Source organism: Boleophthalmus pectinirostris, unplaced genomic scaffold (genome assembly GCF_026225935.1).
Source record: "Boleophthalmus pectinirostris isolate CB_2022bp ecotype Guang Dong unplaced genomic scaffold, ASM2622593v1 HiC_scaffold_9, whole genome shotgun sequence".
Classification (NCBI taxonomy): Eukaryota; Metazoa; Chordata; class Actinopteri; order Gobiiformes; family Gobiidae; genus Boleophthalmus; species Boleophthalmus pectinirostris.
In genome coordinates this window covers 26,463,703-26,585,598 of record NW_026571541.1, presented here as the reverse complement: position 1 = coordinate 26,585,598, position 121,896 = coordinate 26,463,703, and the positions used below count along the sequence as shown (strand labels likewise).

Below are 121,896 nucleotides of genomic sequence, written 5' to 3'. Positions count from 1 at the left end.
AGGTATTTATTCTACCCTCTACAGCTCAAATCTGACCTTATTACAATATAATGCCAAAAAATCTCACTACTGCAAAGAAATTGTACACACGATAAACATTAACTTCCAAAATATATTATTCCAGCTTTCATGTATTGAACAATAAATCAGTATAGCAGTAATTTTAATGACTATGGCTAATGGCTGCTTTCGATATATATCTCTCCCCTTGGAAGAATGATATATTCAACTTTTCAAGTGGTCTGCTGGCTGATGTTTAAAAAAAAAAAAAAAAAAAAAAAAAAAAAAGGCTACAGTGTTGATTGATAGGCTATATACTAGTAGATCTAAACCTTCAAAGCATGAGGCTGCCAAAGTAATAGTGAAATAAAGCAATACGTTATTAGTTTAACTACATAATGGTTAAAGTGCACTGAAGATCCGCTGCAAACACGAGAGTAAGCACATTTTAGCTCTTATTTTAACTGTACAATCTACCTCTACCTGGTATAACATTAATTTTGATGTGTAGGAATAATTAGAGGTATATTTTTAGTGCTCCAGATACGAGCTTTACGCCTGAGTAATGTCTCTAATTGTGAAATTGTGAAAGTCTTCATATTTTTCTTACCAAAATCCACCCCCGTGCAACTTCACAGTTCTCGCGAGAAGAACGTGGTCGCCATGGATACAGAACACAAACGTGATGAGAGGAGCGCCAGACGGTACATGCACGGGACAGAAGTGAAAGGAGGAAAGGAGAGGTCTTTTTTTTTTTTTTTTTCTTTTTTTTTTTTCTTTTAGTATTTCATATAAACCCTGGGTGCGATCCTGAAATAACGCTACGTGCAAGAAGCTAAGGTGAGCACGTGGGTTTGCGTTAGCTATTAGCATTTGTTTGTTGTAAATTTTAAGGTGTTGTTAACATAATAATCACCGCACCGTATCATAATTTAACTAATTACTACTCGTTGCAGTTGTAATTTATTTTTCATCTTCATATTTGGCGTTAAGTCTTTGATTAATATGTAAAAATATAGTGTTATCGACGTTAGCAAAAAAAAAAAAAAAAAAAAAAAGTTAAGGGATCAGTATTTACTTAGTGACAGTTGCTAACGTAAAGTAAGGTGAGGTGAGGTGAGCAAAGCACTACGTAACTTTATAAAATAATCACAAATATGCATGGTGACTAGTTACCTGGGACAGAACCAGTTTTTGAGCCCTGTGACCCCTGTCCCAGCAGATTTATACAAAACCAGTGATTTGTCCCAGTTTTATACAATAAATGTCCCAGTTGTCCCAATTTCTGACCAATCTGATCCCCACCAACAGTAAAGAGGGGAATATATTGTATTTGTTTAGCTAAATTATAGAAACCATGCCTGAAAATGACCATAAGACAAACTAATACAGAAATAAATGCAACAACAGTCCCTCAGATTATGACTGACACACAAGTGAGTCAAGAATGGGCAATGTTACGTGCTCTTTTCACAGTTTTATTGATACCAACCATCCCAACCCAGGTGTGTCCCAGTTTTTAATTCTGAAAACCTGGTCACCCTATGAATATGCTTGCTCTGGACACGTTTCAATCAACCGATCTATGAAGAAAGAAATGAGAGAGAGAGATAATAGTCACCAACAAACCATTCAAACATCTGCTTCTTTATATGTAAAGAGTAAAAATTTGTACTCACGTAAAAGAATAGTTAGTTACTTACAAGGTTTTGCTGAAGTAAAAGAATGCATGAAAAATACATTTTATTTTAGTATTTTAGTAGTATTTTAGTATTCTTTAATATTTTTTTTAGTATTTTAGTAGCAAAGTTAGATTAAGTTAACTATGTAATTTAGAATTTTGTCTTTTTGAAACCACAAGCCACTCTGGCCAGTCAGAGCAGGCGCTGTTATCTGTGTTTATAGCATGGATCTATAATAATAACCAAATTTTATTATACTTATCTTATTATACTTTCTTGGTTTATAGATGTAGAAAGCAGTGAGACAACTAGGCTTGTCACGATAATAAATTTTGAAGTGTTATATATTGCTGAAGAAAATATAGATTATAATATTGATCATTATGGTTTTGCTGGCAGCTCAGTAAAGGTAATTAACTTAATAAAATAACTTTCGGGATGGGGTATGCCATAAATTTAAAATAAATTGCTCTTATTAGCATTACCTGTTGTACAAAGGTATTCTATTTATATTCACTTACGATTTACCCTTGTCTACTAATCCTAATTCACATCATTGCCAATTTTACGGTCCTCCTTTTGCTTATTCTTTTGCAGAGAGGACTTCAGGATCACACAGAATGTTTAAGCACAAAGAGCGAAGGGCCATGAATTTAAATGACTTTGTGGTGCTTCCGAACAGCACAGCCAAATCCGTCAAGCTCAATGCCAGGTGAGATGGAGAAAGATCAATGATGTGATTTAAAGCATTTGGTAAGAGTGTGTAAGCCACTTGGCATGGCTACCATTCCTCTCTGTTCTTAGCACTCGGATTGGAGCGTAATAAAATGCATGTTGCTAGGGAAGGAACAATAAACAATAATATAATTTAATGTATTGTGATAAAATGGGTAGACAATAATCATTCATGGGACATTTTATACATTACTTATTTAAGGAGATATCGTGATAATCTCCATAAAAAAAATAATCGCCATAAATCACCAGAATGTGCTGAAAAAAGATACTTCTCCATGATGTTTTCTTCTAGATCAAGGGTCTCCAACCTGTAGGTCGGGAGCTATTAGTAGCTCTCCACCCCTTTTCAAGTAGCTCACCAAGGGGATTTCTAAATTACACGTATTGTCCTGAATAACTAAAATCTGATGAATTAAATGCCTATTATTAATCATTTTGAAGCCTGATTTTGTGCATTCATAGATTAATAATGGTTTATGTTTTATCTAACTGTACCCCATCTAAATCTCACCATGGCTTTTATGTATTCTTTATTTTCTACAACTTCTAAAATTAGTAGTTCTCTGGAATTTTCGTTTTGTAAAGGTAGCTCAGCTGAGGAAAAAGTTTGAAGACTCCTGTTCTAGATCATTATTTTCACTCATATCAAGGTACAACACTATAACAATTGTTTAATAAATATGGAACCTATGTATAGTATTCAAATTATCATTATTCATATCCATACATTTTTAAATTGTCAGCAACTTTCATAGTTCTTGTGATATAATTGTTAATCACAATTATTTTGGCCATGATAATTGTGACACCAAATTTCTATATCGTTCCGTAGCTACTCATTACCACTGAAATCCACCATGTTTGAAGCAATTGTACAAAACACTAACAGGCATGCATTAGAAAAGACAATGTAAAAATGTAAACAAAAGCCAGAGATGGTGGTTTATTGCTACCGCTAAGGCAAAGAGTGTCTTTTGTGAACTGAGGAGTAAAGCAGAATCTATAGTTATAATTTAAACAGCCTATACAAATATTTTAAAAACACAGTTAAACGTGGTGTATCTGATTTGTACTGTCTTAAAAATGTGAAAAACAAAACCAGTTAATTTTGAATGGTTTGCAGTGGTCCAAAGTAACTCCTCACTTACATTATGCATTCAAAGCATCCTAATTATTCACTGCAAGTTTATAAGTACTTTTCATAACTCTCACAAACCAGTGTCGAGGTTTGACTTCAAGAGCTGCTTATACAATATATCTGTACTAGGAAAAAAAAAAAACTCAGTCGTATAACATATATTATCACAGATTTTCTCTAAAAAATTGTAGAATACAGATTTGAATGAAGGATTTAGCATCTCCAAAAAAATCTCCAGTGGTTTATCATTAGGCTGAAAATTCTGTGTGGTATGACGACACAATCCTGAGAGACTGTGTCTAGATAAATGAGGGTATCACAAAATCTTGCCATATTTTCAGGTTTTTTTTCCGCCCGTGACAAGCCATCTGAAACTGACTCCAATCTCCTACTGTAGTTTCTCATTTGCCAAAAGGTAATTGACTGAATTGATGTTTGCCGCTGTTGTACCTTGATCCAGTGACTAATTGATTAAAATATCGATTGTACGTAGGCTACAGGGATCTGATGAATTGAAGCTATTGATGAAAGCCCGGCCAGCCGCTCAGTCTGGGCAGGTCATTTGTATGATGGATTGTGCTTGATTGATTGCATACATGTGAGAATGTTCAACGTGTTGTGTGTGCGTGTGTGTGTGTTGCCATAGGAACCTGCAGGGGCTGAAGATGGAGACAGGAAGTTTGGCTCAAGAACGCGATGAGATGGAAGAGAGACTGAAGAGGCTGAAAGAGAGGATGAGCCAAGAGAAGGAGGAGCGTGTGTGAGTAAAAACTTCACGGGACATCTAGTCATAGCTACTGAGCAATTTAGACAAGTTTTGGCCCTTGCTCACTGCAAAAAATCTTGGCCAAAATTTAAGATATAAACACTTAAATCTATCAAAAAATGACTTAAAAGTAGTGAAATTATCAGTCCATGCAGCAAAATCGTTTTACTTGACAAGTTATCTTAAAATAAACTACCTCTAGACTAGAATTAAGCAGTCTCAGAACTAGTAAGTAGATAATAAATATGAAAACAAGATGAATAACTTGATACAAGTTTTAAAATCTTGGCCAGATCAGAGAAATTTGCAGTGTTAACATTATGATTTCTAGGTTACAGTTATGGAATTACATCTATGTATGAAGTTAATCAGGACGCTGATATTGATGCGAAAACAATACAAAAGTGCCAAAGAGCATGTGACATCCCAATAAGCTGCTAGGCAGAGGTGGGGACTTGCAAGTCCTGACTTGGACTCGTGTCAGACTTGAGTCACTATTTTTAGGACTTGAGACGCGACTTGATAAAATGGACTAAGACTTGAGACTCTATTTGGATTGAAGGTCAGTGACTTGGGACTTGACTTGGACTTGAGGCCTGTCACTTGAGAAGACTTGAGAAGCTCTTTTAAATCTAAATTCTTTCTATTCTGACTGTAATGATTCACTCTAAGATCTTGTCAAAACATTTAAAAAGGAAAAATTTGCTAAATTTTTATGTACTCAACTTTATAAATACTCATATATAAATATACTATGACTTTTAAGTACACTTTATCTTAAAATTCATATATATTATATATTTGGTACTTTGGTTTAAAGACTTGAAATGACTTGAAGCTCAAAGCAGGTAACCTGGACTTGACTTGGACTTATGGGGCCGGTGGCTTGAGACTCAACTTGGACCTTGGACCTTGGACCTTGCCTGCATTTGAGTTGAGACTTTACTTGGACTTGAGGTCAAAGACTTGAGGCTTACTTGAGACTTGCAAAACAAAGACTTGCTCCCACCTCTGCTGCTGGGTCACTACCAGGGAAATCTGACTGTGCAACAAAAGAGCCAGTCAGGAGTGAGGTTGTTGAAGATACTCAGCCCTTCCCTGCTGGACCGCTGGTTTGGGAGGGGGCGGGCGCTTAGCAACAAGGAGCAATGTCAATCAAACTAATCACTATGTCGAGTATTTACAACAATTTTAACCACTTATGGAAAGATAGGAGGCGCACCTGTTTTTGTTTTGTTTTTTTAAGTTGCATTGAGTGAATATAAAGCTGAGGTTAGTTTGAAGCATCATCCAGGATTTAAAGAGCCATAATAAACTGTGCATTTGCTGTGGAAGAGAAAACAAATTTAGAAGAAAAAAAAACAAAAAACATTTACTTTGCTCATTTTAACAGAAATCCTCCTAAGTGCTTCTTAATCACAAAATAAAACGCACTTGTAGGAGGAAGACTGAGCGGTAACATTTACATTGAGAGTTTGTATCTAAAACAAACATTCAGATTTTGACGGCATAATGAGATCAGTAACATTAATGCATCTTTTTGAGTTGAATTTAAAGATGTCTATAAAGAGTTATGTTCATTTATTCAGTGTAATAGTTTAGTAGACAGTTTGTATATCCCATTTGATCTAATCTTCAAACTTTGTCAATTGTAACAAAACCGAATTTTCTTTTATTCAGACAAGAAAAATGTGATTTAGCTTAATTATCAAAGGTCCGCATCAGTGTGGCTGTATTCCCACGGCTTGGAACTGTCTATTGATCTGATATTCTTTTAAATCTGCTGTGCATGATTAAAAACCCGACTGCTTGGTCAGCTGGTGCTTGTTTCAGCTCATGGAATCATGCAACTTAAGTGTAAAAATCTGTTCTTTTGAGTGTTTTCTTGTAATTCAATGAAGCTTTCAATAATCTGCAGGAAAAATTGCAAAGTACATGGATAGATATAGTTTGACAGACATCTTTTATTAGATTGGGCAAGCACAGGTAGCTGCTTCTAGAGGCCTGGATGTATTGAACTGAGAATGAATTTGAAACAGAATTTAAACTGAAAAAAAAAAAATAAAAAATTATGAAAGTGAAATTGTAGAACATAACGTAAAGGAAATTGCAGAAGTGAGAATTAATGACTCAATTATAGATGTAAATGAAAGCACTGGAGAAGCATAAAATGTAAGTATCAAATATTCAGTTTTTATCAATAATTCATTCATTTTAAGTTTCAGTTTTGCCATTTCTATTTCAGTCATAGGATATTCAGGTTCTAGTGGCACAGATATTAGATTATTTTTCATCTGTAGAGTAAAAAAAAAAAAATCAGACTTTGCCATATTCGACTTTTTGGAGCTTACCATGTTATAACATTGTAAAACAAATACATGCTACAAAACAATACACTACAACTTCACAAACCTGATGCGATGTGCAGTATTTTTATTAGTTAAATGCACGCTGATTTTGTTGTGATAACGCTCTGAAGGGGGAATGACTTGGCGCAGAGAGCAAAGGGAGGAGGAAACGTATAAAACATGCTGATATCTTGTTTTCGCCGAATGTAGAATTTTCAAAACAATAAAAGGTAACACGGTGATCTATATGTTATGTGTTAGCAGTTAATACCACATAGAAATCTAATATCCCCAACCCTGCTCTCTCTATTTACCAATTTAATGCTAAGTGCACAATCCATAATACATTACTATTCCTGTGACCGTCATAGTATTGAAGCTACTTGCTCTTTCTCCGTGTCTTTTTGTGCAGTAAATCATTATTTTTCTCTATAAAAGCACCAAATCTAACCAAAGCCGTGGATGTGGCAGCAGAGGATGAGATGGCGAGGATATCACAGTTGCACAACAGCACAAGCAGCAGTCAAAAATAACCCCCCTTTATGTAAGTCTGTCAAAAGAGGCGAGCTGAATAAGGTGGGTGCTTAGAAACTGCAGGTAAGGAGAGGAGGAGAGAGGGAGAGAAGAAAGGGCGAGAAGAGGGGGGCCGCAGGAGGGTGTGAACCAAAGAGGAAGTCATTAATACAGTGAGGTGGGGGATAAAAAGACTTAAAGATGAGCAAATATGAAATCCACCCTGTCTCAGTCAAACATGGGGCAAAAAAGGACAATGACGGGGTCTATGGTGTATGGGAGAGATGGAGCATGCATAAACAGAACAGGAACAGACAGTGCTACGAGATTGTCATATTTGGAAAGAAATAGGCTTTAATTTGCGATATTTTCACGATATACGTCTCACTGTACAATATTTATTGCGATATTTTGTGGAGGCTAACAGATTTGCTCCTTTTTCCTCTTAAAATTGACAAAATGCTTTCTTAATTCAAAGAACTAAGATTTAAAAGTGCTTATAACATTTATTTCTTCATGTAGTCTGCACTAAAACAGAGCAAAGGATCATGGTCTATGTAGTTCCCTCAGTTTTTTAACTATTGCTGCACCATAACAATAAATTTAAGCAAATAAACTTGTGATTCGATATATTGTGATGGGCCACGATGTTACTGAGAGACTTTTGGCGATATGATGTCATGATATTTTGGTTACTGTTACATCCCTACTAGTGGATTCTATAACATTTGCAAGCACAGTGATTCAGTGGTTAGTGCCATGCTGTTCTTGAGTCCTTTGCCAAGACACTTCCACTGCTGCTGTTTTCTGATCTAAGTTATAATGTTGTTTCCTCGTCAAAAACATCCTCGGAGTTGTGTTTTGTTTCATTCAGCCATGTTTAACGCACAAACCCTGCATATTTAGGTTGTGTTCTTGTCTCCATGGGTTCCACCTTTTGATGTCATGTGGAAATACAAGAAGTGCTCTACTGTGCTTTTAAAGTCCATACCTTCACTGTTTGGATTATTTCAGCCCTGGAATTGTCAGTCTCTACAGATCTAAAGGTAAAGGGGAGCTGTTAACTTGAAAATTACCACTACGGTACATCACAAGGTAGAACAGAGCATTTTGAACTAGAGACAGACTAAAAAACAGGATTACTCAAACGTGTGACTAAAACAAAACACAACTCAAGGTGAGGAAAACAACAATGTAACATAAATCAGGAAATAGCGTTATATGGGCCCTTTAATGGAGCATTCTCTCCATGAAATGATTAAAAATCCCTTTAATGGAGAATTCTCATCTTAAAACCCACTTTAATTTTCTTTTTTGCTTTTAACACTACGTGAGTTGTGTGGTCCTCTGTGTCTTTTATTTATTTGATCTATTTTATTTTATTTATTTTACTTATTTACTGCTATTTTATGATGTTTATAGTTTTTGCTTTTATTTAGATTTTACTGGTTTTATTGTTTTAGGACTGGTATGACCAAATTTTACTAATTTACCTTTTTGTTGTCTTCATTTTATGATCTCTGTACAGCACTTTGGAAACTGCTTTATTTGTAAAATGTGCTATAGAAATAAAGTGGATTTAGATTTGGATTTGGCACATTTCAAACCAAGAATTAGTGAGTTCAAATGACACAGGACCAGACTGAAAAGTGGTTAATGCTCTAATAATCAACCTTAAACAAAGTTGTGTGGATTCAGTTCTCATGTCCTTGATTTGTTAGTGTGGCTGAGTGTTTAGTGTTTCATATCACCTTCTTCTTGGTCTAATACAAGTCCAGTCTTCCACAGTGGCATTTTCACTTTCACTTTCATTATAACATTCCCCATGTGAATGACAGTGAATCTGGAAGTGTGTCTGTGTATGTGTGGAAATTCATTTTCTCTGTTTGCCCTCACACAACCGCAATCATTCTTTTTTTTTTTTTTCTCTCTCTCTTAAAATGTGTCCCCCTTTTCATTTTGAAATGTTATCTGCTTCAAGTTGGTGGCATTTCATTTTGATTCTGGCTTGTAAATATCACACATTATCTGTAATTTCATTTCCATAACACAGTTGAGTGAGCATTTGCCAACTCCCAACAGTTTGAAATTGATCTGTTAGCTTGTTATCCATGTCAAACAAAAACTCAAAGCACAACCGCCCGCTTTATCCAATTTCATCTATTTGGTGTAGGTCAGGAGTGGGCTCGGAACTTCCATCCAAAATCATTTTACAACAAATGATATGGAAAATTAGCCCTGTGTTATTTTCTATCTCAATAACTCCTCACATAAAAAACACAAGTATTTATTTGGTCTCCCATTTGATAATAGTCCTGATTCATTACTGCGGCAGTTATCCCACAAATTCCAATTGGGGGGGGGCATCGGGAGCAGTTTGAGCATAAAATTACTTCGCCGAATGAAAACAAACACCAGCTATTAACATGATTACTTTACTCTCCATTTGACTTGTACTTTTTCTCATTTCATTAATAGCTTTTGGCCAGCGCGGAGTTATGGATATAGTGGTGCGTACTTTACAATAAAAATACAAGTTCATAATTTAAGGCTTAGGTTCAGGGGGGGCGCAAAATACACAGATAAAACGAGATAGATGTTGGATGAGGTAGCCAGGCCGTCCAGAGCTAGCATTAAAAGGGACGCGGATAATTGCAGTGGAAGTGATTTAGGGACAAGTTTGTACGTAATGGCCGCTGCTGTCTTTTTAATACGTCTTAATAAACAAAGACAAACAGATAGCTACATTACAGAAACAATGTGTTCAGAACAAACTGTCCTTAGGAAAAAAAATCTGTAATTGTAGTGACTTGTTGGCGTGTTTATCTCTTGTTGTTGCGCGATCTTCTCAGTTGACCTTATTTCAGGCAGTTTGTTAGAACGAATCAGCGATCTCAAAGTTTGCAACACTTCTAGTGGAGGGTCTACAACCTGCTCGTCTCCATGGAAATTCTGTCTATCTTTATACTGTATCTATCTATCTATCTGACATTCAAGGCAAAGTAGTTATCTATCACCAGCTCAAGTTAAGAGTCAGATCTGTGGAGAGGTGATCCTGCTCACTGTAACAATAGAATGCATATTTTTGAGCAATAAAAACACATGTAATTGAATAAATAGTACAAAAATATATAAGTTTTTAGATTATTTGTTTTATTTTGAACATGGCAATGAAGATGAAAAATAGAAAATAAAACACAAAAAAAACAAAGCAATATATAGACACATATACATATACACACTTACACCCTATATATATAAATATAGCCATCTCAGACAAGATTAAACACAGACAATTAAATACAATATTAAGTTATAAGTGTGAATGCTTCCATTGCTGTTCGAAAGGGAGTGGGGAGAAGTATGAACTTTTAAGCTCCCATCCCTCGAATAGTAATACTAATAATACTGAAAAACACTCACTTCCTGTGCTGACTCATTACACCCAATTGTGCCGATCACCAACCCTTATGAACCCATTGTTGTACCTTTAACCTTTTTTTGGGGGCATTTTATGTACAATTTCAATACTGCTCACCTCTAGTGTAATTATTACCCTTGTTCCAACCTATAGCTGTTGAATACCTCACGCTTGACTAATAGTTTGAAATAATGAATACAATCCTTTAAATCTCTCTTTAAATTATTCCACAGTTTAACCCTGCATACCGAAACACAGAAAGTTTTTTATTGTTGTTCTTGTTCTGGGTTGATTGATTAGTCTAATGTCATACTGTGGTAGATTCCAGGTAAAACAATAACATCTCTATGTGACAAGAAGGTGACTGACCCTCCAGAAAAGTTACATCGCACCTTTATGAATCTATACATAGGTTGTAGAGCAGTTGTCTTAAAACCAGAACATTTATCTTCTTAAATGTGACCTGTCCATACCCATACTTTTGTTATGTCATTGGGCAACCTACTGTGCATAGTATGAATGTGTTGTGTGAGGTATTGGTGGTGGTTGGCATCTCTTGCTATAGCATAGAACCTCTGAGTGTGGGGAGTGAGTGAATAATTGCTACTGTAGTGCTTTTGATTGTAATTATAATTTTCTGGAAACTGCATAGTATTTAAATATTAAAAACTATCTTTGTTTTACTGGCAGTATTGGCCCGCCTACCTGACTAAAAAGAGAACATACTTTAAACGTCAAGCTGAAGCCGCCTCACATAGTGGTGTTTTGACGTGAAGCAAAAAAGTCACCTCTATTATTTTCTATGAGACAGGTCTCTGCTCTGTGACCGACAGATGCACCTCTAACTCGGAGGAGGGGGACGAGAGCTGCAGCAGCTGCAGAGAAAGCAACAGATCCTCTGCTACTTCTGCAACTCAGTCTAAGCTGCTCCAACCACCGCCTTTTCTCTCCTCTCTCTGCCTTGCACTTGGTCACTCATTTCAGCAACACACACACCCCCACACACGCAACAAAAAGCCTCTCCAAAATCTGTGTTCAAGCCTTTTTAAGATCTGTGATGTGCAGCATTGTGTGCTGATGCATTCACTTGAGTTGACTCACGTCAAATAGTGCACTGTAAAGCTTTGTGCTGCAGTGGGCATTGGCCTTAATTATAGTTGGAATAAAAATATGGAGTTTACTCTAGCAGGGCTGTCAACACTGTACTTTTCTCTGTCCCATAAAGCTTTCTGATAAAACATTCTCTAATGTGTCAGGTGCTGAGCACATGCACACATTTGTCTCCACAGTAACAGTACTATACCATTGTGTGCAGATGAGAGGTTAATATGAAGTGACAGAAAGATGGTGTTCCACTTTTTAATTTCGCCTGTGCTCCTTTTGCTAACTCCTCATGTGAGAAGAGTGCTTGTTTATTCCTAATATGTGGTGACTTGTGCAGCGGTGTCACTAATGGGCCCTGACTGTTCAGAACACTCCACTGTCCCAGGCTTTAGATCAGAGACGACACCTCCGCCACTGTGTGAACTGGATCCTCTCACAGGGTTTTCTGATGCTACAACTCAATATCTACTTTTCATTCGTTTTCAAAAGCAACTTACATTTACTATTTACTTTGTCATACCCATTCTTAGTATTCAGACACAAGAGAGTAGAGTAGATATATAGATGGCTTTCTATCTAATACATACTGTATAAGGGGACTGAATGAATTTCAATTTAATTTTGTACGCAGTTTTGAATAAATTTCACGTTTTCAATTGAACTCGCTGTATCAAAATGGTGTATTGAAAATTCTCAGAAGAGGATACAAACAATCACAAACGTTTATATAGTGGTGTGATGGTTCTGAGCAAGCAGCATGGACATTGAGAGTTTGGACAGGCCGTTTGGCAAGTCTACTGGGCCGGAGTAGGCACTGATGGTGATGAGTTGTTTTGGCGATGAGCTAAAGATAAAGAGAGATGTTCCCTTTGCTGATGGTGCACAGGAAATACTTTACATTTGGATAACTGAGAGATAATGGCCTCATCAGTCTGCAATGAAGAGGGAGGAGTGCAGCTTTTTAGGGCCGTTGTTCATCATAGCAAAAATGTGTTTCACTTTTTTATACATGCTGAAACTTTTTACATTATACCACTTTTAGTTACTTTGCAGATTACATTGTGCACTAGTTGGGTCAACATATCCAAAAATGTTGTTGTTTTGAATAATACTATATAGAGATCAACCTTCACATAAGGTGTTAAAATAAACTTGTGTGTATTTTTTAGACAGCAGGTCGGGCAAAACAAAATATTGGTCTGTGCTGGAGATTTAAAGCCAATAACCGATATGCTAAAAAGTCAAAATACCTTAGACTGATATATTGGTCTACCTCTAATGCTATAATTTGTGAAAGTTTGCTTCACCTTTTAGTTACAAAATTTAGCTGACAAGATTTGCCTCCACTTTTAAAATCAGACCTGATCAGTTCTCTCAATATGATTTTTTTTATTTTTTTATTAAATAGGACACTTGTCATAAATCATTTGAAATCAAATGTTTCTAACCTATTTGCAGACTTGTGCACTAAAATATGAGTCATTTGATTTCACCTGTACCTTGACATTGCGTGAAAAGGACTGGAAATGGCTGGCCATGTTGTTCCCTCATCAAAAACATACTGAGAGGTGTTTTTTGTTTCATTCATACGTGTTTGAGTAATCCTGAATGGCTGTCTGCATCCCCAAAGCTCAAAATGCTCTCTTACACCTTGTGATGTCATGTTGCGGTAGTTTTCAAGTTTACAACTGTATCTTTTACATTTTGTTCAGTAGATTGACATTTCTAAAGCTGAAATGATCAAACTGACTCAAGTGAAAGTGTGCAGAGTTTAAAAACACAGAGGAGCACATGACGTCACTAGGTGAAAGTTTTTAACATAAATCAGAAAATCGAGCAGCATAGGCCCTTTAATGAAGTGCTCAGGTTGTGGAAGATTTTCTCCTGATTTCCTTGTGTCCTTGCCTCCTTCATCTCTCTCCTCTTCTCACACATCATGATTAAAAGCCATTTGGGGTTTAAAGGCGTTTAAAAATGTGACAAACAGAACTAATTCAGTTTAAATGGTTAACAGGGGTCCTAATTATTCACTGCAATGAGACAAGCTCTTTTCACAACTTTCAGAGGCCAGAGCAGAGTTTTACGCTCACAATAATGATAAGAACAGTCAGCATGCTATGAGTGCACTTACTGGTTCATGCTATTTACATGCAGACAGCACACAGTGGGTTCATTTTGACCCTTGAGCTGCTTTTACAACTGAGGCAAAACAACATGAAAAGAAAATTCGGATAGAGCCCCTTTAAGTTATAGGATCTGGCAACCTATAAGGAGCTCGTTATTCTTTCTGTTGTGTAAAATGTCTTGAATATCCTAAAAAAATATATATACATCACTGTTACCAATTTATTGTCCATCTTTAGTTCTTTTGTTCTCAAAGAATCTTAGACAATATCATTTTGAAAAATACAAAAATAAATCAGTGTGTATGGAGTCAAATGTGGCGTGTTATTGTGTGCCCCAGCCAAGGCTTTAGTGTAGCTTTGTCTTTAGTCCGACGTGGCTTAGACTCACAGCTTTCTCCTTATCAACAAATCCTCTTCTTACATCCCCTCTGTCCAGTGCTGTCCACTGTTATGTTCTAGATTCATGTCCCGTCCTGTCACACAGAAAGGAGACAAAAAAGTTTTTTATGATGTTGTAACTTGGGTTTCATGGGTGATGCTAAAAAACATAATCACAATTTACTTGGAGACAGATTACAATTTAAATGTTATCATGTTTTTAATTAAAGTTACTACATATTGCATTGAAGAAGGGTTGTCAAAAGTATCAAATCAGTTTCGAACTAGTATCTCATTTGAATAAGTATCGATACTCAAAACATCACATAAACAAGATAAAATAGGATTTTTCTGAACTGTTTTAGTATGATCTTGAGCTTTATCAGAGCTAGTATAAGATGCATGGTGACGTAAAGAAAGCACTTTTTGTGTTCAAAATTACATTCTATTGTCTGAAAATGAGACATTATTATTGTGGTGTTGATATCAGCCTGTCTCTACTAACAAGACTTCCATGAAGAGTTGAATAATGTTAATCTGCTTCTGCATTGTAACTGTTTAATCAGAGCATTGCTGAAGTAATATGAGGTGTGGGTGTGAACAAGTGAACATAGAGCCGTATTCATGGGAAAATGCAAATAATTTCCCTTGTGGATCAATAAAGTTTGTCTAAGTCTAATAAAAAAAAAAATAAAAAATATAAAAAAATAAAAATAAATAAAATAATAATAATAATAATAATAATAATAATAATAATAATAATAATAATGTTATGGTAAGTTTACCAATGTATATGGCCACAGAGATGAGTTCATGATTTGATTATTGTGTCCCTGCCTTAACTACAAGCCTGGCAAATGGATGTTGTATTCAGTGTCTGATAGGTTCTGGCAACTGTGTTGTCTTAAATGTCTCATCTTGATGGTGCTGTGTAGATTAATTGGGGTGTTAGAACAGGAAAAATCCATAAGGACTATCTCTGGTGGCACCATATGGCAAATTGGGTTGAGAAGTGGTGCTTGGGGAGACCTTTGGAGAGAGCACGCTCATTATGTTCAAGACACACTGGTTATTATGGGATGGATGTGCCCTCTCATCCAGAAAGGCAGTGGAATTTACCAATGGCCAACAGTGGGACTAACTGATCTAAGATAAAGGTCCTACCAATAGACCACTTATTGGTCATCTCCGTGCTGTCTGGCATTTTCCTTGGACAAAAACAAAATATTTTGCCAACTGAAGGAGCACTTCAAATGTATGAGGTAATGCTTTTTTGAAAACTCTGCTTGAGTTTAAGGTAGTGGTGTAAGGTGAAATCACTTCAGAATTGGGCTGCACTATTTTGGAAACAAAATCAAATTGCAGTTTGTCTGACAAGTATTGAAACTCTGATTAGATTTGCGATATGTAGTGCACACTGAAAACAACATGGGAAATAACAATTACCAATGAAATCCAAAGTTTTTTTCCATTTATATAAAATATTAGCCAGATTGGCACCACCTAGTGTGTCCTCTCAATTTCTCTCCAGAGACTAGGTCAGGGATCGGAATAAACTAGACAGTTTGCAAGAACCCCGCAAGATGTAGACTGCACAGTGGCCAATCAGCGAAGAGCTGTGAAGACATGACGTCAAATGCAAGTGCCTGTCTGGGTCCCTTTTTGTGGTGCAGCACAACAGTAAATAAAGCGGTCGTGACAGATTTAGACAAAGCCATACATTCTGTGTTGGCAACGATTCCCAAGATCGAGGATTTAAAACCGGAACAAAGAGAATGTCTGGTGAATTTTATCAAGGGGAAAGATGTTATTGCCCTTCTTCCTACGGGATATGACTCATTACATATGTCAAGACCAAACAGCAGCGATTGTTAAATAAAAAAAGTACCCACCTACAGTCGAGTGAATGAATCCTAATGCTGCACGGTCAGATGGTTTCCACGAAGTGAAACCAGCTGATGAATCAGGCTAATAAAATATAGGTTTAGGTTTTTTTGAGTATAGATTGAATTGAAATTATTCCGATTATATTGGTACTTGAATAAACCAACTCACCTCTGCTCCCCTAACCACAAAAAAAAGTTATAAAAATAAAAAATATTTGCGTTTATGTGTTTAGGTTTAGGTGACCTGAACTCACTCCAGCTCTCTCCAACACCCTTGCTTTCTCTTTCTTTCACTCATTCTCTCTCTCTCCTCTTTCTTTCTGTCATTCTTTCCTTTTTTCTTTCTCTCTCTCTCTCTTTCTTTTTCTCTTTACTTTCCCTCATTGTTATCCCTGTCTCTCTTTCTTTCTTCTCTCTCTTTCTCTATCTCTCTCTCTTTCCCTCTGTCTCTCTCCCTCCAGGTGGCATGTCCGGAGGGGCCGCCCTGTCATCCTGCGCTGACAGAGGTGTGCCTCGGCTGTCTCCTGTAGCGACAGTCCAGTTGCCCGGGTGACGTTGCCGTGGAGATTACCTGACGCCCACCCTCAGTGTCAGTGCGGTGCAGCAACAGTGTCAGGAGCACTGGCAACTCTGGCATCGCGCGCACACACCATGCCAGGGTCTGACAGGCTGCCAGCTCCAACCAAAATACATTTCTTTCAAAGACAGCCAGACATCACAATAGCATAAATAGCATCAATAATTCAAGCACACGAGCATGAATAAGTCCTGTCTAAATGAGGAGGATTCTGCTCGTCTTCACTTTGTGTGACTGACAGGAGTGCCTGGCCTGCTTCTGTGCATATTAGTAAGATGCAGTTTATTCCCTGTCACTTATTTCTCTCCATATACTACAATGTTTACTGTACACTGTCTTTATTTAATAATAATTTAGTTGTTCATTTAGAGGAACAACTCAGACTGTCACAATAACACATTTTGAAGCATGATATATTGCTACAGAGATAAACTATGATACTGAAATTGCTTTACAACACAATACAATAACGATAATGCAAGATCATCCCTGTAAATTAAGTGACAAGAGCTAGAACAAATAAATAGCAGAATGAAATCTTATCATATTACAACAACAAAAAACAACATCTTCCCACTTAAACAAAGATAATGCACACATGGTACGTTTTGAACACCAAAATATATTGTTCCAACTTTCATAGATTGAACGTTAAGTCGATATTGCAATGTTTGTGCATCTCTTTGATTGGTTAATCCACCTGTCAATCACGCTCTCTGAAATCAGATAGATACAACTCTTTATCTGTCCATCTGATTTCATCATGTATGGACTCACACTTCTGGGGTTCTTGCAAACCGTTTAGTATATTCTGATTTCTGACCTAGTCGCTGGAGAGAAATGAAATTGAGCGGAGGCACTAGATGGCGCCAGCCTGGCTAATTTCTTGCACCACTGCTTTAGAAATTATTTTATTTCATTTAAGCCATTATTTTTTACTTATGAACCTATATACCAGTAGTCTTTATCTGTCAGTATGAGCCTCAAAGTGTATACTGCAGAAACCTATGATCCCATGAAGGGGAAAGATAGAGCAAAAAAAGATCTAACCATGTGTCCAGTAAGAAAGGATACACGCATGAGAGAAAGTTTACCAATAATACATTTCCCTTCCCATCTCCCCCTAAAACACATTTTCAGCATGATCAGACTGAGTAATAAGTGTATGGGTTCACTGTGCACACTGGTCCTGGTCTAATGATCATTAAGGTTAGAACAATGTACTGTATGCTAAGAGAGCCTCAATGAACTGAACCCAAGCATAAATCTAATCAGCATCTTTCAGCCTGACTGCCCACTGGGTTTCCAAATGTGTGGTTTTTGTTTTCTCAGTTGCTACATAAGCAGGATTCTATAGGAAATTGTAGTGAAGAAAGACTTTGATACTTAGACTATTGCTGCGGTTGCTCTCCAACATTAAAGCACATATGACTGTAATTTTACTTTCTGTTGGACACTGGCAATAGATAGGACATACGTAGGGTGACCAAATTTCAACATTTTTCAATATTAAAAAGGGTCCTTGGTTTGGGTTGGTTGTTAATAATAAAATAGTGAAACGAGAGCGTAATTAAGGAAAACTGTTGCACTCAGCCCATTCATGATGAACATGTGAGTCAGGATAGTCGCTGTTCTGTTTTGGTCATTGTTAAGCAGCTTTTCTGTATTTTCTTGAAACAAATGACAGTTTATTCCTCTCTTTACTGTTGGCAGGGATCAAATTGGTCAAAAATAGAGACACCGGGGACATTTCTTGTATAAAACTGGGACAAATCATTGGTTTTGTATAAATCTGCTGGGACGGGACACAGAGCTCAAAACTGGGGCTGTCCCGGGTAAATAGGGACGTCTGGTCTCCCTAGACATACCGTACGTGGAGGTAATTTCTCTACCTGTTACCTAGCAACCATTATGTTAACAAGGGTGCAAACCTGTCTCAATTGCTCAAAATTTATCATTTAACTAATGAAAATAAATGGCAACATCGTGACTGATTAATGAAAAATGTGTTCCTGCATTTTGGATTAAATTTCAGGTGAGGACATAGGTGTAGCTGTTCAGTTCTAGAACTCAACATAAACTGACTCTAAACTGATTACCCACATGTACTATCTCATCAAACAAAGTCATAATTAAAACATGAAAACTTTGGTTAGAAGTACACCACCAGTCGAATATTTGGACTCACCCTCTCATTCAATGTTTTTTTTTTTTCTATGTTTACGACTTTGTACATTTGATATACATACAGAAGATGTCAAGTATATGAAGTAAGATGTATGAAATTATGTAGAAAAAGTTAAATAACCAAAGCCTCATATTACCATTTTTTTGCTATATAGATAAATATTAAGTAGAGTTATTTCACATTTTTCTTTACTATCTTGTTTCATATATCTGATGTCTTGTGTATGTATCCAAAATGTAGAATGTAGTAAGAAAAACTAAACAAAACATTGAATGAGGTGGAATCCGTTTGAAATTCATTTTTCAATATAAAACCAAAAATAAGAAAACGAAAAAACAACAGTTTTCTTCATTATTTGACTCCAAAACCAAAATGAAAAAACAGATAATGATTTGTTTTTTCAGTTTTCGATTTTGATGGATAACGGCCGTGTCTCGTTTCCGTGACTTAAACTGCGATGCCGGATTTTTGCGCCGCATACGGACTGGACCAGGACTAAATCAGGTCCGGGACTGAGATCAGGACTGAGGCCGGGACCAGACCAGGACCAGACAGGGACTGAGACCGGGACTGAGACTGGGACCAGACCGGCACTGAGACCAGGACAGACCGGGACTGAGACCGGGACTGAGACCGGGACTGAGACCAGGACCAGAACGGGACTGAGACCAGGACTAGACCGGGACTGAGACTGGGACTGAGACCAGGACCAGACTGGGACTGAGACTGGGACCAGACCGGGACTGAGACCGGGACTGAGACCGGAACCAGACTGGGACTGAGACCAGGACTGAGGCTGGGACCAGACCGGGACTGAGACCAGGACTGAGGCCGGGACCAGACCGAGACTGAGACCGGGACTGAGACTGGGACTGAGAGCAGGACCAGACTGGGACTGAAACTGGAACCAGACCAGGACTGAGACTGGGACTGAGACCGGAACCAGACTGGGACTGAGACCAGGACTGAGGCCGGGACCAGACCGGGACCAGACCGAGACCAGACCGGGAACCGACCGGGACCTGACCGGGACCAGACCGGGACCAGACCGGGACTGAGACCAGGACTGAGAATCGTACCAGACCAGGACTGAAAACAGTTTAGTCTCGTTTCAGTCCTGGTTTGTGGCACAAAAGTCCATCATCACAGTTTTGTTAAAACACAGTACAGATTGAAGTTTAACTTAAAGTACACAGCTTCAGACAGAGCAGTGCCTCTTGTTAGCTTCACCACCCCAGGGAATGTTGTTGACATCAGCTGAAATGAATGAAAATAACAGCAGTTTCTCTTTTTTAGGCAATCCAGCAGTTATAGATGGAAGTCTGGACAGCCGAGGCCTTTAAACAATGCTGCAACGTTGATAAACCCCAAGAGAACCAAGGATGACAAGCTCCAAAAGGTACTTCTCCAATATGACATGTTTATTTTGATTCAGTTCAGACGAAACACGAAACACAAGCTTTTGAAAGTTGTCTTACAATACATGACACGTTTACACAGCAAAAGAACTATTTCGGTGTTCTTGTTTTGTGGAGTTGACGTGGCATGTCAATAATGAAAGCTCTATTTGGACAACAAAATCATTTCACAATGCTTTGTTCCCTCAGATTTCATCTCTGCTCAACACACAAATTTACCTGGAAATTTATTTTTCACAGCGTTGGAAATATCAATTCACAGAGGCCTATTTTGTTCACTATTTTGTCCTCTAAAATTTTGTTGAATTATTTGACATTAAACATTTCAAGGCTATACTTAGAGAAACTGACTGAAAATGACTGTGGGCTACTGATGAGGTGGAACGATTTCGGAAAGAAGGTAATTGCAATTTTTATGGTAACTGTTGCGATTACATTTGTAATACTTTTTTAAAATCAAGATTCAGTTCGTAGTGCACATTTTAAACGTGCCCAAGAGCAATCATGTTTTAAAGTAACACTAAAATATTAACCGCAGCAGCTTAGACACGGAACATGATATTTGTCTCTGAAAGGAACATTTTATCATTTCCAGAATAACTGCAACCACTGCGATTGTCAGTTTGCGTTCAGTATCAACCTGGTCTTTTGATCTATGTATCTGTATTTGGGTTATTTGATGTATAGACTGTGGAGCGACAATAGGCTCTGAGCACAGCAGCGCGCCAGCTATAACTTACTGTGTCGCATTGTTAAGCGTGACCTCATCACAGGTGTTTGGGTTTAAATGTTGTTCAAACAGCAGGAATTAGGACATTTTCTGAAACTTCTGTTGAGTTCAAATGTAAATAGTGTAAATTACTTGGGCTTAGATTCTGTGTGATGATATTTAGACTTAGACTTGGACAAAACTTTATGGATCCACAACTGAAATTATTTTGACGCAGTGGCTCAAACATCACAATATAATATAATAAAGAGCAAAAGAGCAAAGATATAAATGGCAATAATACATTCAAAATAAGTAGCAAAAATAACAAGAGACTGGTGTCAAATAAGGCATAATTATATAAATGTATATGTACAAGTAAAAATAATATAAAGTACAAATAAGTAATAAAAAGTAATAAAAATACCTGAATAATATGCAAGAGGTCGTAAGGAGAAACAATGCAAAGATGAAATAGTGACTGACAGGACATAGGGTTATCTGTCACATAGGAGTGAGTTGTTGTACAGTTGTAGGGAGTATTATCTGTTACATAAGGGTGAGTTGTTGTACAGTTGTTGTACACAGTTGTAGGGGAGTATTATCTGTCACATAGGAGTGAGTTGTTGTACAGTTGTAGTATTATCTGTCAGGTGAGTTGTTGTATTATCTGTTACATAAGGGTGAGTTGTTTGTACAGTTGTAGGGAGTATTATCTATGACATAAGGGTGAGTTGTTGTACAGTTGTACAGTTGTAGGTAGGGTATTATCTGTTACATTAAGTTGGTCAGTTTGTACAGTTGTTTGGAGTATGGTATGTATGTAGTCCTGTATCTCACACTGTTTGAATAGAGGTGTTACAGCCTGTTTGAGAATTATACACTTAGATAAAGTTTTCCATGTATTTTTTTCTTAAGAAATATTTAAAATGAAATTCCACGAAGGTTTAACTTGAGCATTGATCGTCAATGAGGCTATGGACATTCTATTACACCATAAATTAACATATGAACAATACTGCATGCATTTAACTGTTAGTCCTGGTTCAGTCTTGTTCTAGTCCTGGCCTAGTCCTGGTCCTGTCCTGGTGTAGTCCTGGCAATCGGCTTAGTGATTGCGTCATATATATTTATATTCCGCTAATGTTTGTGGCTCCCCTCCGCTCCCTGCCCTGGTTCTCGGGTCTGTCTGTTTCTTCCGGATAATAAGGTCGCTACGTCACTGGATAGTCACCCCTGACTGGTTGACGCCCGAAGACGCGCCGCAAAAATGCAGGACGCCCTAGACACTCATCCACGTTGACTTTGGATATAAACTAGACTCCTTGACGCCCCGATTTGAATGGGCCTTTATACATCTCTATGGACTCCGCAAAAACTCCATAGAAATTAAAATGGACAGGAAGTAGTGATGCTAACACTGAGTTTGCCGTTGTGCACAGAGCCCAATGACTGATTTTTCTTTTTTCACACAGTTATCAGCTGGGAAAATGAAGATCCGTGTTCTGCAGGATGAACCTCTGACCGGTCAGTGGGGTCATGGCTAAGTTCAATATTTTTTCCATATTTCTTCATACTACATAGTCATTTTGTAGATACCTGCTATGTAACTATTTTTATTTGGTAGATTTTTGTAAAGCTTTAATGAGGTTAGGATTTTTCTGACTATTGCATTAGAACTACCCACCATCACTGAAACTGAAACTGTTACTTTAGTTCATGTGTTATAAAAGTGCTTCATGAATCAAGAAAATTAATGGTCAAAATAATGTGTTTTATAATTCTTTTTAGGTCTTTATTGAGGGTTACATTGTTACTGCCAGTACAGTTTTCATATACAGGTTATAAACATGTGGCTTTGATTTGTTGTGACGGCCATTTTCAGAACCTTTGACATTAAAATAAAAAAAATAAACAAGATAATATTCTAGTATTGTCAACAGCTATTGCAGCAGTCCTATTTTTACCACCCTGAAACCCAGAGATACATTGTGAAAAGTGAAAAAGTTTCCATCACTGTACTGCATTCAAAGTAAGTATTTTTATCTTGGTTTTTTTGTGTCTGTTGCAGCACGGCCCCCACCTCCGTCTCCAGCCACAGCGGCTCCCAAAGCGATGAGAAAAAGCAAGCTGAAGGGGATTACGTGTGGACAGTGTGAAGTCAGGACTGCTGGAGTAGTATGTACACTCACCATTTAAGTGCAAGGGCTACTCATGAGTTTTTAGCCTCCTGTTTTATGAAAATGCATGAGGACTTTTCACCATTCAAAAGATATAATATTTAGTTTTAATTTATAGCAATTGCTTTCAAACCCATGGATAGGCTGCGTTCTCTTTCTTGAATTTGGTGATGCCATAATTTCAGATGGAGGGCAAAATCCTAAGGAAGACTCACTGTTTTTGGAAGAAATATCCAAAATTATGATCCTCAAATGTTGAACCTTATCATTATTTGTTTGGGATTAGCTCCTTAAACTTACTTGCCTGGGATCCAGAATACACACTTCTCCAATACTTGTTGTAAGTCTGCTCACTGATGCATTTGCCTGAGTTGAGAGGGACGTGATTGACAGATGAATTCGGACCTGTCTTCAGCTCATTTTTTAACGGTCCCATATTAAAATATCTTCTGGTCAATGTTATAATGTTATTTCCTCATCAAAGACACACCTGGAGTTGTGTTTTGGTTTATTCACACATGTTTAACTCACAAACCCTGCATTATTCGGTTCTTCTCTCAAACAGAAAACACTCTCTTCCTCCTGATGTCATGTGGTAATACATGAAGTACTCCACTGTGTTTTTAAACTCCATACACCTTCACTAGAATCATTTGGATCATTTCAGCCCTAGAATAATCAGTCTCTACTGAACTAAAGGCAAAAGATAGCTGTTAACTTGAAAACTACCACACAACATCACCTTTTGCACTTTTGCACTATTTACATTTCTTATTTGTTTATGCGCATGGGAGTGAGAAACACAATTTAGATTCTTTATATGTTTTTGGTATGAAGAATTGACAATACATTTTTGAAGCTGATGACATCTTGAGGTAGAACAGTGCATTTTGAGCTACTCAAATGTGTGAATGAAACAAAACACAACTCCAGATATATTTTTGAAGAGATAACAACAATATAACATAGCTTAAATCTCTCAAGAATCCATTTTGTGCGATATAGGACCTTTAAACTATTGATATTTTGGATTGTTGTGCTGTCGTTTGAACGCAACACAATTCACTAATGTTATTCTCCCTGTACCACACTGACCACTCCCCCTGGTGGTCTGGATGTTTGTGTTTGTATTAACAACACTTAAGCCAAATCCCTTTGTCAATACTCGGACCTCTCGTAGTGAAATCTGTTTATCTGTGTATTTCCACTCTCCCCTGTTCATGTGGGAACAGCGTGACGGGCGCAGTGCATTAGGCTCTGATCACGTTTACTGTACTGCTGTGTAATGGACTCGTGTGGGAGTCTGTTCATTCATTAAGACTTAGATTCCGAGGCAGTCGTTCAGGGCAAAAGATTCATCAGTTGTCAGAAGTAGTATTTGTACACAATATTTTGCTGTATATAAAAGTGCCATGTTCTTTGTTTAAAAGTAGTAGTTGTTACTGCAGTGATGTGATAGTGGTAACAGAAATAGCATAAGGATTTCAATCCAAGGAGCAATTTGGAAAATAAAATATGTCATTATTCCAAGAACTTATAAACTTATAAACATACAATTCTTCAGGCTATAAAAAAAAGATCTAGAACTTCAACTAAGACATTTACACATGTGTTAAATTGTGCAGTTTTCTGATCATGATTCAAACATGTGAATGAAACAAAACACAACTCCAGATATGTTTTTGGTGAGGTTACAACATTTTGACATGGCTTAAAGCTCACAAGAGTCAATTTTGTGTAATATAGGACCTTTAAAATATTGCACAAATGTGACAAAACTGCCAAAAGTATACTATTTTACTACTTCTTTTTTAACCAACATCTGGCTTTTTGATAGTGTCCATGGAGAATGTTCCAAGGGGTGGTTTTAATTTTCTTTTTTCCATGGAAGCATGCAGTGGATGTGCCAAATCCAGGAAGTTACTCAGTGTTGCTTTAAAAAAAACAAAAAAAAAAACAAGATCGGTGAAATTGGTACTCTCGAGGCAGAAACCACAACAAATGTGTATTTTGCCCATTTCTATAATAGCTTAAAAGCAAAAGTTCCAAAGCAGCTTTTATGAATGTGCAAACCTCTGGAGGGCTGAAAATGAGAGGACAGTATCATTATTACCAGAGTGACAAATATAAAGACCGAGGAGGAGTTACACTATTTGCTCTGGTTATTTTAGGCACACACCGCTTAAACAGAATGTGGTAATTTGCTGAATGGTGCAATAGAACTTGTTGTCACCAAATGGTTGAATGAAACGCATAATGACCCCATCCCCCATGGCGATGCCCTAATGGTTGATAGTAGTAGTTTGACTTAGCACACACACACACACACTCACACACACGCGCACACCCTCGTTTGGTCCAACCCTTACTACCCTTAACAGCGACATTAAGGCCAAGTACTGCAGTTGTCTCGGTCATTTCGCCCGGACTTTAACTTAAGCACACTCTGAGTCATGCTGCCACACACTTACAACTGTCTGTGGACACAATTTCTACCTTATGCTGTGTTCCAGGCTCATTCAGGCAAGAACAGGGGCTGGTAAGTCATCAAAATGCCATTTACTGCCTGGTTGAGATACCTAGGCTCTTGGGAGCGTGTGTAATTTATCCTTCTGGGCTTAAAGGGGAAATAAGGCGATGTTTTATGGGGTCATTGAAAGCCATATTGTAACTGGAGTGTTGCGCAAATGTGTGTATGATTGCTTAACTGAGATTTGTTGATTGTGTGTGTCTTTGTTATGTTATTTAAAGTTCAAATAATAGGTTTTTATATTTTTCTAATTCGTACTTGCTTTGGTGGATTGTACCTCTGGTGAAAAGTTATCATAGTTTTACATCAGTTAAATCTGTGTTAGAAAGGTTGAAAAGGAAGGTGCAAAAATACAAAAAGTAGCGCAGAGTTCTAAAAGCAAACATCTCTACCTGTAATCAACACAGTAATCCCTCTGAAATACCGGGACAATCTACAACGTGCTAGGAACTTTTTTTTTTCTGGCAGTTTAATCATTCTTTTAACCAATTAAAGGCATTGACATGTATTTTTATTAATAAAATAATGAGTGTTAGAAGTATTAAGACAAGTTTTCACCCCTGCATTTGGTGAGCATTTCTAGTGGAGACCTGCTTATCTCCGTGGAAATGCTTTTACTTTTTTTCTGGGGACCCATATTTTAAAAGTCACAAACTTTCACGACCCAAGTCTATAGATATTATTTGTAAATCACAAAATAAAGGTGGATTTGACCATTATTGAACATTATGAGAATATTTTATTGTTGTCTGAGTGATCGTGTCTCTCTGAATAATTAGTATTACTCAAGTTTTAAATAACGAAAAAACAGTAATTGAACCAACAATAAAAGGATCCATAAGTCATCTATTTGGACATTAAATGTAGCCCATTTCTTTTTCTTTTCAACATTCAATTGAACCAGCAATATTGGAACAAAATAGTCTGTAGAACTGTATATTGCAGACCTTCATGCAGATCGTGACAAGGCGACCCAAAAGGCGCGACTCTTTGGGAAAACAATGGTCTAGAATGTTCCACAGTATAGATAAAAATACATATCACAAGAGAGACCAGGAGATTACAGCACTACGCCACATTACAATTTAGATCTATGGCTCCCCTATTCACTGAAGGAATTAATGTTTTTTTTCTTGTTTTTTTTCTTGTTTTTTTTGTTTAATGTCATGCCATGGAACATACCCAGCAAAGCAATAGCATTTCAGTGGAGACAAGTAGGTAGAAGACCCTCCAGCAGAAGAGTTTCGCACCTCCGTGTATGTCATATCAGCTGCCTGTGTCCAATTAAGAAATTGTAGTAAAATTATAAACTTCACTTTTTGGTATTATGATCTTAAGCATGTTTAGAACTGAGTAGTCTAACCTGTCACATATGCACTTTAAGCAGTACCCTAGCCTGTAAAAGTGTCAAAACTTACTGCCAGGTACCCCTCACAGGAAGATATTTTGGTTTTCTTGTTTTGCACAATGTGAAGTTAACGTAGCATGTCAATAATGAAAGCTCTATTTGGCAACAGAATCATTTCACTATGCTTTGTGTTCCCTCAGATTTCATCTCTGCTCACAAATCCACCTGGAAAGTTATTTTTCAGACGGATAAAAATACCAATTCACCAAGGCCTATTTTGTTCCCATTACATCCACCAATATTTTGTTGAAGGATTTGACATCAACAAGCATTCCAAGGTTATACTCGAAGATGGGGATACGGTAACTGCAGGCTTGTGGTAATTTGAGCTGTAGTGGTTTAATTGGTAGTTTATGGAGATTTATATGGACCACAGCAGACAGGAGAGAGCGTGGAGTGAGTTAGCTGGAGGTTTGACCAGACAGTTTAATCTACCTTTTCACTTATAATGATTGTTGATGACTGTTTACTAGTATTTGTCTGTATACATAATAGTTTTTGTGCACGATTATAAGACTTTTGAAAGAGTTTTTAAGTTCTGGTAATAGTTATGATGGATAGACAACATATTTTTAAAATCATCCACCAAACCTCCTAGACAAAGCCTGATCACTGTAAGTCAAAGATGTTCATTTTGTCTGCTTATGCACTTTAACTTTTTGGGTTCTTTTTAAAGACAATACAGTAAAGTGTAGTTACCTTGTTGACATGTTTCGGCTGCTAGCTGCAAGCCATCTTCAGAACTGTCACTGGTGCTGTCAGCCTGATGGCCTGGCAGGTTGCTCTGACTGACCACGCCTCCCGTCGCCCGGTGTTCTCTGCGACCTCTGGAGGAGTGTGTCCCAGGTGTGTGAAAGGAGAAACGCTCCGTCATCACGGTGAATGCTGTCCATGCCTCGTTTCTTAATTTCAATGGCCTCCCTGATCCAGCGTTTGAACTTGTTGTTTTCTGATCCAATGACCCGAACCCCGTCCGTCCATAATGTGGTTGTTTCTTTTACAGTGGTCTGATATGGCGGATTTTAGGTTTTCCTGTTCTGCTTTGTCTTTTTGTGTTCTGGTGAGTTTCCCTGATGTTTCCTTTTCACATTCCTTTTAGTGTTCATCAAAATGGATAGGAAAAGGAAGTAACTTTACCCACATTGCCTAGTATAAATGTGGTGTGTGAAACTGTAATGCTACTTTCAGCGTCTGGAAAAGTGCTAAATAAGACTAAGGCATTATTATTATTAAAGCATTCACTCAAACAAAAGATCGGTCCCTAAGCGCTGTCCTGCTTTCATTTCACTCTCTGTGAATATTGCGATAATATATTAAAGGAAGATGATCACATTATGGCTAGAAAAAGACAATATAATAGTGTCCATTTGTCCAGTATTACTTTATAAACATGTTCATTGTTGTTCTAATTGTGCACTAATTTGTTGGCTATGCTCGCAGACCTCGGCTCTGTGGCCTGTGACGTAACAGGTTGCCTCAGAGTGGTCCTATTGAGTTTCACTGAGCTCGATAAATCAATGCCCTCCTCTGCTTGTTTACTGGGACAAGGCCAGTTGTCCAGTGAGATGTTGTAGACTTGGTCCCACAGTGCATCAAAACAAACTCACTCGCATAATCTCGTCTCGTAGTGATGATGTAAATCACCAATATTTTTTCTGGCCCCATTGGGCTTTTAGGCTTATTTCAACTTCCTGTTCAGTTCTGATGCAAGATTTTGAATGTTACAGAATTCTCACAGATAAAGCACACATTCACCAGTGTATGAGAACAAAAATAATTGTTATAATAGAAAATAAATAAATAAATTAGGTAATCATGACTGACATTTATTAGTTACATTATGTATTGGGTTGGTAGCTGATAAAGATCACTTAGTAACTGTTGGAAGTTCAATTCCTACTAATGGTAATGCAAAGAGTTGTTGTGTCATTGAGCAAGACATTTCACCTGCCCATCTTTCACATACCATTTTTGTGATTTTGTGCGTGATTTTTACCATGTATTTACAGATATAGAAATTGAAGCTACTATTTATATTCAGGTCTGTATTGTATATAACTTAGAGCCTCTATTGCTCTATTTTCTGATCTGTTATAATTTTGCTTCCTCATCAAAATTGTCGTCCTTAATTCACTGAAGTTTATCACATAAACCCTGCTTATTTAATCTGAGTTCTTCTCACAAACTCTGTTCCACCTTGTGATGTCATGTGGTAATACAGGAAGTCCTTTACTGTGTTTGTAAACTCTATATACCTTCACTACGATCATATGGATAATTTCAGCCCTGGAACTGCTAATCTCTACTGAACTAAAAGTAAAAGGTAGCTGATCTTATCTTGGAAACTACCACTACTTGACATCACAAGCTGGAAAAGAGCATTTTATGCTTTTGGAGATGTAGACAGACTGATAATTAAGGATTATTCAAACATATGAACAAAACAAAACAAAACTTCAGGTCTGTTTTTTTTAGGTAACAGCATTATAATGATTTGATGTAAGACAAATGCATGAGCCCTTCTTTGTCTTTGTACAGAAATGTGCTGAATGCTCTGAGGACTACTGCATCGGCTGCTTCTCCAAATTCCACCAGAAGGGGGCACTGAAGTTCCACTCCATCATCCCCATTCAGGTGAACTTGATCCCTGTGCATTAAGTGTAGCCTCTGTCTGCGTCTGTCTCTCTTTCACACTCTTTCAATGATATCTCCTCTGATCCCACTCTCTCCCCTCTCTCCGTCTCTTTTTTAGCATTCCTCGCATCTAATCTCCGGCTCTCATCTTGTGTTTCTGAGTACCTAAATATTGGCACACAGAGAAATGGCGGAGTGATTTTTTTAGATGGTGTACAGTGAAGATGATGTGGCTCATTAGTGAATGCCTTGATCATAGAAACTCATTGTGGTCATGGCTGCAGTGCAGTGCAACAACACAAAATGAGAAATACAAAATATAGTCCTGGTGAAGCACAATGGAGACAAAACTACAGGCCACTGGTACCAAGTTTCATTAATACAGCTATCTTTTTATTTATATGTATAAAACTACAATGTCTGTACTATTCTAGGTTAGGGTTGTCATTAATATTGATAATCATACACCCTAATCAATATTAAAACCAATATCAAAACTAGATAGTCATTTGAGCAGGAATCGATTCTTAAATTGTCACATTCACAGGACAGAAATAACCTTTCCTGAATAGCTTTAGGATGATTGTAACATCACTATTCCAGGTTAGATCATTACAAAAATGGAGGCTGTGAGTTTCCTTGTAGCCAAGCCAAGTGCTACAAAGTGGAGGAGAACTGCTGATAATGCTAATCATCCAAAGTGTAATAAAACTGGATTATGTAATAAACTACAGTTATTACATTTTGAGGCAAATTATTTTTTTAATGTTTTTGGTTATATTTAATATTTTTTATTATTCAAACTGGAATTATGACCAATGACTCAGTGGTGGAGCATCTGCCCTCTAACCAGAGGTTTAAGGTTTGATCTCACCCACTGAAAACTTTTTCATGTCTCACTGGTCTAAATGTGGATTTATACTATAGCGCCGTAATAGCACAGTGACTAAAATGGTAATTACATGGCACAACTGTCACTCCACTTAGGGCTACAGTTATTTTCTACTAATACGATTAACCCTAAATCCAGCCTTAACCCTAACCCAGTAAGAAGTCAGAAGCCAGTATGTGAAAATAATATGGAAACAGGGCTGTAACTCTCGTTACCATGATTATGATTATTTATTAAATATTGGACAGTGCACATTAATTAACATGTGTTAGTGCAGCATGTAAATGTGCCGGAGTTAGCCAGGCAGGTTCAGGTTCATCCTTAGTCCCACTGGCAGTTTGATGACAAGACAAAAACAGGATATAGGCACATGACAGTTCATACACATGACAAAGACATGTAGTCAAATTAGTAAACCATGCTGTTATCGTCCTTTGATCTTGCTATTTCTCATACAGTACTAGCTATTTTCTCTGTTCTTATAAATTATTTAATTTGAATGGAAAAGATCTAACACCCACATTTTATAACATCTTTGTCAAAATCTAATAATAGTGACTTTTTACATTATACGAGAAATTATAATGTTAGCATTTTATGACATTACAATCCATAACACTGAAATTTTAAGTGGAATCCATAATATTTCCACTGCAACAATAACACAGTTTTCCAAAAAGAAAGTTGAGAGTGAAATCCATTGGACAGGACCTAGAACAGTGTTTACTGTGGCAGCTCCATGAGATCCAGCTGAGCCCACATGTAAACAGAGCACCAGGCAGCTGCTCTACACACTACACACTACACACTACACACTACACACTACACACTACACACTACACACTACACACTATGCACTACACACTGCACACTACACACTACACACTGGTTTGTGTGAGAAGCACTGCACTTTCATTACCATGTTAATACTGCATTATGATAGATTAACATGGTAGATAAATGTTGGCTCACATGTTACTGTCAAAAAACACTGAAGGGCTTATTATTATATAGTACTAAGTACTATAGTACTTACTGTAACCAGAGGTTTGATAATGCTGATAGACCTCTCCATTAAAAGATCCAAACTTACCATTGAAATGATGAGCTTGATTAAAATTTGATTAACTGATGCAAAAATCTTAGAATACTCCACACACTGTAAGCTCTGATGCCACATTGCTGATATATGATGAAGCAGAGAGCATTTACATGACACACACACTTAGCCTGAACAAAAGTAGTCCTAGTTCCAGTGAAGTTCTCATTAAGAATGTGTGTACTGTTGTGTTTTGAGTGACATTGTCTTGGTACTAGTATTTTTCATGACAAAACAGTCACTCACAGTTCTGCATTTTAGTCTTAATATTTCCTGACTTGAAATTCTCTTCTTCTTCTTAAATGGAAACAGTGCTTACGCTAACACTCTACCTGCCACTCATCCACAGTGTGTATCTCATTCTGGGCTCATCTGTTTTTATCTTTCTGCTCTGCACAAACACACACACACACACACACACACACACTCACAGCCCCACAGCCCTCACCAAACTGTGCATCCTGGCAGGACATTAAGACTGGGGATTATACACAGCTGACGCAGGCATCTCTCTATCTCCACTAATCCTGTTTCATTTGCTTTGGAAGAAAATGGGAGAGACAAAATGAGGGGAAAATGGATATTAATTTCATCATTTTACAGTGTAGGCCTGCAGCACATTGCTTCACTTACCTAAGAAACCTTGTGTGTTTTATTATTTGTGCTGAAAGCTATGTTTTATACAAGGTTAACAGTGTCTTTCTTTCAAGCAGTACCAGGTTCAGATTTATTTTGTTGACAAAATCATTTTCAGACGTTCAAGGTTTATTTGTGACATTCATTTTGTTATAGTGTTTATATTGAGGTTAATTACGTTTGTAAAGTTAAAGACACCTTGGAGGCTAACAAGACAAAGCAAAAGGAAAATCTAAAAAATAAAAAAAAATCATAAAATTGCTATTTTTATTTTATGATAAAAAAAAAAAGAAAAAGTAATTCTTAAAAAAATGTATTATAAGTATTACAGACAGACAGAAAACTATGTAATGTTTCTGTTGGAGGGTCCAGACCTGCCTGAAATGTTTTACAGTAAATGTATTTCCATAGAGTGTGACTATCACTCCAAGTTATGGGCTCAGATCTGTGGAGACGCAAGCCTAGGTAACAATTGGCAATAAACAGACATGCAATTGAATAAATGCTAGAAATTTGCCATACTGTGGAATATCTCAAACAAGTGGTGGGCTCTCTACCAGAAAAGGTACATAGTGACCCTTTAATGAATTATATATATAAGTTAATTTTAGTTAATTTGGTCAACTACTAGCATTTTGTCATAGTAAAAAGTAATCATAATGATATCTTTATTGATTATAGGAGCAAGAACCCAAGGAACAAGTCTGTACATGTCCCATGAAACAGTGCAGTTTATTAAAATGGAAATTTCTAAAGTATATACTGCATGTTTTGTCTTAAAGGTCCTATATTATGCAAAATTCACTCTAATGAGCTTTAAGACATGTTATAATGTTGTTACCGCATCAAAACATAACTGGGTGTTGTGTTTTGTTTCATTCACACATGTTTGAGTAACCTTTTATTATCATTATTCATTATCATTATTATTATCAGTCTGTTTACATCTCCAAAGCTCAAAATGCTCTGTTCCAGTCATGAACCGGTAGTTTTCAAGTTAACAGCTACTATCTTTTACCATTTTAGTAAATATTAAAGCTACTATTATGGTTTAAATCGATTAATCTGCATGACATTTTTGTAAACTGGAACTAGATCAAAACAAAAAAATAATAATAATTTGACTAAATCCCGGCTAAAACTAAATTACTGCTTGACAAATGACCATTGGAAGTTATTCTATTAATGATTTGACCAATTTCCCACCTTTACAGTGAAACAAAGCCCTAATCTTACTATTGTGTCTCTCTTTTACAGACGGAGTTACAGACCCATGTGAGCGCTCGAGATGTTGTCAATAGCAACAGCCTCCAGCCTAATCCGAGCCGCTATACCTCTACCTTTTCAAGTCCTAATCCACATCACAATCCTGCTGCACACAATCACAGCGCCTTGTCCAACTCATTCACAGATCAGGGGCCTGTCAGTTCTGTCACCGCTCCACTTACGCAAAGTCAGGACAATGCCAGTCAGGTGGGACATATAAACTGTCTTTAAAGGTGTTCTACCTGATTTTTACTGTCTTCAAAACCTGAAAAACACAGCTAGTTCATTTTAAATAGTTTGCACTGGTCCAGTGTTATTCCTCACTTACCTTAGGCATTCTGAACATCCTAATTATTCACTGTGATGGTTCATTCAAATAGTAAGCTAACAGCACACTTCCTGCTTGTAGAATAAATTGCGTTATAATTAGATGCAGACAGCACACAGGGGAATAATAGCCCAGTTGTTTAGTACACTATTTTAAGATGCAGAGCAAATGGGTTTCAAATGTGAGAATGTGAAAAATGACTGTATGTGCAAAATGGGGACATGAGCCTATTCACACATCCATACATAGAATTTTATATATGGACTACTCGTGAATATTAAACGTGATCATTAAATCTCATCAAAACAATGACAATTAGTGATAATGTATGAAACCCACCAGAACAAATAAATAACATAAAAATAGAAATAAATTCACTTAGAATTATGTTTCTCCCCAAGCAGAAAAGGTAGTAATAGATTGACAAGGCCAATAAAATGCCTGCATTTTGTCACCTCCATTTGGCATATTGTCAATGTTGAATAATATGGTATATTAATCATAGTATATTATCATTAGGGCAGCACAGAAATGGCTGTGTACATCTGGGAAACAATCGATAGAAGCCATATTCTAGAGTAGTAGGCTCAAATATACCTTTGATACATCTGTTATAGAGTTCAACTTTCCAGTAACTTACTCTTCAGGAATATGAACCTTTTTGGGTTTTGTTTTGTACACAATTTATATTTTGATAGGGGGTATGATTACTAACATATTATACAGATCACAAATACCTTTTATTGTTTGAAATACTAAAACAATGTATTAACATGTTTAATAAGTTTCTTTTTTTTTTTGACACTCCCCCTCCTTTTGCTTCGCTTGCTAAGTCACTCCCCCTTCAGTTTGCTATCACATTACAAGCGCCATTCATTTTGCTAATGAAACTGCCCATTGCATCAGGTTTGTTTGTTTATTAAGATCCCCATTAGCTACTGAAATATCAGTAGCTATTTTTCCTGGGGTCAGGTTTGTGAAATTGTAGTGTGTTGTTTTGATGAAGTAACAACATTATAACATAACAGAAAGCTCCAAAAAGTCGATTTTGCATAAAACTTCCTCTTCAGCAAACATTTGTTATTATGAAGAATTCAGTCTTTTTTCATGCTTTATTAAGGCTAATTACGGTGCTGTCATTATGAAGGTTCAACCATTAAGGCTTTAAACCATTTGTAAATACCTGAAAAACTTGACATTTCCATTTCAAAGTTAGTAATATCACCCAGCTGTTTGTACTTCACTCAAACTCCCGAAGAATATTTTCTAAACAGATATTGACGTACAAAGCTCTTGGGTCTGCTCCATTTATCGTTTACGTGCTGTGACCGCAGAGCAGAAATATGTCAGACAAGGTTGAGCTCGGCGTGAGTGCTACCTCTGCTCCCCGAGAGTCAAAAGAATGGGACCCGAACCAAACCTAATTGACGTTCTATCCACAGGCAATATCTCCAGGCAGGCTTGTGAACTGGCTCTACCTTTACACTACAAAATGGCCCCCAACAGTCTGGCAAAAATGTTACATTGACATTTCAGGCTCTTCATACAACCGAGCGCAGTTAGCATTGTTCTCCCAGCAGCCATTCAAAGTAAGCGGCCATGGTCGCAGTATGTACGAATGGGTTATATGGCAGTAAAAACGGTATTATTAGAGTTTTGCAATTTTAGTTTCAATTCTGAACCAGGCAGGGGGCAAAAGTGTCTTCTAAAATATAATTGGAAGGGTATTGTATGCTAAAATTGAAGTTTTGGGCAATTTTTTTTCATTTAGCATATTAGCCTCGGAGGTTATTGCATTAATTAACAAAATATGAATGTACAAACCTCTATTTTAGTAATAATAATGATTTGACTTCCTGTTATTAGATTAGGATTAGGAATGTGGACATGACACCATAAAAACGAAAAAATAGCATGGCATGTGTCCTGATATTTAAAGTATCAGATTTTTTTTTTTTTTTTTTACTGTTTGCAGTGGTCCAAAGTTACAGTTTACAAACACTTTTCCTAACTGTTTCAACTTTCGGAGTTATGCTGTAATGGTTAAACTTATGAGAACTTGCATGCTAACATGCCCTTCCTGATTCTCAGACATTATAAATAATTAGATGCAGGCAGTTCACATCAGACTTATTTTGACTTCAAGAGTTGTTTATACAATATATCTGTACTAGGGCAAGACATATTTTGCTCATATACAGGGGAAAAAATGGGTACACAGCCTTTAGTATGAATTTAGTAGGACTTTAGGATGGCTTTATCCACTGTTGTCATCCAGGTTTATAAAGGTTTTCCTTTTCTGATGATATTTGTTGGACTGTCCCCATTGCTCCTTAAGCCTAGACAGTCACCATTTGTTAAGGCTGCAGTTGTATGATATCATGACCTGATGAATTTCTCTTTTTCTTTTGGTAGATTTTAAAGGTTCATGGAGAAGAAAACAACAAGTTAAAATCTTCTGAAACCGAGTTCTCTCTCTTAAATGAAATATATGATGAAGAAGCGTCTGCCAAATCATTCCAGGATGCTTTGAGACAATGGCGAAACGCAGCGCCGTCTACTGCACCAGACGCCATGTGGACACCTCCTCGCCCAGGTGAATTCTAATGTTTAAATAGCTGTGGATATAGATAATAATGTATTGTCCTTGTGGCTGCTTAGTTTTATCTAATATTTGTGTTGGTTACCCTTTAAAGGACAGTTTTAAAACATTATTAAGCACTGTTTGTAGGGATGTAATGATCCCAAATCTCTTGGTACAATGGTACAACCGATATGCATCTCACAGTTCGATATTTATTGCGATATGCTGTGGAAGCTGAAGAAATTATAAGTATGATACTGTTTCCTTTTAAAATGCCTTGACAACAAGCCTTTGGTTTGGTCATAATCCAAAGAACTGACATTTAAATTGCTTAATAATTTAACTTCTTCATTAATAAACTTATTTCTTCTTGTAGTCTGCTCTGAAACAGAACAAAGGATCATGGTTTATGTAGTTCCATCTGTTTTGCAGCTGTTGCTGTACCACAGCAATGAATTTAAGCAAAAAGATGTGTAATTCGATATATTCTGATGGCCCATGATATTATTGCAAGACTTTTTATGATAGGATATCACAGTATTTCAGTTAGCGTGATGTTAATAGATAAATTTGCTTACTTACACAGTGACAGGAATTTAAGCCATGAAACTATCCAAATGAGTATGATGACAATAGCTGTGTCCTCATGTCCACCCTAGTGATTAATTTCTCTTAATTTATAGTGGTTTATCAAGAAACACCGGCCAACAGAGCGTTAAAACAGTGTTTCTTTTTGCTTTCATTCAGTCATGTTGTGTCCAGTTAGACCTGTCGCTGTCTGCAGTTTTTTCCCTGACTCTTGCAATGCATTGTGGTTCTAGTGGCCATCCCTGGACACTACATTTCAAGATGTATTGTGGGAATTTTTGGAGTGCACTTCACCTTCTGGACATTCTGGCACCACTGAAAATTGTGTAAGCAGAGAATAGTATGGACATTAAGACACAGTCATGGAATTATTGAAAATAAATGAAACAAATCACAACTATGTATGCTTCTAATTAGTAAACAACAACTTAACAACTTGTATAAGCTAAACAACTGTCAATTTAAGTATGGTGACCTTAAATGGATTCCACCAAATGCTACTTGACTTTCCCTCACCCTTTCACAGAATTGAAAATAGTTAAATTAGCTCATTATTTCACCTTTATTTTTCACTTTGTCCTGATTCCCCCCAATCTGCCTGGATATCCCCACTCTTCCTGTGCGCTCTCTGATCGGGTAAGGCCTTACAAAAAGTGCTTACGGCTGCACCATGGGAGTAATCCAGGGCTGTTACATACCTCGATAATGAGAGGAGCATTCGGTGTGCCCTTATTTCTTTGCACACTGCACTAATCGCCTCATATCTGCGCCTATGTCAAGCCTCTGCCTTTTAACACCATTTTTTTGCAACACATGTGGTCCAGTTTTTGTTTGCTATTAGCGTTATTATTCCAGGTTGTGTCTATTTCTTACTGCTCGGACAATCTTTGCTCTTCTTTCTCTTTTTTTTTTTCTTCTAGTTTTTATTTCCATTTTTGCGGTGCTCTGCAAATTGCTGCCAGACCCTCTAGCCCTAATTATTTCTGTCAGGCCACTAGCGCCAGGGTCCAATTTAAAGCCGACACAGTGGACTGCCAAAAGTGTGAGAAGAACAATCATAACATTTTGCTTTCGCACCTATGTCCTCTTCAGTCTCTGTCGCTTCGATTGCTTGTGTGTTTTTCAGAAGGCCATAGGATTCTGATGTTTGTACACCTATAGTAGTGAATGAGTCTTGGCCTGTCACAATAAATACTATATCAACACAGAATTCAATACATGATAAATGGAACAATTATTTTTGGGGATTATTTATCTAACTTACTTTTTCTGTGTACAAGTAGGAAACTTTTTGAATGAGTCTTGTTTTGCTGGAGTGGACTGGTTCTTTCTCCTTAATGCAAAATGTTACAGGTTCGTTAATATGCGTTGTCCCGTAAATATTGGGGCAATAGTGGCGACATTGGTTTGGTGGTTAAAGCACTCGTATGCCAACCTGAAGGTCAGAAGTTCTGTCGTTGTGTCCTTAAGCAAGACACTTTACCCAACTTGCCTAGTATGAATGTGGTGAGTGTTAAAGGGACCAGTCAGTCTACCCCAGGGCAACAGTGGCTACAACAGTGGCGTTCCACCACCAAGTATGAAGTGAATGAATAATGACTACAGTATATAATAAAGTACTTTGAGATTTGTTTAATTGTTATTAAAAAAAAAAAAAAAAAGGAAAATAAATGCACACTTCCCATTTCACTTACCTGGCTGCTTTAGTCTTATAAATCTCCCAAATGCATTTACTTTAAAACTTTGGCTTGTCAATTGAGGTTGCAATATCAAACATAACACGTTTATCTATTGTGTCTTGCTCAAGGACACATCATTAGTAAAATCTTTCATGGGGTTTGAATCAGCAACCTCTCAGCTGGTGAAGAAAAGAAAGACAGGTGACTTTGATTGAGGCATTGATGTTGCTGTCAGATTTTGACATTTGAGAAATGCTTTTATGCACAGTATCAAACTGCTGTCTTATTACAGAGAGTGGGCGAAAATGGAAAAACATCTACTGAGTGGTGCCATTTATCTGCTTTATTTTATTTTGATGTTAGACGCGAAAGGTGAATGGCCAAACTGCTTCCAGCCAAGAATGGTAACTAATTACCAGATTAGAAGACAGGAATTAAAGGCACTCCACCTGATTTTTACTGCCTTAAAACCCTGAAAAACTGAACTAGTTTAAAGGGTTTGTAGTGGTCCAAATTTATTCCTGACTTACCTAATGCATTATGATTGCCTGGGATCTAGGACACACTTCTCTAATACATAACCAAGATGTGAGACTGGTCACGATGAATCTCTCTGAGTTCAGATGAGTGTGATGGACAAGTCTATTGGCTAATCAGGGACATGTGTGGTCCATCCATATGAAAACAAATGTGGCTTTTTATGAGGAAAAAGGAAAGAGAAAAACATCACTGGAAACTGAAAAATACTGCAGATTTCTGAAGATAGAATTAGTGAGTGATTTGCTCCACCCTGAGTTTGGGGAGGCATGACCCGATTTTGTCTCTTCATGTGCAGTTTTGAAGCTGCTGTGCTCTGTGTGTGTGTGTGTGTGTCCTCCTCGTGTGTGTGTGTGTGTGCGTGTGTGCATGTGTGTGCGCGTTTGTGTGTGCATGTATGTGTGTGTGATGTCAGGGTGACTCTGAGCTGCTCTGTCAGATCATAACAGTAAAATATCACCACCAATGCACCAGCCAATCAAATGGAGCGTCAGGGGCAGACAGAGTGACAGACACAGAGATGCAAGATACAAACAAAAAAATAATGAGGCGACTTTATTACTCATCTCTTGTAAGGCTGGACATTTAAACTGCAGCATCTCAGCCATATTATCCATAGAAATGGTCCTTCGCAAATAATGACACCCAGTCCACAAAACCGTGTTATGAATGCAGTTTGAAGTGTGAGTAGATCCTCACATGTCTGTTTACATCCACACAGTGTGCGGACCAGGGTAAAGCTGCAGATTAATAATAGTGACTCTACTTCCTGTGTACTTTAGTGCCAGCCTGTGCATTAAAAATCAAGTATTTGAAGTAATGCACCACATTTAACAAATAATAACATAGTTCTGACTTGCATCTAAACTAGAAGTGCAGTGCTCTGATCTTTTGAACACTTCAGAGTCTCAAAGCAAGTCTTTTTACTCTAGACAGGAAACAGCAGACGCGAGGTGCACTCACAACTTTGCAGCCTGTGATATGCCGCCATATCCCACAGCATTTAAAATCTCGCAAGATTCTCCTTGTGTCTGTGGTATGTAGTGTGTGGTAGCCTTTAATGTGAGGCAAGGTAAATGCCATTATATTTGAAATTATGGGTGATGAGTTTATAAGAGCTTTTCACAACTCTCACAGACTAGAACAGAGCTTTACCATTACAGAAAAGCTAAAAACTAGCATGCTAACCACACACAATAAACACAGTATGCTGCTTATATAATACAACTGTACTGGGGCAAGATACATTTTGCTCAAATACATGGAATAAAAATCAGTGTACAGGCCCTTTAACGTAGCATATAGTTACAAAACTGCACATTACTCTTTATTTATATCAGTTTAACTATTTAGTGTGAATCCTAGAGGAGGTCATACCTTATTCAACATCAGTTAAAAAATCTTTTTTATCCTATCCTTACACACAGTTCAAATTAAATTCACAGAAAGAGAAATATTCCACTTTGATATTTCCTTTTCAAAGCCTATAAACGTAAATCCACTTGTGTGTCCTGCCTGCGTATCTCTTATTTCTTTGTGTCCTGTTATATAAGTTCCCTTCTGTCCCATAGGAGCCTGTGGCGACAATACGTCTTTACACTTCCCAAGGTGTGTTTCAGACAGTGAATAAATCCTCATCTACTCTTTTTTACCTGGTTTGTCCTTTCCAGGGCGCTATACTTGCTCCCATTCTGTACTTATATCACATCTGTTTTCTCACCTTTCTCTCCTAGTGACGGTGGCCAACGTTCCGATCCAAGCCGACCTCCCCCCGCGCGGAGGAGGTGAGGGGGGAAGAGTGCCTGTCAGGGTGGAGTTTTCAGAAGGCGGTCTTACCCTTTTGGACAGATTGATGCTGAAGAAACATCGCAGGTACATACACAATAAAAACTATGTATGCATGCAAAGTCTCCTGTCAGGAGATTTAAGGTGGCCAGCCTTGACAATAATACATTTACGTGTAGGAGTTAGAAAACAAGATCTGGCTTAGTGTCTGAAAATGTTATGAGTGTTATATTTTGAATGTATAGGTTTATTTCTATGCATGTCATGTGTTGTTTACTAAGTCTTTGGGTGCATTGCTAGTTCACAGACATATCATTATTGTTACGAAGCATTGACAGTAGCAAGTTATGTTTCAATCAAACTGAGGGTTCACGACAAAAAAAAAAAGTTTAAATTAATAACTAACAGCATTCAGTATTGGTTCCATTTCATCTTTTGTAAACAGGGTCATTATTTTTGACCAGTAGGTGAAGTGTGTTGCCCATAATGGTTAATAATGCATGTGCCAGTGATTGATCCTCAACTTGCAGTTAGAGTTTGAAGGGTTGTCAATACTAAGCTAGTGTTATCAGCTATTAAATACATTGCAAATGAGCATCCACCTGTATTAGTTCATTTCTAGTGTCCTTTTTCACATAATAGTAAAATTTGTTTCCCACAGTACATATATATAATAACTGTAGCTCTTTACCTTAAATTAAAGAAACTGCATCTAAAAAGCATTTTGTCTTTTGCAAACCAAGAAGTGCACTGTTAGCATGCTAGTTGTTGCAACTACAAAAACTCGACTCTGGACTGATTGTGAAAAGCGCTTCTAAGCTCATTGTGGTGAATAATGCTTGGAATGCTGTAGGAAAGTGAGGAATAACTGGAACAATTCTGGTACAGCGCCTTTAAAGTCTATAGTGCTTTTCCAATTTCAAGGCAAGTGCTTTACAACAAGGAACCACTCACTGATTCACACTCACACATTCATATGCCAGTTTGCGCTAGAGATGCGCGGGTGGGCTATTTTTTCATCCGCAACCGCATCACAAAACTCATCATCCATCCGCTATCCATTTGCACCCACGTTTTTTGACCAATTTTCAAAACTGTACCCGCCATCCGCCGATTGATCACAGAGTTCTGCGTTTTTTGTTTGAGTAGTTAAATTGCCACCCTTCTGAATTTCATTAAAATATTATTTTTCTTCACGTCATCCACCCGACCTGCGGTTTAGTCGCGGAGTCCACGCCTGTAACCGCCATCTGTGCATCTCTAGTGTACGCAGACACGACAGACACTGAGGGGGAGGTGGGTTAAGTGTCTTGACGACAGCATTCATCTGTGGGAGCTGGAATCGCACCGCCAACCTGTGGGTCCATGGATCTGACCGCTCAACCAATGAGTACGTTTACATGCACATCAGTATCCCGGTTATTAGCCATTATGGAAGCATTCGGGATCAGGGGCTCTACCAACGCTACTGCTGCCCCATTATTATTACACATTATATTATTATTACACATTTATAATTCACTAATAGAAATAATCAGGGTTAAAACTGTAATCCACTTAACAACAGTGTTTCTGGCTCCCTATTATATCGTAGAATCTGAAAACAACCAATCGCTCCATTTATGTTCAACTTGTCCGAGCTTTTCCATTTCCTCGTGTACACATCTCCTCCATCACTCACTCCTGGCACTCCTCCTCCTCCTCTGTCGCAGGCCTTAGCACAAGCTGCCAGCCAACACCGCACTTTCTCAGCAGTTATTGTGTGCCTCACTGCCAGAGGGCCCAGCTCCTGCGCCTCCCATTATTACAGCCCTTTATTTAAGCTGCTCCTCTCGGGTTCCTGGGGCCCACTGGAGAGCAGGGTTGGGGGGAACCGGGGAGGGCAGAGAGCAGTATCAGCACACACAGCGAATCACCGCCAGACTCGGGAACGCTGTAACTCCCCAGCCTCGGAACGCCGCCTTTAAGTGTGGAATAGAGTGGAGAGCCAATCTAGAGTGCAATAAGCCCGCAGCGGCAATGGTGGCACCGGCTAATGGAGAGACAGAGAGAGGGTGAATTTTAACAAGCTTCTGTGAGAATGTGCAAGAGGGCAAAGGAAAGCAGGTAGACACAGCAAGGGGAGGAAATTAAATAAAAAAATACTAAGGTTTATGACAAGTGTAAACTCTGGTGCTTTATATAGGTAGTTGGCCCGAAGGTGTCTCGTCAATGCAATGTACCTGCAGTGGTTGCATCAGTACTGGACTCCACTACATTATCTCACATAGGGATAGGTGATATGTATGTGCGATATACAGTAACAGGGGTTTCCCAGATATCAGTGTCTGTCTGATATTGAAAATGTAGTAGATATTTGGCACCAGTGTTTGCCAGATTACTTTGCAAAACTAATGAAACTAACTGATTACTGCTTCAAAACTGATAACCATAAGTTCATTTAATAAAATAGAAAACATACAGATCAGGAATTAACATCAAAAAAGCAAAAATTCTTCACATTAATTACATTTTCTGTTGTAGAACCTAATTTCAAGCAAAAGCACAGTCCCCCATAAACCAGGATTTGTGTTGTTTCGGTTCATAAGTGATCTACGTCTGACCCCACAAGAAGAATCATGTGCTCCTGTTTATCTTTTTTACTGGTTTACAACACAGTTACTGTATTTTTCTGACTATAAGTCACGCTTTTTTTCATGGTTTGAGTGGTCCGATGACTTATACTCCGGTGCGACTTATGTATTAAAATTTTCCGACTGACAGCCACGAGAGGGCGCTCTAGGCTTTTGTGTCAGTATCTATTACTACTGTACCACTGTCATTTCGCGCATGCCTCCTGTAGAAAAGCTGTTATTCTGCTGCAAATAGTGAAATATGCAGCCAAAAACAGTAATCGAGCAGCAGAGAGAAAGTTTGGAGTGAGTGAGAAATTTGTGAGGGAAAGCGGGGATGGAGAACACAACCTCGCCATGCGCCACGCAACTTTCCTGGAAGTCACTGGATGAACTGACAAAGCCTGAACTTCAATGACAAGTGAAACCATCCTGTTGGGATTCAGAAAGGCTGGAATAATTTTAACTGGAACTGATGCTGAGTCTGACGACAGCTACACAGAAGAAGAAGAGGCGATCTGTTTACATCTGGATCTACGGTTTGTCTCCGGAGGTCACGCAGAAGTGACACCGAGGGTGAAGAATTCAATGGATTTAGTGATGTGTGCGACTTATAGTCCGGTGCAACTTATATATGTTTTTTTTCTTCTTCATTGTGCATTTTTTGGCTGGTGCGATTTATAGTACGGAAAATACGGTATATGAATTACACACTTTGGCAGGGAAAAAAGTAACCAAAAGTTACTAGGTTAAGTAACTGTGATTTAGTTTTCATAATGTGATTACAGTGATCCTTTACTTTTTCACTACTGCCTAACACATTTTTTTCTAAGCTGCCTTAGTCTTTTTTTTCCTTTTTTTTTACCTATGTGTCATTCCCACTTTGTGAAAGGAAAAACTTCATTTGCGATATCTCCTATAAATTTAAAACCTTAATGTCTGTATCAGCAAATATTGTTCATCGTCCACAATCAGCAGAGGTGTGTGTGTGTTTGCATTCACTTTACATGTTCTCTTGTTTTATGCATACCTTTACATAATTCAGCAGATCCACCTACTGAAAGTGATTTTTTGTGGAAGCACTGTGAGTATACTAACATTCAATATTCCTCAGATTCCGATGAATATTTGATGGTGAATTGATTACTTCAGAATTCTTCCCCTCCAGCACATCCTGACAGAGAAGCCAATCATTCTTGTTTTTTAAAATTCTTGCAAAAGGACTTTTCATCTCTACCAAACCTAGAATTTCCCCAAAGAACCTGCTGCTGTTTATGATAAACCTTTTTATATTAACTACATTTTAGCAGAAGAAATTCAATCATTTCACTTCAAAATGTTGAATCGACAGAGACCTGAAAGAGCAACATGGCTCCTTAGCAACGCAGACCAGCTAAAGCCTTAATGCAAATATCCTAGGGCGAAAACACGGATACTAGGAGAGACGAGAGGGAAGAGAGGGGGATTAAAACGGAATACGAAGAACAAGATTAAATATTGTAAGTAGATGAAAAGACAAATATTAGACATGTAAGAAGAGATATAGAAACTGTGTAAAAAGTTTGCAAGTCACCCCCCCGGACCTCAGAGAAGAGCTGCTTATAAATCCAGCCGCCCTTTGGTCAGATTAGATGAGGATAAAGGGAGGACTAAAAAGGTGAGGATGCAAAGAAGGACAGAGGGAAGGATGGAGAGAAAGCGAAGGCAACGTAAGATCAAACTTTATGGAACTGTCAGTTATTTTGCATCAGTAGCCACATACATAATGGATGGATTTGATATAGAAAAGAACTGAAAGACTGAGGAGATTGGTGGTTTCGCCGCTGCTGCAAAGGTATATTAAGCTGTATGTCCACTGCATGATTTTGGCCATTTGCAATAAAAGATTTCAGATTGTGGGAATATTTTGAGTTGTATCTCAAAATTGTGTGTCGTAGCTCTCCCAGTGAGACGGGCAAAAATCAAACTTAGAATTGTATGTATGACTGAAGAGACGGGTAGAGAAAGCTCAGTTGTGAAAGGAAAGGAAAAATGTGGGAAAAGTGCAGTTCAATTAACAGCTTGGTCCATGATTGGTTGAGAGCCGAAGGTATTACGCTGTGATTGGCTGACGATGAAAACAGGCTGAGTTAGCAGGAGATAGTCTTCCTTCTAACCTTTGTTTAAACCTGCTGTACACGATTTTTTTCCTGATTTAAAAAGGTAAAAAAAAAAAATCTAACTAACTAATTAATGATTTGCTGCAATCAGAATACATGCTTTTCATAACTTTTAGATGCCAGAGCCCAGTTTTGCATACTAAAAGTGCACAAGCATTGCTTTCTGGTTCACGGATGATTAAAATAACAAAACAAAAAAAACAAAAAAACAACAACAGTATAATCTGATTCAGGCAGCACACCACTTTACATTTTGACCCTAAGAGCTGCTTTTACATCTCTACTGAGACTTAACAGTATTTATTTTAAAGGTGCATTATGTAACTTTTCTGGTAGAAGTCTGGTGGTCCCTCAAATGCTTTTCTCCATGGAGATGTTATTGCTTTGTCTAGAATGTGTCACAGTGTGGTATTAAACCTTCCTATCTTCATGGAGACCAAACCAGACCAAGTTACAGGTCAGATCTGTGGAGAGGCAACCTTGTTCACAAAATGCCCCTTTTTCTAGATATTTTGAGCTATAAAACCACCTTTAATTGAATAAACGTAAGATCTGTTTAATGTAATATTGTGGAACATTCTCAGTAAAGCAATGCCATATCCACAGAAAAAGAAGGTGATGGACCAACCAAAAAGATACACAATGCAACTTTAATATATCAAAAAAATTGATACAGCCCGTTTAATACTCATTCTATTATTTCAGAAATCCAAATGAGCTTGCTCCTCTGATGGACCCGCATGTGAACCCACTCCCACAAAGCCCTGAGAAAGATCCGGAGGCCACTCTGACAGGTAATACACTCATCTGCTCGTATTCCACTGTATATCCCTAGCTCCGCCTGGACTCATAGCAAGCATGTTGACTTATCACCGTGACAACCCCTCTAGCCTCCTCCAAAAGCAGGCGAGTCCAACACAACCTGACTGATGACCCGCGCGCTCACAGAAGGAAAATCAAAACGCGCCCGGTTGCCTATCCATCCGTGGCCCGGTGAAGGGTAATCGCCAGTGCTGATTGCAGGGGTTAGAGGGATGTCCGAGGCCCTGACAGTGAGCCGAGCGAAGGGATGGGCAGGTTCATCAGTCAGGGGGGGTCCTGGATGTCTGCACCCCAGCCGAGAATGACAAGAAGCGAGTAGAGCAGGGTCATTGCTCCCTTTCCTAAACCTCCAGACCCAACATCTGTCAAATGGCAACTCACTCATACTCCAGGGATGATCTCTCCTGATTTGCATGTCCTGGTTTGCTTGACTCGCCAATGCAAATGTACTAGTTTCTTTTGAAAAAGTTTAGTTAAAGGTGCTGTGCCTGATGTAAGGGAGGGAAGTGTTTTGTCCAAGGACACAACAACTGTTATCACACTGTCAACCTGTGGGTCAGTGGATATGGCCGCTTTATCAGCAATGCAGATAGATAATACTTTATTTATCCAGAAGGAAATACATTTTTCAGGCAGCGCAATGATACATCATAATAATAACAAACAACAACAACAACAAAAATAATAATAATAATAACAATAATAATAATAATAATAATAATAATAATAATATCATTGATTCAATTCATAGAAATGTGTTGTATCAATGTTTCACCCTAAAAGATGCATTTACAGTTAGAGGTGTAACGATATCCAAGTCTCGCGATACAATATCGTCACAGCATGAACCTCACGGTACGATATGTATCGCAATATCGTGGGAAAGCTCACGATATGGTGGGGAGGCTGGTGGGGAGGCTCATGATGAGGTATCTCTCTGTACGATATTTGCACGATATACATCTCATAGTACAACATTTATTGCGATATTTTCTGGAGGCTTACAAACAAAACTGTGAATATGCTTTTTCCTCTTAAACTGCCTTGACAAGACTTAATCCAAAGAACTAAGACTTCAACATGCTTAGAGCTGTTATTTCTTCATGTAGTCTACACTGAAATGGAGCAAAGGATCATGGTTTATGTAGTTCCTTGTGGATTTTTTTTTTTTTTTTTTTTAGCTATTCCTGATTCATAACTCTTAATTTAAGCAAAGAGACGTGTAATTTGATTTTGTGATGGTCCACGATATTATTGTGAGAACTTTGAGAATAGGATATCATGATATTTCAGGTATTGTTACATCCCTATTTACAGTAAAACAAATTTTACTTCATCACATAAAAAAAATCTGGTAAATATCTACTAGTACCTCTGCCCTGTAAAACAGTATATTTAACCATTATGACATATTTATCAGCACCCATTTATAAAGTGTTAGTAGGCTGAGTTGATTATTCTGCAGTAGATTCCTTCTCTTTTTTCACAGTTTATTCCTATTGTAATATTCTGTTATGTTGTTAAATGATTGTTGCTAATTGAAATTATTCACACTTGTGGTGCTTATAAATGATCTGGCATTCTCAGTAGATGTCCGTGCAGCCTAAATGCACACAGGTAAATAATCAACTCTGCGCCTGCGGCAATGCACATGTTTTGTTTGGCCTGAAAGGAAAAAATTCAATAAGCAACATCAAGTCACATAATTACACCCACAGAATGTGATTCATATTAAAATAGTATAAAGCTGGATGATTTTCAAACTGAAATGAGAAAGTAGGTATTTAATTCTATCTGACACATGTTCCAAGCTCTCACAAACCATTTGGCACGTTGTTGGTGTTCACATGCATGCATTCTGTGGCCACGTGCACAGCTTTAGGACAGATTTTTCCGACACAAAGTGAATGAGGACTACCTTTGCACAGCCATATGTCATTAAACAGAGCTACCTGCATTTATTACACAACAAGGGTTTTGACTGTTTAAGGCCATATATTCTGGGCAAAGCTATAGTATCTTCATGGCGACAAGCAGGCGGTGGAACCTCCTTCAGAAAAGTTACATAGTGCAATATTTGTTTGTTTAGTTATTGACTAACAAAATAACAACCAAAACAAATCACGCTTCTCTCTTTCTAACAACATTAACACATTCTCCAGATTTATCACCTTCTAAATCTAATAATTGGATATGCTGTTATGGCGACACTTTTATGACCTGACAACAGCGTTTGACAAAACTATAAGCATCTAATAAATTGTGCAGCAACACTTACAACAGGTTGCAAAGTTTCCTCTCTTCTGGTAGCTTTGAATATGAAAGGCTTGACTCGGTGTGTCCATGAATAATAAAGGCTGTTTGGTGGCTTCATGTGGCGCGCTCTCCCTTGTTTTAAATTCTCATTTTTCCGAGCTGTCAGACCCATGTGGAGATGTGATAGAGGGGCTGTTAGCAGGAGACAGCCAGAGGGGCTCGGTGGCACTCAGGTAATGTGGAGTGACAACGCCGATGAGAGAAGAGACAGGGCATTATCAGGAGAGCCGGTTTAGATGATTCCATCGCTTTAGGATGCTGCTGGGTTTTGGCAATGTTGTTGCTTCAAAATGTTCAGGTAACTTTCACATAAGTTCATTAGTTAATTATGTATACTTAAAGGTCCTTACATAAGATTTACTCTGGTGAGCTTTAAGTCATGTTATAATGTTGTTACATCATCAAAAACATAGCTGGAGTTGTGTTTTGTTTCATGCACACATGTTTGAGTAACCCTTTTATTGTTCGTCCTTCTACATCTTCAAAGCTCAAAATTCTTTGTTCCACCTTGTGATTGTCATGAAGCAGTAGTTTTCAAGTTAACAGCTATGTTTTACTTTTTCTTCAGTGCAGATTGGCAATTCCAGGGCTGAAATTATCAATGATTCTAGTGAAGGTGTGTGGAATATTTGCAAAATGTATTATTACCACATGACATCACAAGGTGGAACAGAGTGTTTGTGTTTGAGAGAAGAGCTCAGCATAAATATGCAGGGTTTGTGTGTTAAACATGTGTAAATGAAACAAAGTTTGCAATTTCTGTTTGAAATGAGGTTGTGAGAGGAGTTTAGGATACTTAAGTTGAAACAAATGTTTGCATTGTGTTTTTCTAAAGATCTAATAAAATTGCCGATGTTCTTTTATTGCAAGTTTACAATTTTTACCAATTTAGTCAGAACTTGTACACAATTTAATTGTAAATTCTTTCATATAATATGCATTGTTTTATTGCAGAACCAGGATAAAAAGAGCACTATGAACCATGATATTTATTCCTTTTTGTTAGCATTACTATCCATTTACCATAGTTTTCGGACTATAAGTCACACTTTTTTCATGATTTAGGGGTGGTTGTGCGACTTATACTCCAGTGCGACTTATATATTAAAATTTTCACACTGACAGCCTCGAGAGAGCGCTCTAGACTTGCGTGTCAGTATCTGCTGCTCCTATTACTCCTGTATCACTGTTATCCCATGCCCTACTGTGCATGTCTCCTGCAGAAAAATTCACTGTCCTGCTGCAAGTAGTGAAATATTCAGCCAAAAATGTTAATCGAGCAGCAGAAAGAAAGTTTGGAGTGAGTGAGAAACTTGTGAGGGACTGGCAGAAAGCCGGGATGGAGAACACTGTGACTTCAGTGACAACCGAAACCATTCTGTCGAGATTCAGAAAGGCCGGAATAATTCTAACTGAAACCGATGCTGAGTCTGACGACAGCTACACAGAAGAGGAAGTGGCACCCCGTTTGCCTCATGGATCTATGTTTTACCTTCAGAGGTCGCGGAGGTGCTCAGAAGTGACACCGAGGATGAAGAATTCAATGGATTTAGTGATTTGGAGTGAGATGGAGATTTTGGTAAACTTGTTCTGTTCCGTTGTTTAAGCTATAGTTATCTGAAGAACTGTTCATATGTGACGTTAAAAGCCTGTTGTTCTTTATTCTATAGTTTTTACTAACTTGCCTTTCAAGATGAAATGTCAGTTCCTGGTCTCTGATTTTATAAAATAAATTTCCCCCAAAAGGTATGGCTTATAGTCCGATGCAACTTATATATGTTTTTTTCTTCTTCATTACGCATTTTTTGGCTGTGCGACTTGTACTCCAGAGTGACTTATAGTCCAAGAAATATGGTAAATTATCTGTATGTTTGTCCTGTTACAATAATAATTTAACAATGCAGCATTTGTGGTTTTCATTTATCTTTTAGGACGGTCCCGATGGCAATTAACAATTCAAAACAAAATATTAAATCTTTTGAATGAGACCTCAAAATGTTTCATACAAGAAGTTGAAACCCATTCAATTTTGTGTTAAATTATGAATTGCTGTGACAACAAGACCTCAGTTTTCATCATTCTGAAGCCCTTGGACAGGACACTAGTGCAGGAATAAATTGAAATGGCTACTTTTAGAAACCTATACCATACATTAAACATTTTCTCTTCTTTGCAGTTGAAGACAAGGAAGTTCACACCTACCTCACTTCACTGTTTGCTGTCCCCACCAACGCTGAAAGATCTGGGCTTGACAATTCTGAACCAGGAGCCTGGCTCACTATAGAAGTCCTGGATGAGGTGAGAATGACAATAGAACACATACACACTGCCAAAGTTTCTCTTACTTTATCTGCTTCTGTTTTTGTGTACCCGTCTCTTATCTGTGCTTTTCTCTCTATAGGAAGACAGGTCTGTGGCTGCAGAGGCCAAGAGAATGGTGAACAGAGTGTGAGTATGGAAGAAGTTTATTTATAATATTAGTTTTTTCTTATAATATAGATACCTTTTGATTTTGGGTTGTCTTAATCAAGCCGTGTATCATTCGTTGATTCGTTTTTCAGAATAAAACCAAATGAAAAGAAAAGAGAAAATGAAAAAAAAAACAACTATTTTCTTCATTATTTGTCTCCAAGTTTTCGATTTTAGGTTTAAATGAGTAATGAAAAAAAACCCATAAAGGCCGTTTCCCGTTTCCGTGACTCCAGTGCTGAACCACACCAGACTGAACCAGGTCTAAACCAGGACTAAACCAGGACTAAACCAGGACTGAACCAGGACTAAACCTGTCGCAGTCCTGGTCTCAGTCCTGGTCTCAGTCCTGGTCTCAGTCCTGGTCTCAGTCCCGGGCTCAGTCCTGGCCTGGTCCCGGTATCAGTCCTCCTCTGGCCCCGGTCTCAGTCCCGGTCTGGTCCTGGTCTGAGTCCTGGTCTCAGTCCTGATTACCCAACCCAGTCTATGCGAGCACAGACCGTTCAGTCCTCGTTCAGTCCTGATTTAGTCCTGGTTTCGACCTGTTTTAGTCCTCGTTTAGTCCTAGTTCAATCCGTATGTGCAGTTTAAGGCATGTAAACAGGAAACAGACATTATTAGTTTTTTTCCATTATTCATTTAAACACAAAATCGAAAAACTGAAAAAACTAATCGTTATCTATTTTTTTCATTTTGGTTTTGGAGACAAATAATGAAGAAAATAGTTGTTTTTTCATTTTCTTATTTTTGGTTTTATTTTGAATAATGAATGAATGATACACGTATTTTAATCAAATGATGGAAGTATATTCTGTTCATCATTAAAGGTGTTAAAAGCACTGTAGCTTTTTTTGTTTATCTGAACCTGTTTGCGCCAAAGTTATTCCTCAATTATATATCTGTTCTGGGGCCAGACAAGCTTTGCTCCACTGCATGGAAAATATATTGTGTAAAAGCACTTTAAATGTTTGTTTCAATTTCCTTTTCAGAATCCCTTCACAACAGACCGCTGCTCCAAACAACAGGATGTCCAATAGCCTCTCCACTCGCACAACTCAACAATCAATCGTGCCCAGAGAAATAGAGGAAACTGCAACTTCTCCTTCAGTCTGCTCAGGTAAAAATTCCAACATAGATGAAAAGGAGATGTAGTGGGCCATTTGTAGTTATTTTTTTTTAACAAGGAGGCTGGTTCAGTATGCAAATGTACATATTGTAGAAAACTGGTGTCATTTCCTATAGTTGAGACAGTTTTGAGTATGATTTTATAGAGCTAGTTTGCCTGGGTCTTATATTGGCCAAAATCACTAGATATTATATTGGAGGTTTGGCCCTAGGTCCCTGAGTTTGCTTTTCTGATCACTGTGTAGTAAAGTCAGTGGCCAGCAGTGTGCGTGCCAAAGGATGCGAGACTGATGAAAGGTGTGGAGGTGTGAACTGTCCGTGTGCATAACTTTTGGGTGGACAGTTTTTTCTTATGGTGAGTCTGTATTGTAGAAAAAAGCCAAACTAGAGTGTACATTTAATAGCCTTTTAAAAGCCTTTTTTTCTATTAACAAATTAAGAAAATAAATGAAGCAATAGAAAAGGAGCAGTTTAACATCAATGTTAAATGTAGGTGGAGACTCAGGAAGCTGGAGGAAGTGGTCCAGCAGAAAGAATCCCTCAAAAAGCAAGAGTAGTATAGTCTTGTACAAATGTTCTAAACACCAGCCCACAGTGGATTGTGCTGCTTTAGTTTCAAGTTTGAAACAATGATCCTTTAAAATAATGTTCGTAATAGAGTGTAATAGTAATAGTGATAGATGATAGTGTGAAAAAAACTGAAATACACTAAACATTGTGTGAGTTATATCCAAACTTGTCATGGTTTCAAGGGCGTAGGTTTGGTCTCAGCTTTGGTGGAGACAGCCCCGCCATGAAACCAACTGATTAACATTATAACAGATTATAATGATGCACACTGCAAAAATCAAACAGCACATCTTAATAAGAAAGGGTAAAATAGGATAAGACGTTCTGTATATGTTTTATGAATTCTTTCCAAAAACACACAGAGTCTGGGCAGGTCCAAAATAAGTGAGAGGTGATTTTATTTTTCAGTTTGCAAAATGTACAGTTTGTGTCCATTGTCCTTCTAAGATGATTCTTTACCAGATAACAGCGATGTAGAAGTTTGTAACATTTCCCTTTGCTTGTTGGTGATGAGATATTTGTGAGCTAATGTCCATACATTTTTCCATGGAATATTGTCAATAGAATCCTGCTGCTAAGAGTGCACGAGTAGGGCTCCTTTTGGGAGGTGCACTTGTGGTGATAGTCGCTCTTTTTCCATGGCGACTCATTATAAGGCAAGTTTAATTGAAAATGAAGCCAAGTAAGTTACTTTTGAAATGTTTTTCAAAGTTTGGTGCGCAGCGTCTTCACTCACGCCTGCTCAAGTCGCCGTCTTCAGGTGCTGGGCCTGTCCTGCCACTAATATCGGAATAAGTTTATATTTTTGTTCATTAAAATAAGATGGCAACTGTGGGTAGGGACTATTTTGTCTTCACAATATTGGCTGTAACATGTCCCCATCATCCCTATGCAAACCTATACCCTTGCCTGGTTTGGTCCTGACTTGAACCCACTGTAGTCTTGATCCAGTCCAGCTTTATTTTTCAGTTTAGCCCCTCCCTTTGAATGTGTGTTTTGTGCAATGGACTATTCATGAGTTTCAGTTTCCTGTAATATGCAACATTTTGAAGACTATTTCCCATTCTAAAAGCTATAAATTGTTAACTGCCCTCATTTTTATTCATTCAGAAAACCATGGATAGTGTTTATCTCAGTGAGACAGAAAAGTTTATCTGCACCTGGATTAGATGACATTCTTTGCTGTTGTTTAACTCCTGCTTTGAATATTCAAACCCAATTATCTCCACTCATGTTTTAAATAGAAGTTTATCAAACAAGAGAAAGTGTTAATACCGTGTTGTATCTAAGCTGCTTCTAATTAGTTTTCACTGCGAATCAACCACATTGAGAGCACCAGTTATTTTTAGACACCAACTCCTCTGAGAATAATTGCCTTCAGGAGAATCTCATGTCCTTTTTCTACCTGTGCTCTTTTCACAGCACTCTCCTCTAAACCAGAATCCACTACCACCACCACCACCACACCAGGAGACCACCACACTTCAATTAAGACCGCAGCCTCAAAATCCACTACGCCCCCCGCCCGCTCCCAAGTCAAATCACCGCTATCACCTTTGTTGTCTTCTTCCGGTCCGCTATACAGAACCCCCAAGCCCTCGCACTCTCCCCGCTCAATTTGTCCTAATGATTCTCCCTCCACTGGTCGCTCATTAACATCCGAAGAGTGCGATTTCTATCCGAAAATCTCCCCTGCGCTCAGAACCACTTTCACCCTCACGCCATCCAGCTCAGTCGAATCGGCGCTACTCCCTAAAATATCATCACGCAACTCAACAGGAAGTAGGGTTGAATCTCCAAGGCTATGTCAGCGTTCAATATTAGATCAAGACGCTGTCCAATCGGATAACGAGAGTCCGATTTCTCCAAGTCCATCCAAAACGTCATCAAGAAGTTGTCCGCGCAAGTCCGTGGATTTGTCGATGAATAGATCAAGCTTATCTGGTGATGATACTCGAGGGGATAGTGAAGTTTGTCTCACATCGCAGCATGATGTGACTGGCTGCGAATCAATGTCCAAACAACGCAAGCAACACTTCTTATCTGATCTGTCCCCGGATGACAACAACACCAGTGGCCTCACAGGAAAACATGGGGCTATGTCAGCAGGTGAGTGAGAGCCTTAAAAAAGTCTTATATTATGTTGTCCAAGTCTTATTTTTTCACAAAGGTCTTAATTTCATTAGCCAGTTTTTTTGTATACTCAACAAGCTGTACTACATTGTTAAACGAATGGAGGAAAAAGAAAAAGAAAACAACGTGATATGACATAACGTGAATGAACATCTAATTTGGAGTATTCTTTGGTGTCATCAGTAGAGTGGAGGAAGACGCTGGATGGATCATGGGGAAGTGTAGGTTTAATCCGCAGTGCTTTAAGATTCTAGATGTAGTAGTTGGTTAGTCATTATTAGAGTTGGATCTGGTGTTTTTCACTCCCGCATAATGGGTGCGATGTTGGTCTTAATTTTCATTTAAGTGGTCTTAAAAAGGTCTTCAAAAGTCATAAATTTGGGGCAGTCAAACCAGGGGATACCCTTAATAAGTCCTGGTCTCACTCTTGATCACCCAAAAGTCTACATGAGCACATCTCCGAACCCGTCCCGACACTCAGTCCTGGTTCAGTCCTGGTTCAGTCCTGGTTCAGTCCTGGTTTAGTCCTGGTTTAGACCTGTTTTAGTCCTGGTTTAGACCTGTTTTAGTCCTGGTTTAGTCCTGGTTTAGCCCTGGTTCAGTTCGTATGTGGTACAAAAGATCGACATCGCAGTTTAAGTCACGTAAACTGAAAAAATGAATCGTTATCCATTTTTTCATTTTGGTTTTGGAGAGAAATAATGAAGAAAACATATATATATATATTTTTTTTTTCATTTTCTAATTTATGGTTTTATTTTGAAAAACAAATGAACAAATGATACACAGATTCTAATCACATGATGGAAGTTTATTCTGTTAATCATTGAAGATGTTAAAGGCACTGTATCTTTTTTGTTTATCTGAACCTGTTTGCGTCAAAGTTATTCCTCACTTACATATCTGTTCTGTTGAAAGACAAGTTTTGTAATAAGAAATAATAAGGAATATTTTTGGCTGAATGAATTAAACACACACACACACACTCATTTAATTGCTGTTAAAAATGACATCGTGCTTATGCCTGCTATATGGTTATAATCTATGACATTGGTGGATCAGTGTGTTATAATTTGGGCATTTTAAATCACAATATTGATCTAAAACAATTTCGTACAGAAAATAAAACGAGCCCGCTGACACTTAAAACCTTTCTTTCACTCAATGCCGGATCACCATGGGTCTCATTTCTCTTTCCTCGCTTCCTTCTCCTTGATTCCTCTCCTCGATTCTACAGGAACTGGGTGAAGAAGTCCCACCCACAGAGGAGACACAGCGAGAAGTGAGAGGATATACACTCCTCACTGACACCAATAAAGTTTGATTCTTTTATCTGATGTCTGCCTCCTGAAGCCTCCCTCATGTTTACACCTTCATTCCGTGGTTGTTTTTGGGACACCACTTAATATGACATGTTTGATTGACAGCTGACAAGTGGAGGATCGAGGAGAGGAATCAAGGAGAAGGAAGCGAGGAAAGAGAAATGAGACTCGAGCCCTACCTGAAGCCTAATTGTGTGGGGACCTCCTATTCTGCAGATAACGCTAGCAAGCAGAAGATCTTTTTCATTTGTTCCAAAATGATTGCCCAATCCTACGCGTATCACCGACTAAGAAAACAAAATTGGAGAATGGAGCGAGTATAGAGCGTTGGGCGTATAGCGGTGTTGCAGTGATGTCTTACAGGAGTTTAAAGATTAATCAAACATGCACAGGAAATGAGAATTGGAAACTAACAGCTGCGGTTTTCAATCGGTCTCAGCTGACCTATTTCTTTTATTAAGTAGTAAGTCTTAGATAAATAGTGCGATGTAAAATGTGTATCCACGGGTGTCATACATTATAACTCTATAGCAGACAAAATCGTGAAACAATCGCGAAATTAAATCATGGTTTAAAAGGCCTGCATAGTGATACGTGTGGGAATGAAAGTTAAAGAGCAATGAGTTAGAAATCTTCCCTAAAAAGTTTGGGCAAGACTGCTATTAAGCGATCACTGCTGTGTTAAATAAGGGTCCAAATCGATACAGGCAGCTAATCATGGCTGTGGTCTCTTTTTATTGGAGAATAGTGCTTGTGGATATCGCTAACGGCTCCTGTCACAGCTAATTTAAATCTCACTATAAAAAGCTTCGTGGCCATGTTTATTTTTTTATATTGATTTGAGCTTTAAGTAAATACCTGACACTATGCTACATCAGACAGGGAGGTAATTACAGAGTGAAGAATGGCCCGATTCCCCAGTGTTCTGTCTACACATTCTGAATCAATAGCAACTTTCATACTTGCGAATAATTGTTTTGCGTAGGTTTAAATTTGATTACAGAGCCCAGAATTGCTTTTGTTATGTTGACATATTTAGAGTTTAATTTAATATAAAGTTGTTTTCTTGAAATATAAAACACATATTGATTGTTTTATTCTCATTTCTTTTCATCTTAGGTAATGCAAAAGAATCAACGTTCGCTCTGATCCAAGAGTACCGCAATGCCCTGAAGTCAAGACAAGGTTTGCATAAATATAATAGAAACATTTTAATAATGCTTATATGCAAAGCACTCTTCTTCAGTAAGCTATTGATGCACAGACTTCACACACACATACAGCAACATCAAATACAATATTGTGCTATATACCGAAGATGACAGCAAAACGAAGGCAATAAAAACAGACCAATAATTACACATATTGTTTGTTATTGTTTGAATGATCCTATATTTTTCAGACTCAAGTTTTCAGCTCTGACAACAACTTTTGGTGGTAACCCAGGAACCTCGCATTTGTAATTTTAAAATCCACTCTCCTTCACCGGACTTATTCAAATCAGAAGATGCACTACTTTCTTGGCAGTCCACTACCTGCTTGTCTCCAGGAAGATGTTATTGATTTGACTCTGAATCTCCATACTGTGGCATTAAACTTAGCTATTTTTTATTTATTCTATTACACATATTTATTGTTAAAAAACATTTTGAAAAAGCCGAGCCACATACAAGCTGAGTCACATCTCTGCAGATCTGACCTGGACCTTGGCCTGATGGTGTCATCTACTAATCCATGTATCATTCGTTCATTTGTTTTTCAAAATAAAACCAAAAATATGAGATGCTGAACTTTTGCGCCACATACGGACTGAACCAGGACTCAACCAGGCCTATACCAGGCCTAAAACAGGTCTAAAACAGGTCTAAACCAGGACTAAATCAGGACTAAACCAGGACTAAACCGATCTCAGTCCCGATCTCAGTCCTGGTCTCAGTCCCGGTCTGGTCTTGGTCGGGCCTTGGTCTGGTCCTGGGCTCAGTCCCAGTCTGGTCCCAGTCTCAGTCCTGGTCTCAGTCCAGATTATGTTCCGGTCTGGTCCCGGTATCAGTCCCAGTTTCAGCTCTGGTCTGGTCCCAATCTAAGTTCTGGTCTCAGTCCCGGTCTCAGTTCTGGTCCCAGTCTAAGTCCTGTTCTCAGTCCAGATTTTGTTCTGGTCTGGTCCCGGTCTCAGTCCCGGTCTCAGTTCTGGTCTGGTCCCGGTCAAAGTCCTGATCTCAGTCCTGATCTCAGTCCTGATCTCAGTCCTGGTTTAGTCCTGGTTTAGTCCTGGTTCAGTCTGTATGCGGTGCAAAAGTCCGGCATTGCAGTTTAAGACTTAAATCATGGAAACGGGAAACGGCCTTTACCGCTTTGTGTGTGTGTTTTGTCTGTGTCCTTACAGACCCTGTAAAGTTAAAATTGTGAAGTCCCTGGGATAGTGCATAGAAACGAAATTGACACAAAAAAAAAAGAACTGCATTAAAACAGTCTTTATTATTACATTAAAATGAATCTGAACTGTTGTTTGCAGACAGTGAAGATGAGATGTCCAGCGACAGCCTGGACTTGACCCTGTGTGAGGAAGACTCTGCAGATGATGAAGAGCTCGGAGCCCAGGGCCGTGTGGAGCGCCGCAGGTCCACAGATGACAGAGGGAGTCCTGCCAGTGCACATTTACACCACCACAGTGCCTTTGGTCCCCGCGCACATGAAGAGGGAGAGAGGGATTTGTCCGCTGATCAGGCCCAGCAGCTGTCAAGACCAGCGCGGGTAACATTCTTCTACATTTCCACTCCACTTTCACTTTAGGTTTGAGAAAATGGCAGCTATTTCTTAACTCTGGGCTTTCACAAACACAGCATTCTTACTTTTTGTGATTCATAGTTTTGGATATGATACTATGTTTGATTTGATGTTAAGAATAAATATGGCAGTGTCTAAATAATTCCCTATTGTAAGAAATACCAACTCTTCTGATCTTTGAAGCTACACAGAGTTATTGGTGGTGGTCAAAGGGGGCGATGGCGCAGGTTGGCAGCCTCACTTCCATCAGTCTACCCCAGGGCAGCTTTGGCTACAATAGTTCATCACTACCAGGTGTAGAGTTAATGCATAATTTAACACAAAGGGCGTTTCAGTTTTCAAAGAAGCGCTATATAAAATAAATCCAGTATTATTTAGTAACATGTCAACTAATATTACTGATAGTACTTAACTGCTGCAGGTGCTGATTGTAATAAGTTTTTTGTTTGGTTTGTTCCACCGAAAGATGAGCACAATTCCATTTCAACAAGTTTGAAGAAATGTCTTGCCTAAGGACACAATCACAGTTTTCATTGTTGGTAGCCGGGACCAAGTTACCTGGCGAATTCAGAATGATATCTCCCAGTATTTTTTATTCAGAGCTCTACTTTACTTTTGGTTCACTCTACTTTACTTCTACTTCAGTGACAGAAGTGAAACCCCATGTCAATCCCATGTGATATTTATTTTTTCCTCATAAGCAGCCATATTTGTTTTGATACAGACAGATCTTGCATTTCCCTGATTGACTAATTCAGTGTTTCTCAAACCTTTTTTCTGGGGACCCATATTTTCGTCACAAACCTTTGCGAAACAGGTCAATAGAAATTATTCGTAAATCTCTAAATAAAGGTGGATTTGACCTTTATTGAAATTAATGAGGATATTTTCTTGTTGACTGAGTGATCGTGTGTCCCTGAACCATTAGTATTACTCAGGTTTTAAACAATGAAAAGCAGTCATTGATTCAGCAATAAAAAATATCCATAAGTCGCCTATTTTGACATAAAATGTAGCCCATTTCTTTTTGTTTTCAACATTCAATTGAACCAGCAATATTGGAACAAAACAGTCAATAAAATAATTACAAAAGGATTAGAAATGATACAAAACACATGTTAACATTTCATCATTTTTAATGAGATAAGTGGGCCTGTCTGCGTCTTTGTAGCACGTTCCAGTCTGGGGTGCAGGAGAAGAGTGCAACATGATGTACATGCAGATCTTGACAAGGCGATCCCCAAAAAAATCTCTTGCGACCCACCTGAGTCTTTGGGAAACAATGGGCTAATCCACCTGTCAGTCATGCTCATTTGAACTCAGGGAGATTCAACAGTGTCTAGACTCCGACCTTCGTAAAGTATTGAAGAAGTGAGAATTATGGATGCCAGGCGAGGGACCGAACACTAAGTTTGCAATTTACATGGGCAAAGGTACATTTTGTATGGTAGCTGTATTAAATTATTGGTTTGACTTCTCCTAGGGCTGATTAATGCTCAGAGTACAGGTTCTGAAGTCATTACCCTTCCCAGACACTGTGCAGACAAAAATCCCGTTCTTATTGTAGCATACCAGCAATATCAGAAAAGTCTTGTAGCTCTCTAATTACTTTACATTATTCATCTGTAGCAGAGAGATACCTACAGGTCTGGCGTTAAAGGTGCACGCCACAGTGAGAGGAAGAGAGAGGATTACAGAGACAATGCACGGACAGTCCCCAATGACCTATCAGCCGTTTAATGGTACGAATCCTTTATGTAAGAATAGAGAAGCCAGGGCACCCTTGTACTTTATTAAAAACCCAGGCTAAAATAAGATACGTGATTTTACAGATGGCGGTTAAGATTAGCAAGTCATTACCCAGCTTTGTCCATTTCTATATTCACTTACTTGGTATTTTTATTGCTCCTTTTTAGCTCTTGCAAAGTATTTATTGTTTTGTTAACAGAGAAAGATTATTGTACCTGGGATATAATGTAAATAAATGCCAGTCACGAAGCATCAGTAAAGGAGTTCAACCTTTGAGGAAGCACGTAGATTTAAAATTCTACAATTTATTGCCATTGTCACAAGTAACAATGAAATTATATTAGAGCATCAGTCAATCAGAATGGCTTGGATTGTATTTGGGCTTGTGGCTTTTAGAGAGCGGGTATTACACTTCTATGGTGTGTTAATTGCGAACACATAACATTGTTTTGAAAATGACATATTGCCGTAAAAATATGTTTAATAAGTTTAGTTTTTGAGTCCAACTGAGTCTGTCCTCCATTTGCTGTGACTATTATCACAACACAATTGCTAATCCACTACTGCACACTCGCTGCATTAGGATTATGAAGTTGTATAGTGTGGTTTTGTATCATGCTTTTGTTTATTTAGAGTGAATTTCTGTGGAGGAGCATGGGTGACATAGCCTTGTGGTCTGGACCTTGGACAGGATTGTGCATTGAAAGCAGGGGCCGATGCCCTGCTTTAGCCTGGGGGGCTAAAGGATACTGTTTACCCAGAGCCCGTTGCAAGGAGGGGCCCCTCACACAGACTGTAATGTGCATTTTTCATCATCAGACAACATGTAGTGCGAGCTCACCAAGATGATTTGTACCAAGGACCTAGAATTTGGTGCTACAAGATTACTCAAACATGCATGGATGACATCTAATCCTTCTTCAGGCTTGTTCTTCAGGGAACAACGTTACAACATGGTAGAAATATACCCTTCTTTAAAATAGAACATACATAAAAAATACATTTTGCCCATTTAATTATAATAATTTTATGAGTTTGGTTTATAAAGACCTTTTGTATATTGAATTATTCATTCACTCCACACTTTATCATGATAAGCTACTACTGCCATTACCAATTTGCGCCAGCAGCACCTCTCATTACCAATCACTCACTCAAACACCACAATCATTCCTAGGAAAGATGGGTAAAATACCTTAGCCAAGGACACAACGGCAGAATGAATTGATCCAAGCTGACATTGAACCACCAACATTGTAGAACATACAGTATCTGAAGTACAGCCATGTGGATTCACATGCAAGTGTAGTGACTATACTAGTGCAGTAGTTAAAAAAAGTAGTTTAGGTCTTAAATCTGATATGATTTCAAAATGGCAAATCAAAACAACATAACTGTTCGGAATAAGGAAATGTACATTAGGGGTGTCAAAAGTATCAAATATCAGATACTAACTAACTATCAACACTGAAAAAGTCATGAAATTAAATTAATCTTTGCTTAAAATAATCTTGAGCTGTGTCAAAATAAGACCAGAATGTTTTTAATTATTGAAGTGGCATTGGTATTGAGTATCGAGTCTATTCTTTAGTATCGAAATCGACTTTTAGTACTGTGACAACGCTAATGTAGACACAACCAATTAGCTCTCAGGTCATATCCAGGTCAGTTACTCAAGGGCCATTGTTGTTGTTCTGTCTCTGTTCCATTGTTATGCTCGGCCATCCTCGATCACACCTCCCTCCTTTTCACTACCAGGCCACTGCTGCGTCCTGTAGAGCTATGGCGGGAATGTTAATATGTTCCATCTAATCTTAGCCACACAGAGCTTCCTCGTCTCACTGGAGGACATTGCAAACACTGCTAACTCACCGACATGTTTGGAGATACCCACAAGAGCTTAAGGGGTTAATTACAAAGTCACTAATCAGTGACATTTCCTCCAGTTAGAATACAAAATGAAGTTAAATACACACCTTAACTTGCTTTTTACACATGAAATTGTCATTCAGAAATAAGCTGCTGGGTTTCGTTTGACAAGTTAATGATTGATGAAGCTGAAGAGCTGAATTTAACCTGAAATGACTGTATTTTCTACTCTGTGCCTTTTACACGTTTGCCTGCCAGATTCTTTGCAGTATCAGTACCCGTGCAGTAGTGTGGGGTAAACTAATCAGACAAGCTAGCAGAACAAAATGACCCCAGAAAGGTGACAGCAAATCTCTAGAATAAGTAATTAGTCTTGGGTTTCTGGTCCAAAACTCAATTTATAGGGTACCAAATTATCATAAAATGACAAGCCAATAAAAGCCTGTGTGCTAGGAGACTTCAATGCACTTAAATGCGACACATGGTTACTGCGATGTGTACAGATGAACAAATATGAAATAAATGAGAAGAGCTAAGAGATCAGATGGACATCCTGTGCACAGTAGAAAGTACTTAGCTAAAGATACACTGTGTATCCATGGAGACGAGTGAGCTGACAGAAAAGTTATGCACCGTTAAGTGGACTTGGCCAGTTGATCTCGTCACAGTATTACTTAACGTTCACAAATGATTTTGTCTTTTCTTTGACCCAGGTGATCCACTCTTTTAGATCCTGGTCTGATTCAGATTCTGACGGCTCCAGTGATGACAGTCCTTCTCCGCATTCTGACATTTCCCCCAATTTCCATCTGAAAAGCTCTGACGCAGTGCACCAAAACCGAACATCACTGAACTCGTCCACCTCAACAGGTAATCCTTCTTTATAACTCCTTATTTCTACTATCGCATATGCTCTCTTTGTTTACTTTCTGACTATTATGCATTGTTGGTATGCTTATTGAGGCCTTTGCTTTGACTTCTTATGTTTAAGAACTTAAAATAATACCCATACAGACAATAGACATCCAATTCCTACTGATGTTTCTCCTGTACTTGTAACGTATGTTAGCAGTCCACCTACTGTTTTGCATTTGGCAAAAAAAAACAAACAAAAAAAACAAAACAACTTGGCACGCAGTTGTAATGAACATGATTTCATGGAAGAAATTTAAAATCTGGTAATGATTCGTGGCCATAACAGCACAGACAAACTCCAAACTTCTACCTGTAACGTAACAATCATGGGAAATTTAAAGAAAAAAAAAAATAAAATTGCATGCTTTTTGAGTTTTTAGAAGGAGTGGATTTTACTAGTTTGATCAAACAAAATTCAAACAAGCTAAATACAACTTTAGATATGTTTTAAATGAGGGAAAATTGTTACAACAATGTTAAAAGCTCAAAAAAGTAATTGAATAATATACTTCTCTTATACAGTCCACGAGGCAGCCCCACTATTATTTGTCTTTCCCCAGAGATTAGATTCTAAAGATTACTTCCATGTACAACTTTTTTTTTTTTTTTCAAATTTGCCTGCGGATACTTTCCAATTTGCAAACCTTATTCCTATCACAAAGGCCTCATAATAGGATATAAAGCAAATATGTTAAAACAGAGAGCTTACAAGAGGGATGAAAATGAGTTTTTAAACCCAGAGGAGCGACGTCTGCTTGTTGGAAAAAAACTGGAGAGGAGGGACAATGCGGATAATTTAGCAGCGGCTAGTTCCTCGGGGAGTTTTCCTCAAATGCCTCTCTTGTTTTGCAGTGACTCGCCGTATTAAACCTATGCGATTCTCTATTCAAATATTTGTATTAGTCTTCGGGTTAAGCTTCTTTAATATAGTCCACTCCCAAAAGCCACACACACATCGGCGCCATGTTATTCTTGCGTAAGTCCCAGCTGAGCAGACCAGATAATAGCGTCTATGTCCTTTGCTTAAGTTTTCTATGACTTCCTTTAAACATGAAGAAATTAAAGGCTTAAAATGTCCTCTCTGCAATGTCATCCTCTTATTCCAGCACTTACGCCATCAAGACAGGCTAACCTTAAAAGAGCACAGCAATTTAGGGAGCACAGTACTATTTGGAAATTGTTGTTATTGGAAATTAGCGAACGCAATACCCATATCGCATTTCTAATCGTCAATGATAAACTGGGGTCTTTTTAATCAAGGTCTGCAGCCAGTCCTCTGTCAGTAAAAGCATGTGGTCTGGAGCAGAGTTTAGAGGGAAAAAAAAGATCATTTGTTTTAGGCAGTGTCAGATAAAATTCTCAGTTTTCTTACTTAAATAAAAGTATACAGATAGATATATAGAAAGGTAAAAAGTTATTTCAGTAGAAGTAAAAGAATCACATGGAAAATAACACGTTTCTGTTTAAAAATGTACTTTAAGAGATTTTTAGAAGATTAAAGCATCAAATGTAGTGATTTTGAAGTGATTTAATTTAATTCAATGTTCTAGCTGTTTTTGTATTTATTTTTGTATTTATTTATTTTTATTTTTTTTATTTATTTATTTCATTCATAAAGCATAAAAAGACATCGACAGTGTCACAACATCAAACACACAAGAAATGAATGAAAAGGAGCAGAAAGAAGAAAAAATCTTATGTTATCTGCCCCCCTTTCCTTTTTCAAGACAAGACATCAACACCGATCGTCATTAACATTCCATATTAGTTCAGGCACAATTACTGATCAATTGCAAACAGAAAATCTTCATTATTATACACAACTTAGTTTTCTTTTTCATACAGACACAGTGCATTCGATTTTATATGTTTTTTAAATATCATCATTGTTCTTGATTCTTTTATTTCTTTGTCAAGACTATTCCATAAGTTAACTCCTTTCACAGCGACACTTCGCTCCATAACCTTGGTTCTGAATCTGTTTTTTTTAAAACATGTAGGTTCCTTTTAAATTGTAGTGGCTTGTTCTCATCTCAAACAGTTTTTGAATATTTACAGGTAATACATTGCACTTTGCTTTATACATGACTTTGAGGATACTTAAGTCAACAATATCCTGCATTTTCAACACTTTAAGTTGAACAAATATTGGGTTGGATGGCTCTCTACAATGACTGTTGGTGATGATTCTCAAGGCCCTTTTTTGCAAAATAAATAAAGGTTGTAGATAAGTTTTACATGTTGAACCCCAAATTTCCACACAGTACATCAGATATGGTACAATTATAGAGTTAAACAAAGTTAATAATGCTGTACTATTTAGTGAGAACTTTATTTTATGCAGAACAGCAATGGCTTTGGAAATTTTGCCTTTTGTGTAATTTATATGAGATCTCCAGTTTAGACCTTCATCAATCATAAATAACTCCTAAAAATTTGGTTTCATTTACTCTTTGAATCTGTATCCCATCTATTTCTAATGTTATGTTGTCTTTTTTCTTTTTATCATTAAATAAAATGAAATTTGTTTATTTGCTTTGCTCAAAATTGGAATGTTAACTCAGATTAATGTGCTAAAAGTAAGTCTCAAACCATACCAAAAAATACTTTTTACTTTTAAATCCAGACCTAAAAGGTAGTGGAGTAGGAAGTACAGACACCTAAAAATTGTACTTAAGTATTGCGCTTTTATGTTTGTACTTTTTTTGATAAATGGATGGCATGTATATCGGTAATATCGGTGATATCAGAGGATTTCCTCAGATATCGGTATTGGTCCAGTATTGAAAATTTTGCAGATATTTGGCATTGATTTTTTTTCTTGGTGTGCCCTTGTGTCACCCAGTTTGTCTTCAGTGCATCAGATTTCTCTTTTTGAGCAGACAAAATTAATTTATATCCCATCTAACTATATTTTATTTTTACAAAAGTGATAAGGTAATTTGTAAACTTCACTATAACTTAAACATAATTTGCTCTCTAATATAGATTTTAAAAGCTTAATATTGGCAATGTCATCAAATATCGGTTATCAGCTACAATACCAAGATAAATATTGGATATTGGTATCTGCTCAAAAAATTTCGGACCATCCCTTGTAAATGGAAATGATTAAAAGTTAAGTTAATAAATTTAAGAACAATAAAATGTAATCTGAAATTGTGATCGATTAATGCAGAGTGAAAAAATTTTAATCCATTTTTTGTTATATCACCCAGACTACACTGAAAAACCCCACTGCCCCATTCGGAAAACTGCCCTGGGATCTTCTTGCTGTGAGGCTGGGGTGCTAAAAAGCGCAGATATTGTTGCCATGGTTAATTATAAAATGTATAAAATGTAAGTTCGATTCTGGCTTTGATTTTTATGTTGCAGCTTCCATTCTGAAGTTGTAAATCTTCAACGAAAAACAATCCAATTCCAAGTTGACATTGATCGGCGTTCTCTCCGAGGTGCAGTTTTAATGGAAGTCTAGCCATGCGTCTTCAAATTGAATCACAGGAGAAGTTGTATGGATTCGGATCAGATACTGGCATTTCTTGAGGCGCCTCTGCTCTCTGTGCTGTCCAAACGAAGGTTAAATCTCATGCAAAGACTGGACTCATTTATCGTACAAGGTTCACTTTTCAAAAGATATAACTGAGAGGAGATCAAAATGTATTACGTATATCAATCCTTTTATGGTTTATTTAGTGGTTTGAATATGTCAGTTAACCTCAATTTCTGCAGGAAAATTATGCTTATTTTAAAATGTATGATTACAGATTGAAGTTTTAGTAAAAAGTAGGTTGGCATATTGATGAATATTCCAGTTCAGAATTATGATAATGTGGTGTCATAGGAGTCAGGTTTTATTTTAAGTCATTTTAAAACATTCTTGTAATGTATTCATGATTCAATCCAGGTTTAGGTATAGATTTACTGTAGTATTTATTAAACTAGTGGTACTTGTCATGCCCAGAATAACAATACAGGGCAAGTGGACATTCACGTGAACATTTCATGATAACTGTAATTAAAGCACAGGTGACACTTCACCTCCATAAAATAGAAAGTACAGACCATACTTCTGTACATTCTCCACGTGGATTTTACTTTCTGTGCCATACTGCGGTAGCCTGATTCATCAGCCAGTTTCACTTCGTGGAAATCGTGTGACCTCACAGCATTAGGATTTGTTCGCTTGACGATAGGCGGGTAATTTTTTTATTTAACCATTCGCTGCTATTTGGGTGTGACGTATGCAATGCTCCAAATCCCACAGGAAGAAGGGCAATAATGTTTCTCCCCTTAATAAAATTCACCAAACATCCTCTTTGTTCCGGCTTTAAATCCTCGATCTCGGGCATCGTTGCCAAGTGAGAATGTATGGCTTCATCTACATCCATCTCAACGGCTTTGTTTACTGTTGTTGTACCACAAAAGGGACTCAGACAGGCGCTTGATTTTGTTGTCATGGCTTCACAGCTCTTCGCTGATTGGTCGGTGTGTGGTCTACAACTTCCGGGGTTCTTAAAAACCATCTAGTGTATTCCGATTCCTGACCTAGTCACTGGAGAGAAATGAAATTGAGCTTGGTTAATACTGTGGAACTTCAATAGCCAAAAGAAAATTATTTTTAAATTTTTCAGTGTCGTTAATACAAAATGGAAAAAATTATATACTTTTATTTTAGTCTTTTGTTTGGCTAAAATTTTTCACAGTGGAGCTTTACCTATCATGTTTCAGAATCCCTTGCCTTTATTATACTGTACTGTAATATATTCCTCTCTTATAACTTCATCATCTCTTGTGCAGACAAAACACCTGTGCAGCCTTACTTCAGCACAAAAAGTCCCATCTTGTAGAATAATGCCTTCTTCTTGACTTCTCCCTTGAACTTTTTTTACCACCTGGCCCGGACCACATATTTCCTCTGTGGTATTACCTGGGCTCTGTTGAACGTACGAGGCTGACCGAGAGGCACTCCCACAAGGGCAATGCTGCCTCCCTCTCCCCCCTCAGCACCAGGCTCTCGTCAAAACCTCTGCTGTCTGCTCTGCCGTCGTTAACGCTCCAAAGTTAATGAGAGAGAAAGGTTAGAGCCGAACCATATCACCTTGACAACGCCACACATTCATTTATGTGCCTCCATCCCTCTCTGCTATTTTTTTTTTTTTTTTGGCAGCGCTGAGTTCCAACAGGTTTTTTTATGTGTGCTGGCTGCTGTCTTCGCTAGTGGCTTTACTCACCCGGTCAGTTAGAAAATGAGGTAGTTAGGGAGCACTTTGTGTCCGGCCAGTTTAGCAGAGCCACCCCTCGGACAGATGGAGGGACAGGCAATGAGAGAGATGAGGAGAGGAGGTGACTGCCAACACTTAAGCAGTAATAAGCACAGGGACAGGTGGAATGCACTTATTTAAAGCCACAGTAACTTATTAGCAAAAAATAAAACCATGCTTTTTTTCTTTTTGGTTGTGTTTATTGCACTGAAAAACATCCGTCCTTACTCTGAGAGGCCTCGCAACTCCACAAACCTGACTCTTACATGTAATATATAAGGTGAGATGGCTGTGCTCTTAAAAAGAAGTCTCAGTTTTTTAAGTTAGTCGCTCTCACCGTTTTGTTGAAAATCAAACACCTAAACAAGGCCATGAAGGCTTAAGTCCAGTTTGCATTTTTGCTTGAGTTTTCAGACTGTCTAAACACTTTTTGGTCGTGTGTGCTAATTTAAGATTGTGTCACAGAGCTCATCAAATAGAAACACATGTAGAACACCCCTGGCATGATGTCACTGTCATCTGCAGCTATCTGAGTTGCAGCCTCTTTGTTGTGATGACTTTTACAGCGACGTCAGCTCCCATTTTCTAATGTTGAAGTCAGCTGACTTGTTTCTTTTATTAAGTTGTTTTAGTTCAATATTGTCATTTAAAATATGCAAATTATATATTACTACAGTGTGTAGATTAGGGATGTGCAAAAATATCAAAATATCGATATATCGTATTGTTTAATGTGATGATACAGTATTGATTTCGGGGGCTGCTGTATTGATGTATCGCCAAGAGTACTTTTTGGTATATTATTTTGTTACAGTGCTACAGTTTTGTTGTTTGTTTAGTGGAAGGAAACTCGTTTATGCAACACATTTTCACTGTTTTGATGAGTGAAGTGTTTGTGATTCATATTCACTTTGCACAAGAATTGGTTTAACAAAGACTTTTAATATCACAGCCATGAGCTTTCCATTATTTTTATTAAACTGTATCGAATCGATTTGAAATACATCATATCAAACCTAAAGTTCACTGTATCCAGATATGTATCTTATCGTGGCCTATGTATCGTATTGGCAACTTCTTAATGATACCCAGCCCTAGTGTGGATGTAGTTAGTTAATACATTTGCCCACCAACTGGAGGATACGCTGCGCTTTGAGTGCCTTGAAGGTGGAAAAGCGCTATAGAAAAATGTGACCATTGCTCATGCCTATATTGTTGTCTTGTATCCAAAGACGAGTTACTTCAACCCAGGGATACCGGGCTTCAGTGATTAGAGCTGTCTGGAAAAAAAATCCATGTTATGTATTTGTATGTATTTTAAAAAGCTTAAATACTGCCACATTTTACTTTGACAACACATTTAATCATTATTCCCTATGTGAGTTCACACCGCTGCAGCCCACCTCTTTCCGTCCCTTCCTCTTTTCATTTGCAGCTGATTTAAACTAGTTAGTAGATTGTCCCTCTGGTCAATAGCTTTAATTGATTGGCCCAACCACTGGAGAGAGAGGAAAACTGTGGTAATTGTATTTCAGCTGTCCGCAAAGGCTGAACAAGCTTGTTAAATGGGTATTACTATGGTGGAGTTTGCTGGGCGTATTTATTATTGTAATCCACACATATTCCTTATTAAATGCTGGGGTTGTATTGCAGGGACATGCAGAGGTGGGTGGAGTAGTCAAAAATTGGACTTAAGTTAAGAGTACAGAGTATAACATTAGAGTAGAAGTACAAAGCGGTGGTCCAAGACATTACTCAAGTAAAAAAAAATGTATAAGAGGTACTTAAAGAATAACTGTCGGGACAACTGATTTATAAAAATGAGTACCACATTTTTCAGACTATATGTCACACTTTTTTTATGGTTTGGGTGGTCCTGCAACTTACTCTGCAATTTATATATTAAAATTTTCACACTGACAGCCACAAGTCAGTATCTGCTACAACTATTACTCCTGTACCACTGTCACTTCACTCTACTGCGCATGTCCTGCTAAAAGAGCCACTGTCCTGTCTGTATCATGTCAGTCGATCGCAGCATTACTTTTGTACCGATTTAAACAAACTTATTAAGACAACTGAGAAGACTGAACACAAAAGCCCCGAGAAAATCATATTTTGTTTTATTTACAAGCTGAACAGTAATCGAGCAGCAGAAAGAAAGTTTGGAGTGAGCGAGAAACTTGTGACAACCGGGAGGGTGCACCATGCAAATTTCCTGGAAATCATTGGATGGATCGACAAAATCTGGACTTCAGTGACAACTGAAACCATCGTGTCAGGATTGAGAAAGGCCAGAATAATTGTAACTGGAACTGCTGCTGAGTCTGACAACAGCTATGGAGAAGAGGAAGTGGCGCTCCGTTTACTTGCGGAGGTCACTGAGTTGCTCAGAAGTGACACTGAGGATGAAAAATTCAATAGATTTAGTGATTTGGAGTGGAATGGAGAGTTTGGTAAAATTGTTTTGTTCTGTTTTTTATGCTATAGTTATCTAAAGAACTGTTCATATGTTATGTTAACAGCCTGTTGTTTTTTATTCTATTGTTTGAACTATAACTTGCCTTTCAAGATGAAATGTTGGTTCCTGGTCCCTGATTAAATAAAAAAAAAAATTCCCCCAAAAGTGTGACTTATAGTCCGATGCGACTTATACATGTTTTTTTCTTCTTCATTATGCTTTTTTTGGCTGCTGCGACTTATACTCCACAGCGACTTATAGTCCAGAAAATACTGTACTATATTTGTGAAGGAGCGGTGCAAGAAACACAAATGTTCGAATTGTTTAATATTGTCGACAGAAACTCAAGTAATATAACTAAATACTACTACCTCTGGGGACAGGCTATTGATACTTGCAGAGGAATGTTCAGCAGACATAATGAACCCCTTAGCAAACAGAGTCTGATAAATAAACTGAAAACAAAATGGAAACAGCGCATTTTCAGGATCCAATCAATCCAAGTCCCGTTCAGGTGTTTGATTTTTTTATTTGAGAGGGTCTTGTTTAAGCACAAATAAGCTCTCCTATTGAAGTTCCAGCAAAGTCAGTTCTTGAAGGTCAGATTATGTTGTAACAAAGCTCAGAGAGACGTCTAACTTGAGTAACAAAGCTTCAGACAGAGCAGTGCCTCTGGTTAGCATCACACCCTCAGAGCTGCAAAATCTCATTTCCATGCATGTGCCTATACGGGACTGAAAAATGTCGGCAAAAGATAGCAAAGCAAATGCACTGCCATTTTCATTTCGTCAGTTAAAAGTCAAAAGTGATAGCAGCGTGGTATGGCATGATCTGTCTGGATTTCATTGTGTCTCCCATCCAGGTATTCAAACTGTTTTATGGAGCATGAAAAGGGTCATAAAAATAGGAAAGGTGGCAGCGGTTACAAAAGTTTTAACACAGATAGAATAAAACCAAATTCAGAGCAATTTTACGTGAAGACATGTTGTACTTTTCTTATTATACTCCTGGGGTCTCTTGAAAAAAACATTGGTTACACAAAGAGAAAGGTTATGGGAGGCTGAGGAGTTAAGTCTTAAGCGCACCTTAAAGGTCCTATTACACATAATGGACTCCTGTGAGCTTTAAGCCATGTTATAATAGACCTTTTCACAACGGCCGGAAGTGCTGCGATGTAGGGTAAACGTAACTCCCGGTTAATGCTTTTCTATAACAAAATATCTGTGAAAGTGTGTCACGTATTTTCCACTAGCTTCATAAATCTGCTCCATCACCAAAAGGTCGACAAAGGACATATTCTGTCCATGAAGAATTTATCCACAACCATCAAGGTAAGAAAGACTTAATCTTAAAGGCGAACAACGACAAGCATTAGTGAACTACTCCTGAGCAAAACTACCATTATGGTCACGAATAAAACATAAGCAACTTGTTAACTCAGACTAATTCTACAATTAAAATTAAAAATCGATTTCATGATGTAGATATTGGCACAGACAGAGAGATGTGTGCAGTTTAAATGTTGGACATGTAATCTGTAAACATCTGTAGCATTCGAATTGCACAAATCTCTCTGTCTACGCTAATATCTACATCATGAAATCGATTTTTAAATTTAAATCTTGAATCAGTCTGAGTGAACAAGTTGCTTATGTTTTATTCATGACCATAACATTAGTTTTGCTCAGGAGTAGTTCACTAATTCTAGTCGCTGTTCGCCTTTACGTTTTTGTCTTTCTTATCTTGATAGTTGTGGACAAATTCTTCATGGATAGAATATGTCCTTTGTCGACCTTTTGGTGATGTGGCAGATTTATGAAGCTGGTGGAAAATACGCAAGACATTTCCACAGATATTTTGCCATAGAAAAGCATTAACCGGGTGTTACATTTACCCTACATCGCGGCACTTCTGGCCGTTGTGAAAAAGGTCTATGGTGTTACCTTCTCAAAAACATACCTGGAGTTGTGTTTTGTTTCTTTCACCCAAGACATAGTTATCATCATTATATTTAAAACATTGCTAAAACTCTTGCCTTTTTAAAAAATTTGAATTTAAAGATTTTTTAAAGTAATTTCCGGGTTGGACATGTGCAACAGGTAATTCCATAATATTATAGTTATAACAACCACAATATTAAGATACATGTCTAAATTGCAAAGTAGTTAGGATAACAAATACATTTTTTTAAACTGACAGAAAAATGTGTTCCTTGCACGGAAATTGTTTTGGGTGTAATTTGTGTGTTGATGACACAGATAGAGCTACTCCACTTTAAAACTTATCCCTACCCTTCCTGCATTTTTGTACTTTTCTTTTCCACAAACTGACAGTAAAAATATGATAAATATTCACCACGGAATTCTATCCCACGAAACCAAGTAATAATAAAAAAAAGAATGAAAAGCTGTCTATTCATTTAGGGATGCACCAATACCAATAGGAGTGTGCAAAAATATCAAAATATCGATATGTCGTATTGTTTAATGTGAGGATATAGTATCGATATCATGGGCTGCTGTATCAATATATCGCCAAGAATATTTTTTAGTATATTTTACTAACTTATTTTGTTACAGTGCTGCAGTTTTTGCTGCTTGTTTGGAGAAAGGAAACTCTTTTATGCAACACATTTGACATTTTCACTGTTTTGACGTGTAAAATGTTTGTGTTTCATATTAACTTTGCACAAGAAGTGTTTTAACGAAGATTTTTAGTATCACAGCCATATTTTAACCTTTATTTTTATTGAAACGTATTGAATTGATTTGAAATATATTGAATCGAAAGTACATGGTATCAAGATATGTATCATATCGTGGCCTGTGTATCGAGGTATGTATTGTATCGGCAACTTCTTAATGATACCCAGCCCTAACCAATACAGCTTTTTCAATACCAATATCGATACTTTGACTTTACATATCTGGCAATACCCGATACTAACCGATACCAGTGTAGGGACTTCCTTAAAACACAGTTAAACTATTACAAAAATGATCCGAATTATGTTATGGAGCTGTTATTTATCTCTCAAATCACTACTGAACCACTACGTATGAATAAAAGTTTAAACATTATGAGACTTTCTAGGTCAAAACCAGCCTGTATATATTCTGATTGTATCCAATTAAAGACCCACGACTGAACCGATATCACAGCACCGATCTCACAGTTGACTAATGCTCATGTGACTGTTTGAATGGTCTCTATTAACTTTTAATAGTTACAACTGTTGGCCTGTAATATCGCACTAGTGGGATTTTAGTGATTAATTAAGGGTTACACAAAGAATTAATAAATCACGCATGACCTTTTCCACATAGTCACCTCTTTGGCCTAAAATGTGCGAAACTGTTACATCAACATGGAAATCAGCAGGGGAAGCACTGACCTTGGTTTAAACCCTGAGCCGCTGCTTTATTTTAATGATGCTATTAACGGAATTTCCAGCCAAGAACTGTTTTTGAATCTGTCTTAATCAGTAAATATTGAGTCATAATGATTGCACAAATGGCTGGTTGGTCTATGTGGAGTGGTATTGTATCACAATTTCAACACTGTAACTATCTAAAGAGCATTTGACAGGTTAGACCACTCATTTCACTAAAACAGACTTAACATCATTACTGTAATTGTCGGACTATTGAGCGCACCAGAATATAAGCTGCATCAACTAAATTTGAACAACATTTTCAAATTGTACATATATTGGCCGCACCTGAATATAAGCCGCAGGTGTCCACGTCTTCAAGAACGTTTTCAAGTTCGGGCCGTCTGCTTTTATCGGCTCTGAAAGCTTTTGTTGTCTTTTTGCATTGAGTCAGTTCGTCACGCTGCCATCGCCATTTTGCATTTCTTCGTGTGTTTTCCATGAGGAGGGTGTGTGCATGAAGCACTAAACAACTGTTCAAAACATAATCAAACAGCATCTTCCTCGGTGTGTTACCCCCATCACTCCCTGTGGTCTACCGCGCGTGTTTCCTGCAGAACGAGACGCTGTCCTGTCTGTATCATGTCAATGTCTTGTAGGATTTCAGCAGATTTCAGGCTCTCCCGGGGGCTAGTTTAGATCTGTCCAATCAGGTATGAGTGGATGTCCAGCTATTGAAGTTTGAGACATTTCTTCTCGTCATTTACGCATACGGGTAAGATGTATCCCCCTCATTGATGTCAATTTAGCATCATAACTTATTTTATCACACGTCAATAAACAGTTTTAGTGTGCCGATAACATCGCTAGCAAACGCTGCACCTTCATGTGAACCCTATATCCATGTGTGAACCGCACAGACAGAGGTGTTTTCTGTGCTCAGGCTGCACATATCCGCGGTGTTGCCAAACCATAGACCGTATATATGAAAGGACAATGTGCCAAACAAAGAATCCATCCATATATATGCCGCATCGTTGTGTAAGGCGCTTATAAGTATCGGCTTATAGTCGCTATATTGAAGAGTTTACTAAAAGTGTTGCCTGTTTGTTTTTTTTATACTGTATGTATGCTGTTTTGTTTGTTTGTTTTTTTTGTGTGAAGTTTCTAATTTAACTTCTAAGGTGGACACGCACAGCAGATGTGACATAAAGTATGTGTTGGTAATTCCATAACAATAAGAGCTCAGACCTGTTATGAATAAAATAAAATAAATAAAAAGTTTAGTTTAGTAAAACACAACAACAAAAAGTTTCATCTGCAGAAACAAGGTACATTTTGCGTGGTATTTTCAGAGTTGATAACATCGGTAGAGCTGTTTTAGAACTAAGCGGTACGTTCTTTTTTTTTTGTACTTTTCTTTTTTTCTTCACAAATGAACACTTAATTGATGTAAACTATGACAAATATTTACCACAGGTACCTTCCCACCAAACAAAGTAACAATTAGAAAAACAAAAGGTCATATGTTGTGTAAAATGCTGTTACCTCCTCAAAAACATACCTGGAGTTATGTTTTGAGTCTTTATTATTAGTCTGTCTACATCTCCAAAGCTGAAAGTCCACTGTTCCACCACCACCTAAAACACAGTGGAGCATTTCCTGTATTACCACATGACATCACAAGGTGGAGCAAAGTGTGTTCAGTTTGAGAGAGGTACACATGATACAAGGACAAAGGATACAACATTATAACACAGATCAGAAAATGGCACAGTAAGGGCCCTTTAAAGGTTTTTAGCAGTCTTGTAAAACCAACAGACAAAAACAAAAGTTAAAAGGTTGTCCCGTAATATTCCCCATACTCAAGTTTTACCAACAATAGACTGTCCACTGGTTTATTTTATAGTTCCAGGTCACCAGAGAACACTCTAAATGCAAAATAAGTGCAGAGCGTCACTATCTGTTTGATTCAGTGTGAAATATAGAGATTCAAATCTGAGAGTTCTGGAGAGGTGTCATATCTCAATCTGTCCCCAAAATGCTATGCAGTGTGGATTTAGGAGACCAAAAAGCTGCCACAAATATACAAACTTATGTAAAATGTTAAAGGGGGCATATTATAGTGTTTTCTGATCTGTTATAATGCGGTTTCCTCATCAGAACCATACCTTGTACAAATATCGTAAGTGTCATTTCTATTGGCTGGTGGAAACTTGTGTTATGCACCTGCACACAGCTTTTCATTGTTCGTTTTGAAATAAATAAAGTAAAGGAGTAAGGACGTGAACTGAGTCTCTGTCCCTCATTGTCCACAAAAAGCAACCACATACCTCTCCCAAACTGCCTGAGTAGAGGGCTGAACAGTACGACAGGAAGTGTGCCACTCTGTTAGACCACGCACTTTCACGAGAATCATTTGGATGGTTTCAACCCTGGAATTGCCCATTTCTACTGAACTAAAAATGTAGCTGTTAACTTGATAACGACCACTACATGACATCAGAAGGTGGAATAGAGCGTTTTGAGCTTTGGAGATGTGGACAAACTAATAATGTGGGGCCTGTCAGCTTCTCCTGGAGGCAGCCTGAACAGAGGATCTTAAGAAAGAGGCTTGGAGTGTTAGAAAAGGTCTCTTTATTAATTCAGGCAGATTCAAGTTGATTCAGCATGATTTTGCCTACGCGGCGTCTCTCTGTGCGTCGGTCGTCCCTCGACAACGCAGTCGGCGTTCCCCCACTGATGCACAGAAAAACTGGATGCCTTTTATACCAGCATAACTGTTGAGTTAGCATCTTCATGGAAACTTACACAGCACTTTGTCCCAACACGTGTCCCATAACAGATTGGCAGATGCTAAAGGTTGGAGATACACCCCTTATCTGTCCCATATACATTCACCATTGACACTCCAAAGTCCCAAAACATACACAGCATACAACAGGGCAAATTACAGGGCGTATTAACATATGAATGAAACTTTAAAAACACAGGGTAGAAGCCCACAGGCCACTTAAATATGTGAATGAAACAAAACACAACTCCAGGTAAGTTTTTTTGATAAGGTAACAGCATTCAAACATGACTTACAGCTTATAAGAGTCAATTTTGTCTAATATAAGACCTTTAAAAAAGTACTGCAATCATTGTTAATTATAGCACTTATTATTATTATGTAATTCAATTTTTACTCCTAATCATCCGTGCCCCATTGTGCAGTGATTTGCATGACAATAACAAAAGATTTAGACAAACATCTGTGTTCGTTTTAGCTGTAGGTGGGTGGGAACACATATAAAAAGTGAGTTACTTATGTTATTGCTGCTTTCTCGTACATTCTGAGAGTGCATGGAAACACATTGTGCTGCAAAAAATGTACTCAAGGTTGAGAACTTTCACTTTCATAAATACGGTAATATTACTAAAGTTGTGTTGTACAAAGCAGATGCCAAGAAACTGTAAGAGGTGTTTTGGGAAGCTGCTACTTAAGTGTGAGTCATTTTAAAGCAGCACTGTGTAACTTTTCTGATGGAGGTGCTTTGCCAGATTCTTGTCTGAAATACTCTACATCGCTGCATTAAACATGTCCTTGCATTTGTTAAATTTTGTGGGGTTTTTTTGCCGAGAAATGGGAAAACTTGGGACCCATCCTCACAGTAAAAAAGCCTCTCCACATCTGTAACTTTGCCTGATGGTGTCTGTCTGACTCTGTTACCTCAATGAGACACTTTTAATGCTACATGATGGAACTTTCGAGGCAAAGCAATAACCTCTTTAATGGAGACAACGAGGTAATGGACCATCCTCCAGAAAAGCTGCATCGTGCACAGTAAGAGTAACTGATAAGTCACATCGTTTAGGCAATGGAGCTGACTAAAACATAAAATGAAAAACTGAATCATAACAGAAAGTAAGAGTAAACAAACGTATTTATGGCGCGTTTGTTTTGACTAACCAAAACCTTTAATAAACTGAGTTACTTGAGTAAAAATATCCAATTCAATTCACAAACAAACAGTTTCCAAATACATAATAATAACAAAAATAATAAAATGATAAACTAAATTACGAAAATAGTCATACTAGTCTTAAAATAATAGAACCGGTAAAATAAAAAAAGCAAAATCGCTGGATAGCAATAAATAAATAAAATAAATAAAAGACACAGATATATGACAGATATGACTCAAGGAGGAGTAAATACGGTGCTTGAAAACTACAGTTTCTTTAAATGTTCCCCAAATATTTAATGTACTTGAGCAAATACAACTGCGTGCAAGTCATCTCTAGCAGGTTCACCAAATTTTTGCATGCTTTTGTACCAGTTTAAGAGAGATAGAAGGACAGAGGGATGAGCGGTGGTGAGGTTAACAGAGGCAAAGGACAATGAAGGACACAACGAGTGAAAAACTTAACACTGGAGATGAAACCCGTTAGTCTGCAGTAGACACACACATACACATACACACACATATACTACCTCCTAGCTTCTCAATGGGGGCCTGGATGTAATTTACAGTGAGCAGGTGGGGATGGATGTTCAATCTGATTCAATTTGATGTGACTCGAGGACTAGACAGCACTCATTCCGCTAGCTGTTGTGATCCGTTCTCCGCCCGCCCTCGTCTCCCTCTGTTCCTGCGACTATCCTCAGCTGGCTTTTTATGTGATGCCGTTCGGAATACGGGCCTTTGTTGTAGAATCCGCGTGTTGAAAGTTGCGTCACTGAAGTTGTTTTTTGTGTGTCTGTGTGTGTAGAGATGAGCGGAGTAGACCAGACTGGATGTGAGGACCCCGACCTGGAGGCAGACGCGACGGCGCAGACTCTGTCCAGACTGGAGAGGGAGCTGAGAATGCTGGTCAAGGGTAAAGGCAATGTGCATTTGGTCCATTATTATATTTCGTAATTGTTTTTTGCTATTAAAAAAACTGTAAAGGTATGAATTAAAGGTGTCACTTTTCTGGTGGAGGGTCTGTCAAATGCTTTTCTCCATGAAGATGTTATTGCTTTGTCTGGAATGTTTCACCGTATGGCATTAAACCTATCTTCTGTCTTCATGGAGACCAAACCAGACCGAGTTACAGGTCAGATCTGTGGACAGGCGACCCCGTTCCCAGTCAGAATACCTGTTTTTCTAGGTAGGTTTCTGAGGTATAAAATCACCTGTAATTCCATAACATATAAAAAAAAGTAGCTGTTCAATGCCATACTGTGGAACATTTCAGACATTTCCACGGAGCATAATTTCATTTCACGGACCTTCCACCAGAAAAGTTACATAATGCACCTTTAAATAATCGTTAGAAATATGAATTAATACCGGAAGATTTAAAAGACAGATTTTAATGAAACTATAAAAAAGTGAAAAACAGAATCATAACAGAAGGTAAGGTGTAAACAAACTCACTGTGGGAAGACTAGCCAAAACCTTTACTCAACTATGATGAGTTACCTCAATAAAAATAAGTAAAAGTATGGTGCTAGAAAACTGCAATTTCTTTTAAAGTTCTCCAGTTATGTTTGTTAGGTTTTTTTGCCAGTTTATTGCTATAAAAAAAAATCTAAAGAATTAATTCAACAAGCGTTAGAAATATGAATAAATACAAGATCCAAGCTCGAATGAAATGTATTCCTTTTCACTCAAAGAGATCAGATTAAAAGGAACACGTACAGTGCTATGTACATATGGGAAAAGTTTCATAATAAAATGTTATTCATATGTTTTGTGTACTTTTTTTTTTTTTTACTATTACTACATTAAAACAGCAATTATAGTCAGAATTAAAGTTGAAGGCATCAAAGCATGACCATAGGAAATACATGTATGTAAATAACTAAATGTTCACTTTTCATTTTCATTATTATGACGAATAATGCAAAATCAACTTACAAAGGAACTGTGTAAGAGTCTGATTTAAAGCAGCTTTTATGGATAACAGTTCTAATGCTAATTTATTCTTCATTACAAAAATTATCTTGATTTGACTTGTTTTATGTTATAATTTAGTGTTCTCAAGATTACAATGATCCAGTTTGTACAAAGCTTCTTAATTATTAATGTAAAAATATTGTAATAAAAAAAATGATGTGCCTTTATTCTCTTTATTGACAGCTCTGTAACATTATTCCTGTTTGATTCATTCCATTGCGTTAGTCTCTTAAGGTTGCTGCTTGATGAGAGTTAATGAATTACACAAACAGTAGCCTTTGTTTAATTGTGTTTACCATTGTTTATGTTCGCCTCAGAGAGCGGGTCAGAGGTCTTCACTGTTGCTCCCAGTAACAGCAGAGCGGAGAATCCTGGAGGGAATAGCCTGTACACTCGGTGGGTGAGATATGAAAGCACTCTGCTGAAGCCAAACACACGATGCACTTTCCCTGAGGGTCATTTTAAACCTGTACATGATTGTACTGCATAACATGAAAATCTGTCTCTCTCATTGTGAGTGGGTTATCAGATTTATAGGATGGATATGGATGGTTTGACAACTTATTTTTTATTATTTCAAACAAAATGATCTGCCTGTGAAGTAGAATGTTTTTCTCATTACACTAGCAAATCATTTTTTCTCAGAAAGGATGAAAAGTAAACCTTGAAACTACTCAGAAATACTTAAAAACAAATATTGTAGGATTCAAGTTTTTATCTTGAATTTAATTATGGTAAGCAGATACTCATATGGTTCCTGTTTATTCTTACAGTTAACTACAGTGATTCATGTTATTCAAAACAGACTTTTTGTTAAAAAAAAGTTAAGAAAAAAAGAAAACCAACATTTTTGCACTACATTACACAAGTATTCTGAAACAGCAGATTAATGCATGATGTTTACTGCAGAACCTTACAAATTTACTTACAAATACTTCTGCTCCACAATGCAATGTTCTATTGTAATCAGTGTTTATTAATAATACAGTGGACTTATATAACTCTGTTTGGACATTCATACTTAGCTTTATTCATTCATTCCACACCTGGTGGTGATAAAATACGACTGCCAAAAGTGAGGCTGCCAATCTGTACCATCTCCGCTCTCTCATTCACAAGCCACATTCATTCAGTTTTAGGGATAAAAATGTATTTAGTATCCAGTAGGGGTGAGTAATATCGACAAAAATGAATATTTTACTAATTAAAATATGTTTATTTTTCCTGATAATAATCATTTAATATTTATGTCAAGTATCCAACTACTAGCCTAATTCATCAGCTGGTTTCACTTCGTAGAAACTGTCTGACCTCGCAGCATTAGAATTCGTTCGCTCGACGGTAGGCGGGTACTTTTTTTATTTAACCAATCGCTGATATTTGGTCGTGACGTATGTAATGCGCCGCTAAAAGGGCTCACTGGTATATTAAGCTTTTCCCAAATCCTGTAAGAAGAAGGGCAATAACGTCTTTCCACTTGATAAAATTCACCATCAACATTCTCTTTGTTCCGGCTTTAAATCCTAGATCTCGGGAATTGTTGCCAACATAGAATGTATGGCTCTTTGCTGATTGGCTGGTGCCCGAACTCGGTTCTTGCAAGCCGTCTAGTGTATTCCAATTCCTGACCTAGTTGTTGGAGAGAAATGAAATTGAGCGGAGGCACTCGGTGGCACCAGCCTGGCTATCCAGCAACACCATAGGACCTGGAAACACTCAGAATTCAAGTCACTGTAACTGATGCAGACATTTATTTTTTGCAGTGTAGCATGATCCTCCACTGGAACAAATCTAAATGTGTGTTAGATTCCCCATTCTCACCATAATGGACGTGTTATCTATTACACTCTGTGCTCCCCGCGCTCCCATACCCTCGCTGTGGTCCCATAGGGGGGTAATCCTTTTTGTGCCCCGTCAGTGCGTCTCTGCTGGATATATGCGCCTTGTATTGGATCGTTAGCCACACAACGACTTCAGCTTTGACAGCGCGGCTGCTACAGGCTCCTAATGTGCTGCTTAATGTATGTGCAGGAGCAGGAGAGGGCAGCCGAGCGTCCTTCTTCCTCTGTGGGTAATGTGTGGGTAATGTGTGGCTACGGGCCCACAGCAGAGCATGGCACATACAGTGTAGACCGTGTAACCGCCGGATTACCGCGGATAACACAGAGGGCAAACAGAATGGCTCCTGACCTTCATTAAATATGCATGAGTTTTGTTGACATAGGTCCAGGTTATAAAAACATACACATTTTTCTGCCCCTGTTCACGTCTGATACCTGGTTTATGTCAGAAAGATTAGACACAACCTCCGAAATCCAAAGTTGTCAAATTTTAAATCAGAAAGAGCAGGAGCTTTAGCTTAGGGTCACATTATTGTATGATGACAGATGACAGATACTGTGACAATATATGGAATTACAAAATCCTTTGCTTAAATGCATGGTTTTATAGTAGTAATACTGAATAAACATCGGGAACTACATATCCCATGATTCATTTCAGCGCAGACAGCATGAAGAAATATGTTTTTACTTGAATTCTTGGGATTATGATGGAAATAATTCGCATCATAATCTTGTCAGGGTATTTTGAAAGCAAAAAAGTGTCCTGTCTTCAATTATATCAACCTCTCCAAAATATCATACTGTGAGATTGTACTGTGAGATGCATATCGTGATAATATCATACCCAGAGATTTGAATATCATTACATCCCTAGTAGAATTCAGTTCAGTGCCACGCATAAAGCTGTCGCAGTTAGGGAATTTCTCCTGTGGTGCGGTATAGCAGCTCAACACCTCCGTATGCGATGATACCGCAACCCCTCCCCCACCCCCAAACTCCCGGAGTTACAATATTACCAGAGGCTCTGAAAACTCTCTCCGATGATGTGCTTGTTGCGCAGATGCACATGTACCTTTGTTGTCGCATGGATATAGCGTGTGTAGCCTGGGAGAAGTAACATTTGGCTTTGGAACAAGTGCCGCTGCATCTCTCCAGCTCCCACTGTGGCAGCTTGGGTCAGAGTCCTGGTCAGGTACCCATGGACTTAAGAGAGAGAAAACCCTGAGCACGCGGAGCAGGGTGTCTGCAAAGCACGATCGGGCGACGGCTGCACTTACCTCTGTGTGGCATGGAGCTCTACACTCTGCCTGCAGTCACCAGACGGCCTGCGCAGGCGTACCTTAATCCTGGGTTAGTCCTGGGTTAGTCCTGGGTTAGTCCTGAGTGAGTCCTGGGTTAGTCCTGAGTGAGTCCTGGGTTATCACGGGCACGGGCGGTAACGAGTGGAATGTTAACGGGTCCGGGCAGGTGCGGGTGTCTAAAAATGGACCCGTGCAGGTCTCTGGCTCAGGTCACGTTGGTCACGTGTGGTGATCGCGGTGGGCCCAACATGCACCACGGTGATTCATTTTTGCGGTTATCATGACAGCCCAAGCCACACATATCAGTCCGGTGTTAGCGTGAGGTTAAAGCTACTCCACAAGGATAGGTAGTTCTTTTGGGGTTAATCTAAAATATTTCCCTGTTTTAATGTTTACACAATCAGCTAGTACTTTCACTTTATCTGAATGCTGTATCCTTATTTTCTGTCTTTCCCCTTTTTAGCAGAAGAATGAGCAAAGAAGAGGAGGATGAAGAGGAGGCTTTGCAGAATGACCGTCGCAGCGTACTGTTACTACCTTGAAATACGTTTGATGTAAACTTCAATCCTGATCCTGTTTTTAAACCCACACTCTATATTTATGTGGTAAAACAAAAAGCCTTGCGCATGTATTAAATAACAGTATGGTGCATGTTCTCCCTGTGTCTCCGTGTGTCTCCATGTTGTACTTTGCTGTAGGCTTGTTAAAGGCGGTTTGTCCGGAATGACTGACGCTGCAAGTCTGAGCAGGAAGCCGAGGCAGGGAGATGAGCGCTGAGCCAGGTTTGAGTTCTCAGCAGGGGTTTGCCTTGTATCTCCTGATCCTGTTCCTTTGTGCAGCACACCGCACCGCACACATACAGTACAGAGTCACTTCAGCTTCCATGGAAACAGCCCATTATACAACACGCTGGCACGTTGTTAAAGGAGAATACAGTCTGTAACATAATGGGTTGTGTTCAAAAAGATAATAACTTTTTTTTTTTAAATCATAAGATGAAATGATTATTCAGGCAATTATTCGCACAGAGAGGGTACAGAGCAAGTGCAGTGCATCAGGCTCACCATGAGGAGAACAGATGAAATAGGCTATTAAGAATGTATTCATAAAGCTCCAACCCACAGCAGCTTCTTGTACATGCACTTCAAAGTTTTAAATCATTGTTCTTTCTCCATGTTGTTAACCTTAAATGTACTAATTGTGATTAATCAAGTAATTGGATTAATTGCACATTCTTGTGACATGAGGACATTTTACACTGCCATTACACTGGGATTTGATTTTAAAATACAGATGTTTTTAGACTTCAGTTTGGTTAGGTAAAAAGTGACAAGAAAAAAAAAAAGTGTTTAAATTCTGTTTTGAGGCTCACTTAGACCATGTTGCATTCTGTTATTGTCCTGTTTATGAAGTCATGCTTAGATCTGGTTTTGTCTCAATTCACTTCTTTTCAAAGAGGCTCTAGGGTGTATTAATTATTAACAATTACTAAGTGTTAAAGAGACAGTTCGAAATTCTGGACATAGGACCTCATTTCCTAGTGAGTCAGAGTGTTGGAGACGTGTGGAGACACTTTTTAAAAATATTCCATCCAGTTCTTGTATTTGCAGAGGTCGCTGATGCGAGGCTAGTGCATGTCAATGGTCATAGTTATCCTGCCACTAAAAACAGTCTTATCCACTCCACAAAACACCCGAGGCAAATCTATTATTTCACTTGTACCCAGGGGGAAATTCATGAAAATCGTGCACTTCTGGAAAAGATTTAGATTTTTGGCAGGGTGTTAGGTATGGGCCTAAGGTCTTCAAAAATCCATGGATACAAGTTGGTTCATGATCAAGATGAACACAACATGTAACTGCAACTACAATTTACAAGTCATTTCCAATAAACTTTGTCTAAGTCTGAATCTAAGTCTACAATGAATTCTCGACAGCAGCTGTTACCAAGGTACTTGTAGCAGTCCATGTCAGCAGTTTCACAAAGGAGGCAAGGAAGGAAGAACATGTAATAGAAATGTTATGTTGTGAATAAAAGTTTTCTCAGTCAGTCTGCCTTTGTGTAAATTGATGTATTTCTACCCAAGACCCATACCACTTATTAATAATAATAATAAAAATACCTCTTCAGTGCAGTTTTTGATGAGGGAACGTTATAACATAAGAGAAAGCTCCAAAAAAAGTTGATTTTGCATAATACTTTCATTTTAAAGTTCATTTTAAGGGTTACTTTAAGAGCCAAATTCCTTAGTCATTCCTCAGTTCCTCTATACATTTTTATTTTCATAATTGGAGTGTTAACTTTTCCCTTCTCTTTTAATGTACTTTTACTGCACCCTGAGTCCAACTTTATTTGGAGTCGGACTTAGTATTTCTCAGCCAAGCCTTTTTTTCATCAAGCTGTATCTTAATAGGGTTACAGTGGGAGTGGATCAGGCCAGAGCTTTTGTGCACACACATTCACACACTCAGTAGACCCTGCAGGTGATAAATTATGTTTGTAAGGCAGGGGATAGGGAACAGAGCCAAAGACTGTCTGCGACCGCTATTGCTATGCTTGCTCGTGTGTGTTTGTGTGTGTGGGGACAGTGGTGCAAGATAAACCCAGCAACTAGAAGTGGCTTGTTGGCTTTGCGGTCTTACACGCTTTTCAGATCCTGCTAGTTTGCATGACTTCCCAGGGCCTGTTATAATCTATCACGACCGCTGCTATCCTTAGCTGAGCCCGCAGTCCACCACAGACTCTACTTTATCTCCACCGAACAAGGGAACAAGGACGAACAGCTGGACTACGGGCCTGCTGCAAAATTGTACTAGAGTTGGTGCATGTTAAGATGTTTTTGTGGGGAATTTAATATGATTTGTAAAATGTGGAGCTGTCTGTAAATGTAAAAGTTGGAAAAAATGTAATTAGAATATTAAGGTAAACTGTACCTGCTTGTTCAACACAGTCTGGAATTTAACGTATCCATCTCCATAGAGTTAGTTTTTTATGTGTTTTTTGCACTTTGTTATGCTTAGGCTACATTTACACATAACCGAGTATGTTGAGAAGCAAATATTTCCTTCCCTCTGTTTTCCAAAATAACATTGTGCACAAATAGCATCGTTTTCAAAAAAGTTTTCGTTTACATCAACCCCCATAAATACGCCATCGAGCACCATCATAACTACGCCAAGACTCTGGGCGACACCTGGATTAGATTCAAACATGTAGCATTTATTTCATTACAGCTGTTATTATTGCTCAAAAACACCTTGAAAAACGTGCATTACTGAGTTGGCTCGCCTCTCCACAGATCTGATAAAGAAGTCACAAAATTGCTGAGCTCCGAGCCTCATTTGTCTCTGGTCATCGATATGATTCATCAGCTGTGTGTGCAAATACAAACACATGAAAAGTGTCTGCACCAGAAGAAATGCGACTGCTGCTTTGAATGCTCCATGATCATCATAATGCCAAAAGGTAAACACCGATCGCTCTTTTGACACGTCAGCTCCTTTTAACTCACGCAAATGCCAAACTGTAGTTTTCCAGAATCTCCACTCTAGCCGGAGTTTTTAGAAAGATTAATTTTTAGAGGCAAATTCACCATTTGCATGTAAAAGATGGGTACAAACAAAGGGAAACCTCTCAGTTTTTAAAAATACCCGTGTACATGTAAACAAGGCCTTTATTGTGCAGGATTCACCACCTTCCTGTCTCCATGTTTTACCAGGAATATTCCAATGGGGACAAATTACAAGTCAGATCTGTGGAGAAGCGATGTCGCTGGGGTCTGGGCAGCGCAAGGACATCTCTATAGAAATATGTAAATGTTACAATGTGAAATTATTCTGTTAGAATTATTGTGAGAAAGAAACGCTGTGTAAAAGTGTGATGAAATCTTATCTTTTCTGTTGTTACTCATCTTTTGTATTAGATTAACAGAGGTGCACTATGTTATTTTTCTATTTCTCTGCAAAATTACGATGTGGTACTTGCCGAACAAACCTGTCCCTTTTACAGCTCAAATGTGGACGACATCTCCTTGAAAATCTTTGTAACATTCAGAACCATATATATCATTTCTTTTACCTGAGATTTAACTGGTGCTTCAGTCGTTGATTCTGAGAAAATCCATGCTGTTTCTGAGTCCTTTATGTTTTTTTTTTCTTCTTCTTTTTCATGTGTAAGCAGCCATGTTTGTTTTTGATGTGAACAGAGCATGCGTCTCTTGGTTAATCCGCCCGTCAGTCACGCTCTCTGAAATCAGGGAGACAGGATACAGCTCCAGATCCACCCGTCTTTGTAAAGTTTTATCAAAGCGTGCGGTTGTGACTGGCCAGGTAAATATGATCGTACTAGTTGTTATATTATAGACCTTTACCTTTGAAAGTCTTTGCCTCGTTTCTGAATTCCTTTGTCCATATTTGTAGTTGTGTTGGTGCAGACAGGTCCACTCCAGGCTCTGCAGTGGTATATAAGCTACTTTATTTTTGCCGACATTAATCGCAGGCAGAGCGGACAGCAAAAGCCCCGTAATCCTACAGCAATCACCTCAAGAATGATGGATGGTGAAGAGAAGAACGAGAGCGGGAGAGTGAGCATCGCACAGACTCAAACGCAGAGAGAGAAAGTGGTAGGTCTGTGCTATTGTGTCCTTTGAGTGTTTAGAAGATGAAAACACCTAAGACATAAATCTGACACACAGCAAACTGGGCAGGGTTTAAAGGCGCTGTACCTGATTTTTAACATCTTAAAACGTTCATTTGAAAGGGTCTGCAGCGGTCCGAAGTTATTCCTGAATTACCGTATGCCTTCAGAGCATTCTAATTATTCACAGGATTTTTCTACAACTGAGAGAGACCAGTGTAGAGTTTTGTCATAACGGTAAAGCCTCCAGAAACTAGCATTTAACGTGCACTTCCTGATTATCACTCTATATGACACTTTATGACACAAGAGGTATAGGGCCTTTAAAAAAAGTCTAAAACAACAATGTGCATGAGTACAGTATAGATAATTGAGGAGAAGAAATAAGAACTGATCATCAAAATACTTGTTAACATTTAGAAGTCTTTGAAAAATGTTAAGTGTTAACCTAAATGACATTACTTGATTGGGTCAGAGTCCTTGGAGCTTTCTACCGTGTTATAAAATTGTTCAAAAACGTAATCCAATACATGTTTGTGTAATCTAGCAATCTACTTCGAAGCCCTTCTTGTATCCTTTAGAAGTATGATTGTATCCAAAGCTCAGCCGGCAAGCTTACGTCATCCAGGCTCCTGCACAGCAATTTTCCATAATTTTACAAAAGAATTACACTACAACTTCACAAACCTGATGCAATGTGCAGTAGTTTCATTAGCGAAATGCAGATTTGTAATGTAATGGCATTTGACAGTAGTCAGGCTGGTGCCATCTTGTGCCTCTGCTCAATTTCATTTCTCTAGGTCAGGAATTGGAATACAGTAGATGGTTTGCAAGAACCCCGGAAGTTGTAGACTGCGCACCGGCCAATCAGCGAAGAGCTGTGAAGCCATGACGTCAAACTCAAGCGCTTGTCTGGGTCCCTTTTGTGGTACAACAACAGTAAACAAAGCGGATGTAAACAGAGATGGATGTAGATGAAGCCAAACATTCTGTGTTGGCAACGATTCCCGACATCGAGGATTTAAGGCCGGAACAAAGAGAATGTTTAGTGAATTTTATCAAGGGCAAAGATGTTATTGTCCTGCTTCCTACGGAATGTAGTGCATTACATACATCAAAACCAAATAGCAGTAAATGGTTAAATAAACAAAAAAATACTCATCTACCATTTGAGTGAACGAATCCTAATGCTGTGAGTTCAAATGGTTTTCACAAAGTGAAACCAGCTGAAGAGTCAGGCTAATTGGAAGGGGCAGTGACTGAAATGTATTAAACATGTTAATACATTTTTTTCGGCAAATATAGCATTTTCAGAACAATAAAAAATGACATGGTGATGTATATATGTTGTGCGTTAACAGTTTATACCCCACAGACGTGTTTAATCCCCTCTCCAATATTCCTGAATAAGCACAGACCATGAGAACACAAGTTTCTAAAGGCATTTTTGCAATAAAATAACCCATAATGAAATAAATGCTTGTATCTTATTGTAATTATATGGTGTAATGTTCCGCAGCAGGGCTTTTTGCACACGGACAAACTATTTCCTTAGTTCTGCTTTTGTACCACAAACGGTAATTACCACTTTTTGTTATCACTAAAAAACATTGGCTCCTGTCGTTCCAACAGCCCATGGTTAGAGTCATTTTTCCGGAGTGTTCTTTGACTCTCTATTATTCAGTCTGGGAGACAGTAGCTTCCTAAAATTGCAACAGTTGTCTCGACTCGAGTATTTTGTAGCGCCTGTGGCTGGCTGTCTACTTGCTCTTTGATGAAAACTCACTTGATTGCTGGTACCCAGAAGGCCCAGAAAGGACTTCCTTGTTTATCATGTCTCAGAAGTGAGGAGCAGCGGGGCCATGAGGGACAGTGGCTGCATCGATTCACCGCACAAATGAACAACTTTTAGTCAAGTCCATGGAAAGCTCGATTTATTCAGTCTGTCACAAGGATAAATGACAACACAATTACTGCAAAGACAGAGGACAGTGCAAATCCAATGCTTTGGATCTTATGCCAGTCCAACATCAAGTCTGACTGATATGTTCATTTTCAGTCGAAGGTAATTGGGTGGCATGGGTGCTGTGATTACTGTCACTCTCCTCTCCCTGTAAGATGATCCCGTAGCATTGGCATTTTCATGTTGTATGTCCCATGGTAAAACATTTTTTTTTGCACTGACTGGCACAGTGAGCAGAGAAGCCATTATAAAAAGCTATAAACTGCTGGAAATGTAGGTTTACATAACAAGTTATGTTTAGGGGTGTAACAATATCCAAGTCTCACGATATGATATCGTCACGGTATGAACCTCACCCTACGATATTTATTGCGATATCGTGGGAAAGCTCACAATATGTTGGGGAGGTTCACGATTAGGGATGTAACAATATCCAAATCTCTCTCTATGATATTTTCACGATATACATCTTACGGTACGATATTTATTGCAATATTTTGTGGAGTCTAACAAAACTGTGAATATGGTTACATTTTCCTCTTAAAATGTCTTGACAAGACTTAATCCAACGAAAGAAGACTGCTTAGACCTGTTATTTCTTCTTGTAGTCTGCACTGAAATGCAGTAAAAGATCATGGTTGATGTAGTTCCCTCTGTCTTTTTTTAGCTATTACTGCACCATAACTCTTAATTTAAGCAAAGACACTTGTAATTCAATTTATTGTGATGGTCCACAATGTTATTGTGAGAACTTTGATGATCAATATCACATTATTTCAGTTATTGTTACATCCCTAGTTATGTTATTTTGCAATTTCAAACTAGTACCTTTAAAGATACTCCCTCTGCCTGTCTCCTTGGGGTGGTATTGATTTTCTGGATCTCAGGCAATTACATTGGTGGATGATGGATATTGGGAATGGATGTTTTCTTTGCATTATGGCAGAGGGTGTGGAATGTTCTATTAACGTGTCAATCTTGAATTTATACTATTACAATTGCTAAAAATAACATGCATTATTAGACATTTTTATGATGGTAGGACTCAGATCTCTACAAATATCTTTTGTTTTACTTAACCTGTTTTACTTAACCTTTGAGTCTACTTGTCTCCATGGAGATAGACAAGTTTAATGCCACACTCTGGAAGATTCAAGAAAATGTTTCAGAACACCTCACTTTTTCCAGTTTTTTACCATTTACTGTTGACCAAAACATATTCTAAACTTTTGATTTATGAAAATGTCCACCTTTGGCAGATATAACAGCTGAACACACTCATGACATTTACATTCTTTCTACAATAGAAAACAAATATTCTTCATAAAGTTCTTCCCAAGTCTGTTGCAGAAGTTCTCATAAATGTGTGGCACTTGTAGGTTGCTTGGTTTTCACTCTTCTGTCCAGTTCATCCTAAAACCAGCTCGATGGGGTTTAAGTGGAGACTGTGCTGGGCACTTTTTACTTACCTTTGTACAATTTCAAGCTCTTCATTGGACTTGCATGACTTGAATTGCAATAAATAACTTGAAAAATTAGGGTGTTCTAAAACTAAAAAGACCGGTAGTGTACAGCCAGCCATTATTGAAAAAAACATGATTAAAATGTCACAAAAGTACATTTTGCATAAGATCTGTTAAACAAAACGTCATGGCTTTTACAGTTTCCATCATCCAACAAAGTAGTGGATGAACCTCAGTGGATTTGAGACTTTCATTCCAGAGTACATTATTCTTTCTATCCGAGAATGCCAGCTTTAAGAACTTTTTGAGCAACAACTATGCCCATACTTGCTACCCTTTACCTCAAAGGACACAACAGTTACGCTTGTACTTTTGTTCTTTTTATACCTCTTCTTTTACCTTGAATCTCCTTTACAAGTGTCTCTCGTATGAATGACTTCTCTCCATCTTCCCTCTCATAAGGTCAGGTGTGTATTGTGTCACCTAATCACATCCCATGTTGTCTGTTGCTTCGATGCTCCCTCATTAAACAGGAAATAGGAAAAAAAAACGACATTAAACAACCTCACAGCTACAGCAGGACGTGTCTACCTTGTTATCCGCAGTCTGTGAATAGCATAGGAAATAATGATGGGGTATGTGGAGTGTGCATGTATGAGGCCAGCATGCCATAGATTCTCACAAAAAAGGTGCTGTAGCTTTGAGACAGCGCGTCACAGATGTATGCCAGGTTCATTTACTTTACTGGAATCCACAAGGACATTTTTACATGTGCTAGTTTCAGTCATGCTACACATTCTGCTGTAGGAGCCCGTGTTGGTATGTGGGTGGTGCTGTTATTATAGTAGCCGAGGGGAGTGCTGGTACTGCTATATCAGAGGCGGGGTAGTTACCTTTACTCTGTTATATTTACTCGAGTAACTTTTGGAATAAACTGTACTTTAGTTCTCTGATACATCTGATGCAGTACTCTTAATTGATTGAAAGTTTTGTAATACAGTACTCTTCCATCTGTGAGTAAGTCTACAAGTGACAAAAGGGTTACGAATGAAACAAAACACAACTCCGAGTATGTTTTTGAGGAGGTAACATTATAGCATGGTTTACAGCTCACAAGAGTCTATTTTGCATAATATAGGACCTTAAAGATACACGATAAGACTCCTGAAAAAGTCATACAAGCTTTTTGCAATATTCTCCACCCCGAGGTTCATCACTCTCTAAAAGTGACAAAAAGCTTCATGGAAACAATCTATAATGAATCAAACATTTGCGCTTCTTACACCTTTCCTTTGTCGTGGAAATTATCTGTAAAATAACACCAAAACATTCAAGACGCCTGTCTGTTATGTTTGTTACCGATGCAAATGTAATAAACCAACGGTCTCACTACTGACGGACAGAGTGTCTGCCAGCAGTCAGCCCAGAGCAGTGGGGTAACAACACTTAAATACTTTCTGAAAACAGTTTGAGTTTAGGTCAGTCTGGCTGGCCATTTGCCTTTCTTAGCTCTGAAATGTAATACCTTTACATTAGCATCTGATTACAAGTGACAATGATCAAACACTTAACATGTGAAATAAACAGCAGACATGTAAGATAAGATAAGATAAGATATGCCTTTATTAGTCCCACAGTGAGGAAATTCCAGTGTTGCAATGCACAATTCAAGAACAGCAGGGAAAAAATGTAACATGCAATAAAACAGATAATAGATAAAGGCATTAAAAAAATAAAAAAAATAGACTTATAAATTATTATGTACAATAAAAGTAACAGTGCAGCATTTACAGTAAAAAATGGAAAGTAAATGGAAAGTAAATGGCATAAAAGTAAATGGCAAACCCAAAGGTACCAAGAGCCTTCCTGTGAGAGAAAAGATTAGACACAGAATAGTGTGGCTTTTTTTTCAGTGTGGCTTACTTGGACAACGGAAAGAACAACACCCAGTACTAAAATTTCCACCACACCTTCAGATGTTTTTTGTAATATTGGTGCCTTTGAAATCTTTGACATTTTTTTGTCTCATTGTCTGATTTTACATCCTCTAACTTACAGGTACTATTAGTATATTATGTGAAACTGACTCCTGTGAGTTTTAAGCAGTGTTATAATGCTGTTACTCATTAAAAACATACCTGGAGTTGTGCTTTGTTCCATTCACACATTTTTGAGTAATACTGCATTATTAGTCTGTCTACATCGCCAAAGCTCAAAATGCTCTGTTTCTCGAAGCACTAGTTTTCAAGTTAACAGCCTTTTATTCAGTAGAGATTGGCATTTCCAAGGGCTGAAATTATCCAAATTATTCTAGTGACGTATTGTATGGAATTTGAAAACACAGTGGAGCACTTCCTGTATTACCACATGACATCGCAAGGTGGAACAGAGCATGTTTTTGATGAGGTAACAACACTATTATGGCTTAAAGTTCACAAAAGAGTCAACTTTCCAGGGCCTTTAATATGCACTCAGAAATTTCATTCCCATGTCAGAAGAAACTAACCTTTTATCACATTTTTAAACACATCCTCAAAGCTGTTTGTACATTGTTCACGGTTAAATGTGTCTATTTTTAAATGACTTTGCAGTTTGGAGATGGAAGCACAGTACATCCTGCACAAGAGTCTAACCCAGAAAGTTTTAATCGAGGGGAGGAGAGAGGGATATGAAGCGAGGCAGATCAGAGGAGAGGAGGAGACGCAGGCCTGACAGGTGAATGGGTACACATCAAAGACGAGGGGAGGCGAATGGACAGAAATGCTATCTAAGCTATCGAAGGAAATCTGCTCACCTCTGCCTTTAAACGAACCTCGTCTCCTCAATAGCTCTAGATGGTGCAATGATATGTCTTAAAGTAAATTTGAAGTTCAGTTATTATAGTTCTGCGCTTAACGTTTAAAGATTGCAAGCAATAACCACCACCCGCTCACCACTCTGCTGCTCTATAGAGTCAAAAGGGTTCAAATATATGACAAAAAACTATGTTAAAGTGCCTATGACAGGTTCGACTTTTATATTTTACTAAAACACACTTAAGATCAGTATATTTAAGATTATTGCCAACACATTCACACTTGTTTTTCCAGTTTTCCAAGCAAAGGTGTCAGGTTTCACTCACCAAAGCACCTCCAAAGCAAGCCTGATTCATCTACTGTTTTCACTTCATGGAATCTGTCTGACCTCGCAGCATTTGGATTTGTTCGCTCGACGGTAAGCGGGTACTTTAGTTGCTGCTATTTGGTTGTGACGTATGTAATGCACCAAATCCCGTAGGAAGAAGGGCAATAACGTCTTTCCCCTCAACAAACATTCTCTTTAAATCCGGCTTTAAATCCTCGATCTCGGGAATCGTTGCCAACACAGAATGTATGTCTTCGTCTACATCCATCTTGGCGCTTTGTTTACTGTTGTGCTGTACCACAAAAGGGACCCAGACAGGCGCTTGAGTCTTCTCTGATTGGCCGGTCTGCGGTCTACAGCTTCTGGGGTTCTTGCAAACTGTCTAGTGTATTCCGATTCCTGACCTAGTCCCTGGAGAGAAATTAAATTGAGTGGAGGCACTAGGTGACGCCAGCCTGGCTACCTCCGAGCGCCATGGTAATGAAATAGTAGTGGGTCCTGTGGTTTTGTATAAACCTCGACTTCTGTTGTCATGCATTTAGTCATTAGATATTGGCTTCTGTACAGTATTCTTCACACAGTTCAAATTTGACCTTGTACAATGTGGCAGTATAAAAAAGACAGACCTTTTTCTACATTAGGTTGAAGATTATTTTTGAAATAGTAGAAGGTTCCAGTTGGGTTGGGGGTGGAGAATAGGATAAAAACATTACACAATTTTTCGTCATATTGATGGATTTAGATTTTCCATTAAAGGGTCCATATTATGCTATTTTCTGATCTGTAATAATCTCGTTTCCTACATCAAATTGTGCATATTTAAGCTCTTCTCTCAACCAGAAGGCCTTGTCATGTCATGTGGTAATAGAGGAAGTGTCCACTGTGTTTTTAAAATCCATACACCTTCACTAGAATCATTTGGATGATTTCAAATAAGGATAAGATAAATAAAAGAAAGAGAATCTATAGTTATCACTGCATTTGGACTTGAGACTGTTGGATTCATTTTAAATTCTCCATATCATCTGAAATCATTTTGCAAACTCCACTAGGGCCTCGACCTCCAGTTTGAGAACCAATCGTCTAATGTAAATCAGCAAAAGCACCAAGACACAAAATCAAGCAGTAGTCATGCCGTGAAAAATGGTCAGAGGTGCTGTTGCACTCTGGGACATTTATAATGGACTAAACCACTGCAGTGCATTTGTGTAATACTTGGTGATTTGTTCTGTGTTTATTAGTGAAGTAATGGCTATATGGAGGAGTGTTTATTAATGTGTTAATGTTAAAAATATTACTGATCCATGTATTTTGTTTAGTAAAACCTTAAAACCCTGGTGTGATGATTGGGTTGCCCAGGGGAGGGGCTAAAGAGGTATTTAAGCTCATTTATGAACTTCCTGTTCCACAAACTTGGAGGATTTGAGCTTTCTGGATGAACTGTGTGAATCAGCATTGCACAATACTTAAACAAATTATTCAAACTACATTTAATAACAAGTTTTGATTAAACCCTACATTGACGTTCATGTTCCACAGATGTGTAGGTAATAGAAATGGTAAACTGAAATTATCATGTATAATTTAGGAGAAAAGGCAGAGGAAATACTGGTAGTTTAACACCAACGGTAATGTATTTTGTATATAATATGATGACGCATCACACTGAAATATTGCACAAGCTATTTAAGAATTTTATTTATTTATTTATTTATTTAGAGAGCTCTAGTGGTGGTAACAATTTAAAATAAGGTTTCCATTCATAAGAGATTTTTGAGGTGGCGCTACTGATTCATCTTTCATTATTTTCTTGGGGTCTTCACTCAAAATTAGAGCTCACCGAGTTTTAATTTTGAAATGTTTTTATTTAATTATTTTTATTTGGAATTAAAGCTCTCATGTAAACGTGGTAATGATCATGTTTAGGTGTTACATTTTGAGAGTGACAAAGTGGAAAAACTGTTAGCAAGCTCTCATGTTATTTAATGTTATTTCTGGTTAGATTAAAGTGAAACAAAGCCCCAGACAGAGCATGCCTACAGTTAGCATCACACCCCAATGTAGATTGACGACATCAGCAGCGAAGTATCAAGTGTCCCATCTGGATTTTTGCCAAAGGAAAAAAATAAATAAAAAATCCACAATCAATTTTCCATATAATAATTTCTTTCTACACATAGTGCCATGTCCTCTTTCACCCCAGCTCACCATTACACCACAGTACACGCTCTGCTCTCTAACAAATCAATACATCACAGTAATTGATAGTGTTTTTTTGTCCTATGTGGGCTTCGGTAGTGTCCGGGCGAGTGCGCAGTGGAGCAGGGATGATCGTGTGCAGCGAGATGTCTCCGTGGGGGAGGGCGGGGGTGTGAGCAGGTGGGTCAGGTGACAGGTTTGGGACACTAAGGGACTATAAGAGTGTCCCCCAAAGTGATGGATGGTTCACAGAGGTAATTAGGGCAGCTAAAGGCCAGATGTAAAATGTATGGTCTCAGCATGAAGTCTGCACACGGACTGAAGCCACAGAACACCGAGGGTTCAGGAGTGAGAGCTGTGGATTCTCTTTATAATCTTTGAGCCTGGTTGTTCTGAAAAATCGATCGAGTCTATAGGGAAAGTAGTACAGTGTAGAGTTGTCAAAAGAATTTTAAAAAATCTGATACTAGTCGTTAATAATAAAACTAGTTTCAAATCTAGATACTCATTTGAGCAAGTATCAAAAGAAGTCACATTCATGGGACAGACATGAACCTTTCCTGAATCACTTTAAAATGAGCTGTATCAAAACAAGTATAAGAGCAGGTACAGTAGACTAGTATACGTCCATGGACAACTATGGAACCTACCTGGACGACTGAGGGATTACACATACTGTATTTTTTGGGCTATAAGTCGCACTTTTTTTCATGGTTTGGGTGGTCCTGTGGCTTATACTCTGGTGTGATTTATATATTAAAATTTTTAAACTGACAGCCTCTCTGCTCTCTACTGCTCATGTCTCCTGCAAAAAGAGCCGCTGTCCTGTTTGGTATCATGTCTGTCGATTGCACCATGCCCGCAAAAAGAAAATCATACTTTGCAGATTACAAGCTGCAAGTAGCGAAATATGCAGCCTTAAACGGTAATTGAGAAGCGGAAATAAAGATTGGAGTGAGTGAGAAACTTGTGACAACCGAGAGGGGGCGCCATGCAGCTTTCCTGGACATCACCGGATGGATTGATAAAGCTTGGATGTTGTGCCCTTTTTGTTTGAGGAGGTTTGTAACTCAGGTAAAAAATAAGCACTCACGGAGAATATTATCAAACAAATCTCCTCAAACAAAAAGGGCATAACACTGGACTTCAGTGGCAACTAAAACCATCCTGTCGGGATTCAGAAAGGTCAGAATAATTCTAACTGGAACTGATGCTGAGTCTGACGACAGCTACACAGAAGAGGAAATGATGCTCTGTTTAGCTCTGGAGGTCGTGGAGTTGCTCAAAAGTGACACCGAGGATGAAGGATTCAATGGATTTAGTGATCTGCAGTGAGATGGAGAGTGGTAAACTTGTTCTGTTCTATAGTTATCTGAATAATTGCTCATATGTGACATTAACAGCCTGTTGTCATCTGTTCTATTGTTATTACTATAACTTGCCTTTCAAGATGAAATGTCAGTTCCTGGTCTCTGATTTTATAAAATTAATTTCCCCGAAAAAGTGTAACTTATAGTTCGGTGCGACTTATATATGTTTTTTTCTTCTTCATTACACATTTTGACTGCTGCGACTTATAGTCCAAAAATACAGTAGGCCTATATAAAGCTATGTAGTATAAATAAAATGAAGTATTATTTAATATTTAACATTGAAAAATACATGCTATTGTCTTAAGAAAATGTGTTTTTTTTATTGGCATCACGGTATAGGAATTCATATTGAGTAGCTGAACTGCCCAACACTACAATGAAATCAAGTTCAGAACATATTTAAGTGCTTCAAACTATTTTAGATTTGTGATGAGTTGTGAGATGTACAAAGGTCATTCAAAATATGTCTGTTTGCAGGTTACTATGTTCTGCCTTTAGAAGAAATTATTACTTTTAAGAAAATTAATTGCAATTTATCGTCTAAAAAGAGTAACAATATTTTGACATGAGCTTCAGTGAGCATTTCTACATCTTGAAATAAATAATGCACATTTTCTCACCTTGTTTGATCAATTCCAGTAGACCCACGGCTAGAATCTTTATACAAACACAATATTCACACTTGAAAAATGAAAGACAACCAGCACAAATCAGAGAAAATACAAAACTCGGCTGTAGCGTAGATGAAAAGCCGCGTTGTGGCCTGGAAGAGCACGGGGCCAAAGGGAGCCTCACCTCGGCGCGCTTGTTTTCTCCGTATAGATGTTACGGACAGCCAATCAGTGAGAATGTCCACGATCCCGCGCTAATGAAGAACACGGGGAGATGTCGGCGCCGGCGCTGTGTAATGAGAAGCACCTGTTAGCGTAGCTCGTTAGCTGGCCCTTGTTCCGGTCCCATTAGAGCGCGGCGTCGGGCGGCGGAGGAGCGGGCACGCGCAATGAGATTTACTTCAATTAGACAAATATCTGCTCACGGCCAGCACTGTTTCAAATGTACCAATGCAAGAGGTGAGTGGATGAAAGAAGGAAAGTTTTGTAAATGAGCAAGTTTGTGCCGCAGGGTTGATGAGTGTGGAGGAAAAATACAGACTGTGCAAGGCCAAGTTTACGATGGCTTTTTGCAAACCATTTCCTCATGCAGCTAATTGTATTAGCATTAGCTAACAGCTCTTGAGACGCACAATGTGGCAGCCTGTGGGGCATGTAACACTTATTGTGCACTCCCAGCCCGGCTACACAGATTCAAGTTCTCCATTCCTGAAATTAATTTATGTTTTGAATAATCATTTCAATTTGTTCGCAGTAGCTCTGGGTTTGGAAGCAGCAAAAGCAAACTAGACTTTGCAGTGACATCATGCTGGGGGATGGGGCTTCAGCATGTTCAGGGTGACCACATTTTCAAAATCAAAAACTGGGACACTTCCGGTTTGTGGTGGTTGTATTATAAAATTATGAAACAAGTGCATAATTAAGAAAAACTGCTCTGCACTTGGCCCATTCATGACGAACATGTGACTCAGTATAGTCACATTTCCATTGTGTTTTGGTTGTTTTTTAAGCAGCTTTTTTGTATTTTACCTAAACAAATGACAATTTATGCCTCTTTACTGTTGGCAGGGATCAGATTGGTCCAAAATAGGGACACCTGGGACATTTCTTGTGTAAAACTGGGATAAATCACTGGTGTGTGTCTATGACAGCGTGTTCAGTAGTTTGGTGGTACAGTGCACACATTAGCAAACACAGTGGGATATGTTTTTTAGTTGTCTGTTTAATGTTCAACAAAAAGGTGACTAAAAGTGACTGACTGAAAAACTGTTGGCTAATGCTAACTATAAACGCTTGTGACTGTAGTTTTATGTGTGAGAAACTTGAGCTCCAATCAGCTCACCTGTCCGGCTCTTTCTCGTCAGATCGTATTCAATTAAAACTCATTAAAATTTAACAGAGCGTCAGACTGAGCAGTGCCTACAGTTAGCATCACCCCCCCAGGAAACGTTGACGACATCGGCTGCATCTGTGCACTTTTGTTGTTGTCTGTTGTTATTTAAAATATTTATTACTTCATAACACATGTTGCCTTGAGGCCATATGTGAGGCTTTTCTAAATCTCCACACTTGTCTAATTGCAGAAGTCTGTCGGTGCCAAACTCTGAGTCGTGAGCTTTTCTTGAGCATCGGCCCATTTGTTGTTATTATATACTTTTGTAATACACACAAATCCCTACTTACACACTCAGTTAAAGCTGTACTATGCAACTTTTCGGTTAGCAGTCCGTCACCTTCTTGTTTCTATAGATATATGTCATTGCTCTGCTCTGGAATGTTCCACAGTATGACATTAAACAGCTCTACCTTACATTTATTCAATTACAGGTGTTTTTATTGCTCAAAAAAAAGGAAAAAAAAAGAAAATTGACTGTGTGCGTGGTTGCCTCTCCACAGATCTGACCTGTAACTTGGTCTGCTTTGGGCTCCATGAAGATAGAAAGGTTTAATGCCACCTGAAAAGTTACACAATGCACCTTTTAACTTTGAATACTGGTTTAAAAGTGTATAATTTTTTCTCCTTTGTATTATTGTGTACTCGACGTTATGTGACGAGTGTTTGACCGTCTCATTTTGCTCCATTTCTTTGTCCTTGCCCACACTGCATTTCGCATACAGTATGGAAGCGCCTATGCGGTGATTAATGGGATGTTTGTTTGTCTGTGTGGCTGTAGTCTTTCATGCTAATTAAAGATATTTGTGCTGATTTAGCTCCTCACACTAACCATACCACATACAGCTGACCCCTATAATGGCAAAACTTCACTGTGGGAGCTTCTTATAGTAGTTAAACGCCTTGTACCTTATTTGTTTTACATGTATTTGAGCAATATTTGTCCTGCCTTAGTACAGATTTATATTGTATTAGCAGGTCTTGAGGTCAAAATAAGTCTGCTGTGTGCTGTCTGCTTCTGATTAGAAAGAATTTTATTGCCCGACAATCAGGAAATGCACGTTAGCATGGCAGTTCTTGTCATGTTTACCACCACAAAAGCTCCACACTGGTCTCTGAAAGTTGTGAAAAGCGCTTATAAACTCATCGTGGTGAATAGTTTGGATGCTCGGATTGCATAAGGTATATGAGGAATAACTTTGGACCACTGAAAATTAATGAATTATTTATTTTATTTTTTAAGGTTTTTATGACAATAAACACAGAGCCCTCCAAAAATAACTGACTTTTTTTATGTTGATTTGGTGAAGATGCCCTTTGGGAGAGTGAGGTGTTGAATTGGAAGAGTTTGTGTTAAATCCAAACAGATCATTGTGCGCTAATTATTCTGCAGAGAAGAACACACAGCTTTCACATTGTCCAAAAGTCAGTTAATTAGTCTTTTGCTTTTTATGTACTCTCACAGACCCATTACACACACCAAACTACATCAACATGCAATGAGTAATGGTGAGAGAGATACACACAAATATCTGGGCTTGTATCTTGGCCTGTAGTCGACTGAAGAAATTCTGGGTCGACTTAAGACCTGTCCTAGTCCAATGAGGTTCATTTGGTCTTCCGATAATTTATGTTATTAGGTTCTTTTTTCAGACCAAAAGTTTGTTTTCATACCTGACAGTTTCGACTGCTCACTAGTGGTGAGACGTGTCCACTCAGCTGATTTATACAGGTTTTGGCGCTGTCTTCTTATCGGTGGAGGCAGGACGACAGCGCCATCTGCAGTCCTACTTTCTCAGGATATCCCTGGTGTGTGAGAGTAAAAAAGCCCCTTCGTCCCGGTTTATAGTCTTGTGGGCATGTTTCCGTATTCCGGAAATGTCACAGTAACATCACGTGACCACTCTGAGGAAGATCACTAGTGAGCAGTCGAAACTGTCAGGAATGAAAACAAACTCATGGTGTGACAAAAGAACCCAATAACATAAAGACCTGTCCTGATGATTGTTTAGTTGACTAAAAAGGGGGTGTGACAAAAGGTCTCGAAACTCTTATATATCTCAATATATCTGACCCAAACCTCACTAACAAGACTACAATTATGCAAAAACAATTATATATGCTTATTAAAAAGTACTAAACAACAATGTATTTATAGAAAGACACATTAAAGGTTGTATGGAGGATTTTTTTTGTTTCAAGTTGTCAATGATAGCATTATAGTAATTGTAATTGTAATTATGATGACCAAAAAAAAGAGAATAAAAATTCATCAACTCTGGACGTGGTGGGGCTAAACATTTGCCAATAGATAACGACACTGCCTCGTTATCTGTTAGCTGACAGGCTGTCAATCAAACTCCCTACGTTTCTAGCGTAACTGATTTGCCTGCGCGCCGCCGGTACGTGGTTTACGTACGCCTGTCACGCAGTCCACAGACGCACAGACGCTGTTTACTCCACCAACGCAACAGTTCTTAGCGGCTTTTTTTGACCTATATCTTCCTCGCAGTTCGCACAAAGTTTGTTGCAATGGCAGACAAAAATCCAGGAGCAGTTAGCCGCAAAAGAAAGTCAGTTTTTGAGGTCGCTGAAAGAAGAAGACAAGGGGAAAAGCAGCGAAACCAAACTAAAGTGATTCTTGAAGATTCATTCCAGCGATGGCGCGACTGAAGCAGACGCAGGGTCTAAAGACTGACGCACTGGTCGCCAAATTACTCCTGGACAGGTCACTTCTGCTTATTATGAAAACGTACTTTATTTCCAAGAGCTAGTCAAACGTTTTTCAGGACACGAAAGCGATATCCTATGTCTGAAAACGTAATTTTCAAGGCAAAGAAAGAGTCCGCTTGCTGCTGCGTGTTGTAGCTAGTTCATTCGCACGGAATCTCCACGCAACCTTCTCTGCTCCCCTTTCCTGCTCCTGTCCCCGCTGCCCGATCCGCTCTTCCCCCTGCTCCTCACTTCTCCGGGCACGGAATCTCCGCGCACCGCTCCCCTCTCCTCTCTCCTCTCCTCTCTCCCTGCTCCGCTCTTCTCCCTGCTCCTCACTTCTCGTCAGCGAACGAAATGTCCGCACACCCGCTCCCCCCGCTCCTCACTTCTCCGTCTTGCCTAACCAACACTGTAGTTAGTTGTTTACAAGTCATGTGCAGCACCGGCTGTAAACAAACCTGTTTCTGGCGTAAAGAGGAGGCGGGAGGAGGCATTTCTACGTAGGAGCTGTAGGGGAGGGGGGGTGGTTTCACGCATGCGCAACATTTGAAAAAGGACAAACAGTCGCTGGATTTCTCGTTCCTTGGAAAATCCTCTATACAACCTTTAAAGGGCCCATATTACGCTATTTTCTGGTCTATGTCCTAATGTTTCCTCATCAAAAACATACCTGGAGTTGTGTTTTGTATCATTCATACATGTTTAACACACAAACTCTGCATATTTAGGCTGAGTTCTCTCAAACAGAAAACACTCTGTTCCACCTTGTGATGTCATGTGGTAATACAGGAAGTGCTCCACTGTGTTTTTAATCTCCATACACCTTTCACTAGAATCATTTTCAATTTCAACCCTGGAATTGCCAATCTCTACTGAACTAAAGGTAAAAGGAGCTGTTAACTTGAAAACTACCACTACATGACATCACAAGGTGGAACACTACATTTTGAGCTTTGGAGATGTATACAAACTAATAATAAATAGTTACTCAAACATGTGTGAATGAAACAAAAATCAGTCCAGGTCTGTTTTTGATACGATAACAACATTATAACAGCTAAAACTTTTGTCAGTTTTGTGTAATATGGGACTTTTAAACCTGTGATGTGAGTTTAATCCTTGATACTCATACTAGTCCTAAAACAATAAAACCAAAATTAAACAAAAGCAAAACCGTAGAATAGCAAAAAATAAATAAAACCAATAAAATACATACAGAGGATTACACATCATATTTTCAAAAACGCTAAAAACATGATGATCGAAATATGTGTTTGCAATGATTGACATGTAGTACCGCCTCTTTAATTAGCCTAATAGGTTGAAGGATGGGTCAAGTACAGAGGGAAAAAATACAATAATACTGAAGTCCGTGGCATAAATATAGTTCGCATACGCCTGTGTAAAACTTCCCCTAAAGCCATGCAGTCAGTGAGTAAGTTTCTTTAGCGCTGTCATTAAGGCGCTGTATAAAACTTAATCTGCCTTTATCCTGCTGAAGGAGAATGGGAGGATGTCAGCACATAATTAAATTAGAGGAGAGGAGTGGAATTACAGGCTTGTTCTCTTTAAACACACAGGGCTTCAACAGGACTATAGGCTGAACAGGGAGGCTCAACATTTACCTCAAGATGCTGTTTTGTCTGACTCACTGTTCAGTCTTAAATATATTACAATACATGTGACAGGACTTAAAGCTGCCATCTGCAAGGTTATTTTTAATTATTTTTATGAAACCTGTTCTCCCTCTCTCACCTGGCGCTTGGTTTTCTTCTATCAGACCAAAGCTGGCACGCAGTCAGACAGCAGTAACGTGGAGAGCTTCAAGTGGTAGTATGTGAGAATACAAGAAGGGAGGGTCAGCCAATCTACCCTATTTTTCGGACTATGTCACACTTTTTTTCATGGTTTGGGTGGTCCTGCGACTTATACTCCACTGCGACTTATATATTCAAATTTTCACACTGACAGCAGTGAGAGTGCGCTTTAGGTGTGCTCTCTTGTGTGCCAGTATCTGCTACTCCTAGTACTCCTGTACCACTGTCATTTTGCTCTACTGCATGTCTCCTGCAGAAAAAGCCACTGTCTTGCTGCAAGTAGTGAAATATTCCACCAAAAACGTTAATTGAGCAGTGAGCCAGAAACTTGTGAGGGACTGGGGGAAAGCGGGAATAGAGAACATAGCTCACTGTAACCGGGAGGGTGCGCAATGCAACGTTCCAGGAAGTCACTGAATGGATCGACAAAGCCTGAACTTTAGTGACAACCGAAACCATCCTACGCAGAAGAAGAAGCGGCGCTCCGTTATCTGAAGAACTGTTCATATGTGATGTTAACGGCCTGTTGTTCTCTGTTCTGTTGTTATTACTATAACTTGCCTTTCAAGATAAAATGTTGGTTGACAGTAAAAGCAGAGCCCTAAAAAATCTACTGACTTTTTGATGTGGATTTGGTGGAGACGCCCTTAGGGAGCGTGAGCGTTGAGTTGGAAGAGTTCATGTTAAATCCAGACTGATCATTGTGCGCTAATTATTCTGCAGAGAAGAACACACAGCTGTCACATTGTCCATTAAGTCAGTTAATTAGTGTTTTGTTTTTATATACTCTCACAGACCCATAACACACACTAAACTACACCAACATGCAATGAGTAATGGTGAGGGAGTTACACACAAATATCTTGGCTTGTATCTTGGGCTAAAGAAATTCTGGGTCGACTAAAGACCTGTCCTGTCGATTGATCAGTCGACTAAAGAAGGGGTGTGGCAAAATCTCTAATATAGTAATAGCTCTAATATAGGACCTTAAGTCAAGCAATTTAATGGTAGAAGTGCTTAAAAGAAGTCTGGGAATGATTTATGAACTCAAAAGTGTGCAGAGTTTCTATCTGTGACACAACAATTCTGGGAAAATTCAAACCTCATATTTTCTGAGGCTTAAATTCAAAGAACTTCTTGAAGGAGGATTATTGTAAACAACGTGAATGAAGCCAAATACAACTCTAGGAATGTTTTTGAATTTAAAAAAGTACATTTTGCATGTCGTTTCATCTGCTGTCATCATTTGTGCTATTTCTTAAGAAGCACCATTTCACTTCTTTACCTTATTGCAGCAGTTTCGTTAACACTCCCTCCTGAGTATGAGCAAGCTTGATCTTAACCTTCAGATTTCTGTTTACCATTTTTTTTTTCCAGCGAAGTCCTTCTCAAACCTCCTCATTTAACCTCTCTCCCGCTGTAGCGCAGACCTTGAACGCACTGCCGGCACTTCTCTCGGATTCACCTGCTTGAACCTTGGAGCTTGGCGCATAAGTCGGTATTGATCGGGAGTATGAATTCTTCCATACCTGACATTGATCCTTTTCATCGCCGGGGCCCGAGGAGAGCTGTACTTTATTGCATATGATCCATCTAAACACTGGGCTGAAGTAGAGTATGATGCAAGGAGAGCTGGCTGGGTGGTTTTGATTGGAGAGGGCTCTGTGATGTACCGGACCGCCCATGAGTGGAGTGGTACTAATGGGGGATAATACAGCAATCAAAGAGGGGTATTATGTTTTAAAGGCCACGCTTAATCGGCCATTTGTAAAGGCGCGCGTGGGGCCAGACGATTACAGCACATGCACTGGTTACATTAAGTGGGTAATGTGGTGGATATATGAGGCCGAGGTGGAGGAGCTATACATTGATTGTTATAGGTTGAGCTTAAAGTTGCACTATGTAATTTTTATAGTGGTCTGTCACCTGCTTGTTTCCATGGAGATGTTATTGTTTCGCATGGAATATTCCACAGTGAGGCAAGAAGATGATCTATCGTAGGGGTCAACAAACTAAGGCCCACTTTCAATAAAAAATTATATTTATATTTAAATTATTATATGACGCATTTACATTTGCTGCCAAATCTTGGCAGTAAATGAACAGTAAACGCAGGTGCAGAGTTCTGTAGTGTAGATAAGGACAGCAAAATGACTCATGTTAAAGTATGAAAACTTGACAGAGAGTGCCGAGTTTTCAAAGAACAGTGGACGAGCATTTATTTTTTTGTTCAGTGTAAGGACCGTGCAGTTTGTCTGATATGTAAACAAAGTGTGGAGGTCTTCAAAGAATATAACCTGCATCAGCATAGTCATACAATTCTGTTATATGGACTACCCGACTCCGGCCCCCATCACAGTCAAGAGTGATAATATGGCCCCCAGAGAAAAAAGTCTGGTGACCCTGGATCTATCACCATGAAGACAAGCAGGTCAGATCTGTGGAGCTGCAACCAAGGATTTTATTGATAGCATTCAACACATCAACACTGCAAATTTAATATCATACCACAGAATTAGAGACTGTCAGGGACTTTTAGGCCTTCAAAAAAGCCCTAAACATTTCAGCATTTGCATGTTAATATTACAAGTATTATTCAATTGCACAAAATAAATCAATAAAATCATAATTTTAATGCTAATTTCTTTAAACATTTCATAAAGGAGTAATGTCCTGAGAACAGGGTCCTATCAAATTTGATGTTCAGAACTGCACACTCAGACAGCAAGCAGAGGGTGCCTGGTGCTGGAACTGACCAATCAGATTCTACCTTTGGATTTGATTGACAGAAAGCAGCACTAGTGCATTGGTTTAGTGCCACGCCTCCTCACGGCCTGTGCTACTCCTGGTATAATGACTGATGCGGCCACCAGCTGGTGCGTCACTTTTTTGCTTGTATTAAAAGTTTATTGACGGCTAGACTTATATGTGCATCACTTTTGGCAGAGTTTAAGAACTCTGACCCAGGATGCATGAGCACAGAGTGAATGAACTGCTGGATTGTGTCTGATGGTTTGAAGACAGCGGTGAGTGGGACAGTAATGTGATATAATGTGACCTAGTAGGTCAGTAGGAAGAGAGCTAATGAGATAACATGAAGGAAAAACCTGTCATTCGTTGTGTTCAGTTGTTGAAGTCCATGCTTATTTTGACTCGGTGTGGGTGCTGGTGTGGGTGTATCGATCAGCTGATGGTTTGAAAAGGGGAAGTGTGTGGAGACTGACGGCGCTTTTCATTGCTCATGTTTTTATGCATTTAAAGATTAAGTCAGTGTAGTTTGACTTCTGAAAACAGTGGTGGTGCATCTTCAGCGCGACTCATGTTCCTCACACATTGAAAACAGGTTGGTTCAAATCCTGTGTCTGCAGTTAGTCCTGCCTCAGGTGTGTGTCTCTTTGGCATTTTTACTGATTGTTGTATGTGGAAATATGATCGGCTAAAGGCCAAGGTCCAGAGAGAACGGTTTGAATTATCATATACCAGGCAAAGTGTTAACTCTTGGTGCATGCTTTATGTAATGTTTCTCTTCAGGTGGTTGAGGGGAAATGTCTTTAATTTTCTTCTACGAGTCAGGCAGGTGATGCTACGAGATCAAGTTAAAGCTGAGATCTCGACGCCAATTTGAAGCCGGAGTCAGAGAAATGATCGGAGTGCTGCATATTGAAAGATTGAGGTACGAGGTGTGGAGGTATGGAGACCCATTCTGGAGTTTCTGAATGTGTGAAAAAGATGGCAGTATTGTTATATGATGTAGTTGTGGGTATTTGTACTCTATGCTTTTATTGTGTGTTTGTGTGTGTGTGTGCTTTTTTTTTTTACTTTTAAAAATTTTGCATCTATTTTATCTTTAATGTTATCTTTTATTATATTTATATGTATATATTTGTTTTGCTGTTATTATTTGTTTATTTTATATATACACACACACACACACACACACATATATATAGTCATTTTTAAGTTAAAGCTGAGATCTGTGCAGTAAGAATGCATGTTTTTCAGGGTATTAAGTGTTTTCCCCAGTGAGTATATTGTTATATTCTCATCAGCCTTGAAGCACCAAATGCAGTGCTCTGATTGGCTGCGCTTGGGTGGTCCACCTCAATTTCAACATGTAAAAAAGCTAACGGATTTGTGAGAAACCAGCTAAACAGATTTATACCCAGTCCACACTACACTATTTCTTTCAACCACACCTTTTAAAAGCACAGAGGTTTTCCGTAGCTAACACTAGCAGGTGGAAATATCTGTGGGAGCCTTCATTTGGACTATTCCTGGCGTCATTTGATCTGTATTCGTCTGGATGTTATGACTGTCTTCCTGTTATTCCTCTCTGTCTCTGCTCTCTGATTACATCCCCGGGTGAGCTCCAGTGTACAGGGCGTGGAAGTGAGACCATGGACCAGGATCAAATGCTGGCCCCATAAAAGGCTCCGTGGCACAGCTTGTACCCCGCGCGCTGGAGGAGATGTGCTTGTTCACGCGTTCTGTGATTAGTCGGAAGCACATTGTCCCACCAACTTCTCTCCAGACCTGGGGGGAGCCACGCTGCTAATTAGCGGAGCAGAGGGAAGAAGCCCCAGCAGCCAATGGAAGGCTTTTGAAACCGCTGCCCCCTCGAGACACCATGGAAACGGGGAAACGGGCGACTGAGTAACCGCGCTGATGAGATATGTGATGTCATGCAATGTGTTTACAACTTTGCTATTATATATTTTTTATATCAAGCGTACTGTAAAGAGGTTGTCAATGTAAAACTGTTCTATTCAGAGCTTTGCATTTGTCTGCAGGAGCACTTAAAGGGGACATCAGTTCACCAAACAAACCTGCAAATCAGCGAGATGGAAAAAAGAGGACATCTATATAAAAAGGTGACTATAAATTGCTGTATACTCGGCCTGTAATGATAACAGATTTTACTGGACGATTAATTGACCAAGAATTTATTGCAATAAACGATAATATTGACATATTGAGACTATTTTCAACTAATTTAATGACCATAGAATAAAAATGCAAATACACTCTTTTAAAGATCAGTAAACTTTACTTTCTAAAGAACATTTAACACAGGAACTTCAAGACAAAGAAAACAATAGGCCTAAATAAAATAGACTTGTTGTTCTAATGTAGTCTGGCTTACAGCAAGGACAGCCAAAACAATAAATAAAATGGATTATTAAGTCTGTAACAAAATTACCCTTAAAAGTTATTTTAGTCATTTACTTACATTGGAATATTGTGGCCTCTCTCTGCTGCTGTGAGCCTTGACATTTTGGTCTTGAAGTGTTCGTATTAACCCATAACACAGGATCCTATTTGGCTTTGAGGGAGCCTCTGACCTGTCTGGTATTGTGTCGGTGTCTTGTAGGATTTCAGTGGATTTCGAGCTCTCTTGGGGGCGGGGCAAGTTGTGTCGCTCGGTTATGGGTGTATGTCGGCTGCTGGGGTTTGAGCCATTTCTTCTCGTCATTTGCGCTCACTGCATTTGACACATGTTCGCCGTTGAGACGTATCTGACTTACTGTGTTGATTTGGCATCGTGACTTGTTTTGTCACACGGCGATGAACTGTTGTGGTGCTCTGGTGGTGGCACTAGTGTTGTGGCTTCATGTTCACCGCACAGACAGTGGCGCTTTCTGCACTCAGGCTGTAGCGCATCTGCTGTGTTGATGAACAAATAATCAGTCTAGTCTACGCTGGCACATTCATTCAGATATCATTACGCTCATTAAACGAGGAGTCAGAGAGCGATAGAAGCCTTTTAACATTCAAATAGAAATAATCTTGGCCGGAAAAGTTATCGAGCTCATTTAAAGTTATCGTACGATTAATTGATTTCTTGATTATCTTTACAGGCCTACTGTATACATTATGTAAAGGGGCCATTTTCAACTGTAGCTCAATCAAGTTTAATCTCTCATCCACCAACCCAATAGTCGCAGGTTGAAACCCTGCTTGGATCACGTGCATACTGTTATTGTGCCCATGGGTAAGACACTTAACTCACCTTGCTTACAGTGTTGGTGTCCACCGATGTATAAATGAGAGTGTTTGTGACAGGGAATGCAGGATAACAGATGGAAATCAGCCCATGGCTACAATCAGAAAATGTCCCACCAGCACCAAAAACTGACAGAAATAATGATCTTTTGATACCAGGGTTTTAAGCCTTGTGGGTCCAGAGACAGGGCCACAGAAAGCAGTCCCAGTACAAATGATGAAAACTATGAATAAAACAACTGCTTTAAAGATGCACTATGTGACTTTCCCTGTGGGGGGTCTTCATCTACCGAGATTATTTTTCCTAGAATTTTCACTTTTAAACACTAAAACCTTCTCTAACATGCATTTATACAATTGCATTTTTATTTCCCAAAGAGTACTAAGAGTAAGAATGTGCATTTTTAGATAAGCTGATTCTCCTCTCCATAGATTTGACCTATAACATGGCCTGGTGGTGTCTCAATGGAGATATCACACAGTTTAATGCCATACTGTGTAACATTCCAGGCCATAGGTCAGGCTCATATGGCGCGAGCTGTTGTGTGTGTACACCTGTTTGCACAGGATTGCATGTTTGCCTTCCACGAGTCCAGGGGTCATTTGCAAACACAATTTCTTCGATCAGCTTCATCTATTTTTCACTGCCCCTTTAAGGCCTCGCCACAATTACCGAGGTCAAACAGGCCAATATAGCATTAGTACACATGTACAGTGTAAGCACATCTACTCAGGTGTCAATACACAGCAGCCACCAGCATCCACCAGGCCAGAGTGTGGTTTTACATTCAAATGGAGACAGTGCCAAGGTCCGTCAGTAGTACTAACAATAATAGTAATAATAGTAAATGTAGAGGCAAGAGTATGAGAAACAATTTTAGCATCAAACTAGTAAATGTTGGAAAGTGTTAGAGCCCTGGACCCGACGCAAAACAGTGCGGCGCGGGACACATTTTGAAAACATGGGCATGGGCGGTAGCGGAACTACACAATGCGGGAGCGGGTGGGTGGGATGATAAACTGCAGTCCTGCAAACTAAATATAAGTGTAAAGTAAAATATACAAATGATTAATGTTTGCCTATCACACATCATTTGTGCTGGATATTTTATTTGGCATTAATAAAAACGCGGATGTGGTCTAATTCCTTTCCGCTTCCTCATGATTGATAGAGCTTAAGAACCTGAACGTCAACATGTTGCGGGACTTGCAGGCTGGAGCGGGACAAAATATCGCAGATGCGGGGGGAGCGAGAATGAAAATTAAAGCCGCGAGCTTTAAAGCAAGTAGTAAATATGGCTCAGGCCTTGGGCGTGGGTTACTGGGATACTGCTGTTCGTGCCGGGGGCGACCGAGGACAAAGTTGCATGTCGTCCTGTCGCATTCGGCCATGCACACGTCGCTCCCCATTCGCTCAGCGTAGAGGAAGCAATAGGCCCTACGCCCTGTCGGGGCTCGGGCCTAATTACAGATTCTTTGCAGGTGTCAGCTGGAGCGGGACTGAAAATTCTGTCCCGCGCAGACCTCTAGCCCGTATCAGGTTGGACCAAGTCTTTGTTTTGCAAGTCTCAAGTAAGTCTCAAGTCTTTGACCTCAAGTTCAAGTCAAGTCCCAAGTAACTGACCTTCAAGTCCAGTTAGAGTCCCAAGTCTTAATCCATTTTATCAAGTCAAGTCTCAAGTCCTAAAAATAGTGACTCAAGTCTGACTCAAGTCTGACTCGAGTCCAAGTCACAACCTGCAAGTTTCCACCTCTGGCCCATATTACTCTATTTCTGAGTAATATAGGCCCAAAAAAGAAAGAATGGAAAAAAAAATCTACAGGAAGCCTACTCAAACACAGCGAGAACATTACATTTTACATGCCCCTGAACCTGCTAAAAAAAAGTAATTTCAACACAATTATTTTAGGTTATAAAAAAGTCTGTCCTAATTCTTGTAGTGTGTGAGGACATTTGAGCGTGGTTTACGAGACTATTTTAGTAATTATGAAATATTGATTTTATATCGATTCATATTTAATGTTTTGATGAGGATTTGTGTATGTTCTTGGACAATCTGGTGGTTACAGTTTGGCAGAACATATGGGCTTAGTGCAGTGAATACAAATGTTTCCTCCTACTCACTGTTTGGAGCCATTTGAAAGAAGAGCCAAGCTAAATGTCTGTGAAATCAATACGCGTGGAAATAGAACGAGGGATGTCTTCTAAAATTTTAGGTCAAAAAATGTGTTTTTTAAAATTCAGAAGACGTTTTTCTTATATCTAATTTCTAAGGCTTACTTTTAAAACTTTGGCGATTTATTAGAAAACAGAAATCGTCACTTTTTGATACTGAGGAAGTGGAATTGTAAGTCTCTATTTTATTATTAAAAAAAAAAAAAAGATGTGTTTAGACCAGGTTGCCATGGAAACGTGTCATTAGTTAGTCACATCAAGGACATTATAGTCACTGCTCTGTAGCCAAAAGTAGTACAAATGTGAAGAAAAGCTAAACTGTTTTTAGTTCCTTTCAAATGTTTTATCAAAAGTTTGCATTTGTAATTTTCTTGTAAGACATATCTGAAACATATGAACTTTTATTTAACATATTAATTTATATACTCAACTTCTTGAAATAGTTATTACAGTTTATAACTCCAAGTGAACCCGAAAATTGCTGGTTCAATCTCAGCATCAAATCTTTACATATTGTTAAAGTATCCTCCAGTGAGACCTTCTCACATCAACAGTTGGTGTTTAGGGACGATGCAGTGTTTCTGTGGTTTTCTATGGGACTAACAGAGGAAAATATATTTGAATTTTGCACACATGCATCTTAAAAGTGCACTACGTAACTTTTTTGACGAGGGTCTAGTTTCCATGGAGATGCCACTCCACAGAGCCACTACCAAACGTGGACAAATCGCACCATTGCCTTCAGTCACCTACGTACGAGAGCAAACGTTTTAGTCGCATCTCCAAAGTGACTCCTGGGACACACGCAGCATGTGTCTGTTCGTATTTCACGCTGCGCTCACCTGCGTCATGAGGCGGTCCGCTCCTGTGTTCTCCTCGTCTTTAAAGGTGATGTCTGTGTTTAAGTTCGGCAGTATCAGCTCCTTTGCTGTTTGGTACGTCACCTTATATGATGCTAAACGTGCTCGCTGGTTTACTGAAGTAGAATTCACAAAGCGGGATGATTGTTGACAATATTCGGCAAGTTTTTGCTGAGAAAAATTCAAGCGGCTTATCAGCGTGATTGGGGTGTAATTGTCTTTAAGCAACGCCGTAATTTATTTGGCTTCATGCTGTCCGCTGCCAGTATTTTTAGACACAGTAAACACACCGGTCTTTCCTCATTTCCCACCGTAGTCACAGTGAAGCTGCTTATATACAGTTTGTTCTCTGCACTTCATATCTCCTGCTCTGTGCTGTGTGTGTGCGAGTTTGCTGAGTGCAAAAAACCCAACACTATAGCACTAATACTCCCTGTGCACACTCTGACAATGAGAGCGTCACTTACTGTAGTGGATGTGCAATTACACTTTATTCTGGTACGGCAAAAAAAGCATGTTCCCCGAGGTCACACGCGCCCTCCCTGGCATCGCACCACTATTTGAGAAGGACTGAATTAGACTTATTTATTACCATAGCAGATGACACCACAAGGCCAAGCTGCAGGTCAAATTTTTAGAGACTTGAGCCCACACATAGTAGTTTTTCAAGTTATATTTGAATAATTAAATAATAATGAATGAATGAACGTTACGTATTAAATATGCATAAGTTGAAAGGTCGTATATTACACAAAATGGATTCTTGTGAGTGTCACGGGTTCGTCCAAAATAAATGTAAGAAATTATGGCCCAGTCGGGTAAAACTTCACTTAGGTGCGTTTTTATTCACACCACAGCCCAACGTGCAAAGTGCAATATTTACAGTGGAAGTATTTACAACAATATTTACAGCATCAGCAGAAATTGTAGCAAGCCTGCAACCACATAGTCAGGCCAAGGACAGACAACAAAATGACTGGAGCTCCCCCTTAAATACCCCCTAGCCCCTCCCCCCTGGGATAACCAATTAACAAAACATAGGCAAACTAAACTGGTGAACATAAAACAAAAGGGAAACCAACATCCTAAAAATAAATAAACTTAAATAACCCCCCATCTGGTGGCCTTAATTGAAATTAATAAACAAGAAAACAAAATAAACACACAAATTGACCGCAATGGTTGAGTTAGAGATCACTATGCACTATTTATGGCATAACCAGGAAGTGGCCCCTGAACCAGAGAGCGGTGTAGATACAGCTGAAGGTAAGGTGTGTGTGGTGCGTAGACATTGAGTGTGCACCCTCGAACGCACTAGCAGGGGGGAAACAGTCCAGGTAGCGAGGAAACAGTTTGTGTGGGTACAGGACCACAGGATTCCTAAACGGTCCTGCGGGGAAACAGTGTACCTCATCAAAAACATAGCTGCTGTTGTGTTTTCTTTCATTCACACATGTTTGAGTAACTCTTTATTATCAGTCTGTTTATATCTCCAAAGCTCAAAATGCTCTGTTCCAACTTGTGATGTCATGTAGTTTGTCGTTTTCTTTTGTTTAGTTAAGACTGGCAATTCCGATTTGAAATAAACCAAATGCTTCTAGTCAAACAGAGGGTTTGTGTGTTAAACGTGTGAAAGAAACAAAGCACAACTCCAGGTTGTTAGGAATTACTGGTCGGACCCAAATATGCAGAGAAAAAAAAAAAAAGATATTTTATTAACAAAAATAGTCGTGGAGGGAGATAGATTCCAGGGGAGGCAGGACGGGTCCAGGTTGGCGGCAAATGAGAGGTACGAGGAGATGGAGGTTCACCAGAGGCTTACGGAAATAGGTGGCGATGGAATGAGGCTGGCTCCAAATGGAAGTGCTGGGACAGGACAAAAAGAAACTGGTAAGTATCAAAAGGTTTTCAGAAATCTCGAAAAACATACAAAAATCCTAAGTTGTAGTGATGTGAAGATGAAGCCCCATGAAGCACTGAAGCATTCCATCCATTTGCTCGACTCTTGAGCCGATGCTTCAAGGTGCTTCATTTGCTCCACTGCACCATCAAGTGGCCAAAAAATGTATAACAGACAGAGTGATAATAGAACAATCAACATGATCATCGAGGCTCTGATGGAAAGATTTATTCTGAATAAATGAACGAATAAATATTTGAATGTTTGTGATTTCAACATAAAGTGTGAATGTATTAACCTGGAGTCTGTGTTCATGATATAAAGGTCGGACTAAAAGAAAAAGTAGGAACAAATTGGAGATCAGGATGTAATGTGACTGTACTGTGTGTGTTACTATTTTATGTCTGTGCTTATGCCACAAAAAGGACAGCAAAATATGGTCTTTTTATTCATTTTTATATAAAAATATCAATGTTTCATGTTTTATGTTTCGAATCTTGCCAAATCCGCTTACTGAACCAGTCACGTTGGTGGTACGGGCGGTTCACGAGGCTTTGAACGTCACCACATACGTCACAGATACAAGCCTCGATACACTCTTCACCAAAGACTTACTCTGCACACGCTTCGAAGCCTCGGCACATCTCATAACATCACTACTAAGTTGTTCACCACTAGAATGACAGAACGATCTGGCACTGAAGCGAAGGTCAGCAGGTCTTTTATGGCAGGCGATGATTAGTTGGTGCGTATCAGGAGTGGAGCTCAGCAGGTGCGTGATTGGGATCCGCCCAGGAAACACCAAATAAGGTAAGGAGAGAAGGAGCAGGGAAAGGAGGGGTAGGAGGTGCAGGATGAAACCCTCACACAGGTATGTTTTTTGAAGAGGAAACATCATAACGTAGATCTGAAAATAGCCTAATATGTGCCCTTTAAAGATGAATATTTTTAATTCCATACTGTGAAGCATCCCAGGCAATGTAATTACACGTCTATGGAGACAAACTGTTAGCGCGCCCTTCGCCCAGAAAATTACATAATGCACCTTTAACATAATTCCTCCCATGATCCACTTTGTCTAGACATGCTTCTGTGAATAAATCCAGACTAATTTACCCACTGTCAGCATGTACGGGGCATCAGGTGTAATTTGATGGCCACATTAAACCTCACTGAACAAAACTGCGCACCATAACTTCTACTTGACACAGCTCACTACTCACCATATTATCTCCGAGGCACTGCACATAATTCCGGTCATTATTCTGCCTTTCGTATTGTAAAATTCCCACTCTGGAAAACGCCCGAACTCATCTCCGTCCTGTCCTGTCTCTCCTGGAATGCCGCTTTAATGTTCCGCTTGCATTCCTCCGTCCCACTCCTCAGAATCTCACACAATCTGTTTTTATTTTCTGCAGCCAGCCAGAGCCGTGAATGCTCCAGTGGGTTTCCAAGTGGTTCGGAATGGCACCCCTCCTGCTAATGACTGTGCTTTTCTACATTCACACATGCACGCTGGTATTCGCCGTGAGTGTCTGTTCAGTGGTAATATTGTGACTAATGGAGGGTCGGGGTTGTGTTTTTGTTTTTTTATTTAAGTACAATAAAATAAAACATTTAAAGCTCAAAAATATCTGAAAAACAGGCATTCTGACTGTGAGCGGGGTTGCCTCTCCACAGATCTGACCTGCAGCTTGGCCTGGTTTGACCTCTACCAAGATAAAAAAGTTTAATATCATACCGTGAAACATTCCAGAGAAGGAAATAAGCATTTGATGGGCCCTCCACCAGAAAAGTTACACAATGCACCTTTAAATCACTACTTTAAGTCACCAATATTATGTTTCCCCATTGTCTTTTCCTTTAATTTATTCATCACTACGATCTTAAAGCATAATTTTAAAGGTCACTTTTTCTCATTTTTAGGCTGTGTTCTTCTCTCAAACAGAAAACACTCAGTTCCACATTGTGATGTCATGTGGTAATACAGGAAGTGCTCCACTGTATTTTTACAGTCTATACACTGTCACTAGAATCATTTGGATAGTTTCAGCCTTGGAACCATAGACTGTATAAAACTGTATAAAATCCCAGGATCATATAGAGTGGGGTAATAGGCCAATTTTAAGTTCTTTAGTTCTTTCAAACAGAAAGCACTCCCTTCCATATACCTTGACTAGAATCATTTGGATAGTTTCAGCCTTGGAATTTCCAATCTCTACTGAACTAAAGGTAAAAGAAGCTGTTAACTTGAAAACTACCACTGCATGACATCACAAGGTGGAACCATAGACTGTATAAAAAAGTGGACTAAGTGAGTGTGACGTCACCCATAGCGTTCAGCGCCACTCAAATGAAGGGGTTACAGGAGCAAATTTGGAGCCAGGTTCTGTGTTATAAAGAGCATTCTTTGACTGACAAAATAGTGAAAAAAATAAAATAAAAATAAAAAATTAACAAAACTCCAGGATCATGTAGAGTGGGGTAATAGGTCATTTTTAGGCTGAGTTCTTCTTTCAAACAGAACACACTCCCTTCCATATACCTTGACTACAATCATTTGAATAGTTTCAGTCTTGGAATTGTCAATCTCTACTTAAAGGTTGTATGGAGGATTATTATTTTTTGTTTCAAATTGTCATTGAAAGTTTAAAATACCATTACAGAGACGCAGCAGCCTTGTAATTATGATAACCGCGAAAAAAAAAAAAAAGAATGAAAATCTATCAACTGTGGACGTAGTGAAGCCAGATAAACATCAGCCAATAGAAAACGAGGCTCCCTCTTTATCTATTGGCTGTTAGGTTGTCAATAAAACTCCCTAAATTTTTTGTGCGCTCGGGGATTACGTGGTTTATGCAGCGGTTCTTAGAGGCTTTTTCAAGCTGTAGCTTCCTTGCAATTCGCACAAAGTTTGTTGCGATGGTGGACGAGAATCCACGACAAGTTTGCCACAAAAGAACGTCTGAAGGGTCTAAAAACTGACACGTTGGTCGCTGAAATATTTCTAGGCAGGTCACTTCAACTGTAATTCTGAACACGCACTGGATGTAAACAAACGTGATTTGTAGAGTAAAGAGGCTGGAGGAGGTGTTTCTACTGAGGAGCTGTGGAGGAGGAAGGTAGTGTCACACATGCACAACATTTGAAAAAGAACTGTCGCTGTATTTCACCTCCCTTAAAAAATCCTCTATACAACCTTTAACTAAAGGTAAAAGGTAGCTGTTAACTATCACAAAACTACCACTGCACGACATCACAAGGTGGAACCATAGACTATCGCTGTCCCTGTCTCAAATAAATAAATAAATAAATAAATAAAATAAAAGCAGCTACAGACAGAGGGAGTCACAATATTCTAATGTAAGTCAACTGAAGCCAGGGTCAGAAGGAGCTGGAAGAGTCCGCATACGAACTTCCTATTTGAAACGCGGTGACCAGCGCTGTAGCTATGTCCGTTTACAGTCTAGAGGTGGAATAGAGCATTTTGCGCTTTGAAGATGTAGACAGACTAATAAGTGGAGTTCATATGCTTAACTGAAATTGAGGAGCTGGACCACGCCTCAACCTCCTCTCCAGCCAACCACGACTTATCTCAACCACGCCTTCGATTACCCAGAAGCCCTATTTATACTGCCATCCTGACATCATTGCCTGTGTCAGCTCTCTCGACCCCCTCCCACCTCGTGTCTCTCGTCCATCCTTCTGTCCGAACACGTTACCTTAAGGAGTGGGGGGTGTTTTGAATCTGGGCAGAGCTGGGTGACCATTTTGGATTGGAGGCGGTACCCCCACCGCTGCGTCTCCCCCCAGCCATCACATCTATCCACCGTCACTAAATATCTTATCGTATTTCACTGTTGCGGCGGTTGCCAGTGAATAAAGGATTACTCAAACGTGTGAATGAAACAAAGCACAGCTCCAGGTATGTTTTTGAGAAGGAAACAGCATTATAGCATTGCTTAAAGATCACGAGAGTCAATTTTGTGTAATATTGGACCTTCGAATGTAATGAAATTTTTAACCTTGGAATTGAGTCAAAGGTTCTGTATTATAAGTGAGGCATGTTTCATAATGAACTGTTAGCCCTGCCCACTAGGACATGGACAAAATAGGGTATCATACTGTATGTTTTTAGTACAGTTTAATTTGGTTATTACAGCTGCATGTTTACAACACTCTGCACTGTTCAAAAGACTTTAAATAGAAGTACAGATTATCCTATTATGTAACTAAGCAAAGCTACCAACCCCCATTATAAGTTTAAGGTACAGAGAAACTTATTTTCTACATTTGACACATGCCTCAACATCACTGAGGCAATTTAAACAGTGGGCAGACACAATGCAGCACCCAAGGGCCCTTAAAGAAAGTGTATGTAGCCTGCGCTCTGGAAGTTTTAAAAGGGTGTCTTGACCTGCAGATACAAGTTTTTCTCACTCTCATTATATAGACAGAATTCACTCACTGAGCCGCAGAGTCTGTACTAGCACTGATAAATGATTTGATGTAAGTGGTTTAGGTAGTGAGAGTTCAGATCAGAGGAGTCTTTTAAACCAACCAAGAGATTCATATGAGACTCATTCTGATTTCTAATTGGTGACTGGCCGTTTCTGAGTCTGACAACATCCACGAAATTATAGAGCGGGTGAGTATCTAGGAAAGCAATATAAAATCTAAGTAACTTTATCATTATTAACATTAAAAGGTGCATTGTGTAACTTTTTCTGGTGAAGAGTCCAATGCTTCTCCATGGGGATGTTATCACTTCGTCTGGAATATTTCACTCTACGGTATTTGTTACTCCCCTCGAGTTTAAACAAGGCTCAAAATCGTTCTTTGGTTTTAACAAGCATTTATTCGGACTGGAGTCTTTCACGTGTCTTCATATGTAAATGAACCTTAATGCCGATGCATGCCGTCAGAACTATAGAAAGGAGAAAAACTAAACTTAAAATTAACCCTTGGATACAAAACACGGTCAGAAAAGTAGTTACACAATAAAATAACACAAAATGTACCTCATTGGCCACATCCACTCAAAGGGAATAAAGTCTTGATGCTTTTGAAAACCTTTAACTTAAAACATAAAATGTCCTTTTAGCTCAGAGGACAGAGCGCAGTTCCTTGTGTGTCTCTCAATTAAGGCAGTGCAGCTGTAAAAACTTCCCCTCGAAACAATATGTAAATGGAAGTGGAGCAAATCAACCAAAATGAAATGAAATGAATTAACATGAACTTACAGAAAAATTGACTTATTTATGCTACATATTGCCTTTCAAAATATTTTACTATATATCAATATGAATATAATTTAATATTATGAAACATGAACTTGACAGTTGCCACTGATGGGAGCTACAGTATTAAACATTTCTATCTTTATGGAGACCAGACCAGACCAAGTATGTGGTCAGATCTGTGGAGAGGCAAGCTCACTCACAATCAAATGTCTGTTTTTCTAGGTATTTTTGAGCTATAAAACCTGTAATTGAATAAATTTAAAGGCTGA

At 38.6% G+C, this 121,896-nt stretch overlaps 2 protein-coding genes across 2 annotated transcripts; both read left to right on the top strand.

Moving 5' to 3' along the window:
• Positions 1-731: 731 nt before the first annotated feature.
• zbbx (zinc finger, B-box domain containing) lies at positions 732-33,868 on the top strand. Its single transcript, XM_055166701.1, has 8 exons — positions 732-840; positions 2,280-2,394; positions 4,205-4,318; positions 20,162-20,264; positions 22,468-22,519; positions 23,064-23,170; positions 29,649-29,744; positions 33,629-33,868. Exons 2-8 carry the CDS (start codon positions 2,303-2,305, stop codon positions 33,866-33,868), a joined length of 804 nt encoding a protein of 267 aa, XP_055022676.1. The 5' UTR covers positions 732-840; positions 2,280-2,302.
• Positions 33,869-41,141: 7,273 nt separating this feature from the next.
• LOC129407292 (uncharacterized) lies at positions 41,142-84,742 on the top strand. Its single transcript, XM_055147983.1, has 12 exons — positions 41,142-41,225; positions 46,615-46,703; positions 51,224-51,345; positions 51,449-51,495; positions 52,506-52,633; positions 54,634-55,320; positions 57,786-57,851; positions 59,179-59,417; positions 63,782-63,938; positions 79,837-79,944; positions 81,326-81,404; positions 84,617-84,742. Exons 1-12 carry the CDS (start codon positions 41,206-41,208, stop codon positions 84,693-84,695), a joined length of 1,821 nt encoding a protein of 606 aa, XP_055003958.1. The 5' UTR covers positions 41,142-41,205; the 3' UTR covers positions 84,696-84,742.
• Positions 84,743-121,896: the final 37,154 nt, after the last annotated feature.

What these genes read in the sequence shown, in the direction of transcription:
- zbbx (XM_055166701.1), top strand. Translation starts at nt 2,303, where the DNA reads ATGTTTAAGCACAAAGAGCGAAGGGCCATGAATTTAAATGACTTTGTG. An exon ending in GCAGGATGAACCTCTGACCG is followed by an intron (nt 22,520 to 23,063) that starts GTCAGTGGGGTC and finishes TGTCTGTTGCAG; the next exon opens with CACGGCCCCCACCTCCGTCT. An exon ending in AAGTCAGGACTGCTGGAGTA is followed by an intron (nt 23,171 to 29,648) that starts GTATGTACACTC and finishes GTCTTTGTACAG; the next exon opens with AAATGTGCTGAATGCTCTGA.
- LOC129407292 (XM_055147983.1), top strand. Translation starts at nt 41,206, where the DNA reads ATGCTGAAGAAACATCGCAG. An exon ending in AAGAGAATGGTGAACAGAGT is followed by an intron (nt 51,496 to 52,505) that starts GTGAGTATGGAA and finishes TTTCCTTTTCAG; the next exon opens with AATCCCTTCACAACAGACCG. An exon ending in GAACTCGTCCACCTCAACAG is followed by an intron (nt 63,939 to 79,836) that starts GTAATCCTTCTT and finishes CTGTGTGTGTAG; the next exon opens with AGATGAGCGGAGTAGACCAG.